At 36.4% G+C, this 133,576-nt stretch overlaps 7 protein-coding genes and 1 pseudogene across 7 annotated transcripts in view; 5 read left to right on the top strand and 3 right to left on the bottom strand.

Moving 5' to 3' along the window:
* Positions 1-41,396: 41,396 nt before the first annotated feature.
* On the bottom strand, positions 41,397-72,026 carry LOC146140475 (cleavage and polyadenylation specificity factor subunit 2-like). The gene is made up of 21 exons (XM_083393079.1): positions 71,913-72,026; positions 70,974-71,050; positions 69,813-69,972; positions 69,641-69,746; positions 69,322-69,486; positions 68,942-69,040; positions 68,687-68,775; positions 68,352-68,450; positions 51,969-52,091; positions 51,316-51,483; positions 50,837-50,922; positions 50,283-50,373; positions 50,076-50,179; positions 48,664-48,779; positions 47,728-47,932; positions 47,229-47,307; positions 46,814-46,948; positions 46,443-46,545; positions 44,769-44,857; positions 44,089-44,223; positions 41,397-42,127 (listed from the first exon to the last, which is right to left on the bottom strand). Exons 1-21 carry the CDS (start codon positions 71,982-71,984, stop codon positions 42,035-42,037), a joined length of 2,394 nt encoding a protein of 797 aa, XP_083249205.1. The 5' UTR covers positions 71,985-72,026; the 3' UTR covers positions 41,397-42,034.
* LOC146140476 (uncharacterized) lies at positions 62,510-65,572 on the top strand. The gene is made up of 2 exons (XM_083391969.1): positions 62,510-63,432; positions 63,603-65,572. Exons 1-2 carry the CDS (start codon positions 62,569-62,571, stop codon positions 64,350-64,352), a joined length of 1,614 nt encoding a protein of 537 aa, XP_083248095.1. The 5' UTR covers positions 62,510-62,568; the 3' UTR covers positions 64,353-65,572.
* Positions 72,027-73,870: 1,844 nt separating the features above from the next.
* LOC146140474 (adenylate kinase isoenzyme 1-like) lies at positions 73,871-80,612 on the top strand. The gene is made up of 5 exons (XM_083391839.1): positions 73,871-74,032; positions 77,949-78,112; positions 78,636-78,749; positions 79,497-79,688; positions 80,145-80,612. Exons 1-5 carry the CDS (start codon positions 73,906-73,908, stop codon positions 80,223-80,225), a joined length of 678 nt encoding a protein of 225 aa, XP_083247965.1. The 5' UTR covers positions 73,871-73,905; the 3' UTR covers positions 80,226-80,612.
* Positions 80,613-81,960: 1,348 nt separating this feature from the next.
* On the bottom strand, positions 81,961-90,452 carry LOC146140472 (uncharacterized). The gene is made up of 6 exons (XM_083392631.1): positions 90,273-90,452; positions 89,988-90,061; positions 88,764-89,030; positions 87,658-87,791; positions 83,055-83,177; positions 81,961-82,196 (listed from the first exon to the last, which is right to left on the bottom strand). Exons 3-6 carry the CDS (start codon positions 88,943-88,945, stop codon positions 81,961-81,963), a joined length of 675 nt encoding a protein of 224 aa, XP_083248757.1. The 5' UTR covers positions 88,946-89,030; positions 89,988-90,061; positions 90,273-90,452.
* Positions 85,570-86,571, top strand: LOC146140473 (uncharacterized; annotated as a pseudogene).
* A 10,947-nt stretch (positions 90,453-101,399) lies between the features above and the next one.
* LOC146140471 (ran-specific GTPase-activating protein-like) lies at positions 101,400-105,586 on the top strand. Its single transcript, XM_083391323.1, has 6 exons — positions 101,400-101,569; positions 102,928-103,028; positions 103,788-103,945; positions 104,137-104,265; positions 104,473-104,544; positions 104,800-105,586. The coding sequence occupies exons 1-6, from the start codon at positions 101,561-101,563 to the stop codon at positions 104,976-104,978; spliced, it is 648 nt and encodes a 215-aa protein (XP_083247449.1). The 5' UTR covers positions 101,400-101,560; the 3' UTR covers positions 104,979-105,586.
* A 1,573-nt stretch (positions 105,587-107,159) lies between these two features.
* On the bottom strand, positions 107,160-116,648 carry LOC146140470 (glutathione hydrolase 1 proenzyme-like). The gene is made up of 13 exons (XM_083393105.1): positions 116,516-116,648; positions 116,119-116,224; positions 115,619-115,923; positions 115,157-115,296; positions 113,777-113,972; positions 112,743-112,946; positions 112,472-112,581; positions 112,128-112,264; positions 111,696-111,883; positions 110,834-110,925; positions 110,297-110,460; positions 109,884-109,997; positions 107,160-108,312 (listed from the first exon to the last, which is right to left on the bottom strand). The coding sequence occupies exons 2-13, from the start codon at positions 116,194-116,196 to the stop codon at positions 108,163-108,165; spliced, it is 1,878 nt and encodes a 625-aa protein (XP_083249231.1). The 5' UTR covers positions 116,197-116,224; positions 116,516-116,648; the 3' UTR covers positions 107,160-108,162.
* A 10,712-nt stretch (positions 116,649-127,360) lies between these two features.
* LOC146140469 (very long chain fatty acid elongase 4-like) overlaps positions 127,361-133,576 on the top strand; it is an 8,388-nt gene continuing 2,172 nt past the window's right edge. The window contains exons 1-4 of the mRNA XM_083391537.1: positions 127,361-127,560; positions 128,590-128,752; positions 131,480-131,651; positions 132,857-132,984. Coding sequence (XP_083247663.1) covers positions 127,391-127,560; positions 128,590-128,752; positions 131,480-131,651; positions 132,857-132,984 — 633 coding nt within the window. The 5' untranslated portion in view covers positions 127,361-127,390. The remainder of the gene's footprint in view (positions 127,561-128,589; positions 128,753-131,479; positions 131,652-132,856; positions 132,985-133,576) is intronic.

Here is a 133,576-nt window from a genome sequence, read left to right as displayed (position 1 = left end):
GGTTGTATAGGCCTTATTTGGGCCATTTAGGTCGGATTTCAACTTCGTCAATTATACGACTATCCTATTTTTACGCCTTATTCCTAACTGTCTTTCATTCCGAAGTTGATGTTGTTGCAATTTTGGTCTCATGACTGGAGTCCCTTTAAAGATTTGCAACTAAAAAGCCTATATAATGAAAAAAATAAAACAAATACCGGTACACCTTAAAACTTTCGCACTCGCTTCGCTCGCAAGGTTGTTTTTTTGTTTAACTACCAAGAACTTTATTACGCGATAATAAGTTACACGGCGGAAGAAAATGACGCACGAGAGATAATAGATGGATAGCACTTAATTCGTCGCTCGCAAGGTGCGCCGCCGCGTTTTCATATGTCTCTAGGTGCGCCCCCAAGTAAAAAAGGTTGAGAAACACTGCCTTAACCCAAGTCAAGCTCCAGACAAGTCAGTGCTGTAGCCAGCATTTACAAGTATGAATAAATTTGGATATCACCATACATAGTATATTATAGAATATTTTACAACTTGTGCAAGTAAATCTACAATTGTGACCTAGTGGATGTTTTACATCGAACACGTATTTTCTACTACGCTCGTGAATGGTTATCGCTCACAAAATAGAAACATTTAACGTCCCTTATACCTAAAAATCGCGTAAATTCGTGAATGTAGAATATGACAAACATTTGTTGGGTCTTTAGCAAACATTGCATCTAAATCATAACTAAACAGTAGCTGTGGTTAAAATAAAAGCAGTTGTTTGTGCTCGTTGGCTGCGCCTTAACATTTTAGCTAAATTGGCATCAAGCGTATGAGGAAAACAAACAAAGCACCCCGGTCCATGGTATCAAAATAAATCCGTGTACTTTATTCTGGGAATTTAAGCGTTAAACAAAATGCACGCACATACCATGACGCTGACAGTATAGGCTTTCATGTTTATTGAAATATCAACTGATACAACATTTGTTTTAAGACACGGTTTATGTAAGTCGTTTTTAAGGGCCCTTGATTGCGAAAATGCATTTAGTTTAATTTGATAGACTCTACCTTATTCAAAATATTTCTATTTTGTTCGCAATTTTGGCTTCCGAATCAATCAACGTCACCCGATTAGAATTGTTTTGAACCCTTCGAGCTCACACATTAAGATAATTCGGGGCTTTAAAGAGTTTGTATTAAGCTATGTTCTGTGTTGCAACTTAGAAACAAGCAATGAATAGGCTACACCAGTGGTTCTCAACCTTTTTTGCTTTGTGGCTCACTTTGAAAGGCTTTCAACCTTCGTGACCTCCCCTACTTATGAAAATACCTAGCATTGTGTTTAACGTCTTTTAACTTGTTTCACTTCTTCACGTTAGAGTATAGTAATTACAGAGCTTGTTCTTCGACGCCGCCTAGGTATTTTTACATTCGGCTTTGTTTTGTACTGAACCAAGCGATATCACTACATTCGTTGAGGTGATTTCTCGATTTTCGTTTTATTAATGCATTACTATTAGTCTACTTTTTGCAATAAGTTGTGCATAACCTCGCTGAATGTTGAACTAAAATTGACCTTAAGTAACCCTGCAGCGTGGGCTTTGTGCTTTTTTCGATGGAATGTTTCTTTTGTAATAAGAAAATTACGAATCGTTGCACCTGGCATGACAAGTTAGTTGCTCGCCCAACACCATTTGTCGGACACCTAATGATTAGGCAAAGCGTATCGGCAAGTACAGTGATTGGCCGTCCGAAAAAACGCTGACGCCTTTCTATGGCTCGTATAAAGGAGTACCTTTACCCAAACTTGCCACTCGCGAACATTCAATTAGGCGTTACTTTTCGAGATAAAACGGGTAAAAAATATCCAATATTTTACTTTTAAACAGCACTACTGACGAGTCAAAGAAAGGGTCAGAAAAATGTGGTACAAAGCGTTACAAGAAGGGCTTCCGGTCATAATAAACAACACAAAATTAAGGTAACTGGTAAATTTAAAAAATAGAAACATTTCGCAATACCTTTAGCTAGAGAGTTATGCCCGTGGCCCCCAATGACCATTTCGTAGCCCCCAAGGGGCCGAGGGCCACGGTTGAGAAACCCTGGGATACACAGAGTATCAACAGCAATGAATGCACAGACGAATCATACATAACGAAACGGTGACTTTATTTTCCGGTTTAGAATTTTTTTTTTAATATACAACACATGTTCACTAATGCTGCTCCTGGCTATTGTCCTTTCATATACGCCTTATACGGTCATGGATGTTGGAAAAAAGGAAATAAATGATAAACTTCCTATTAAAATATAATTTTTTAGATAAGATTGTCTTTCATGCTTTGCAACGGTATTATCAATTCGCACTCTTAACGGGTTTAAAGTCATAGCATTTATCAATTCTGACGTTTTTGACAGTCTTTTTAATATTTAATTTGCAAAAACTTTTATTTTTAAGGAGGCGATAAGACCATTTTTTACGCGTGCGTATAGCTAATACACAAAGCGCAATGTGACATATTAATAGAGACTAGTTCTAGTATATTCAATTACAAAGTATGTCAAACGAGGTAATTATTTCACTTCGCGTACGATAGAGACATGCCCTGTTTTTCTAAAGTAGGCTTTGCTGAACTTGAACCAACGTGTATACCCACTGTGCTAAATGTGTAAAAGTCAATTGATTTTTCATATACCGCCTCCCATTAACTAAAAAAATTGGAAAGCTTTAATATATTAGTGAGAGTGACACGTTAAACAAGAGAAAATACACGTTGCCGATCTAATTATCCAATTATTAGGGCGAATATTTTTTGAGCATTAGAAATGGTACACCAGGGCGCCGCGGAGCTCCGGTTGAGAAACACTGGCCTAAAAATACATATGTTACTAAATAAATACATATATTAATTTTGATGCCCATGAATTGACTGAGATTGACTTGCTATGTAAATGACTTTGGTAACTAATGCCTTGGACTGAGACTTGGACAGGTAACTGTTTAAAATGATATGACATTTTGCAAATTACTTGACTGGGACTTAAGTGATTTTAAATTGCCTGTCTACACTAGTGCCTTCCTTATATTATTCATTTCAACTCCATCAACTTTCTGGTAGACAATTTTTAAAATATATATGAATGTACTTTATGAATTTTAGAAACAAACTGAGCGAAAACAGATTTGTTGTAGTAGGCAAAAAGTAGTTTATCCAAACAAAATGTCTCAATTACGTATATTCTATAATATAAAATGTCAAATAGCCTATAAGTTAAAAAACATAGATTTCCATAGGATAATGCATTTCCTTACGAATTGAACAAATAAAGTTAGGGTTGCCTGATCTTTAGATAACATCAGGGGCGGAATTAACAACTTTGGAAGCACGAATATTAGCACTAAACATTTTGAAGATTAAAATTTTAAGGAGCGACCCACGGAAATCTACGACCTTTAACATTGCATCCAACGCATTGTCTTCAATTTTAAAGCGATATTGGTTGCGCCAGCATGGTAAATTATAGAATTTTGCCTACAATTTTAATGTCCTACTATTTTGCTTCTTTGCGCTTACGCCACAATGGACAGTGTATAGGCGCAACGCTTAGATCAGAACACAAAAGCGACGGAAGTATGTGCGTTGCGCCGTGTGGCTACGATAGCAAAAACCATTAATCATTCTACAGCAATTTTCTACGTCATGTCTCTGTGGACAAGGATTCTAGCTCTAACTAACATACTTTGAGTTATCGTAATTTACAATATAAACGAACTATTTTATTTTATTTCGTTCTCTATCGGCTTATCTCATAGAGCAGGGTTTCTTAACCGTGCAACTCCCCCCCCCCCCACACACACCCTGGGGGTCACGGAGCAGTCACTGTAGGCCACGTGCATAACTCTCTAGCTAGGTATTGCAAAATCAAAGTGTCACTATTTTTTTTTAAATTTGCCAGTAAGCTTAAATTTGTGATTTTTATTTTATAAAACTTTCTTGTAATGTTTTGTTAAACATTCTACTGACACGTTATTTGCAAACTTTTTCTGTCTCCGCCCAAAGTACTCTTTTCAGTGCTATTGAAGGCCCACTATGTAAAACCCCTACGAAAACAATGGATTCAGGATATTTTTTTTAATTACACGGCGTCTTGATGCCCTAAACACTTCCATGCCATAATGTAATACATACTATAAAACGAAGAATATACAACAACAATTTTTTTGCGCTAACATATAGTTAAAGTTGGCAAAAAATAGGACCACATTTGGCACGTGGGTCTGAACCACGCTTAGACATATAAAAATTCTAGGCCACATGAACTTTTAAAATAAAGTGCAATGCATGTACGGCTATGACGCTGCCAACAACTACAAGATAACACTAAGCTATTCAAATGTAACTCGCGGCCCACTAAAAATGGCTCTGCGGCGCACAGTTTGCCGACCACTGGCGTAATGTGTTGACTATTTGAGGCATGTGAATTTTGAACTTATATTTAGAGGTCAAGAATCGCTTAGTTACTCATATAGTGGTTTAAAGAATAAAGTTAGTTGATATTGTATTAAGCAAGACGGCTTGTTAGGATATATGGGTACATTTTAGTAAACGCTCAATCCTAGAATCATGTCCAGCGATTTCTGGAAGGAAATCGGCAGCGGTTTGTGTGTTTTTAATACGTTGACGACAATAAGTCAGGGAAAGCCGGTATAAAGGAAATACATAACCTGCAACTATCTCTAGTTTTAGGCCAGCAATACGAATACTTTGACAACTAATTAAACAACCGAACTATATAAAACGTATGAATCACGCAGTCAACGTGTTAGAATTTTATCTGCAAAGTTGTTGGTATAAAGAGCACTATAATTATATTTGATTTGGTGTCGCTAAGTTCGATATTGTTTTAATATATGACTTGGAAACTACCGTGACTATAAAATAGGCAATTTGTTTTGCTACGCTGGTAAGCATTGTTTCCAAACCAGGATTCATTGCTCGCATCGATCAGTAACAACCAACGCAAATGTATTATAGTCCACGAAACTTATAAGTGTCCTTAAATAAGGTTACCACCCAAGTTTGGGCCGAAATCACTAAACTCAACAAATCCATTAAATGAGTAAATGCAAAATAGAAACGAAACTGAATTATATAACAACTATGAATAATATATTTTTCAAAAACACCTGCATAAAGTATAATTTTGTGCTTAAAATCCCTTGATTTTGCCAAGCTTTCCTAATGAATGAAGCAGATTTCAAATTTCGTGATATCAAGTTTCATTTTATGAGGGATCACGTACCTCAGGGTTGGTGGGGTTAGCAATTTATTACACGTACGCATCGTGACAAACGCCTTAATAGGGTTTAAGTTGTCGAGTCTTTTATTTTAGTTAAGAGCAGTGTTTCTTAACCTTTTTGACTTGGGGGCGCACCTAGAGACATTTGAAAACGTGGCGGCGCACTTTGCGAGCAAAGCGAGCGCGAACTTTTTGAGGTGTACCTGTATTTCTCTTTAATTGCTTGTAATTTTTTATTATATAGGCTTTATAGTTGCATATCTTTAAAGAGACTCCAGCCTTGAGACCTAAATAAGAACAACATCAACTTTGGAATAAAAGGCAGTTAAGAATGAGGCGTAAATAGGACTAATACCTAATAGTCGTAATAATGACGAAATCGGCGCCCAAATGTCAACAGCAAACGGTCAATGTCAAACAGGTGTTCCCCTAATATCCCAACTTTCCCTGCAGTCTTTGGCGTAATTTTGTCCATTTAAGTCTTATTCCGATTAATTTTAGGCTTAATTCGACATAGGTCTTATCTAGACTATTTTAAATCCTATTCTGTCGTGGTCATTATTGCGAATTTAGCATTATTATGTCGGTGGTCTTAGTACTTTATGGTATTATAGACTCTGATTTAGATATTGCTGCTTTGTAGGTCTTATTATGCTTACTTCTTGAAAGTACTGCGGAATCAATGAGCTAAGCTTAATAGGAAAGTAAAAATACATGTTTTATATATTATATTATTTTTTCTATTTGCTCGCGGCGCACCTGGCAGCCGTCCATGGCGCACCGGTTGAGAAGCGCTGGTTTAGAGGGTATGTAGGACGAGACGCACAGCGCCTTATGGTAAAATGATTTTATTCGAACGGGCTAATACATTATCAAAACAGAACTAAATTTTGCGCCAAGCGATTTGAAAAACACTGATAAATAAAAATGTTTAATATGTCATGGAACATCACAAGGGTATAATTAGGAGTACATTCAATCTGAGTTTAACTGGCGAACGATTAAAAAAATAATATATTTTCGAGGCGCATATAACGAGAAAATAAATCGCAGAAAACAAATATTGTATATTGTCTAATGTTGTGTAACGTAAACTAATATAATAAGAGTCGCAATTTTAAACACATAGTTCTCAGAACTATTCTCAATAAGCCTAGCCATGTAAAACTACTGCAGTCGGTAACCCAACCAAATTAAAACGGTGATGCAATTTTGGGACTCGACCTACGGGGTTATAAATTATAATATATTTAAAGCTCTTAAAACAAAGATCAAACAAGAGAAAACAATTTTGAAGGAAGTACTTACTCTAAGCTTTTCTGTCCTTACTGCTAATGCCTTTATTTTGTATTGATTATAGTCTTCCTGGTATACCTGACCGGGGGTTAAAAAAAAACGCGGACCTCACAAAAAAGTTACGGTTTGTTCGGGCCAGATTTAGCGTGAAATGCTTAGTGACGGCGTCATTAAACAAGACCTAATAAACCCTGCCCAAGCTGATCTAAATTGCTGACATTTCAACTTATACAACGTCGTTTTAAATTGTTATTCGGAGATTTCAAATATGTCTACATTTTGACTGCCTAACCAAGCAAATGACTGGCTTACAGTTAGACGCAAATTAGAATAAAGACAGGAAGAGATGTATAAAGACAGGAAAGTATAAAGACAGGAAGAGATGCGAACAATACAAATGTCTCGGCGTCTGTTTACTGTGTATAAGGCTACGAAAAAACTATACAGCAGCTGACTGTCTGATTTATGTCAAAGTACGACAGAATTTTTCCAATTATTTTGTAAAAACTTGTTCATACAAAAATCCAGAAGTACCTAAAAAAAGTTTTGTGTAAGTCATCTTAACGCGTAATTATCATGGTTTAAAGCACCTCCAAAATGGGTAACCCTAAATGACCGCGTAACAAAATGGTCTTTCCTGTGTGAAATTGGACCGACATCAGAAATCACATCTACATTTTCATAGGTGTGTGTTAGTTTCACTGTACAGTCTATCTTGATGGGTTTTGTAAATCGTGATTGCCTTAAACATTGATAGGAAAGCAATTAACAGTCGGCCAGTATAAAAATATATCCAGAAATACACTACGCCAATTGGTGTCCAATAGATATTAAAATCAGGACAATATACTTTTCGCAAAGCGCGAAAAGAACGCATGAGCATCGAAAATTTAATTTTTTTTAGGGGACATGGCCAGGTGCCCCCCCCCCCCTCGATCCACCCCTGCTCACATTGCTTTTAGCCAATCTGATGACCAGCAGTGGTAGACGCATCCCTGGCTGGCTTATAAAAACCCTGTCTAATTTTAGACCTGTCTCAAAGTTCCAATTTTAGCATGAGGTAAAACGCAAGTTTCTATCAATGTATGGCCGCCAGCTACAGTCTGTGGTTTATGATTCAATCTTTTTTGTTTTTTAATATTAACAAAATATAGAATTTTTTTTGTGTGTGGCCATTTAATTCTCCATGTATTCTCTCTCAATTTGATCAATAACAGTTTAAGATGGACTCACACAATCTTATTCATTTAAACAAGGCTTTATATAACTAGCGCTCAACCCGTCCCCAGTTTTGCCATATTTCCACTCAAAAACTCATATTACACATGCCTGCTCAGCCGTTAAATACGTATCATCATTTCTTATTTTTTCTTTATGTAACATCACCATTCAGATTGTTACACATATCCTACACTGATTTTTTGGTGCATCAATTAATCAATCAATGAAATCAAGTTTTTTTTAACGCACATAAGACATCTGTTCACTGAGAATGTAGCGAAAGAGCTTACCTCACTGGTTTCACTGTGGTACTAAAGTCGTAAAAAATTCTAATCTGCATTTAGCATATCAACGTTTAACGCATGCCAGCACGGATATACGGCCGCCTACACATGCCTATTAAAATACGTGTCAACGGCCGCACAATTATTCATCAACGACCGCAGGTTGGACACCGTAGCACTATGCATTTGACTAGCTCTAGCAGCTTTTTAAACGTTTTTTTTTACTTTTGAGAATGTTCATAAATATGGATTCTTCTTATTTAGGGGTAGCTGTATCTGCCAAGCCAAATTCCTATTGTTGTTATATTAATTGTCTTCTTCTCGTTACCACCTATATACTTTGTATTTACTTTTCCGGAGGAGACCTCTTTAATCTCCAAGCCAGGCCAAAACAGTTATCTCTGGTATGTGGTTCCAATAAACTGTGACGACAACGAACCCCATTGCCCACTATTGTTATATTTTTCCATGTTTTTTACCTTGCTAAAAACGTTTATTTTTCTATGAATTTTTCTCGTAGCTCCTAATTTTCACAACATCATTTTAAAAATGCGAGAAACAAGTTATTTGTAATCAGTTGATTTGGTCTTACCCCAAAAGTTTCTTACAACCTATAGCTAAGAGCAGGGGCGGGCAACATACGGCCCGCGATGGGATTTTGAGCGGCCCGCAGACAGTTTCCGGTCTTACATGATAATGTGGCCCGCGGCAACAGTCTGTCGCAATCCCCCACAACTTAATAATAGCGATTTTAAAAAGGGTTCTTCTGACAAATAGTTATTCTGTGCCGACGTTTCGATTACCTATTCAGGCAATCTTCTTCAAGGCAAAATAACTTGTAATCTTGCGCCATAACGGCGTCCTTTAAGGGCGCCCAAAATTCGACACCAATACGGCCGATGCCATACCCATGGCCCCGATCATCCCATACCCTCTTCCTACAGTTTCAGGTGCTATTTAGGCCATATTCCCAATAATTTAGGACTTAATCCGATAGATTTATGTCTTATTCAGATGATTAAGTTCTTATTCTGTCGTGGGTACTGCGTATTTGACTTTATAAGTCGTTGGTGTTAACACTATGGTATTATTAATTTTTCTGCTTTAGGTTTTGTTGCTTCTTATTGTGTGTTCCAAAATTAGATTTAGAATTTACAATCACCATTTTCCCTTGGATTTGCCAAGAAACGTAAAGTTGCAAATTTAACAAGGATCTGGTGCCCAAGTATACCGGTAATTTTTCACTCAAGTAGGCAAGAAAGCTGTATTTTTGCTGTGCGATGAAAGTTTTGCCGTGTGCGACAAAACATGTAGGCTAAGGTAGTACAATTAATATGTCGATTAGGTATCCGGCCCGTCAAGTACTTCATTTCCAATATCAGGCCCGCCGAATTGAGAAGTTGCCCTCCCTTGGCTAAGAGCAACTTTAGCTTTTTCATTTTGGATCATGGCTTTAAAATATTCGTTGTCTTTTATTAGCTGTCTTATTTATTTTCAAGTTTTTATTATTTCAGGCATGAATGTTTTAAAAAATAAATTCAACCCGCCCCATGCCTATTGAGGACTTTCACGTAATGCTTCATATTCCCTTATTGTGAAGAGTTGGTTCGTTGCAGATGTTTTTTTTCCTTCAGGGGTTAAATTCTTGTCTCTTGGGTCATTGCTGTTGTTCCCAATGTTTTGTTTTAGCTTTACTATCCCATAGACATAAAAATCATAAATACTTTTTTATTTTACTCCCTGTGCAGATGCCCATACTACCTATATAAAAATTAGATGATCGAAGTTGTTTCGGTTGAAGCTAACCGCAAGATGATAATCAAAAATCGATTGCATTTTCGGAGTCAACATCCAATATTACTCTGGCATCATTTGTGTCTGAAGCGGTCGGCGGATTTTTTGTTTGACCTTTTTTGGGGCCATTTTTAGTTAAGTTAGCACTGGTCTCCAAGTGATTAAAGATAAAACATAAGGCTTTAGACTTGTCCACATCAGGGATGCGGAGTCGGAGTCACAGTCGGACTCGGTACTCTACGAAATCGAACATCAAAGCCATAAGTTAAGTGGAGAAATTTTCGGCCCATATCTGTTTTAAGAACTAGACGGGGGTGCAGTTGTAGTATATTTTGTCAGGGGGTAAATTTTCAGGGCTTAGTGTTTATTTTCAATTTTTTATTTAATTTCAATTTTTTAATTTTTTTCAATTGATTTTTTTTTTTTTTTCAATTTTTATTTTATTTTATTTTTTTTTATTTTATAATTTTTTTTTTTTTTTTTTTAATTGTTTATTTTATACTTTTTTTTTTATTTATTTTTTTTATTTTATACTTCTAATTTTTTAATATTTTGTGTTGTGTTTTTTATATTATATATTTTGTTTTTTATTTTCCTTAACTTGTTTCTGCAAGGAAAAACAGATATGGGCCGAAAACTTCCCCACTTAACTTATGCCTTTGGTAAGGGGTTCAAATATGGCGTAGATTTTGGGGAATGATAGAAACATATATTTGATAAATAGAAATTACGTAGATAAAGCGTATGGCCATTTTATTACATTTTGACCAGACGTGTTTGAAAAGAAAATATTATCATTCTCTTAAAGACTTAAAATGGTTTAACGCCTATGGTTTGCTATACTTTTGTAAACTTTTACTCGGTAAATTTTTACCATGGCTTGGTCCGAGCAATCACTGTTAAAACGGGCTTTAAATCTGTAGTTTTAAACAATATAAAACCAATATGAAAAACAAAGTTTATTCACGGCCTTACCTCTTTACCGCGACAGTACAATAAAATACGTTTTGGAGAATATTTGAAAAAATCGTATTTGGAGAATATTTGCTATTTGCACCTGTTTCGTATGTTACTCCAATCTAACATATCAACACACAATTTTAAGTTGTGTAGGCCTGGTGTTGATATGTTGGATTGGAGTTGCCACCAGATCTCGCATTTAAATTTGCGGCGGTACAATATGTTGTTTCTTAAGAGGATTAAGTAATTTTACTAAAGAGAAGCCTTTTTTTTAAATGCAAGTCGTACGCGCCCAGTGTTGGACGAGCCACTTCGCACAATGAAAGTCTCACGCGCGGGACAATAAAGCGCAGCAGGCGGTCAGGCGCTTCGTCACTTCACAAGCTGGACGAAGCAAGCGAATATGAACGAATTCTGTATGAAAGTTTTTCTGCTGCTAAATGGCAGTCGTTAGCTACAGAGAGCTAAAACGAAATATTTCAGGTTTTTGCCCCCCAAGCAAAGGTCCCTGGGGGTGCAGCCTCATAAACTTCTACAAAGCACCTACATACCACTCTACGCCATATCTAAAATTTGAAGGTTCTACGATGTATACTTTTTCTATAAAGCTTCGGACAAAAATCGGTCTGAAACATGCCATAGCAAACCATATGAAACCAAAAAAAAGCTAGACAGGGGTGCGGTTGTTGTATATTTTGTCAGGGGGTATATTTTCAGGGCCTAGTGTTTATTTTCAATTTTTACTTTATTTTAATTTTTTTTTTTTTTTTTTTAATTTTTTTTTTAATATTTTGTATTGTGTAATTTATATTATATATTTTATTTTTTATTTTCCTTAACTTGTTTCTGCAAGCAAAAACATATATGGGCCGAAAACTTCCCCACTTAAAATATGCCTTTCATGCGAAAGGGGTTCAAATATGGCGTAGATTTTGGGAAATGATCGAAACATATATTTGATCAATAAAAATTTACGTAGATAATGCTTACGGCCATGTTATTACATTTTGGTCAGCTAGCATGTTTAAATACCTTGGTCTGAGCAATCACTGTTGAAACAGAGTTTAAGTCTGTAGTTTTGAGCAATATGCAAACACGTTTATGTGCCTAATAAGCCACGTTTTATATTGAAAGTTTTGCCAATTTAAATCCAATAAACGCAAGATTTATTTATTTATGACGCCATGTTATGACGTAGCTTTGTAACGTCGTCGTTAAGAATGCGTTAAACTTAAGCTTTTTGTTGTTGCGGCCCTTGTATAATTATATTTGTTTTGGCCTGGTGTTGATATGTTTGAATGGTGCAACAATTACAACAGGTGCTAACAGAGATGTGTCCACTGCCTCAAGGATTCGCATTTAAATTTGCGGTGGTAAAATACTTTGTGTTGTAAGAGCAATAGATTTTTTTACTTAGAGAGCCTCTTTATGAAAGGCAAGTCGCATGCGCCTAGTTTTACAAGGCAAGCCACTTCGAACAAAAACGTTGCACGCGCAGGACAATGAGGCACAGCAGGGATGCCAGCAGCCGCCTGGTCGCGACGTGAGCTGAATAAAGCAAGTGAATGAAAGCATTCTGTATTGAAGTTTTTCTGCCGCTAGATAGTAGTAGATAGCTGTTATGAACTAAAACGATGACGTAACACTTGTGTTTTTTGTCCCCCAATTGGAGGTGCCTAGGGGTGCAGCCTCATAAACCTCTACATAGCACCTTCATACCACTCTACGCCATGTCTGAAAATTTGAAAGTTCTACGATGTTCACTTTTTCTATAATGCTCTGGACAAAAATCGGTCTGAAACATGCCATAGCAAACCATAGCAAACCATATGAAACCAATGGCAAAAACAAGATATGTCCCGAAAATAAATTTTCGGCCCATATAACTAGACGGGTTTGCGGTTGTTGTATATTTTGTCATGGGGTATTTTCAGGGCCTTATTTTCATGGGTGGTTCAATAATTGGGTCATTCTAAATAGGGTTATTTAGGTTAATTTTTGTAATATTTTATATTACACTTTGGTTTATTCGTTTTACGGTTTATATTAAGTTGTACTTTCACTTGACTTGTTTCTGCAAATAAAAGCAGATATGGGCGAAAAATCCCTGCCTTTTCCTATAATGAGGGGAAAGTTACCCAAGAAATACATTTTCTGTTTTGTTTTATTTTTGTAAAGAATATGCAAAAAATATTTTTTAATGGAGAAAGAGTTGAAGTTATGGATGAAGAGCAAGAGGAAAACAGTTAGAAGAAGATGCATCTAATTGTGCCTGCATTACCTATCTTAAAAATTTCATTTTTATTCCAAAAAAGTGCACATATTGTACAATAAAACGTTTGCATCTCCGCCTGAGTTTTTAGCAAATCGTAAATATCTATGCTGCCATATAGTTGAAAGTACGAAACCCAATTAACATAAATTGAATCAACATACAGGCGAGTTATGAATGCCAATAATGAAGTTTGTCTTCCACAGAACAGTTCCCAATTTCATTCTCTGCAGAAGCGAACAAAATATCCGATCGTCGAGCGAGCGCCAAACATATTAGTCAAACAAAACATCGTTTTTTTGAACAACCCTACCGCATTACACCACCAGGTAAACTGGTTGGCTTGATAATAAAAAAGTTTTAAAGTTGAATGAAATCAAATAGGAATATGTATATCAAGGTGAAAGGTTATGGACTTTTAAATCAATGCAATTCGCAAAACTGCTAACTACTGACCTTTCTCTTTTTTTATAGAAATGAGTTTGTAAAGTTTCATCTTTACGTGACGTCGTAAAACGTAACCCAAACAGTTCGTTTAATTTTTTTTTTCAATTTTTAGGTTGGAGAGTACAGAGTAGTTCCTTTCAATCTAAAAGCTACATTACAAAGGTGGGGAAATGCAACTACCTTCACGTGGTCCTCCCTGGCAATTCCTTGCAAAACAATGATAAAAAGGAAAGTTGCAAACTGAGAACCCAAACCAGGCTTAAAACTGTTCAAAGCAAGGTAGAGAGGAAAACGTCCTTTTCAAGGCGCGGCGGCAAGACTGCTGCTATAAAGTACCTACGATCCACCATTTTGCAGTTGAACATATAAGGACTTAACGCTAGCAAGATTGGCGTTGTTGAACAACCGTAGGCCTATAAACATAAAGTCCTAGTCATCCTTCTTTAGGAAACGCACTGCGACAAAGAAGAAAATATGGCTATTCCCAATTTGAATTACTGGGTCAACCCTGAGAAAGACGCATGGCATAGCCACGTTTGTTCACGAAACTTTTAGTTGGTCTCTTATCGGGCAATCAACGCTCGAATTAGTGATTAAGCGGCTGAGTGTGGATGTTTGTGGATACAAAATTAAACGTATACAAATCTCCTCCCACACAATTAACACTAACGTACGTAGGGTTGCCTTATTTTGAAACGCGAAATCCCTGACGAATTTACCGCGGTTGCTTTAGCCAACTCCAGATCAGGGACCTAAAAAACACTCAAAAATGAGGCAAAAAGTTATGTCAAAACGAGGTGTATTTTTTATTTTAAAAGATGGAAAACAAGGGCTTGCTGCGTGCCTTTGTATGTAGTTTAAGTTGCCCAGATTTCCATTTTTGAGGGTGCGATGAGACTAAGTTTATGAACAGTTCCTCGCTCTATAAACTAACCAGCTCGTTTTGCAAGATAACCGAGGAGTTATTTTGCATTTCTCTGGAGATTGGCAGTCGTTGGAGGCAACCCTCACAGAAGACATGACTACTTTAAAAATGGAGGCATGGCTCTCAGAAACAGTAAAACTGTTATGGAAGCCTTCCATCTAAACAACAGGGAAGCAGAGCGTGTTCACCTTGGCGATGGTATCCTGCTATTTTCCAACGAGCTGTGATATTATGAGTTAATTTTGGGCAGGACACTGACATTTCAGTGCCACTTGCAATCACTGCGAAGGAAACTGTCATCACATATCGCGTTAGGCCTACCTCGTCGTCTGAATGGAACACACCGGGAAACATGCGCTTTAGCAGCAACCCTGGTGCTGGTTTACTAAAAACCGCTGAGTACTGTGTATCTTCCAGGTGTCGCAGTACTCACACTCGCCTCATCGACACAACGCTTAACGAAGCCTTGTGTATTGTCACAGGTTGTCTGAGGCCAACACCAACGGCCAGTCTACCAATCCTTGGAGGTATTCCACCAGCTGATCTTCGCCGCAAAGGAGCATTTTATATCTGGCCCGTCGCGCACTGAAACAAACCTGATTTTAAGAGCATCACATTAAGTGCATGGACTAAAGGACGACCAAACAACAAACCAGCTTGCAAACACTCGCCCTAAATTCTAGCCTGGCATATTGGAAAGTCTTGGCTTACACGAAATAACATTACAAAGATGTCAATATGTTATCAATCGAGCAAAGCTAAATAGGTTATAACACACTAGAAATGTAACTCAATTTTGTTTTCCGTTACGTTGTTATAATAGGCAACAAATGCAGGTTTGATGAAAAGGCCTCGTGGCTCGCCCCTGGCTTTCATGCGTTTGCTGCGTTCAAACGCGTAATGCAAAGCTTTGTACAAAACACTTGGAGTCACGCCAATGTGATGGTCAAAACAACTCAAATCCACACCGGTGCACACCGCAGCAACCTTGGATTACATGAAGGGGGCGTCAAGCTTAACGCTATTTATCCAATGGCATCATAAATTATTACAGTGTCAACATTTTCCCAGTCGCGGCCCAAATCCAAACTCAACAAATGTCTCCGCGGGCCGTTCATCAAACGAAATATTTCTTTGTTAAAACATATAGTTTTTAGGCTTTTTAATAAAAAACCGTTAATCAGAAGCGGACCTAGATATGTATCCCAAATGAAAATAAGTCCAATTAGATTTAACAAAAGCATTCGCGCAACATTGCCTTTGTTTGGTTTAAAATTTGAGTCCACACGGCGTCGCTATAATCCCAATAAAGAGGTGTCAAAAATTACTTTTGGAAACGCAATAAATGTAATTGTTAATCTAGTTTGTGGCGCGGTTTAAATACGATCCTTATTCTTTAAATATTATGTCGTAAACAGATTTATCTCACGCAGCAATATTTTACCTAGAACAACTCAAAATGTTATGTTAGAGTTTTAGTTTCGCGTTCAGCAATCTGTACTTTATTAAACAGTGGCCATGTTGAGTCTGGCATTGCGTATTTCCGCAATAACGTGTTTAGCACATAAAACGAAGGCGGAAGCTTATAGTTTATTTGGCGTTTCGTTTAGTTATTGTGAAACTGACTAAATAGAACAACAGTTGCCGTAAACAGGTTAGACATCAGATTCAGACTGCGGTAATTTTTATGGCCTTATTTTCATGGGTGGTTCATTAATTGGGTCATTATAAATAGGGTACTTTTCCAGGTTAATTCTTGTAATAATATATATATTACACTTTGATTTGTTGGTTCTGTGGTATGTATTAAGTTGTACTTTCCCTTGACTTGCTTTTGCAAGCAAAACAGATATCGGAAACGAGACATGTCTTACCTTCACCCATCACTTTACAGATGCAAAGGGGGAATTAGTCAGCCAAAGGATACATTTTCTGAAATCGTTTCTTTTTTCTAAATATTATGCCAAATAATTTGTTTCAGTCCTACCAACCCTGCCCCCTAACAAATCTCCTTTGATAAACAAATACCACCCCAAAACTTGCCTTGACTTGTTTCTGCCAGCAAAAACAGATAGGGGTTGCAAATGTTCCGCCGTCACTTACGACGTAGATGCAAAAGGGATAGTTTGCCATTGGATACATTTTAGTGTCGATCTTATCCTAAAGAAAATACAATTTTGGTAATTTCAAAAAGAAAACATATATTTAAAATTTACTCTATTTTTTATTATATCCAATAGCTTAAAAATTAAGCTTAGTATTTTCTTGACATCATTACGTATTTTCGTCCCCTGTCTGCATTAGGGGTCACTAGAACCACATCACTGCAGTTTGTACGCGACAATAAACATAAATCTAATTGCGTTGCACGACTGTTTAGAGCGGCCAGGAATCAGTTTTAAATTAATGCAAAGATCATTTCATTTCGCAACTGAGCTCCCCCAGACTGCAGCGTAAAACGTTTGTGCGCCCAAGGATAAACGACGCTGATAAACCTTAATTAAACATTTAAACAAAAATGGGCAAGAGATACAATGTTGAATTTTGTAAATTCAATAGAATTGCGTAACGATTCCCTTGAACGAGTTTAGTCACACTAGGGCTACAAGGTTATACAATGTTAGCTTTTAGTGTAGAATACGTGATACATTTCAAAGAATTAATTATATTGTGGTTTGCCTAAAGCATTGCTGATAAAAATAAAAATCTAAAGGATTATAAAAACATAATGAGCATAGTTTTTATAATTGCAAATATCAGCCTAAGGCAGAAAAGGTGTTTAGGTTTCGGCTGTAAGTATTGATTGAAGAAGTATTGATTGAAGATGCATCAAATTGCGCCCGCATTACCTATCTCAAAATGTGCACACATTTTTTTGTAGATTTTCGCATGCACATTTTTGCACACATTGTACAAAAAACGTATGCATCCCCATCTCCTTCATTCAGTATATTTAAATCGAGTTAACAGGAAATCGTAAATTATATGGGCCGAAAATTTATTTTCGGGACATATCTTGTTTTTGCCGTTATTCTTTTTTTGGTTGTTATGGTTTGCTTGGTATGTTTCAGGCCTATTTTTGTCCGAAGCTTTATAGAAAAAGTTGGCATTTTCATAGAAAAAGTTGAAATTTTCAGACATGACGTAGAATGGTATGTAGGTGCGTATAAAAGGTTAAGCAGTCCGCACCCCTAGTCACCTCTAATTGGGGGACAAAAAACAATAGTGTGACTTCATCGTTTTAGTCCTTTAGAGCTATCTACTCCTATCTAGCGGCAGAAAAAAATTAATACAGAATGCGTTTATATCGCTTGCTATATTCAGCTCGCGAAACAACGGCGGCTGACATCCTGCTGCGCTTTATTGTCCCACGCATGCAACGTTCATTGTGCAAAGGAGCTGACTTAGTAACATTGGGCACGTGCGACTTGCCTTTTAGAAAGAGGCTTCTCCTAGTAAAATAACTTATTGCTCTTACTAAACAGTATATTTTACTGCTACAAATTTAAATGCGAAACCTTAGGGCAGTGTACACCTCTCTGTTTGCACCTGTTTCGTATCTTACTCCAATCAAACATATCAACACCAGGCCTGCACGACTTAAAATTGTACAAGGGCGCAGCGAGCAAAATACTTAAGTTGAATGCATTATTAGGGATGACGTTACACAGTCACGTCATAACATGGTGTCATACAAAAACTAGTCTTAACAACACTGCGTTTATTTGGTCTGAATCGGCGAAATTTTCGATGTAAACAGTGGCGTATTAGGCACATAAAAGAGTTCTTCGTATTGCTCGAAACAACAGATTTAAAGGCTGTTTAAAGGGTGATTGATCGGACCAAGCCATGGTAGAAATTTACCGAGTAAAAGTTGGTAAAATATAGTAAACCATAGGCGTTAAACCAGGGGTCGGCAACCTACGGCCCGCGGGCCGGATCCGGCCCGCCGATGTAATTCATCCGGCCCGCCGCCTCTTTGATAAATTAGAAACGAGTCCATTTCACATACTTTTTGAATATTTTTTACTACGCAAGTGCGAAAAATTTTCGCGCTTCGCGCGAATGACCATTCTGCGTTTGTTTACGTTTTGATGCTGTCTTTTTAATTAGATTAGCTCTTTATTACCGTTGCGCCGTGGAAGGTTGCCAAGTGCGTCGCGGAAAAACGGAAAACTTATTCTAAAATATTGGACATATATTTTTTAACATTTTGTTTGTTTTTCATTTTCAGCAATGTAATACAAACCTGCAAGAATTTAAAAGAAATGCCCGTATACATAAGAAAATCGCGATCGCTTCGCTCGCCAGGTGGATCTTCACTTAAAAAGGTTAACAAATACTGAGCTATAGATTACCCTTAAATGTTATCGCGTTCTATCAAAGTAGTTTTATTACACTTTTCATTTGTTGCACGGATGACGACGTGTGAACTCTAATTTTAAACCAAACAAATGCTTTTTTCGCTTTGCGTCAACACTTTACTGCCTCCTTAAATGTAATTAAACACATTTTTAAGTTAAAAACGATCCGAGCCTAACTAGACGGGGTTGCGGTTGTTGTATATTTTGTCAGGGGGTATTTTTAAGGGCTCTATTACTAAGGGTGGTTCAATAATTGGGTCATTATAAAAAGGGTTCTTTACCAGGTTAATTTTTGTAATATTATATATTAAACTTCGGTTTATTCGTTTTAGTAAGTTTGACTTTATTTTGACTTGTTTCTGTAAGCAAAAACAGATATGGGCCGAAAAAATTCTTGCCTTCACCTATGACTTTACAGATGCAAAAACTTTTGAAGAACATATACACACCCGAAAACTTTTCCTTGACTTGTTTCTGCAAGCAAAAACAGATATTGGCCAAAAATTTTCTGCTTTCACTTCCAAACTTTCTTCCAAAAAATGCACACCCAACCCTTGGGCCCAAACCACCAAAATCTACAACCTTCTTGATTTTTTTTATCTAAATTCGATTTAAGAACAACCAACAGCTTTCTTATTAATCAACTTTGTGTTTTAATTTTCCAAAAAACCACCCGATTGCGGGTTTGTTCAACCATGAAAAACAAACAGGCGATACGTAGTATCTTTTTTGTGGTTTACTAGTAATTTGATTTACATAAATAGCATATTGGCGAACCCACAAAAAGGGAAATATATCGCTAGATATTACTGTCGCTAGGTAGGCGTAGAGAGCTTCAAATAAGTTAACGTCACACTATTTTACAGCGAAAAAATAGGACCCGCCCATAATTTTGAACCTATTATCCCAACTAACAGTTTAAACATAAATTTCAAAGATGAATGCCAAATATGTTAAGTTTTAAATTTTAACTATATGAGTACCAGGTTATAGACCAGGGGTGGGCAATTATTTTTAACCGCGGGCCACATGAGAAACTTGAAATGTTGTCGCGGGCCGGATCATAAACGAGGATCTCAAATGCATGTAATATGACGTCATACTACGAGGCTAAAAAATAAATTAGCTAACGAACTTGTTATTACGTTAGGAGTTGCGCAAATGTTCAATTTACGTCGAATTTAGCACAAAGGAAAAAATGTGACTATAGGCTTTTTTAGTGTTTCTTAACCTTTTTTACTTGGGCGCACCTAGAGACTCATGCAAACAGGGCGGCCCACCTTCCGAGCGAAGCGAGCGCGAATTTTTTTAGGTGTACCGGTATTTCTCTTAAATTGCCTGCATTTTTTATTATATAGGTTTTATTTAGTTGCATATCTATAAAGGGATTCCAGCCTTTAAGACTAAAAACCTTATTTTGTCCATTTAAGTCTTGTTCCGATTAATTTTGGACTTATTTTGTGTTTAGGTCTTATTTAGACTATTTTAGATCTTATTCTGTCGTGTTTATTACTGCGAGTATGGCGTTATTATGTCGGTAGACTTAGTAATATGGTATTATAGATTATCTGATTTAGTTATTGTTGCTTTGTAGGTCGTATTACGTTTTCTACTTGGTTTGTGGAATCAATGAGCTAAGCTTAATAGGAAAGTAAAAAATATATGTTTTATATAATAGTATAATAGGACCTACATTATTTTTTCCTTATCGCACCAGTTGAGACGGCGCACCGGTTTGAGAAACGCTGGAAAGTTTTAATTTAGACATAGAGGGGAACGTCAAGCATTGAGCACAGATAAAAAATATACATTGCTTGATATATACTTTGGTACAATGGCCATATTGCAAAAAAGGTATAAATCGGGAGAAATACACAACATGGCATTAACTAAATTAGGCTGACAAACGTGAATCTGTATGTTTCAGAGTTTAGACAACGGCATGAATTTCGTCCATATTTTAAAGTCGGAATACATTCGAAAGCAGCGCAATATATCTATATATATTAGGGCTAAGTTTGTTAAACTTTTGTTGGAGAGAGTGCCACAGTGCAGAGGACGCTTTTAATCTGTAAATATGGCCAAATAATTTGTGTAAGATACGAAAAAAACAGAAAAGATTCGAAAAAAAAAAAATCATTTTAGCCTTTAAAACTGGCTTAAAATAGAGTTTGGATCTGTCCCTAGAAATAGTGTTAACGATACAACCAAACGTAGAAATTCCCCCTTGTTTTCGCTCGGCTTATGTATTTTAAGAAACTAAGCCGCGGGCCGGATTAAATTGCTTGGCGGGCCGGATCCGGCCCGCGGGCCGTATGTTGCCCAGGTCTGTTATAGACCCTCAAAACTATTTGAGGCGCAATTAACACAATCCGTTTTTCAAACAGTACGAACAATGAATAGGGTATAAACAAACAACATTGTCGCGCTTTGCGCAAAAACACTTGTTTGCGCAACTGTTATGCGTGACAACAGCCAGTTTCTTAAAAATATAAAACGTTATGACGTTTTTGGCCTTTTCATGCCCCTTAAACCAGTGTTTTGTTTTTATTTTTGTTTTTTTTGTTTTTCTTTAGACTATTTTTTACCGTATTTCGTATTTGTTTATTCAGATACAAAATAAATTGCGCACACAATTTCAAGGTGACGTTATACATTCCGATGGACTGGTTATACTGCGAAATCTAAAGGCTTATTGAAACATATTAAACAGTTTTCATAACTGCGTATATAACATCCGATGGCCAGGGAGACGTTTAGGTTTTGTCTGTATTTGTTTGGCATACTGACTTTTGGCGTTTTAAAGAAAAATACAACGCTTTGAGGTACCCTGTTTCGCTGCAATCAAAGTGCCCTTTTGTCACTTATTAGCGTGAAACAGCTTCCACAAATTTTCCTTCTAACCTATTATGGCTATTAAAATTATAGTCCAAAAAGCTGTACACAATGTGAAAATTGTATACTACACACTTATAATTGATCTTATTCAATATTCGACTTTTGACATAACTTATTCAAAGCCGTTTAAATGTTAATCCTGGTAATGAAGATTGTAATGTTTCTTTGAAGTGTGTGTTTCGGTTAAAAGTTAAAATATTTTGCTCTGCATATTTATAAAACATTTACTGCAGGTTTTACTTGTAAGATTGCGGCAAACGTTTTTTTAAAACAAATCACAGACTTAATCTGTTTGATAGATTCTGTTTCGTTGGGACTTGTTTATAGGGGCTGATTTCTACCAGGTTTCGTCGTTAAACCTGTTGGTGCCTAACGAAATTTCTAGGACCACAACAAAATTGTGGCGTTATATTCAAAGACTAATTTCGTTTTATATTTGCCTATTATATTCTAGCATTACAAGCGAAAAGTTTTGCAGGTTTTGTGTAATTAAGTTTTCTTGTTAAAGCTAATCCTTGCAAATAATTATGTTTTCATGGCAGTGAAGCAATAAATAAACGTTGTTATGTAATCGCAAGCGCGTAAAAGGTTCCGGTTCCGAAAAAGCGTAGCCTAATTCCTTTCGTTTAGTATGTTTCACTATTCATTACGTATTTTCGTACCCTGTCTGCATTGGAGGTCACTAGAACCACATCACTTCAGTTTGTACGCGACAATAAACAGAAATCAGATTGCGTTACGCGGTGTCTGTTTAGGGCGGCCAGGCATCAGTTTTAAGATAATGCAGCCAACCAAAGATTATTTCATTCCGCAACAGAGCAGTAGAAACTACTCCCCAGACTGCAGCTGCAATCTACACGTCAAACGCTTGTGCGCTCTACTGTGACATAATGGATGAACAACGCCGATAAATTGTATTTTTATTTCAAAAATTAATTTTCCTAAAATCGCAAGACTGCAATTGACATATTAGGCTGATATTACATTTGAAAAAAGGATTTTGCATTTAGAAATCATTTTCCACTCATTGCCTTAATTAAACATTCTAACCAGAATGGGTAAGTTTGTTACAAAGGGCCGCATGAGATACACTGTTAAATTTTGTAAATCTTACAGAATCATACTAGGGCTACGAGGTTATACAATGTCAGCTTTCAGTGTAGGCTATAATCCATAACATACCGTAGCCGCTACATACCGTAGTTCGTGTTTTTAGAGAGACGTGATACATTTCAAAGAATTGATTATATTGTGGTTTGCCTAGTGCATTAATGATAAAAGAGACAGTCTGTTTAACCTGTGCCGTTTTAACCATATCATTTTTAGTAAATATTGCGACCGCTAGACAGAAGTACAGAGCCAAAATCAATTTTACGATGACGTAATAATTTGTTTGCAATTTCTACTCCCAGCTGAAGGCCCCTAAGTAAATAGACTTCTAAACCCTTAAAACGTCATCTACATATAAGCCTCCATCGTGTCTGGATATTTGAAGTCTCTCCGAAATATAGTTTTGCTGTAAAACTCTGGACAAAAAACGGTCTGAAACAAACCAAAAAACAAAAAACCATTAAACAAATCGAGCAAAAACAAGATATGCCCCGAAAATAAATTTATAAATAATTGCTTCATGAAAACAATTTATTTTAACCAAAGTCATTGGTCCAAATGCTTTGAATGGGGAAAAATTTAAGACGACCTTTCAACAATTTTGTCGAGCATTGTAATTCCGATATGAGTACTGTTTCTAGTGGAGAAGAGTTAGAGTTAAGGATGAAGAGTAAGAGGAAAACAGTTATCTCAAAATGTGCGCACATTTTCATTTTTTTGCAGATTTTCGCATGCATTTTTGTGCACATCTATGGTGGCCCATAACTGCCATCCTTTTTCAATTTAAAAAAAAAAAATTCAAAAAAAAAAAAAATTTAACAAAAAAATAAAAAAAAATTTACTAAAAAAAAATAAAATAAAATAAAAAAAAAAAAATTATTCAAGAAAAAAAAAATAATTTAAAAAAAAAAAAAAAAAAAATTCGACGTGGCCCAGGACTGCCATTCCCATATAAAACGCATTACGGTCGGACCATCACTGCCAATCATAGAATACTTTCTATTGTGTGCTGTTTAAGTTCCAAGTCAGCGCATGGAGCGTTTTGACAAAATTTGAAACTTTCGACGTTTATGAATTTTTGAAGGAATATTAATAACTTATCCCCGAATAATTGGCGGTCAAGTCATATCTCATTTTGAAGAGTAGACTCGTAGCTATCACCCTATGTAAGTCACTTAGGGCACATTTTAATTTAAGGGCCGAATATTAATGAATATTAATATTCATAAATATGTCTGATTGCTGGCTAAGTTAGGTTGCTTTGAGTAATGTGTAAAAATTTCTAATCGATATCTTGTTTACTTCCGGAGATATTACGCAAGGAATTTCGAGCTGCCAACTTCCCTTTGGTGAATCTCACCAGAAGGCCTAAAAGACTAATTGGCAAACCTCCATGCGCTGGTTTGGAACTTAAACAGCACACAATAGAAAATTGCATATACTCAAGTATTCTATGATGGCAGTGATGGTCCGACCGTAATGCGTTTTATATGGGAATGGCAGTCCTGGGCCACGTCGATTTTTTTTTTTTTTTTTTTTGTTATTATTATTTTTTTTTTAGTAAATTTTTTTTTTCTTTTTTAATTTTTTTTTTTAAATTGAAAAAAAAAAAACAGGATGGCAGTCATGGGCTACCATACACATCGTACAAGAAAAACTTTTGCATCCACGTCTCCTACATTTGGTATATTTAAACCGAGTTTACACAAAATCGTAAATTTACTCCTGTCTTAGCTGAAGTTACGGAACTAAATTTAACTACAACTCAATCAATATACAGGCGGGTTAGGGTTTGCAAATATGAAGCTTGTCTTCCACAGAACATTTCCTCATTTCATTCTTTGCTGGAAGAAACAAAATATCATGTGGGTCGAGCGAGAGGAAAATATATCCCTCGACAAGCCCATACAAAATATGCCGTTCTTCTTTGTTACAGTAAAGTAGGCTACAAGTTGGCCTGTGCTCGACTGCTACACAACAACCTCATTTAAGCATGGTTTCATCTAAATAACGCCTGGCTGATTTACGGTAACACATAACCTCGCCCATTTATTTATAGCGTTAACTGAACAGGTCGGGTTGTGGTTGACTGCCGCACTATACCCCAAGGCAGAGGCCTAGCTACGGGGCCGGTTGGGCAGATTTACACCCGGGCGCCAAGTTATAGGGGTGCCAAAATGAGGCTTACAAATGTAAAAATGAGACTGCTTCTTCCTTAAATACAATTGTTCTAATAAAATTTGAATTGTTTTTCCTATGAAGTAAGGTATATTATGTTAATGCAGGTGTGTCCAACATGAGGAACGCGTGCCAAAGGTGGCATGCGACCTAATAAAAAATGGCACGAATAAAAAATGGCGACCTCATAAAAAATGGTTTAATATTAGAAAAAAAAAGTTGCTAAACTTTGACAGGGGAAGAAGTTATAAGATAAAAATTGACACGTCAGCATGTTTGAGTTAGACAACCCTGTGTTAATGTAATAGAAAATGTGGTTAAACATGGATGAGGGCGCATATTTAATAGTTTCCCCCCGGGCGCAAAATACCTGGCTACGCCTCTGATCCAGGGTTAATATTAACTAACTGTTTGCGCTCTCCAATCAGCACTAACCCAAACAAAATAACATTTGCCAAAGACATCTGCACACCGTCTGCGAATTTTCGTTCTACCATTTGTTTTTCGCCAATAACTAATCCTGCCTTTTATGTCTCAGCGCGGTGCATTTTAACCCGTGGGTTTTTATACGCACTTGTGAAACAAAATGTAATGCGGAAGACTAAGGTCGTGCGGATGAATGTGCGGATAAAAATGGTCTACGTGCAGGTGGAAATTTTCCGAAATAAAAAAGTGCAAAAGGTTCTTTTGAACTGAAGGTTGAAAAGCACTGTCTTATCGTTTACATAGTTATTGTATAATACTCACAACGTTCTAACTTTCACAAATAAAGTTTTTTCTGTTTGAATATAACTAGAAAATCTTTAGTGAGAATTACATTTAAAAACAGAAATTGCTTCTGTTTAGACCAGCGGTTCCCAAACTGTTTTTTTAAAAACATTGCCTGGTGAACCCGTTGCAATTATTTTGACATTTCGCGGCCCTATTAAAAGTCAAGGGTCAGTTGACCAATGTTTCTTACAGTACACTATAGTGCAGTCTTAATACAACAACTTTCTAACTAATGCGAACGGTTCGTTGATAACGCGTAATACAGCATAATAGATGATGCTTTATGATGTCACAAGAGACATGTAAAGCACGCTATATGATCGAATAGTAAAGCATAACTGACAAGTCAATAACGACAACAGATAATGTTTAAATACAGACTAAATCGCTGGTTTAGACTAACTTGAAATATAAATAATAAGGACAAACAAAGTGTATTCTACAGCAAAATACATTCGCTAGATTTAAACGAGTTTTTAGCAATTCGTAAATCTTTATGCTGCCATAGTTGAAAATACGAAACCCAATTAACATAAATTAAATCAGCATACAGGCGGGTTATGGCTGACAAATACGAAGTTTGTCTTCCACAGAACAGTAAGGAGAATATCGCATGGTCGAGCGAGCGCCAAATATTTTAGTCAAGCGAAACATCGGCTTCTTTTTTGTCACAGTGAGGTTCACGTTCGGCTGTGTTTGACTGCTACACAACAACTCCACTGCATTACACCAGCAGGCAAACTGGTTGGCTTGTTAATAAAAAAAGTCTCAAAGTTGAATTAAATCCTCTAGGAATCTGTATTTCAATGAAACGTTTTAAACTTTTAAATAAATGAAATTCGCAAAACTGCTAACTGCCGGAGTTTCTCGGTGAGTTTCAATGAAATCAATAAATAAATTGTAAATAAAAAAATATTTATTATTAACATATTGTTATTTTTTGTTTTGTTGGAAAGGTTTATATGGAGATGATTTTGTAAAGTTACATCTAATTTCACTATGCTTTCAGGTGTGGTCAACATGTGGCTCGCGAACCGCATTCGGCTCTTCGTCCAGTTATGTGCGGCTCTTACGTTTATGTTGCACAATTTTTTTAAATGTTTGGATTTCGTTTGGTTAATTTATGGAATTTTGTCGGTTACCACTCAGACTATTTGCCTAAATGTCATTATATTTTTAGTAGCACTTTTGAAACAAGTTTAACGCAAACAAGATGCCCAAATAATATTGATAAACCACAATATATCGAGAAATGTGTATTTTTTCATTCAATTCGTCGCGTTGTATTCTAAATTAAAATTTGTCTATTTAACGAAATTAAGGCACTTTTTTCGCGCTTTCTGCGATCACATTGCGGGAGTAAGTAAGAAATTGAGTGAAATGCTATTCTTCTCGTTCCATGTATGTAAGGTGTAGCTCTTAGCGGTTAACCAAGTAACAAATGCGGCTCTTGGTATCTGAGTGGTTTGCCACACCAGACCTATAGCTTCATGGATTGACTTGTTAGAAACGGTGTAGGGCGTTCCAGCTCAGCAATGTCCAAATGCGACTTGGCCCCGTCAGAACACTATGAGTGCTGTGCTGAAGAACGAGCCGATATCACGTCATTGGGGATTGCCTAATACTAAGAGCATCGCAACAATAAACTGGCTGGCCAACATCTGCCCCAAAATCTAGCTCTCGATATTGGAAAATAGTGGTCACACAAAACCATTTAACATAAATGTCAATAAGTTGTCAATCGCGCAAAGCTAAAAGATGCCTTTGTATCATTTAAAAACTTTCATTTCCGATGGTGCGATGAGTCGCATGACGCCTTCGAAATAAAGCCTTTTCATCAAAATAGGTTATAACACACTAGAAATGTAATTTAATTTGGTTTGCAGTTACGTTGTTATAATTAGGCAGCAAATGCAGTTTACATGAGATGGCTTCGTGGCCCGCCACCGCGTTTGCTGCGCTCCAACGCGTCATAAGCTCTGTAACAAAACACTTCGAGTCACGCTAATACGGCAGTCATAAACAACACAGTACCACATCGATTCGCACCGCAGAAACCTTGTCTTACACGAAACATGCGTAAAACTAAACGCCATTTATCCAATGGCATCTTAAATTATTACAGTGTCAACATTTTCCCAGTCGCGGCCCAAATTCAAACTAAAAATGTCTCAGTGAACTGTAATGCATTAAAGATTAAACGGAATGTTTTTTTGTGAAAACATATAGTTTTTAGGCTTTTTAAAAGAAAATTGTTAATCAGAAGCGGACCTAGAATTGTATTACGTTTCGCATGTTTGGTGTAAAATTTAAGTCCACACGCGCTATGATCACAATGGAAAGGTGTGAAAGATACTTTGGGAAACGCAACTTTGATCTCATTTGTGGTATGGTTTGAATGGGACCCTTAAACGTTCAATGTTATGACGTTAACAGCTTTGTCTCACGCAGCAATATTTTACCAACAAGAACTCAAAATGTTGGCTGTTAGCGCTTTAGTTTCGCGTTTAGCAATCCGTACTTTGTTGAACAGTGGCCATAATGAATCTGGCATTGCGTATATTTCCACAATAAGGTGTTTGGCTCGTATTAACGAAGGTGGTAGCCTATAGTTCCTTTGGCGTCTCGTTTAGTCATTGTGAAACCGACCAAATAGAACAACAGTTGACGTAAACAGGTTAGACAGATAACGGTTGCGGTGATTTTTAGGGCCTTAAATTCATTGGTGATGCATTAATTTGGTCATTATAAATAGGCTAATTTACCAGGCTAATTCTTGAAATAATATATCTTACAGTTTGGTTTGTTGGTGTTGTGGTATAGAGTAAGTTGTACTTTCCCTTGACTTGTTTCTGCAAGCAAAACACATATGGGAAACGAAAAATGTCGTGCCTTCACCCATGACTTTACAGATGCAAAGGGTAAGTTAGCCAAGAGATACATTTTCTTTGATTGTTTTTTTTGTAAATACTATGCAAAAATCATTTGTTTCAGTCCTATCAACCACGCACTCTAACAAATCTCCTTTGATAAACAAATACACACCCCGAAACTTTTCCTTGACTTGTTTCTGCAAGCAAAAACAGATGTGAGCTGAAAATGTCCCGCATTCACTTACGACGTAGATGTAAAAGGGGCCAATTTTGGACTTTTAACGTAAATTTTGCTAAGCTTTTACGTTATAATAATCCTGGTACTAGATAGATATGATTTTATTTGGAACATCAAAAAACAAAAAAATGGTCGAAATCAAAACGTTTAGCAATATTTGACATTCCCAGGAGACAGCGAAAGACCGTAAGGTTCATCGAGTCAGCTGTTTCCTGGTTTAGATTCAATTCTAAAAACTGTAAAATTAAAACAAAGAATTTGAATTGCATACAGTATATACATTACTTACATTACATACAATACAATACAATACAATACATAATTACATACATTACATAGGCCTACATAATTTGTTTTACATTCAATACGATACAACACAATGACATTAGCCTACGTAAGGTTTATTACATACATTACATACGTTACATATAACATACAAAATATATAATAATATATACAGATACATGCAGATACATACAGATACATACAGATACATACAGATACATACAGATACATACAGATACATACAGATACATACAGATACATACAAACACTTACGATACTTACAATACTTACAATATTTACGATACTTACGATACTTACGATACTAACAATACTTACAGTACTTACAGTACTTACAGTACTTACAGTACTTACAGTACTAACAGTACTTACAGTACTTACAGTACTTACAGTACTTACAGTACTTACAATACTTACAATACTTACAATACTTACAATACTTACAATACTTACAATACTTACAATACTTACAATACTTACAATACTTACAATACTTACAATACTTACAATACTTACAATACTTACAATACTTACAATACTTACAATACTTACAATAATACAATACATACAATATATACGTTACATATTACAATACATTCGTTACATAGGTCACATAAGTCACAAAATAAATAAATATTCACAAAAAGGATAATAGAAAAAAATAAAACAACAAGAATTTGCTACAGCCAAAAATAATAAAAAAAATCATAGTTTAAATTGCAAAGACACATATACTAGAGAATGTAAATTTTTTTGAAGAGTGTATTTTGGGTAAATGGGAAATGATTTTGCTTTGTAGTGATTTTTAGTGCACTTAGTGCATGTTTCACTTGAAAGATTGCGGCAAACTGGTTTATTCCTTTCAAAACAAGAACACAGATCCAACCCTAACCCGTTAGATAGGTTCTGTTTTAGGAAACTTGCTTATTACAGGGGCTGATATCCACCAGGTTTTGTCGTTTAACCTGTTAGTGCTTAACGAAATGTCCGGCACCACAAAAAATTGCGGCAATATTTTAAAAGATCAAATTCCTTTTATAATTATTCATTATGTTTTACCATGGCAAGCGAAACGTTCTGCAGTTTTGGTGTAATTAATTTTTTCAGTTAAAATTCAAAGTTTAAATAAATCCAAATCCTTTTTTTGTATGGTGGTGTAGTGATAAACAAACATTGTTGAGTACGTCAAACGTTTGTGCGCCCAAATGTGACATAATGGATAAACGACGATGATAAATTGTATTTTAATTTTAAAATTGATTTGCCTAAAATCCAAAGACTGCATTTGACATATTATGCTGATATTACATTTGAATAAATGATTTTACATTTAAAAATTATTTTCCACTTCATGCCTTAATTAAACATAAAACCAGTATAGGCAAGTTTGTTACAAAGGGCCGCATGAGATACAATGTTGAATTTTGTAAATCTTATGAAATTGCGCAACGATTCCCTTAAAACGAGCTAAATCATACTGGGCTAAAAGGTTATACAATGTTAGCTTTTAGTGTAGAATCCATAACATACCGTAGCCGCTACATAAAATAGTACGTGTTTTTCAGAGTGACGTGATACATTTCAAAGAATTGATTATATTGTGGTTTGCCTAATGCATTAATAATAAAAATAAAAATACACAAATCTAAAGGCTTATAAAAACATATTGGACAGTTTTCATAATTGCAAATAACAGCGATGACAGGGAAGATGTTTAGGTTTCGACTGTACGTATTGACATACCTGTGTCTGGCGTTTCAAAGCAGAATGTACTCCCTCGGCGGAATCTGTTTCACTGCTTTAACAGTGCCCCTTTGTCGTTTTAACCAGATCCTTTTTTAAGGAAATATGGCCACCTCTAGGTAGGAGTACAGAGCTAAAACCAATTTTACGATGACGTCATATTTTGTTTCCAATTTCTACCCCCAGCTAAAGGCCCCTAGGTAAATAGACTTCTAAACCCTTAAAGGCTCATCTGTATATACGCCTCCATCTTGTATGGACATTTAAAGTCTCTCCAAATTATAGTTTTCCTGTAAAACTCTGGACAAAAAACGGTCTGAAACAAATCAAAAAACCCATAAAAGAACTAGACGGGGTTGCGGTTGTTGTATATTTTGTCATGGGGTATTTTTGAGGGCCTTATTTTCATGGGTGATTCAATAATTGGGTCATTATAAATAGAGTTCTCTACCAGTTTAGTTTTTGTAGTATTACGTATTATACTTTGGTTTATTCGTTTTACGCTTTACATTAAGTTGTACTTTCTCTTGTCTTGTTTCTGCAAGCAAAAACAAATATGGGCCGAAAAATTCCTGCCTTCACTTCTGACGTAGATGCAAATATTTTTACAAAACAAAAATGCCTATCGATTTTACCCTCTCCCTCCAAACCAAATAAAACTTATTTCTCCCCTATTGATAAAAAACCTGCAATCCATTAAAAAAATATTTTTGATTCCCCCGAAACCAACGATAAACAAAACTGACATTCTTCACCCGGAAGTAAATATTTCATTAACAAAACAATATTCTTTGAATTTTTTTTTCAAACGCCCTTCAAAAAAATGCATCCCCAACCCTTGGGCCCAAACCACAAAAATTTACAAGATTGTTAATCATTTTTTTTATCTAAATTCGAATTAAGTACAACCAACAGTTTTCTTATAAATCAACTTTTTGTATTAATTTGCTATAAAACCACCAGATTGTTGAACCAATGAAAAATAAACAAGGGGTTCGTAGTATTATTTTGATGGTTTACTAGCGATGTAATTTACATAAATATTGGCGAACACTACAAAAGGGAGATATATTGCTAGATATTACTGTCGCTAGGTAGGCGTAGAGAGCTTCAAATAACTTAACGTCACACTTTTTTATAGCGAAAAATAGAACCCGCTCATAATTTTCAGCCTATAAACCCAATTAACATAATAAACATAAATTTTCAAGACGAAAGCCGAATATGTTAAGTTTCAAAGTTTAACTATATGAGTACCTGGTTATAGACCCTTAAAACTATTTGAGGCGCAATTAACAAAATCCGTTTTTTAAATACGAACAATGAACATGGTATAAACAAAAAACATTGTCGCGCTTTGCGCAAAAACACTTAACTCAAGCTGCTTGTTTGTGCACTGTTATGCGTGACAACAGCAAGTTTCTTAAAAATTTAAACGTTCGGACGTTTCCGGCCTTTTCATGCCCCTTAAACCATCATTTTGTTTATCAGAAATTATGTAAAAAATGTTGCAACCCTAGTAAATGGTATTCCACGACAGATTTTGTTTTGTTTACTTGTGATTAAAAAATCATTTATCATCTTCATTGTATAAATAGATGATTGGTTTTACCATCATGTCAAAATCATTGCGGAGTTTCGTCAATTACATTTTTTCTTTAATTGTGAGATTTTAGTCTAGAATTAATTAGAATGTTTCTTACCGTATTCTGTATTTGTTTATTCAGATAAAAAATTAGATTGCGCACCCAATTTTAATGTGACGTTATGCATTCCGATGAACTGGTTATACTGCGAAATATAAAGGCTTATGGAAACATATTAAACAGTTTTCGTAATTACATATAAAATCCGATAGCCAGGGATACGTTTAGTCGTTTAGGTTTTGTCTGTATTTGTTTGGGATACTTGTGGCGGTTTAAAGCAAAACACAACGCTTTGACGTAATCTATTTCGCTGCAATCAAAGTGCCCCTTTGTCATTTATTAGCGCCAAACAGCCTCCACAACATTTTCCTTTCAACCTATTATGGCTATCGAAATTATAGTCCGAACAGCTGTACCAAATATTAAAGTTGTACCACACTTATAATTGATCTTATCCAATATTCGACTTTTGACATAACTTATTATGCCAGGCCTTTGCGTTATAAATGTTAATCCTAGTAATGGAGATTGTAATGTTTCTTTGAAGTGCGTGTTTTGGCTAAAAGTGTAAATCTTTTGCTCTGTACATTTATAAAACACTTAGTGCATGTTCCACTTGTAAAATTGCGGTAAACTCGTTTAGTTCTTTTGAAACAAGAACACAGGCTTAACCCAGTAGATAGGTTCTGTTTTGTCAGGACTTCTTTATTACAGGGCCTGATATCGACTAGGTTTCGTCGTTAAACCTGTTGGTGCTTTAACGAAATTTCAAATACAACAAACAATGGTGGCATTATATTCAAAGACTGAATTCGTTTTATAATTGCCCAATATATTCTACCATTGCAAGCGAAAAGTTTTGCAGTTTTGGGGTAATTATGTTTTCCAGTTAAAGTTCAAAATTTTAATCCTTACTAATCCTTACGAATCAATAAATAAACGTTGTTGTGTAATTGCAAGCGCGTAAAAGTTTCCGGTTTTGATTAAGCGTAGCCTAATTCGTTCCGTTTAGTATGTTTTACTATTCATTACGTATTTTCGTTCTCCTGTCTGCAGTGGTCACTAGAACCACATCACTGCAGTTTGTACGCGACATTAAACAGAAATCAGATTGCGTTACGCGGTGTCTGTCTAGGGCGGCCAGGCATCAGTTTCTAGATTTTACAGCCAACCAAAGATTATTTCGCAACAAAGCAGTAGAAACTACTCCCCCAGACTGTAGCTGCGATATACACGGCAAACGTTTGTGCGCCCAACTGTGACATAATGGATGAAAGACGCTTATAAGTTGTATCATTATTTTAAAAATGATTTTCCTAAAATCCCAAGAGTGCAATTGACAAATCATGATGATATTTCATTTGAAAATCCTTTTCCTCTTATTGCCCTAAATAAACATTTGAACCAGAATAGGCAAGTTTGTTGAAAAGGGCCGCATGAGATAGAATGTTGAATTTTGTAAATGTTATAGAATTGCGTAACGATTCCCTTAAACGAGCTAAATCATACTAAGGCAGGGGTGTCCAACCTTTTAGTTCTTGGCGGCCGCATTGACAGTCTTATTTTCCTCACGGCCGCAAGTTAAATTTTTTTAGGAGTGACTCAAAAAGTTGTCAAATCGTAACGGCATAACATAATTAATCTTAAAAAGATGTTTTGTTGTAAAAAAAAAAGAAATATTGAGCCTAAATGCAGTTTGATCGCGCGAAGCGCGAAAAAATATGCGTTTATTAGGTTTGGATTTGGCAAAACTTTCAATTTAATCGAAATGGGCTTAGGCACACAAAATAATCGCATATTGGTATAAACACAAGCATTTATGTAAGAATTGGATTTTATTAGTAATGCGGGGCGCAATATGCCATGATATAAATAACACTTTTGATATTAACGGATTTACTTCAAAGGGACTAAAATACAATAAAACAGATAGAAGAAGTTCGCGCGAAGCGCGATAAAAGTGTGTTTGCATTGAAATTTGTCAAACGTAATATTTTTTGGACATGGCCAGGTGCCCCCTCTGGATCCACCACTGCTCTAATGCTCTTAGCCAATCTAATGACCAGCAATGATAGACGAATGTCTGGCTGGCCTATAAAAACCCCGTCTAATTTTAGACCTGTCTCAAAGTTCCAATTTTAGCATTTTTTTTTCTATACTGGCATTTGTTTTAAATTTCGTGCAAGTTTTTATTACATTGCTAAAAATAAAAAAAATAAAAATAAAAATATATGTCCAATATTTTTGAATACGGTTTCCGTTTGTCCGCAACCCATTTGTCAGCATTCCACTGTTCAACGGTAAAAAAGTGCTGATCTAGTTCAAAAGACAGCCTCAAACGTAAACGAAGCGGACGTAGAAATATCATTCGCGCAAAGCGCGAAAAATTTTACGCAATTACCTATAGTTATAATAGTAAAAGCATTTGCAATGGACTCGTGTCTAGTTTGTCCAAAGAGGCCGCGGGCCGGATGAATTACATTAGCAAGCCGGTCTGGTCCGCGGGCCGTAGGTTGACTACCCCTGTCATACACTGATTTCTTTGTGCATCAATCAATCTATGAAATCAAGTTTTTTTAGCGCACATAAGAATTCTGTTCACTGAGAATGTAGCGAAGAGCCTAGTTCGCTGATTTAACTGCATTCCCTTAAGTCGTAAAAAATTCTAATCTGCATTTAGCATATCAACCATTAACGCATGCCAGCACGGTCACGGCCGCCAACACATGTTTATTAAAATACGTGTTAACGGCCGCACAATTTTCCATCGACGGCCGCAGGTTGGACACCGTTGTACTAGGGCTACAAGGTTATACAAGGTTAGCTTTTAGTGTTAATCCATACAAACCGTAGCCTCTACATACCTACATACGTAGTACGGGTTTTTCAAAGTGATGTGATAGATTAATTTCAAAAATATTATTAATTTATTATATTGTGGTTTGCCTAATGCATTATTGATTAAAATTAAAATACACAAATATAAAGGTCTATAAAAACATAATGGACAGTTTTCATAATTGCATATAACAGCCGATGGCAGGAAATATGTTTAGGTTTCGGCTGTAAGTATTGCCATACTTGTGTCTGGCGTTCCAAAGCAGAATGTACTCCCTTAGCAGAATCTGTTTTCCTTTGTCGCACATTAACACGAGACAGTCGACATAACCAGTGTCGTTTTAACCATATACTTTGTGGGATATATTGCGACTGCTAGATTGGAGTAGAGAGCTAAAATCAATTTTGCGATGACGTCATATTTTGTTTACAATTTCTACCCCCAGCTGAATGCCCTTGGGTAAATAGACTTCAAAACCCTTAAAACGTCATCTACATATAAGCTTCCGTCGTATCTGGATGTTTGAAGTCTCTCCAAATAATAGTTTTACTATAAAGCTCTGTACAAAAACGGTCAGAAACAAACCAAAAAAACAAACCATCACCCGATCCGTTAGGATTAGTGCATTTCTAAGCAAAAAGGTCTACGACAATTAGGGCATCCAATGGCAGATAAGTCTTGACCAGGGGTTCTTAAACTGGGGTCCATGGACCCCTTGGGGGTCCGCGAATGTTTTTTAGGGGGTCCATGAAGGCCTAATTAAAGAACTAATGTATACTTAAGAAGTAATGAATTTTTCAAATAAATATTTTAATTAAAAATTAAACGGTTTTGCACTGAATGTATAGTTAGACTCCATCTAACTTTCACATTTTTCGGACCGAAATAAACAGAGTTGTGAAATCTATTTGTATTGTGGCGTCATTTTGGAGCATTTCTTGCCTACCGGGGTCCATGCAAAGTAAAAAATATATAAGGGTCCCCGGTAAAAAAAAGTTTCCCCTGGTTTAGACTTTTAGGTCGTGGCAATGCACTAATTTGGACCTTTAGGTAAACTCTCGGCGTGGATAAATTGAAAATATTCTCTGAAAATACACAAATGATTACAAAAAGTGTGAGATAGAATTATAACACTTGACCCACCCTCACCCAAACATTAACCCGAACCCGAACCCAATAATGTGGGTTAATGTATCAATTATTTCAACGCTGGGGAAAAACCAAACTCGGTGGGCATAAGATAGTTTCTCGTCCATGGTATATAGCGGTCATGTTCAAATGGCGGATCGCGATCCTGTCCTGGATCTTTTCAGCGTTTTGTGCGGATCTTCTAACGTAGTCTTAAAAAACAAACTTTCTACAGTGTTTTATGTGAATACCAATTGTCAGTGTGCTAATCTTTGGCAACCTACTAACCGCGGGCCGGATGCGCCCCGCCAATGTAATTCATTCGGCCCGCCGCCTCTTTGACAAACTAGATACGAGTCCATTCCAAATACTTTTTGACTATTTAACTACGTAAGAGCGAAAAATGTTCCCGCTTCGCGCGAATCATCTTTCTACGTCCGGCTTGATTACGTTTTGATGCGGTCTTTTGAACCAGATCAGCGCTTCGTTACCGTTAATGGAAAACTTATTCAAAAATATTGGAAATATATTTTTTAACATTTTGTATTTTCGGCAATGTAATAAAAACTTGAAAGAAATTTAAAAGAAATGCCGGTATACCTAAAAAATATCGCCCTCGCTTCGCTCGCCACGTGCGCCCTCACTTAGAAAGGTTAACAAACACTAAACAAGATTAACTATTAAAGTTATCGCGTTTACACAAATAAAGCACCATAAAAATTAAAGCGTGCCAATATGTTTGCTATTCGTATTTGGTGGATCATCATATTGTCAGGTTTGGCTATAATCGATCATGGCAGAAATCATTTGAACACCCCTGGTATATAGGATTGTTACGTCACAAATTAAGGTATTGGGACCTAAAGTGTTTATGTAATTATTAATTCAACGCACATTATTTGAGTTAGGGTCCTGGTTAGCGTTTGGGTTTAGGTAGGTCAAGTATTATTAAACTTAATCTTCTTAATCACTTTGTGAAGTCAAATTAGTGCATAGTTCAAGACATCAAAGTCTAAAAGTCGGAGTTTTTGATCGTTTTGATGCACTAATTATCGTAGACCTTTTTGCTTAGAAATGCACTAATTTCTGACAGATCGGGTGCTGTTTTTTTGGGGGGGCTTGCTTCAATTTTCGGCCCATATTCGGGCAAAAACAAGATATGTCCCGAAAATAAATTTTCGGCCCATATAACTAGATGGGAGTGTGGTTGTTGTATATTTTGTTGGGGAGTATATTTTCAGGGTATAGCATTTATCTAATTTTGTTTTATTTAATTTTATTTTGAAATAAAATTTTGCGTTAATGAGCCGTTATAAATAGCGATACTACCAGGGTTACTTTCAAATATTAACTAGCCACCTCGCACAATGAACGTTGCATGCTCGGGACAGTAAAGCGCAGCAGGCGTCTAGTCGCTTCGTCACTTCACGAGCTGGACAAAGCAAGCGAATATGAACGAATTCTGTATTGAAGTTTTTCTGCTGCGAGATGGGAGTCGAGAGCTAAGTGGAGCTAAAACGATTTTTGACTCCCAATCAAAGGCTCCTAGGGGTGCAGTCTCATAAAGCTCTACAGCACACCTACATAACCTACCACTCCACGTTATGTCTGGAAATTTGAACGTTTTACGATGTACACTTTTTCTATAAAGCTTCGGACAAAAATCAGTCTGAAGCATACCAAGCAAACAATAGCAAACCATAAAGAACTAGATAGGGGTGCGGTTGTTGTATATTTTATCAGGGTGTATATTTTCAGGGCTTGGTGTTTATTTTATTTTAATCTTAGGCCTAAATATATTTTTTTCATTTCATTTTGTGTTGGTGGTCCATTATAAATAGCGTTACTTAATTTAACTTTATTTCGTGGTATAGCATATACGTTGCATGTTCTATCGTTTCCTTAACATGTTTCTGCCAGCAAAAACAGATATGGTCCGAAAATCCCCCGCCTTAATTTATGGCTTAGATGTGACAGGGGTTTTTGCCAGGGGTTCATTTTCTTATACGTTAGTTTGGTAACGACTATGCAAAATTAATTTTAGAATCATTTTGCAATCAAAATATATAAAAAAAAAATTCATTTCCAGAAATAATGATAAACTGGCCTTGACGCTTAACAGCTTAACTTCAAGAAAATTTTTCAAACATTTTTGTCTTATGGTCCAATCTGGCGACATATTTCACGAACGTCATACGAAGCTTCTAGCAATTCTTCGCTGCGTTCTACGAACGGTGAAACTTTACTGCTTCACTTGCCTCTTCATGTATTACCGCGGAAATAAATTCAAATACGGCCAGGTAACTTGGGGATGTTCGGAACATATATTTAATAAATAGACTTTATTTATATAATGCGTACAGCCATAATATTAAATTTGGGCCAGATAACATCTGTAAAAATAAAATATAATAATTTTTTAAATGGTTCAACGCCTATGGTTTACTATACTTTTGCCAACTTTTTTCTCGGTAAATTTCTACCATGGCTTCGTCCGATCAATCACTCTTTGAACAGACTTTAAATCTGTTGTTTCGGGCAATACGAAAAACTCTTTATGTGCCTAATACACCACTGTTTACATCGAAAATTTCGCCGATTCAGACCAAATAAACGCAGTGTTGTTAAGACTAATTTTTGAATGACACCATGTTAAGACGTGACTGTGTAACTTCATCCCTAATAATGCATTCAACTTAAGTAGCCTATTTTGCTCGCCGCGCCCTTGTACAATTTTAAGTCGTGTAGGCCTGGTGTTGATATGTTTGATTGGAGTTAGATACGAAACAGGTGCAAACATTAGCTACCTGTAACATATTTTCAGCACCCCAAAAAAGGACATTTTCTTGCCTGCAAGTAAAACTAAAGTAGAATTGTTACGTTTAAGCAAAAACGTGCTATATCCACAAGTATTGCATTTAGCTTCGAAATTAACACGTCCTGTTCGGAAACAAGAATACTTCAGGCGTAGCTCATTAGTAAACAGAGTTTTCCTCTTCAGCATTATAATATATAAATAATAAAGAAAAATGAAAACCACCTGTATGCTATAGACCAGGGGTCCGCAAATACGGTGTCGCGACCCCAATTTGGGTCGCGGGACCATTCAGTTTGGGTCGCGAAAGCCTTATTAATAGAGGCCTATATTTTGTGCTTGTTAATATAGAGGCCTATATTTTAAGTTTTCTAATTGTTTCCATTAGTACACTGAATTGTATACAAGTTAGCCGCCTTACTTTGAGCGCGACGTAAATTGTCATTCGAAATATATATACTAAGCCCCGTCAAAATTCGTGGGTGTTCGTTCGATCCAGGTGATGGCAAAGAGCGCTTGCAATCCAACACTATTTTGGCCATTACCACACCAAACTGATCTGCTTACCGCATCTGGGTTTACTTCTTGGTATATGTTTTTTAAAAAACTCTCTTTCATTTTTTATCCCGATTCTGTAACCAAAGCGTCGTAAGCACGCTGTTCTCTTCGTTACATCGTGTCTTAAAACAGGGGTCGGTGACCTTGGGCCCGCAGGCCGGATCCGGCCCTCCAGTGAAAATCATCCTGCCCGCAAACTCTTTCACAAACTGTACACAAGGCCAGCATGCTCAACATTTTTAACTGTTTTAACTATACGAAATTGCACAAAATTTTTCCCCGCGCGTATCAAATTTGACTTTGAATTACATTGGCGTTTTGGTGTAGTCTTCTCAGACCAAAGGTGACGTGCGCATGACAACTATATGTAGGAAATTTTTCGTAGCATGAAACCCTCTAAAATCAATTTTTTCCAAATTAATTCGCTGATGTATTGTTTAATGATAAACATTAACAAAAAGAGCATAAGAAATATGTTCGTATTTTATTTCGTGTGTGGAAAATGCGTCACGTCTTCTTGTAAATTTAGAGGTTTGCCAATTTAAGCGGTCGGGGGTTGAAGGGGTTATGGCAGGAAATTGGTGGTGCTGCAAGCCTGTAACCCATATTGGTTGCTAAATCATATTTGTCATCCGAATGAGACATCAAAAGTAGTAAAACTCAAGGCTTCTTTTCAGTTGTGTTACAGGACCCTTTCTCTTTAAAAACGCATAACATATAGATCTGTCTTAATGAATAGAAACACAATAAATTACTGTGTTTTTTTAGCAAAGCTATTTTATTAAAAGTATTGGGTTGCGAGACCTCGGTACTAGCAATTTTGGGTTGCGCCAAAAAGTATTTGCGGACCCCTGCTATAGACCAGTGGTTCTTAACCTTTTTTCAGCCACGCCACCCTTGGTAATTTTTCTATGCTTTGCGTCTCCTCCTGCACGAAACGCAATTCGAAATTTTCAATTAAATAATTAAATATCAGTGAGACAACTAGAAAATAGTGAAGTTTGCGGTAGGTCGCGCGAAGCGGGAAAAAAATGGGTTTAATTGGCGCTAAACTTTAAATTCGGGAGGTTTTTAGCAATGGACACACAATAAATTGCTCGTGCACCAGCTGATTTTGACAAACGTGGCATTTACTCCACAGTTGTTAGGCTGCGATGTCGAGCGCAAATAAAAATGTAAGCGCGAAAATTGAACATTGCGTTATCGTGTTTCAAAATGTGTGACGACACACAATACAACGGCAATATTGCAAAAACAATATAGATTCGCGCAAAAAAGTTTGAGTCCCCCTGTTGCTAGTCTGTTATCATATATAAAACATGGATAAAAAATAGTTCGAACGGTGGATGAATTTTATCTCATATCTGGCAATATTGTAATTAAATAGGGCCGTTATACTTTCAATGGCATGAAAACATGCAATGGCACTCAAAGAGAAGTCTAAAACAGAAGAATTTTTTGCCGTTTTAATGTCAAAGTTGGCAAAAACAGAGTTTGTACAGCGCTGTAGGAGTGGTGTACAACCCAACGAAACCATTACAAAAAAATTACATATTAACTTAGAGCTAGCAATTTTTACTGTAACAATCAAGAATAGGGCTGGTAGGACAATTTGTTGGAAAACCTGTTTTAAACCAGCAATTTAGCAGGTTTTATGGCTACAGTATTTTTATGAAAATAAATACGTCTCGACTAAAATTCTTGTTAAAAGTATAAGCAACTAACTCGAAATGCCAAAAAAGAGGACATTTGAATACTTTTAGGCGTCCTCGGAGGACCATTCATTTTTCTTGAGAAAAGAGAACAAATCCTCCTAAAAGAGGACATATGGTAGGCCTAAATTAATTATCCTACATTTAATAAGAAGGTGGTAAAGTGTTCGCGCAAAGCGAGACAAAAAATTGCGTTTTTTTAGATTAAATAGTACAATGCAGCGCTTGCAGAACTGTATAAATTTATTTGACGTCACGCCACAGATACAAAACCGTCGTCTGCACGTGAACCGCACTTTGAAGTTGCAACGCTTGGAATCATGAAAGACAGACAAGCACATAACAGCCATTCACTGCTTGGCAAGCGTTAATCTTTTCATACAACAGCATATTGCTGGTAGAGAAGCTCTCGAATGGTGTAGTAATCTTCCGACAGACAGCCCTCCATGTCGATTAGGCCCTGTTGGTTCTGTGAAAAACAGTAGCATAGCAGTAAATTCTAAGACAAACAATATCAGAATCAAAATATGTCTAGTTTTCTGATAACATTTAACAAAAATGATTAAGTACACGGTATGTTTTACTTTTTTTCAAAATGTACCATTGTTGACTTGTGTGCGCAGTTGTTAGTTGATATAAAATCAAACATGTACCAAGCAGGGCAGATAAAGCTTTTTGGTTTAGTTACGTCAAAACGTACGACGTCACAAATTTACCTTTAAATGTGGCGTTATAACGAAGTAACCTTGTGAGCACTATGTTTCTTTGGTCAGTTTTAGGTTGTTAGGTATAACGATAATACAACACAAAAAGACAAACTTTTATAGATTCGTTCGAAGCGTTAACAAATCGCTTTAGATAAATTTGACGGTAATTGCATTTTGGAAAGAGTCAAACAAAGCCTGTTATCACCAAGAAAAGCGCAAAAGTTTATCGTATAGCTCAGTGGTTCTCAAACTGGGGTCCGTGGTCCTCTTGGGGTCCGCGAGACAATTTTGTGGGACCGCGAAGCACCGAACACAAAATCAACACGGCGCTCATGAAGAAGAAAATTTTTGTGCAATAAAATTTCCAGGCAGCTTACTTTTCCAAACCAAATTTTAAAAGAAAGTCAAACTCAGGCTCGTCCTATACGTACAAAGTGACATAACGTTAGCTAACGTAATTCCAACGTGTTTGCGCTCGTCGTCATGAGTTACGATAATTTCTTCATTTACGTGATTGCACTCTTTCATTTGAATTATGCATTGTGGCGTCATAGTGTTGCGTTGTGCTAATGAGAGCTGCACTGTCAATGTGGGCTGTACCGCCTGTACGGTCATTGGCCATGGTTTAAAAACTGTTCGTGATTGCTTCACTCTAATACAGTGATTTTGTTAGCCTTATAATCAGGGTTACCATCTGCTCAGACCAAAAAATAAGCACACTAATCCAAAAAAATAAACACGCTACTGAAGATCATGGACAGATCCAGGACTCCGGGGGTGAAATCCAAGGTTTCAGAAATAACGTTATAAAATAAAATAAAAACTTGAAAAACAGCTATTTTGTATGCGCAAAACGTAGCTTAATCGCGCGTAGCGCAAAAAATGCGTTCATTAGGTTGAAATTGGCAAGTTAAACACCCTTATTTAATGCAAGCTTTGTCAATTTTTTCGCGTCAGAGCGCACCAGTTATATACCTTTTAAACCGTGGTGCATGGCAGCATGAAACGCCTAATTCTGACCCTGCCTGGTAGTTAAGTTTGGTTCACTTGGCGGAGTTATGCTTGTAATAAAATTATTCTGGGTTAAATAACTTGGTAAATATAAATAAAAAATTGATAAAGAACGCTTTTAGAAACTAAAATAAGACAAACTAAGCACACAACTCTAAAATAAGCACGTTTCTTAGAAATAAGCACATTTGCGTTTTCTAAGACACTGCGCCCAAAAATAAGCACAAATCTTAGCAATAAGCACGGTATGGTAACCCTGCTTATAATGCTACAATACTAGATGCGATTTACGATATGAGGGTTGCTTTGTCCAAAACGGAACCAAACATGGCCGAGCTGATAGCAAAGAAACAAGTGCACCGATCCCATCGTTACCATTAAAAATAATTATTTTGTGTTTACTTGTGTATATTTTTAAGGGGACCGTGATTGCTAGGGGACCGTTGCGTAATTTTTTTAAAAAAGTTTGAGAACCAGTGGTATAGCTAGTTTAAAAAGTGTAGTGTAAGAGGAAAACTATGAATATTCAGATTCAAAGAACACCCTTTCCAGTTAAAATAGCCAAAAATGAATATTGGGGAAGATATGGTCCAATGTAGATTACTCGTAAACAAACGTTAGGTTTCAAACAATTGTTAAATCGTTCTACTTTTAATATTCTCTGGGTACATTCGTTGTCAATATTTAAAAATTATAAACACTATTGTCTCACTCTGCGAATAGCGACGTTATTATTGCACACAAGAACTCCGCCGATAAACTCTGCCTGTATTCCCTCCTTGACGAGAACCTGCTTGAAGTCCGACAAGCGAAGTTCGTTGATGAAGCAGATCTGGTGCCCTGGTGTCTAGAATATATAAATATAGGCATTTTAATATCAAGCTCTCACTTTGGATCGCTGTCACGTTTTCTTGATTTGACAAGTTTTCATACAATAACGTTGACCTGTTGTGAAAAACTTCGTATGTTTGGAAGTAAGACAAATGCGACATTTCGTGGACACTAAATTAGTTCGTTATTCTGCGAATAACCTATGAAAACCAACCATACTGCGGAACAAGGATTTTTGCTTTTAAGGGATAGAGTAGATGATCATAGCATTTTGTCAGAGGAGAAATATACGATTCGTTGTCTGTCCAGGGAAAGATGTTGATAAACTTTTACTCAAAAGGACATTTGAGGAGGTTAAATCAACACTGTATAAGTCCGACCGCATACCTTGGTATTTAAAACCAAACGTTAATTACCTACATTTTATATTCCTGATTAGTTGTCCCAATCAGGTGAAAAATAGTGAGTGTGGTGTAAAGATTTCAGAAAAAGGATCCTAGTACTTGGTTTATAAAATAACAAAGGCTATCAGTGGAAGCATACAAATAAATGAAGTTTTACTTCTTCTAAAGTAAGTGGTTCCAGGCACGGAATAGCGTTGGTACAATCCGATTCTGTGATGCCTAGTGATGCTGGGTTGGGTTTCAGAGCTGAAATAAAAATACACAATATATATACATATTTATATATCACTAAGCCTGTAAGTATTTTATACAATACAAATAAAAAATGATATTTAAATTTGAAAATAACAACGGGTCACTGATGTCCGTATATAATATAATTATATATCCTTTTGAACTGAAGTGTACTTTAGGCTTCTTAAAAAATTTGTTGTCGATATACTTATCATCAGTGAGATACGTAACCAATAACCATTTTCTGACCAGTAAATCTTACACCTTTAACTTAGTAAGTGTTCACATCCTAAGTATATTCGCAGTCTGTGCCAGATTGTTCTGACTATAAATAGCCTTCGGTCGTAAATAGTAGCAAAATAACTTCCAAAAAATATCGAAACAGCAAAACCTTACACCATTTTACATCAAACTACTGACCATTCTTTTCAATGACGTGTAAGAGTAACTCCACATGCGAACTTATCAATAATTATTGTAGTATATATGATAGCTTAACCCCTTAACGCCTTTTTTGGTAAAATTTGACTGTACATTCTTCCTACATATTTTATTAAGCGTATATAGCTAACGTGCGCGACAAGATTTCAATATTAAAAAGTGATTTTTGGAAGAGCAACCTATTTGGTTTATTGAAGAACAATCTATTTGGGCAGAAACATCAAAACCATCACAAATAAAAAAAATATTTCGCGCACAATCCAGTCTTGTTTGGGTTGCCGTCCCAAGGTTTGTATAGTTTGTTTACTAAAAAAGGCTGCTGAATACATAAAAAGCTGCAACACATTTGGCGAATGGTCATCATTGAGAAAACTTAGACTAAATAAACAGTTAGGTGCAGTTTAGTTAAGTTAACTAAAAGGTAGGAAGAATGTTATAGCGACGATTCTGGTGTCAGGAATGACAGGACGGCGAAAACGTTATTCAAAGCAGCTAGAATAGCCTTTTTAGTGGTTTACCACCGGGTAACCCCCATCCTCACCCAATCATCATAAAAACGTAGACCTAATCTTACAAAGAGGAAGATTATTCTACCCAAGTGTCAACATGGCTACTACACCAAATGCCCTAGTAAACTACAATTGATTGTTTTCATTCCATTTTCGTTGTTTGTTAAACATACAAACCGTTTTAGGGTTTCACTTGGAAGTTAACATTTTGCAGTGTTGCTCTTAATTTGTTTGGTTTTTGTACAAACACGTGTTACAATTGCCAGTTCTTGGAGTAGTAAACTATGTTGTGGATGACAGTACATGTGCAATACGGTCATTTGTTTTACAAACATATTTAAGAAAAATATAAAATTTGAAAAAAAAACATTTTTTTTGGACAGGTCATTATAGACCCAGAGTCCCAGATAAAGATAACGGTTGATGCATCATCATCACGTTGAAGGGTTAAACACAAGAATAACAGCAAGTGGGAAGTTCAAAGCTTGACAGTCGTCACAAACAAAATTGTAGTAACGCGTCACCCTGAGATTTGAGAGAACATCTTAAAACCTACCGTAATCCTTACTTGCGCAAAACAAAAGAATAAACAATAGCAGCCAAAACCATTTCATGCTTTGCTTTTTTAATCCAATCGTTCACATTACCTGTATTCGTTGAATTTAGACCATCATCGACATCCATAGGTTCTTCTTCGTCACCACCTAGCGCCAGACGAAATTGTTTGGCCTCTTCCTTTGTTTGTTCAATCTGTCGAAAAAAAAGCGTCGGGATGTTAAATAAAGAAAAAATACGATTGTCAAACCCAAAAAAGGTTGAGCTGTTTTCAAAAATAAAGATAGGAGATAGTTAAATCAGAGACGGAAAGGCGGTCATGATGCAAAACTAACAAATAAGTTATAAATTACGCAATATACTAATACAATTATAGCGACAGGTAATGGTAGTTGGCGGCGCCAAAGTATACCAAAGCACAGCACATTGCACTTTATCAAAATGATTAGGAGCCGTCACTGACCTGTGTGTCGGACAAGACTTTGGCAGAGTCAGTCACAACTTCGCTGTAATCGACCCTGGCATCGAGCCAACAAATTTGCGCGTCTTTGGCTGTTGAAAAGCGAAGCGAGCCAACAAGGGAGTCTTTTAACTTCACCTGGACGAAGATAGACAAATGAACAACTTTTTTAATTATTCTCTAAGGACAATTTTATAAATGATATTTTTTTGTTAACTGTATAACGTCATGGACAAAAAATATATATTTATCCATTTGCTTCGCAATAGATAGGTGATTGGAAATTACAAGTGCATCAATCTGAATAAGCTAATCAGGTAGAAAACCTAATATTGATACATTTTACAATAGTTTTCAAAGCAGCAAGAACGACTAACTGACAATTTTATTTAATATTCATGCGCCTGGTCCGCCTTACTTGATAGATGTGTCGTTCCTTAGTGGTGTCTACTACTTCATTCACTGCTGGCGTAAATACTTCAATTCCGCTAAGCAACCTGTGGGAAGTATTTGTAATGACACATTTATCAAAGCAAAATTACTGCTGCGATAGATTTATTTAAATCAAACTATCGCTTTTTAATTAAATTTTTTTATTGTATTTTAAATTAGTAGACTTCCACAAAATATATTTGGCTATACAACGATTAGCGTTCACAAAGGAAAATGCTGACCCTCGTACCCACTATAAATATTGCGAGGTAATGGTTTGTAGTAACTCCAACAAAGTGTGGGTTTAACTTCCATAAAAAATATAAGAGACCAGGTAGCGTTTTCAACTAATTCCTTTAAATTTACGTTCCCGGTGCTTCTATCGCAGAAACCATCGTTAGTGTAAGAACGGTTTAAACGCCTTTTTTAATTTGTCACCACTCAGCATTGCCAGTTCACGCGTTAGACTAACGTTAAATGTTTACTTTTTTATGGATTCGGCGAACTTCTTGGTGGCATTGGCCCTTCCGCGAACAAGAATGACCTCGCGCGGTCGAATTTGCTGCACGATCTTCAGCATCGATTCACCGTCGGACCTCCCCTCAAAGTCGATGTACGACACACTGCACTTGACCTCCAGCATAAGCTGCTCCTTTACGCATTTGGTCGGAGTCTCCTCAGCCGCTTCCACTATCGCACAGGAAACAAACAACACGATGCTGGTACCACATGGGCAGCCATTCGTTTTCCTAAAAGCCTTGGTTTGAATGAAGTGACTGCGTTAAATTTTGGTCACTGTTACCCGGTCGCAGGTGGTTATCACGAAAAATCGGAGAACAAACTTACAATCTTGCAAAGAGCTGAAAATTTAACATTTACGCAGTCACAACAACAAGCTGTTTTCAATAAACGCGTATCGTGGTCAGTTATAATGGTGCTTTCGTGAGCTTAATTTCGATGAATAAGCTGCTTTCACCTTGAAATTATGATAATCAATTAACAAGCATAGTGCCGTTATGTACAGCCTATTTCGTAATTATATGAGACCTATATTACAGAAGTCTGTTTATCTGTCAAGTTGGGACACCTTTTTTCAGTTTTTGGAATAAAATGTAACTTTTACAAAGCAACTAGCCTAACAACCCGCACAATTTTTTCTACTATAAATCTACCGGCTTTTAAAAAAAATACCGGCGGCCCATAATAATAATAATAAAAAAATACCGGCGGCCCATAATATGTTCTGTACTGACCGGCATACCTGACGCAACTCAGTGGTTCCGACCTCTAAATTGACTTGCATTCATTTAGTGCATATTTAACATAATTAAACTTGTGGTGAAACTTTTACTACTTACAACACTAACTGATTAACCAAATGTCGTATTGCTTTAAATTTAGCAAGATCTTGTGAACCATACCTGGCGGAGTTTCATTTGCCTCTGGAATTGGTTTAGTCGATTTCGTTAACTTCTTTTTTGTGGCTTCCAGTTCGTCTTCTATTTGAACAATTTCGTTGATGCGATAATCATCAGGACTGCCGGAATTACAATTAAAAAGCGGTGAGAAACATAGATAATTATTATTATGCTAAGCTTATGTTCGCATTGTCAAATTAGAAAAAATAATAAAATTATGGCTTAAGACTAGGGCGATTATTTTTGGACTTCTCAAAAAAAGTCATAATTTTGTCAAAATTTACACGTCAGGTCAAAATTTGTTAAAATTATTTCAAGTCAAAGTTGTTTATAAATGCACATAAATCGTTTACAAATTTAAAAAAACTATAGTTATATTACTGTTTTAGAGCTATATTACAGGCCTAGTTTATCGCATGAGGTTGAGCTAGAACTTCGTTTTGCTTTATATAGTTTCGTATTAGGACAATTGTATTATATAGGCTAGTATTGCTGTATTTTTTCGCTTGCGATTTGCAATTATCCACTTTCCTATTTCGATAACTAGGTTTTTGTTAATTTTCTGCAAATATTTTTACGTACATTTTAACTGTTTAGACAACATTTTTCTAAAATAACCAGCGTCTTGTTTTTCTTTAGCATTTTTATAGTTGTTTGTCTTTTTAATATGCCAAACATAACAACTAAGCTTTTAAGTCAAGAGTTCTGCGTATCCCAACAAAATATTTGATTTGTGAACCAGCAAATCTAAGTAAAAGATCTAAAACGTGTGGTTGACGACGCCAAGACACTAATGCAGTACTTCAAACAAGAATATGTTGTATAAATCAATGTATTTTTAATAGGTCAAAATTTCTGATTTTTTACTTTAAAAAATAATCGCCCTACTTGATGAGTCGGATGACTAATGGTGGAATACAAATCAGATATTTTTTTGATTTCTTGGAAACGCCTGTTGATAATAATTAGTTGATATTTTAGGTATATCGAAACGAAAAAAATCATCAAACTGCCAAACAAAGACAAGACGCTGGCCATTCTGAAAGATTGGTTAAGTGAATAGTTTAGTTGAAATACATGGTAAAAAATGCAAAATTAACAACGACCTATCAATCACCAAAACGAAAAAAATACACAACAAGTACTGCTCAATACTTTTGTCAAAATCAGAGATACAAAACTTCTTGAAGTACAATCGAAGTTCGAGATGAACCGTAATGCGATAAACCAAGCGTACATGCTTGCGAATGTCATAAATTGCTATCATAAAGATAAACGACAGTTATAATGTTGTTAGATGTAATTTAAAACTAAATTTTAATAACAATTTAAAGTCTGAACGTCAGTTATTTTTTTAAACCCTTTTTTTAACAAAAGTCATGTTGAAAAATTTAGAAATAAACGTTGTGTTTTACTTTATAAATTCTCCGTATTCGTCCCACTTTATCCTGTGCTCAACGAAAGGAAACATTGGAAACGTTTTCTTGGCTTGTTTGAAGAAACCAGTCTTTTTTGGTACCTTCACAAGTAAAAAAAGCACAACAGAAGTAATGAGGTGTATTTTTCTTCATAAACATTCATTATTAGTGTTGTGTAAAATTGATTTTAAAATGTTTTTTTACCTCACTAGTGACAAGGAAATCGTGTTGTAGCGTAGCGACGCCCTTCGTTGCTTCTTCGCTGTCGCTTTCATCGCTTGATTCTTCTTCGAACCTTAATAAGGATTTTAGGGATGATATATTTTTAAATAGAGAAATAGATGAATACACGGTTAAGCTATTATTTTTACGTGTGGTTGGGTATTATAGGTTCGATTTTCAGTTAGAGGGTAAAATAACTGGTTTTAATTACAAAAAATGATATTCACAAATCGACAGTAGTCTTATGATTGCATTATGGAGTACGGGATAGTGTTGTAAACTAAATACCCGTTGTTAAATGACTTCTGTCCCAAATTAAGAATCCGCAAATTAACCTAAGTAAAGTAATTTTCAACAAAAACAAATAAAAGTCGCAGCCCAAGTTTCAAGTAACTGGTATGGCAAGTTTAAGCCAAGTATAACATTAAAAATTGAAGTTTTTAAACGATTAGAATTGATCTTATTCCATGACCAATTCCTGATCAAGTCCAAGTAACAATAACTGGAGGGAGCTCGTTAAATTGTAAGTGACTTACGGTTTTACTTCCCTTGCCTTCTTTGCCGCCCTCTGGCGTTCGTATTGATCCAGTTCTTCGCCAACTAGAGGCACTCGTTTGCTAATCTACGCAAAAATGTGACTTGTTCAACATAAGTATCAGAATAATAAATACATTATATTACAAACAGCACTAATAAAAATAACTTCCAATAGTTTTAATACATGTCTGGTATATCTATATATATATGTGTTTTTTTTCTTCAGTTGCAATTATATAGCCCTGAAGAAGATTGCCCGAATAGGTGGTCGAAACGTTGACACTCTATTAAAATTTTTCCGGAAGAACAATTGTACAATTGAAACAATGCCTGGCAGCAACAGCATATTAGTTTTAATACATTTTAGTTTAGATAATAACCGGTTTAAGTTGATTGTTAACACATTACAACATTTATGTTGAAAAATCTGTTAATAAGCTTTTGTCCGTTTATGATAAGTCAGCTATGTCCAAACTACCTCCAGGTTTAGGCGCGAAATGGTTGGATCGTCGATGAGGGTTCGTGCAAGGGTGCCTTCAGCTGTCCTGCTGGTCAGAACGACTGCATTGCGAGGATCGGAAGCCCAGCGGACAAACAACTGACGCGAGAAACCACTTTCCATGTCGGTTGTACTTGCCAGAACGCACTTTTAAACGGCACGATTTGGGTTATTTATAACTTTTACACATTTAGACAAAACAATTCTACCAAATTTTTAAAGTGGCAAGGTGAAGCTGTTATTTTGCTTGCCCTGGTGTCTGAACAATCCTTACACCAATCTACGACTGAGATTGATTTGGATTAGAGGTTCTTAAACTGAAGTTTTTGTTTCCATATTCCCAGGAAAGAAAAATTTAGCACACACTAGACAATTTGTCATAGCTTCTCTGTTGCACGCAAGTAACTCCTTGAAGTTTGAAGTCAAAGTATTCTAGCATTTCGTTGTTATAAGGATTGTTAAAAAGTGGTGATCAAAATTAACTAATATATTTTTGAGGTACTTTAGGTTAAAAAAAAAACTAGCGAAAAAAATCAAATCGCTAAGTTATATCAACAGAATGAAATAACCTTAAATTTAACTCCAACGACTGCATTTTGCAAAATGCGACAAATGATTGAGCAGTTCTTTACCTTTGGATGAGGAACTTGGGCGAGATCGCCCAGATTATGACACAACCGGAGGTGTTTGAACTGGAAAGGATTGTTTCGTTGATCAGTGAAAGAATTAATAATCTTGTCGCTCATCCACTCAACCTAAATGTTAAAATACATTCACCATTCGATATCCGGTAATAGTTTTTTCGTTTAACGTTTTGATTCTGGCGAACGCCATACAGTACAAACGAACACCATGTTTTGTTAAACTAACAGTATTCCAAACACTGGGTATCATCTGTGTAAAGTCGAGGAGCTGGGACACGATATATAAGGTTCTGATAAATCTACCAACAATTTGTTTACAACGTTACGTTTTATGACAGCGATCTCTTAAACAATAGAATATAACTGATAAAAATACTTGGGGAACTGCTAAATTGTATTTAATTCATTAAGTTAAACATTAAAAACCTGGGTTTTACAACGTTAAACACATATGGTTTACGAAAAAATGATAGCAAGCAATGCACAATATAATGATTTTGGATTTGGGGATTATGTTCGCCACGATGAAAATCAGGGATTCGGCATAATGGAGCATAAGGAAGGCATATGGCGATAAAGGGGGACCTATGATCCGAGACCGCAGCCACATACCAAACACTTTGCTTCCGATACATACATATTGTGTTAACGATGCAATTTTACTTGTTTAAAATTCAACTTTGAGTGTCACAGTAAAACCTACTTTAAATGTCGAACAAGTTGTCGCAATAAATAATACAAATGGTATCAGTTAAATACATCAATCCATATAGAAAATGTCATACATATGCCTTGCAACAAAATAATCAATAAACAACAATGCCAACGCCCTTTAATCAGGATTGTACCGAAAGAAAATCGCCAATGATATTTTCAAAAAATCGTTTTAAGTAGAAGTTTCCATGGTAATACACTTAATACCACATTATAACTATTAAAAAAAAAAATCATTGATTTAATTAGAACGAGTTCATGATTTTATGATTTGATATTTAAGCAGTGTCTAAAGATGACCAATCGCGATGTTTACGCCAAAATGTCGCTGGTCAAGGGGTATAGGTATTGCTAGAAACATCTGTCTTTAGGCGAAGTAATACGAGATTTAATGGTGAGTTGAGGGCCAATCAAGAGCCAATTGAGAAGTTATAAACGACTGAATAGTACAGCACTATTATAGCTGTAGTACAGTGCCCAGCAGAAAACGGGGCCATGAGTACGTCTAGTAAGTTGCACTTGCGACTTACTCTTGAATGACGTGACTCTTGTGACAAAAAGCTATAGCCTCTAACAGCTCGATATGCTATATCGCGTCCAATTTCAAATGTCGGTACCAACATTGGCTGGGCAGTGTCGCTGACATTTTCTCGACAAGAAATTTTATAGATTAGTAACACGAGCAGTCTTCAGTAAACTATGAAATCGGCACAGCGTTGTTAATGAAATGGTGACGTGTTTAATAAGACAGATTTTAAATAGAGATTCAGCAGTTTATTGTAAAACGCAGCAGTAAGTGTCGCCTAAAACGTACAAATTGAAAGGGTCGCATTAACTTCCGGGATTGAATAGTGACATATCCAATAGTGACGTAAATTTTGGCGGAATGTGTAATGCGATACATTTCAATACGTCAAGGACCATATTCAAACTATTTTTGTTCATAAAATAATTTTACGTATGAAAAGTAAAGTTTATAAAACAAAAATGCTGTTCAGATGGCTCAGCCAAGCTAAGAAATACAGGTATAGAATATTTTACAGTGTTAACAAGTTTGGATTTAATATTAAAGAGACTTATTTTGAACCCTGAATTGCACCATTTTTGCATTTTAAAGGAAAGTAGCTTTTAATTTCAGATAACTACAGATTTCCATTTAAACCTACGATCGGTTAGATAAATGTAGGTCTCTAATTACTTACAAAATAACGTGTTCTTAAGAGGTTAGGGGTTTTGAAATGTTAAGTATATATGTTTTGCGATATATGCAGTAGACACTAGACGCGTATGTTCACTACTTGAACATACCACCTTAGGATCCAAGGGCGCCCAAGACTGTAACGTGTTTAAAATTTGAGTGTAACAAAAATGTCAAAAGGAAATTTGGTTACATTTTCATGGTTTTAATCAATGTCGGCCAAATCAGCCAGAAGGTTGGTGGCGAGTCAGATGGGTTTAATGCACACACACCAGATGAAAATAAGATTGATTCGACGATCTGTCGCGCGATTGCGCATTCGGACTGAATCGAGGATTACGTCATATGCGAAGCCGGTCGCCAGAACAGGGAAAACGTGTCGGGAATTACGTCTCAATAATCGACTGAGGAAGCATGAACAATTAAAGAGGGAATCGCGTAATTGTTATGTGAATAACCCTCAGAAAATTCGCGATACAGAAATAACGAAACGCGTAACAAACAACAAGGGCCACCAACAACTTGCTGTCAAGCAACAGCTATAAAATTGTGCTTCGCGAGCGTTTTAAAACTTAAACCATTGCATTTGTAGCGTAATCGTTTGTCCAATAACGTTATGTAAGCCACATAACTATGCTGTTACACTTGGGTTTACTTTTTGAAAACCACTCGGGAATGGCGAGTGAGCACTCTGCGACTGTGCAACTCCCAAAACAAAAATGTGCAATCACCACCGCAAAAGCACCGAAGCGGCATACAAAAATAGATTAGGCTTAAATAGCAATCGGATAGCTATATAACGGCAAAACATAAACGTGTAAAGCGAGCGGAATACAGACGATATTTTAACTTGATCCGGTTAGCAGGTGTGCGCGTAAAGAACTATCATTGCCTTCTTGGCCGGCGGAAAAACGCCCGACTGGTGCTCCAAGGGGAGGTAAGCAATCAAAATCTATTCCCCTCGCGAATAACATTTCGATCAGTTTCATACAGTCTACTTGTTCATACAGTCTACTTTGGGTGGCAGGACTTTTCCATTTGGTTATACACCACAAAACTTGTGCGATTTTCGGCGTGGTAAGTTAAGTTGGGCGACAAAATTATATTTAACGTTCCGAAGTCTATTGAAAATATAGGCTTTGAAAAAAAACTTTTTAAGTCCGCCGTTAAATTCGTAAAATCTGGCCTGTGCCCCGTCCAGTCGCAGATAATAATCTGTTGTCGATAAATAGTTTCAGCGCAAATGGGATTTCAATGGTCGCTGCATTCAGCTTGGTCGGTGACGTCACCTGGGGAAATTACCATTTGCCGCTGCGGCAACATCCCGGGGGAGTCGAAGGCGCGACGAAAAAAGAATAAGCAGACGTCTGTAGCTTCAGAGGAAGGATGTGCAAGTCGTGAACAAGTAACCGGGGTTGCTTAATTGTGGATTAGCACGCTTTCGTACGTTAGAAACGATGAATGGTGAGGCCGATGATTAGACCAGATTTTGGAACGGAAATACGAGAGCCGTACATTCAATAAATACGCGAAAAAATCGGAAGATTAGGTGTCAACGCTGTCTGATAAAGATATTTAGGCTTTCAAAACCTGAGGTTAAAAACGACGGTTAACGGCATATCGTCATCGATAAACCATAAAGTCTTTGATTTTATATATATCTTTATAGTTTAAACCCTCATACTGACAGGTATATTTAATTAGCTACATGGCTTACAAAACACAGCAAACAATGACGTATAAAATCACTTTGAGAGTTACAAAGCGTTCAGCTTTTCCGCGAACTCCAGGATGTATGTTCTGCTTGACAAGTTTAAAGGGTTCATTGCAGTAGAAAAATAGGCTACCAGAGATACGCTTTGCTCAATACGCACCCAGGACATGCTCAATTTTGTACAAGGAATAAACGAAAGGTAAAACAAGAAGTAAACTTCAGATATCATGTTCTTATATGGCTTAGATGTCAAATAAAGGTAATAGATTCAAAACATTGAGATTTTGTAAATCTTACCTGGTATCTCTGTTTTAAACTAAGGTCACCAATTCAGAAAGAATTCTTTATAAGCATCAATATGCGTGCTTACAAATTGTATAGCGGTTTGAACGCGGGCTACAAGGCAAATTTTACGCGCCATTGATTTGCTACGTATGTTGTCGCACCCCGTGTTAAGTCCAAGTAAAGTCACATACTGACAGTGAAAGGTAAATGAACAGAAAGACAGTAAATGAACTTTTGTTTGGCTGAACGATTTGTAAATTTGTCATTTTTTGCGCAGAGTTTTATTTAAGCTTTGAGAATGAGAGTAAAGAGTTCAACTCAGGAGAGCTGGGTTGGCCTCGGGCCCTGTCACACGCCGTTAGGCAGCGGCCTTTCGACGAGAGATTTAAAAAAGGCTGATATTTAACGAAGGGAAATACTGGGACACGGCTCGACTGTCTTCGGGTTGTTGTGCACTGCGCCGTCGTGCATGGGACAAATGCGTGAAAGACGTACACATCTTATAATTGTAGTTCGATTGCAGCCAGAACAAGTAATTATCTAGAATCGTGACGGGTTTCTTACGTTACCCACGACGTTAAGGCAACTGCTGAGCTTACTGCAAATTCAGGGAGAGACGAGTAACAAAGCTGCACTTTAATAGTCAGCAATATCAACTGTTACTTTTAGAGCAACAGTGTAAGACAGGCGAAAGTTTGCGGGTTTATCATTAGCGTTACATTATTTATTACCTTTAATGTTGGTCAAGGCATTTTTGAACAGTGCAAAATCAAGAGTTTAGATAGGATGGCGAACTTTTTTTATTACGTGGGTCACAAACGCGATACTTAAACCATGAAAAGTTGGTCGATGGTACATTAAAATGCAGGTTATTCTTTAAAATAATGTTATCCTTGGCTAGTAACCAACAGGTTTATTAAGACGATTCAAATTTAGTTACGAAAATTAGGACTCGCACGAATATTTAGTACCAATAAAGTTCCAAAACTACAGCTTTCGCACAAGCCCCTACTTTAAGTATTGTGTTTTAACACAGCAACAATAGTGCCCTATTATAAATTTTGGTTAAAGAGTGATTATTTTCGAAAAATTTGGTTATATATATTTTTTAAAACCAGGTGGTTCAATTAAAAATTTTATTGGGTCACTGTGTAACTCTAGGTAAGTGGTTCTACATCTCTTGTTCATAGCAGAGCTGTAACTGTTACCCTGGGTTATAAAACCATACGATTAGAGCAGAAAATACGATACTACTTCACCGACACGATAAAGGCCGTGACTAAAACCAATTTTACTGATTTTCTTTCAAAACTATTTTTGAAAATCAACTTGGGCGAAGCGTGGTGGCATATGAAAGTTGAGGCACAATACGCCATGCGTAGCCCTTCATTTTTTGGTGAGAAAATCAAATTGTCTTTGGAGCATAATGGTTGGATGTTCTAGTAAGAATATCAAAGCCCATACTGAAGTAGGTAGGATTTTGAACGTTTCGAATATCTCTTTAGTCTTGATTCGGAACATATGTTGTCTCAGATCCGATGTCCAAAGCCATCTTTATCGCTTCGATCGGGAAAATGGATCCAAGCGACTAAAACATGAGGAGGTTGTCGCACTCTCGAAGCGCGATAAACTAAGACAAGACACGAAAGGCGTTTCAGCAAAGTTATCGATTATATTCTTCAAGGTCTGGCATTAGGTGCCGGTAGGAAGGGCGGTCGATAGACGCTATATCATTGGACACAATTGCAATCTAGAAAATGTGCGTTCGAAGCACAAACGATATTAACTCCAAAGGACGTAATTGAACGAAACTTAAACCTGTTTTTGGTCATTTATAAAAATACGTTTACCAGGGGATTATGACAAAAGTCGTGAATTTCAAATACCCGGAAATGAGATCCAATAGTGAGTTTGCGACAATATGTTGCACTCACCTTATTGCCAACGCAGGTGTTACACAACAGGCATAAAATAAATACGAAATGACAGTAGTGAGGGTTGGGTTTGAATTTTAGGTCGTGACTCTCCCAACCCCCAATCCATTCGAACATTTCCGATCGTTGCTGGTCGAAGTTTATTGCTGTTAGGCTACGGTCGAGTGTAGTACCGCGACTGGCGCAGCGGGAGCTCAATTTGTTTTGTTATTTTCTGTTCCTTTGGGATCGTCATAAAAGCGGTGGTGACGATGCAAGTTAAAGTCAGGCCATAAGGCAAGTGTGCAGCCGGTTTGCCAAGGTTATGTTATACCAACAGCTGTGTTCTGCCGAAAATGTGCTTTAGGTTTGGTCTGCATAAAGGAAGAGCTTGTAAATGCCAAATAACAAGTATGGTTCTGAATGTGTATGAAGCATATTGTCAAGGATGTTCAAGATAAATAAGCATAGAACGAACCAACCCGAACGCTATTTTACCAACGGTTTTTTTAAAGTGTTTAAGAAAACGCGACAGTCGTAGTGTCAGATTTAATTTGTAGCAAAGTGTTTTATGCAACTTTGGTAAATCGCGTTTCTCCTTGCTTAATGTGGCATCTAACAGTGCACAAATCGATGCAAGTTTTAGCCATTTGCAATTTAAAGCGACAGCGCAGCCAATCCGCCAGAGTGTCCAGCCAGCAGCATTGTGACGTGTCAGAAATACTTGATGTTTTTTGCCTGCCCCGCAATTTGTACAGAAAATGTACACGCCCATTTAAAAAAGTCTACCATCGCCAGAGCGGCTTAGCTTTTGTTTATTTCCTAAAATATCACAATGTCGACTTGTCAGCTTTTAAACAAAAAAAGAAAGTAGAAAAAGTGTTTTAGTTATTTGTTGTGTTGATTAAAGAACATTTGAACAGATTTACAAGATTTGATAGACGTTGCAGCGCAGTGGATTTGTTGTTTGTTTATATATCTACATATAACACGTGTGTAAAAATACGTGATCCTAGCTCAATAAAGTGTATACTTAAAAAAAGAAAGTAACTTGAAAGTGACTCCAACCGCAAATTTCTATAATTTCGAACCATACCCACAAGAAAACAAACACGAAAAACTGGTTAGTTTAATTTCAAAACGGAAGTTAAATTCTATGGGAAAGGTTGTAAAAGTTACGCGTGGTGTAAATCACGGAAAAACGAGACCTATGTTGATTTACAGTCAAACGTGTCGGTTCACTCTGCATTGCGCGTTGCCTTGGGCCCATCGATTGTAGGCAAGATTAGAGCATTAGGCGTAGAAATATCCTACGAACATGGCGAATTATGTGAAACAACCCTGACGGCGCATCTAAATTGCGATCGGCATAGTTTATCCAGACGACAAGGCTCTGTGTTTTGGCGAAAAGAGGTATTGTAAAAAATCGCTATTTTGAACACAACTATAATGCGTTTCGAACCTGGGAGACCTTTGCCGAAATACGTCACAAAACGGTGTGAACCAAAGAGCTTATATGGCAATTGCGCTTTTCGTGCTCGACTTATCGAAGAAAGATGACTATGTTTTTTGTAGCAGGATCGATCTTGTCAGGGACATTGCTTGAACCTAATAGGCTTAGTTTAATTTATAATTAAAACAAGAAATATCAGTGTTTCTATAGTCATTTTCAAAAAGGGGTTCCCATGTTTTTACTACAAGTATGGGTATTCGTCATTGAACCAAGATAAATAAACTGGACTATACACATCACAATTCACGTGGTATAAAAGCCAAACGTGACAAACAACAAAATATGTCAAGGGTTGCTTTCGTTATACAGAAACGTCTCATTTAAGAAATGAAATTTTTGCCTACCTGTATTTCTACCCAGTGAAATATCTCAACGCTATAACAATTGGGAACAAAACGAGAACCAACTCGGCAAATAAAGATAGGCAATTATCAATAATTAGTGTCACGGCGACGAAATGAGGGGATTACAGGCCAGCCAGTTATGTATGTTCGCGGTAAAATGGTCAACACAAACAGTAGTAAGCACGCTATCCTGAACACAAGACCATCGAACGCGCAGCATACAGCCTTTGTCCCTTCCCGGTTGGGAAAGCGGTTCTTGAGGGGAAAAAAGCAGAAAACGCTGGAGTCAGACAGCGGTCGAGCTCATTTTGCAAACTGCGCAGCTGACAGGACGACTAAATTGATTGCGAGTTTGGTAATGAAGGCGGCAGCAGCAACAGACCAGATAGACATATTAGTTGGTTAGCATGAATCGGCGCAGACAATGGCAAAGGCATGTACTTAACTTTATGAAGTCATTCAACCAAACGACCATGCGTAAAATCAACGTACAGTTTATCGGTCGAACCCTACAACAAGATATAAGTTATGCAGCAAAAATAAGATTTTCTTTGTTGTCCGATAAGCGATAGCTCAGCCTTACTTTAAAAACTGGAATAATGTTAAAGAGCACCATAGTGTCCTAAGATATCACACCAACTTAAAAGGGCAAATAATGTAAAGCAGACAGCGGAGTTGTGGCGCTGGTTAGGCCTGACAGACAGCGGTCGGGTGGATTTGGATTACCAATATTTGACAAAACCTAAAAAACTCCGTTGAACTTCGCGTTTTTGCGTTAAATATATTATACCTAGGTCGAAAAGTTTCTTAAAAAATAGAAAATGCAGTCTAGAGTGTACAACTTCACAAGTTACCTAAAGCAATAATTTTAAGAAATTTAGCGACGTTTTAAATGTATGAATTCTGAAACAAGGAGCGTCGTCTAACGCCTAAAATTAATAAGTGTAGAAGGGCAAATTTACATTTTTATATATCTGTATTTAGTAGTGCAATAGTGCTTCAGTAATAGTGTCAACAAATGAGAAAACTTGCCTGTGCAAATCTAGGGCATTATGATCACGCGTGATGCAGTCAAAAAAATAAGAGGCCGCACAAAGGGTCAAGTTTACGCGACATGCGAAGACAAACAACGTGTGCTTTATGGGCGTTTCTGCAAGTTGACCGCAATTAAAACCGCGTCACAAACCTTGCCGTGGTGTGTTGCAAGTCGCGTGCCTGGCAAGGTGCAACGTGTGCGGTAAACTCTTGTTGGTGGAACGGGATTGTTTTTGGCCTGCGGTAACCAGCGACCTGAGCATGGTACCGCGTCAAACATGTTGGTCGAACGACAAATTGTTGCTTCACGGTAAAAGTACTTATAACGCTGGGGTAGCTTGTAATTTGAACGTGTTTTGCATGTTGTGTTATGTTAGTTTTAATGGTTGTGATGCAAGCTAGCAAATACAGTCATTCAGCTACATACGATTGGTCTGAAACCAACAATCCGTCGCTATTGGGTGTCGCTGTCGCTCATACAACACCTACCACGGCTACACGTAATGCGATTTGGCCCAATTTAAAAGAAGTAGAGCCATGAAATATTCAGCAGCCGATAGAGCATCAATGCATCGGCTCAAGCATAGCAACTGCAGTTTGCTCAGACAGTATTTTAGATGTGCCTGCTGCAAATTATTTTATGTGAATGTTATCAGGGTTATTAGAATTGACAGCAAAAACAGTTTTCTGAGCTACTTTGTGTTTATCACAAGATAGATCTCTGTATTCGTTATTTGGTGTGGAAAGGTCCCGAGATATGCTTGTGTGTATTGCTCACCAGATTTTGCGTATGTCGATCTTAGCATTAAATAGTTGGTCAGGTAAATCGCGCTTCACTACAGACTTAATGTATTGTCTTTAATGGAAATGTTATAGCTTAACGGTCAACTTTTTACAAATATTTTTTATAAGAGAGGTGTCATTTATAAGCAAGGAAACCAGTGTCTTTATTCGTGCCCTACGCAAAGCCTAGAATGAGTCTATATGAAATGAACCAAATTTCCAAATTTGCAAGGCCGATTGGTAAGCTTAAAAAATTGTCACCGTCAATCTTTTGTTAAACGTTGGCGAAATTGCTCAAACAGAACAAAACAATGGCTCACGCCGGATGGCGCCTATTAGGCATGTCGTTAATGCCCTACACACAATTGTGCGCTCGCCAGCAATTCAGGTTTAATCGTTGACCACCCGTTATGCAGAGAGCGAAACACGAGAGTCGCTTGGAAATTTCACACGTCGATTTTCCAAGAATCGAGTGCAAGATTGTGTACCTACAAAGGTGCGTAGTTTGACGCGCGGCTAATTACTGTGACCGCTGGTCTTTACGACAGCGGGGCGACGGGTTTTTCGCGCCCAGCAATTGTTCAGACGCGACCTCAAAACTAGCACGACGTCCAACCGAGTGATCGGGCGCAGACGCAAATCTAATTGGCCTAAATTCGACTTGCGAGAAAGCAGTGTGCTGTCGTCTACCGCGAGGCGAAAGTTTAAACACGCGCATGGCTGCCGGCAGTAGACTTGCTGCAGTGATTGCGATTCCCCTAATAATTTTATCGGCCTTACCTTGGGCAAAGGAAAATGTTGCACTATTAAAACCGGACCAGACCAGCTGTTGGTAAAATATTTTCAGATCTATTAGCGATCAGCAATTTTTAATTTACGTAATGTTTAAATTAAGTTCGACCTGAGCATCGCAGCACAATTGTTCAACGACAACATTTCCCTATAATTAGTCAGGCTAATCTTAAATACACGTGATATGTATTCTTCTTATTTCAAGAGGATTCACGACTTGAATTTATCAGCAGGCGATAGAAAATAATGAATAACACGCGCAATTGCTTGCAATAATAAAAAGAATAACATCAAGAAATGGAATCGGGTGGTAGCGGTCAAGCAGCGAACCCCATTGCGAGGGCTCTTGGCGAAAGAAGTAACCGAGAAGTCAATGTAACAACGACATTTGTTCCTGCAACCGGTCGGACAATAGGCGCCGCAAACATATCTGCTGCTTCCACTTCGACGTCGCCGTTTACTTTCGGAAATATCGAAGATGCTACGGGCAGTCCAGAAAACCTTGGTGCGACGGCGTTCACCGACGCTGCCACACAATTGACAACAATAACAACAATGACAACAAGCGAGGCACCGCCCGGACCTGACAGTGACGGCAATGTGGTTATGATTGTTGGGGTCGCTTGCGGGGCTGTGGGTATACTACTTGGGATTATTATAACGGCGGCTGTTTGGATTTACGTTCAAAAGAGGCGATCCTCGTCGACCCGGCCTTGCCGTCACGCTTCAGTGGCCGAGAAGAATCCCAAAGAGAAAACGTTCGAACCCCTCGACCTTACCCTGACCCTTCCTAGCTACAGCCACGTGGCGGCGGATGTGTCGAAAAATCCACAATCGACCACCGGAAGTCAGGTACACCTCGAAAACGCGCCCCCTATTGGGAACCGCGGGTCCTACCACAGCTACGACGCCCCAACGCCTCCTCTGCCAGGGGATCCGTCCTATGACCAGGGTTTTGTTGGTACCTATGGCCGACCCAGGGCCCTTCTGACAATGGGTGACGACTACAGTTACGTCAACGATCGTTTCTTTCCTTACGACGATCTGTCGGGAAGTTATAGCGACGTGTCAGCTGTGAACCAGCAGCAGCAGCAGCAGAACAGGACCAACAGGTACAGCGCCAAAACGAGGAACAACAACAACCGGAGCAAACAGAAAGAGGTAAGACAAAAATTGAAGTATTCGGAATCTGTGGAATACGTGACTATTAAAACAATAACAAGAGTTTATATGTATAGTAAATGTTTATTTATTGATTTTTTTAATTTCATCGATATTTATTTGCATGGAAGCCCAGTTCCAAATCTGAACGCTTGCTAATGTTCTTTCAGCACGCCATGCGACTCTCATCAATCACGACCCGGGACAGCTTCAGCAGTGGCCTGGGCACAGGCACGGAATCAGACACTCTGCCGCACGATCAGCACCGAACAAGCAGGCCCAGGAATCATCATGTGCCCGCCGACGGATTGGGCGACCACCGCGAACAACAACCCAAAGCCCGAGCTTTGATGCACACTCCAAACACGGACGTACTGGGCATTGTGCGCGAAGGAAGCGTGCGACGATCCAAGCGTTCGAACGCGAGCGGTAACCGGCGACGAACGGCGCGGGCGTCCGAAGGGTCAAGCTCGTATCCATCTAGTCGCACGCCCAGCGTAAACGGGTGGTCGACCGACACGTCATACTCGCCATCGTCGACTCTGCCGCCCACCACGTCCTCGCCGCTTTCGTCGACTTTGCTGTCCAGCAAAGCGCCAGAGCCGGAGCCCGTATTTGCGGCGGCGCATCGCGACAGCGGCAGCAGCGTTATTGCGGAGGAGTTGTGTGATTACGGAAACGTGAGGAGCGACACGGACTTGGTCGCGCACGACGACGACCGCGGAGATGACGAAGACGACGTCGTGTCCACCTACTTCGACATGCATTTCCCACCCACGCCATTGCGCAGCAACACCAACTCTCTGAAACGCACAGCGAGTGTTCCTGCCACTGAATCAGGCGCCTCGTCGAGGAAGATCGGCCAAGTTCGGGCGGGGAGTTTGCAACGTCGCAACTCGGACGAAACGATAAATTTGTGAACAAATGCACTGATCAATTTTGATCAAAAGAGAAAGGGTTTACCAAAGGTATAAATTGTTGTATAAAATATGGTTTTGATTCTTACCTTATGCAAGTGGTCACTATTTAACACGTACAATTCGACCCGATACCGTATTTTTCAATACAGGTTATATTAATGTGTCATCAATACTCTTAGTTCATTTTTTGCGACTGCCTGACTGAACTGTTAGCTAGAGATATCGACCGCGCAGCGACGCAGTTTAGCCAAGTTACCACACAGGGACGCTTAAATAAATTGGAACATTTTTCCGCCCCATACCACATGCTGCGTGCTGAATGCCAGAAGTTTTATTAAGTACCTATTTAAAGTGAATAGCAAGTAGCTGAAACATGGATGTTTATCCTTTTTGTATTAACGACCTTTGTTTAAGTGTTTTGTTTATAGTGCCCTTTTTTCTAAAAAAAGTGGTGTTTATAAACACCAAGGGAATATTAGAATACAAAAACAAATGTTACACATCTAACAAAATTACTTAAAAAAATTCACAAACTTGCGGTGCAGCGCAGCCTGCGAACAACTTTTTAAAGTGTAGAGAACACAAATTTTCCGCACCACCCACCATTCTACTGTTAGCGTAATTCATAGAGTTAAAATAACCGATAACCACATATGATTGTGGTTAGTTTCTTATGTTTGCAAGTGTGTTAACAGCTTTCTCGTATTCCATTTTACATTCATAACCATCGCAGTGCATGTTCCATCAGCAGTGATTCCATAATTAGGCAAACCTATTCGAGCATAATTGAAATGGGAACAAGTTTTAACATGAAAAGCTTAAAAAACTATTGCCATCACCCCGGTTTTAATGATCAGAATAAGCGATTGGTGTAAACGAATCATTGTATTCATTTGTGTAATCTCCTTTGCAGTTATCGGAAGTAAACACGAACGTGGTTGACCATTTACGTTTCTACACACACTACCTAAATAAACAAAACTATTATGTACCATGTTAAAAAATCCGTCAACTATACCATTTAAAGTTGGAAACCCTCATTTTATGTAATGTTCCGTTACTGTGTCCTCGATAATCGTCACGCGCAATTATTTGTTTTGTTTGTTTCCGTACTTTCCGACTTTTTTACGCTCCAAGCGTCATTTTTTATTCCACAACACATTTACTTTCCAAGGCGTCAACGTATCACATATTCTTCGAACGCTTTTCAAACAAAACTACATTATTGTGAGATATAAAGTTGAGTTAATGTGAGATATAAAGTTGAGTTAATGTGAGATATAAAGTTGAGCGCCAAAGACAGCAAAAGATTAGGGTACCACCTGATAATCACAAGAGTCAGCGTAAGCCGATCTGAACTTGCATTTTATCGATATTGGGTTCAACGTTTTGCGTAGCTGAGCGCCTTATTTAAAAAGTTTACTTAAATGTGTTAAGCTGTACACAATGGATAACGTGAATAATACTTCATATGGTTTTTAATTTTAATCCTTATTGCAAAGGATTAAAACGTCCAGTAGAAATAGGGTAAAAGTCCAAGTTGAAATCAAAAAAATTGAAATTACACAAATCTTACCACCCTAGCCACCCCTAGCCAAAACAGCTTGATAGCCCACAAAAAGGAGAAAATTATCGTTCTTGTCATTGGTAAAATGACATTAAGATTCAAATAACAGCCAGATTTCAAATATCAATTGTGTTTGTAAGAAAAGTGTAGAAATATATGCCAGATTTCCAATAGAAATTGTAATTGTTAAAAAAGTGTTGATATGTATAATCAAAAATGGTGAGGGTTATGTCCGACCAGAGTCGATCGGGAAAACGACAACTCGTTTTTACTTATAGCCTTATCACATTGGTTAAACCTCAGTCAAAGTAGCCTAAACCGTTACACGGTAACACAACAAAACGCGTTGCGAATGCGATTCCGACAGAAAATCCAAACAACAACAATCAGGTGGCTAAATTATAGTACAAAAATAATACTGGATCCAGTCTGCTCTGCTTGTCTGTATAAGACGCAAGTTGAAGACAAGTGTGTCTGCACCAACGGAGAGTTAGGTCAATGTACACAAGACATAGATGAAGTTGAAGAGCCATTAGCCGAAAGCCCGGGCCCTAAGTCGCCCATTCCAAACTGCCCGCAAACGCCACCCTCTACTACTTCTGCGTATTTAGATTGACAAAGGAAGTCGGAGGCAGGAAAAACAAACAATACCTCGAGCATCTAAGTCCGCTGACAACACTCGAACAGGTGAATCGAATTGCGTATTAGAAACACTCGTACAATATGAAGACCTAAAAAGGTTTCTCTTTGACGAGAAACTCATCGCCAACATAAACAATCACAAGAAATAAAAACATACAACTTGATAAAAGTACATGTGTGTTTCAAAACCACAGGGAAACCACAGCAAACGCAATGCGTAAGTTGCCAAAAAAGGGTTTATTGAATTCAGTCGTTATGTAAAAGGTAATAAGTAAAATGATTACCAGCCACTAGTTGTCAGTAATAAAATGTTAAACCTTAATTATGCTATATTAATAACCAACAAGCTAAAGGACACTGCCCCAAAAAATGCTAAATAAAATTATATGTAGGAGAGTTTATGTCAAATATTTCTTTCCGTTTTTTTATTTCAAGTTTGGACAGTGTTTGAAGTGTACTAGTAAAATAATCTGGTAGTGCAGCTGTTCAGCATTTACCGATTTGGAAACTCATAATGACTCTATAGCGCCATCTTCCGAATATCTATGTGGCAATTTCTTTAGGTTCTATACACTATGGGCGATAATCATAGGCGCCGAACTTTCAAAATTCCAGGGCGTTTTTTTAATCAGTGCAAAATGCGTCAGTAATCATTAATCACGAACAAAACGTACCAATACTTAAAACCGATTTAGCGCTTCCGTGTTTAGTCATTGAAGCAATGCGTTGTGTGACGTAACAAATACCACATTTGCGCTCTAAAACGATTAAGGGCAACATGATGATCTCTGTCAGTGAACAATATAATACTTCCTTGATACACGATTATTTATTCACAATTCTAAATGGTAAAGCGTTAAGTTATACTTGCTAACAGAGTCGTAACATACCTGAAACTCACGCACATAGACCTCATTGTTGCGTTATCTTTAAAGTTTTGATCGACAAATTTTTTTATGTTGGTTGCGATTGGAAGCTTATGGTTAGGACTAATGTTTAATTATAAGCGATCGAGCTTCACATCGTCTTTTAAGATTTAGAAATGTTACGTCACACGACGCAGTGTGTAAAATGGGGTATAAAAAATAGAAAAAGAACAGGTTGACAGTTCTGTCGATTCGAGGATCAGTTGATAGGTTGATGCCCACTTTACCAGAAGAGGTTTTACTCCGACAGAACTCTTATCAGCCTATAGGGCTAAGGCTTTGACAACCGACATCAGAATTCGGCAACCTTTTTCTATAGACGGGTGTCTAAGCTAAACCTAAAATGTTTCGGCGGGCCCAATATTAAATTTTACCTGAGAATTTTTTGAAAATGGGTATAATTAAAATAAGAAGAAGCGGTTAAATTCATTAAGATATTCGAAGTTGGCGAGTATGCATGGCGCAAGTGCATGAATAACATTCGCGCAAAGCGCAAAAAATGCCGTTACGTTGTTAAAATACCTTAAAAATAATATGTTGAACGGCCTCGTGGCTAGTTTGTAAAAAGGTTGCAGGCTTTATGTTATACATTGGCGGGTCGTATTTTGCGAGTTTAGCACCTCGTCTTACATATATCTGCTAACGGAAACTGTGCCACGCTGTAAGTTTCGCACATTATTTTGGTGAACCTAAGCTGTACAACTGGTATGGCGTATTTCCAAAATAATTAATGGAAATTGCACACTAATTGCAAGTTCGACTTGGCCAAATTCTAGGGCGCTTTGACGCCCTGCCAAAAATCCAGGGCGTCTAAAAACGCTCTGCACACCCACGTTCGGCGCCTATGGCGATAATAGTTCGTACCATTGATTTGGCGAACTCCACGACGTTGTAAGTGACGTTGTTGATCATAGCGAGAGAGTAGGCGCACAGACCGGAGCGCGAATCTCTCCATAGTTGATCCTGATTAGAACATTTTTTTAATTTTAATAAGGCCAACAGATACATATTATAATAACAAATAACTACCTGTTTCAAAGCACAGGCCAGTTTTTGACCACTCATTGAAACAAAACAGCCAACTTATTGCAAAACACTTTCAATTACTAAGGAACATAAACAACTAACATTGGTGAAATTTAATGCGACTTCAAACGTGGTGAAAATTTTAAAATGAGTTAAAGCTAAATGTGGCTTACCAGTAGGATGGCCAATTCCAGCACCCTGCCTGCTGTATCAACAGCAATAAGGACATTTCCATCACCTCGCATTGTTTCAATGATTTTTGCTAAAAACAAAAATCGAAAAATACTGTAAGTCTAAAGCCTAATTTTTCTAATTAAAGTATATATGTAAACTATTGATATGTGAACATTCTCATTAGCCCAGTTTCAATAGCTATTTCTTGAATACAACAAATGTTACATGCAACACCAAGAATGTAAACCACTAACTTAAGAGTTGCTCATCTCTTAGTTTTCTTCTTGCTTGCATATAAACAGCGTTGTATGCATCAGTGATGAGAAGCTGGGGTGGACGACTTGAAGCATCTCCTGTCAACCATTTTTCAGGAAAATATTATTTCATACCACTATATGTCAAAAGAAATACTATATGTGTGTTCTTTTATTGTGATACACACACAAAGTAATAGGTTATAGATAGCCAACTAAATTAATTTTACAACAATACCCATAGGTAAAATATATAATTTATATTTCTACTTACGAAAAAGGTAACACAATAAAACAATCCTGCACATGACATTTCGCACATATTCATGCTTGTCATTTGTGGTAGACAGGTTTAATTTTTTAACAAACCGTTAACTTGCCAGTGTCAAAAAGTGTACATCCATTCAAATGCCTCTCCCGCTTATGGTTAAAGTCAACAGCATACACAACCTCCCCTTCCTCATCATCCTTCATTATTTTCCAAGCTGTTCCACCAATCATGTGACCTGCATGTACTGGTGTAATAGAAAGACCTTGTCCTTTGTCTAAAAAACAAATGTAGTTTGGATCAAGTAAAAAGGGTTATAAATAAAATTCAAATTCAGCCAAGAAATGTATGGTATACACATATGAGCCATATTAAATAAGGACAATGCTGTAATTTAAGTAAAATAATTGCTAATAGAATTGATTGGATACCTTTAAGTGTAACAGTCTGATTATGCTTGATTTGCACGATTTTGTCGAAGGCACCATCTACGTCATCCAGAGTAAATCTGTCAAAGTCTTCTGTGTTATGATGAGACTAGATAAAAAGCAATTTTACAAAACCTAAAAACAAAATTTTAAATATACAAAAAAAAAACCTTACTTGGTATAGATCATACAAAAACATTTGTCCCATCTTATAAACAGGAACTGTGGCATAAATAGGGCAGTTAAGATTTAGCTTTCCAGCTAGATAAGGCAGTGCACCAATATGCTGGATGTCAGGAAATGACAGCAAAACAGCATCAATTTGAGCAATGTACCTGAAAAAAATTATATCATCAGACTAAATTAGGAATAAAATCACTTTGAACAAACAAACTAAAGCGGCAACGTATTTGAATACATATAATTAATGAACATATTAAATACAATTATCACATACTCTATTTTTTCATAAATAGCCTTGCTAATAAAATGTGTTTTTTGGCAATGAAAATAAATGAACCAGGAAGAAACACATTTTGCGAAATGTATTTTTTATTTCATATTAAAATTAAAAATCCTCCATGTGATTGGAAAAGTAGACGCATTAGCTCAATGACAAAGAAAACTACACTTCTGCTGAAAACAAAAGTTAGGCAGACAAGGGAGCTAAAATATAATTTTTACCCACTTACATAAACAGTTAAAATTTCAACAAAATTTTAATTTGAAGTGCATTCAATACATTTCAACTGCACATCTTTATTAAGGAACCATTCCAAAGGCCGAATAATTTACCTGACAGGCCAGATCTGGCCAAACTGTTTTTCATGAGCTGTTAATTTTCTCCGAAAAAAACAAGAATTGGGATAAAAATATACAGTTAAAGAGTGCAATCTTGTCAAGATTAAATAAGCAAGTTTTACAGAGAGTGTGATCTTGGCATATTTTTATCCCCTTTATTTGGTCTTTATAAACCATTACTGCTTTGTTATGTCATTTCCACAGGGAAAAACCTTAAATATATACTATTAAACAAATCAAAAGCTCAATGAAATAACTACTTCCTTCTACAGGAGTTCATTTTTTAAACACGTAGGCCTTTTAACACATGTGATCCGTTTGGTTCATTTCTTGTTGTAGTTTGCGCACGAGAAAGCACTCGCCAGCAGCAAATTATACTCTCATTGGCGGGCGGGCCTGTGCGAAACCCCAATCATGGATATAGAGTTTATTTATATTTAACCAGTAGGATCCTATACTAATAAATAAAAGATGAATGGAAATTTAATAGTGTTCTTATTGCTTATTAACGTATTTGTCTATTTGAGATACTCACTTTTTCACATTGTTAATAACTCTCCAGTCAAAATCTTCATCCCATCCACAATCTAGTAGAAATGTGAACTCATCTACCTGTAGATCAACAACAAAAATACAATTTGAATCCATTTAGGACTTGTTAGAAAATATATATATATATTTACTTACATATATATAGATATACAGCAATGGTTCTAATTTTTTTAAGCTTACGTCACAGTAATAAAACAAAAATGATTTGCAGCACAATAACGAACAGTGGGTATATTTTTAAGTAAAGAAAGTATAACAAGTTGATATGCAGTACAGTTGGGCAGTATGGCAGAATGCTGGTGGCTTGGCAACTAAGTCGGCCGAAGAATTAGCATGACAAATAAAGAAACTTGTACAAAAAATTTATTTACAAACAAACAACAAACTTTAATTTTAGCCTTCGGTGCAAATCTTTGTTTATCTAGTTTGCTCATTAATAGCTTTGTTTATTGCCTAAACATGTCAAGGTTGAACCATTCTTTAGGCGAACACATCATTTGAGTTTAGGGGCGCAAGCAAAAACGCCATGTGCTGCAGGGTTACAATATAAAAATGACTTTTGGTTATCTTGCAGCTGTGGGAAAATTTCGTGGGACCTGCAAGGCACTAAGTGACAGGAATTTTGCTAATCCTTAAATATTTATTAATTTGTTTGGTTTAGAAAATCATAATGTCATGTGATGAAATATCTAAAAGTATTTTATTACGGCAAAAAAAATTTGATAGAAAACAAAATCATTGTGTGACACCCTTGAAAGTTAAAACAACGACCCAGGGAGAAAGGATGCACAGTTTTATAATCTCTGCTTTATTCAATTAATAATAGCACATTAAAATAAACTGGCTACATTGGCCTATGGATACTTTTGACTACAATATAATGCTTTAGTGTAAGTGATGTTTGAAATAAATTACAACTTACTTGTAACATGTAACAGCATGGTCCTTCATTGAGTGCCCCTGCAAGGGGAGTCAACTTTATAATTGATGTCATTTTGTTAGATTTGCATTTTTAGGGTCTACACCTGCTACAAAAAGCAGAATAGCACTGTAGCATATAGCGTTTATCGTAAACTTGTTTCTCATAGCTCCATGTTAATCCCTTAATCATCGTTGCAAAACGTAGGTCTATTACTGAGGTAATAGGATACTGTGTAGGCCTATGGCTTATTATGAAAGAAATGCGAAATGGCAACAAATTCCAGCATGGGTTATGGTGCAAATCACTGTTGGTTCAAGTTAGGGTACATCTCTGGGAATGTTTCAACGGGAAATTCCTGGGGATTTCTTGCGAATTAACGATTCTGAATCCCGGTCAAGTTTTAATAATCCCAGTTATTCGGCAACATAGCAAAACTTTAAAAAAACTTGTTGTTTTTGACTGTTATAAAGAAAAAAATATTACCGAACCTATGAAAGTCGTTGCTTTATTTGCGCTTACCAGCAGAAAAACTTTATTCTACCAATAAAAATGCACCTTTTTTTAAATAAAAACAAATAATTGTGAAGCCTTTAATGCGAAAAGGTCTTTTAAGATTGCAGAAGCAATACTACAGAACATGAATGAGCTTAATTAAATGTTTGGAGCTAATATTAAGTAGTTTTTAACATCATAATGACGTAATTATAGGTATAATTTTTTCGTTGGGATACCCAGGAATTTTATTTTTCAATTCCGTTTCCCGGGAGTGAAAAAATCCGGGAAAAAGAGGAACCCTAGTTTAAGTACTAATATTTTTTAAGTTAAGTTTTGTTAAAATGGATATAATTGCTGTTTGACTCCTAAAAAGCCGGAATTCTGTGCCAGGTGCATACCCAGTGTTTATTTTTTGAGAAGTTTATGTGCAGATTTAAATTGGTATTATTGTCCAATTTAAATTTAGACGAAAACTAATCTGTAGAGGATTTGCAATCTAAGGTGTGCAAAAAAACATGATTGTACACCTGCACCTAATAAGTTTAAACAACCGGCTAGAACACTAGCTGGTGTTAGTCTAGAATCCCACAACAGTGTTAAAACAATTATTTGGGCGCTGTCGTAGAATCCTACCATTGCATTTGGGTTTGTATAGGTAAATTAGTATTTTTGTATTTATTCCTACATATTTATGCCTTCCTTGCAATTTTAACTTTGACCACTTCGACCAGCGCCGCAGAACTCGACGTTTAGATGCTAACTAATAATACCCAATACCCAGCGTTAAGCGTTGCACTTGCACAGACGAAATAGGGTATTTACCAGCTTCATTACTACTATAAGCTGTCCCCAATGTGCATACTTTACAAAAAGAGTTTGTCACGTTTCGCTAGAATATTTCCGTCTTCTTAATCTAATAAATCTTTACCTGAATTAATAGCAGTTCGGTAATGTGGCTTTTAATTTGTAACTAGGTTAACACCATGGGTACAATAGTATGCTTTATGCTAAAATCAACTTCAAAAACATAACAATTTTGTTATTTGATTTACTTTATATTGTTTTTAATACAAAATACAAACGAGGCCTTGCGCAAACTTAATCCAGATACACTAAAGGTTATGGCGGCGTATGAAAACTATAATTTTGCGTTGATAGCGAATTCACACACCGTGTAGAACTTTGCACAGCAGGTTCCTTGAAGTATCAAATCTTGATGAACAAAAGTATAGCAATTCTTGTTTTATGGTGTATTTCTGCAGTGTGTTATGTTATCTGTTGGAAGTTTGCAGTCTGTGTATAGGCAACACGTAATAGCGTTTCGGTTAGGCTTTCAAGCAAATGCTGTATTTTCTTCTTTGTGAGTAGGCCATGTCAAATTGTTAAAAGCTGAGAAGAAGGAAGGTCGTAGTAAGCTCGAACAACGCTGGTGAGAATGACGTCATAGCGCCGTACATGACGCCTATGCTATTTATTAGAGCTGTTCACTGTCATATACATGGCATCGTTTGGCTTACACATTGGCTGGTTAGTTAGCTATTGTGTTACTGGTTATCTAAAATTAAAATCGACTGTCAGCCAAAATCAGAGTGACATGGAAAATAAGCACATTATTTTTGTTCTCGGTAAGTACCTTTTGTAAGATAAGTATTATAACGCCCAATAACAGAATAGCATACTATTGTCAAAATGAATGGATGTATTACGTTCAGACTAGATTAGCCGATACTGAAATGTTTCCCCGTACTTTTCACGAGAGAAATTTGTGTTTATTGAACTTGATAGATGAACTTTGTTGTCCAAAAGGTTAAGGTTTTTATATAGTGAGAATTAATCTACTATAGCCTATTACATTTTAGTGCCATATGCCGCGTATGTAGCTGTGTTTCGAAAATATAATATATTAGCTACATTGACTTTTGCAAATAATCGTTTTTTAATCGTGTAGTACGGTAGCATCTTATATTTTTACAGACTACTTCATGTTCTGCAACTCGCCATAAAGTAGCTTCGTTGTAAATTATTTATAATCTCCATAGAACTCGACGCTTTCGGGTACGGTAATTAAGGAAAAAGGGCAATAACCAATAAAATTTATGCGATCACCTAATTGTCATATTTTCACCAATCAGTTTCACCAATGCTATAAAATATATATTTTATAGTATATTTCTGTATTAGCCTATATGTTAAATGTCAAAATCGATCTTAATAAGATAACTTTCACTGATAGCCGGATGGTGCAACGTAGACCCCATTAATTAGCGCTGAGTGTTGTCTTCGGCCTCCATTTTAGCTTTAGATGTTGTCATTATAGCTATAGTCTATAAACAGCTTTGTAGACAAAAGTAAGTGACGTGACTGGGACCGTTTTGGGTATTCATGACCGTTTTGGGTATTCGCAGTTATCTATGAGCCTACCTTTTAAAAGCGAGAATATTCTAAAACCTTAAAAGCCACATGCCTCAATTATAAAAAAATATTATTCGATTTTGTGACAGGCTTAGGAAATCGCGGCAATACATTGAACTGACCGGTTAGCAATTAAGTACCGTAACTTAGTTAATCATCGCAGCTGTTCGGCCTATCTATAATAAATTTAATAACTCTCCTTCAACCAATCGCAATACCCAAGTGGCCTTGCGTTTCAGGGTTAAGGAGGCAAACTCTAATTTGCTTTTTTTATCTATGTATACTGTAAGTATGTATAGCGTACTGTGCGGCTAAAGAATGATATTGCATTTGTTATGGTAAGTTGAAAAATATTAAATTCGAAACAATAAATCGTCCTTGTAGGCCTTAGTTACGTTGAAAAACGTGCGCATGCGCAATTAAGCCAGCCACCTAAAAGTTTATATTTTTGGTTGACAGAAACGTATAAACAAATAACGTAAATAAGCGTGGTGATTTGGCAAGCTGTTTGATACATTTTATCGCACAGGATCATGCCATATCTCCATTTCGTTTCGATTAGCCTACTTCGATAAAGAATATAGCAACAATCGCGTAATGAGCCCTACATGCTACAGCAATATTTCCCATGGGCCGTCGCAAGTTAATCTTAGCCAATATCGTTAAGCGAAAGAATGTCTTCCGCTCCCCATTAGCCTACATAGCAACTTAACTTTATGGCTGCAGCAAGTTGCATCCCCTTGCGTAACGGGACAGTTTAGACATACAAAAGAAGAAGAACTTTCTCAATATTTATTTACAAATCTCCATGACCACACAAACGCTTAAACTCGTGGTTTCAGTCGTACCCTGACAAGCCTGTAATTTAATACTGAATAGATAGAAATCGCTCTTCTGGTGTAAACGAAGTATAAACCAACGTTTCGGCAGCAGATACCAGCTGACCTCATCAGGGTTAATAATTAAAACGAGAGTGCGTTAGCCATCTTATATACTGAGAAGCAAAAAATTGAAAAAACTGTAGATAAAAATTAATAATTCTAGACGTCGCCGAAGTATGCGATAAGCTGTGACGCGCCGGAGTCATCCGGTGCAGGACTGCGCCAACGAGCGACTATCAGCTATTGCGTTATAGCTACAACGACGAGTAGATTGCCGGATACCATGAATCTTTTTTGTTCATGGTGTTAGGGCATTTGTCAATCAGGAATGATTCAATGAACCGTCTTTTGTAATAGTGCGGTTCCCAGTCTAGAATTTTACAATAATCCCAATCAATTCCGTGTCGAAGTTCAACCGCATGCTCTGCCAAAGCTGACCGGGATGCCCTTTCGTGGCGGACATCACGCATATGTTCCAGTTTCCTGGTATGAAAGGAACGTTTAGTTTCCCCTATGTATGTTGCTGAACAACCTCCACAGGGAATTTGATAAACAGCCCCTTGACGTTTTTCTGGTTTAACTGGATGGCTAACGCACTCTCGTTTGAATTATTAACCCTGATGAGGTCAGCTGGTATCTGCTGCCGAATCTCGGTTTATACTTCGTTTACACCAGAAGAGCGATTTCTATCTATTGATATGTTGGCTGGTGGAGCTAACTCTATTTTTAATACTGAATGTTAATATGCTAAAAAAGCAAAAGATATGAAATAAATCATTCAAGGGTAGACTTGCTTTGCAGGTTAATATGTCAAAATTTTCTTTATTGTTATTAGACCAGTTACCCCTAGTTCAGGGACGGGCAACATACCGCCCGCGGGGCGGGTCCGGCCCGCGACGAGATTTTGAGCGGCCCGCAGACAGTTTCTGGTCTTACATGATAATGTGGCCCGCGGCAGGCAATTCTGCCACAATCCCCCACTACTTGCTTACTACGATTCTTTATTTTGGGTTGAAATTATATTTAGATACTACAAAGATATTTTCCCATGGATTTGCCCAGAAACGTAAGTTTGAGAAGGACTGTCGCGAATTTAACAAGGATTGAATGCCTAAGTACTTTTTCAATCAAATCGGCAAGAATTAGTATTTTCTTTTAAATAACAAAATCCGAATGGTGAAAAACAAATGATTCCGATTGCACATCAATGATAATAAAGGATATTTGGATGTTAAGAGATAAATATAATTCGCTAATAAAAGCGTCATCAGTAGGGCGATTATTTTTTGACCTAACAAAATAAATTTTGACCTAAAAATATACCGTTTTTTTTTAGACAAAATTTTGACCTATTATAAATATATTGATTATTTTAAACAACAGCATAAGTGTCTTGGCGTCGTCAACAACAAACACGTTTTTGATGTTTCACTGACTATCGGTATTTTTTCGGGTTTATGCAAAATTATTGAAATCCTTAGTTAATATTTTTGTCATTTCAAGACGCTGGTTATTTTAGAAAATGTTGTCAAGAGAAAATAGGCAGCAAATACTGTTCAATACATTTGTCCAAATCAGAACTGAACAACTGTATAATGCAAAAACGAAGATAAGCCTAATGTGATAAACTTGGACAGGGTGGATAATTGTGGAAGCTCGCGTATACATAACACAGTTAAAATGTCGTTGAATATAACTAAAAAAAAACGTTTTTTAATAAAATTTTAACATAACGTCAATTATCAAAAAGCTAATAATAGTTTTTTTAATTTTGTAAACGATTTATGTGCATTTTTAATTGTTTTTGAAATTTTTACCTAACGTGTAATTATTTATCTCATAACATCCAAACAAACCGATTTTCGGTTTATAAAGTTGTACTTAGTTTATTCTTTAAGTCGGCAAAAAAGTGTTGCCGTGTTTAACGAGTACAACGTTGGTCGCTATTGTGCGACAAAACATGCAAGCTTTGACAGTACGGCCCGCCAAGTACTTCATTTGGCCATATCTGGCCCGCCGACCGGAGAAGTTGCCCGCCCCTGCTCTATAGTTGTTAACCTAAAATAGAATGGTGTTGCAAGCTAAAAATCGCTGGTTGGTTCGCAAATCCAGGCTGAAATTCTTATGTTGATTTTGAATCGGATCGGCACCGATACCACCTTAGTATTGATCGAGTACTGATGTTGTAAGTTGGCATGGGGTATCGGCTCCGATCCCATATTATCGGACATCCTTAATTTCCTCCCAGGTGGTCCGGGTTCAGGCAAGGGTACGCAGTGCGAGAAGATCGTCGAAAGGTACGGCTTCAAACATTTATCATCCGGTGATCTTCTCCGAGAAGAAGTGGCTTCCGGGAGTCCCAAGGGAGCAGAACTAAGGAAGATTATGGAACGAGGAGAACTGGTTTCTTTGGTAGGGTATTCCGATAATAGTAGAATAGCTGGTGTATATTGTTAAACTGACACGGAGACACGTGTTAATCAAATCAGTAAAATATTTATTATATCTTTTGGATAATCGCCGATAGTAATGTATATATTTTAGAAATAGATGGAATACATAATGGCAGTTACAAGTAAGTGTTGTTTACTCGGTTTTAATTTTTAATATTTTTTCGATTTTCCGTTATAGTCTGATATTTTTTATTGGCTTTCTAATAAGAATATTCTCTTGAATGACCGTTGTACATGCTATGAAAAAATCCTTGTAACAGTTTATAATATACAAAAAAATGGACATAATAAAACTATGTTGTTGATGTAGCAAACATGGAGTATAGCTAGAGATGCAAACCGACTAAATTAGCCCGCAAATAACAGGAATGCCTCAAAGCGATTTTCATTAGTTCAATCATAAACGGCAAGTCCCTACTAAGTATGTACTAATGAAAACGTATCCTCCGTGAATTAAAATGTATTATACAATTGTATTGCAGGATACAGTACTAGAATTAATAAAGACAAACATAATGTCGAACCAGGAGAGCAAAGGATTTCTTATAGATGGTTATCCCCGTGAAATACAACAAGGAATTGAATTTGAAAAGAAGGTAACAGTGGATCTTTTTGTGTGTATTAGTCTTCGTAAGGGTTTGGGCCAATTTTAGATAATTTAGTCCAATGAATCATTACATTTTAATCAATAAATAGAAAAGAAAATTGCATTAGAAATCTCCCAGTTCTTGTATTTACCGCTAACCAGGGCTGCGGAGTAAGGGTATAACCTTAGACCATGGAAAAATTCGGCCTTTTAATTTTTTAAGGTTAAATTTTTGTAAAGCTAATAGTGATACAGATCCAGTACCAGTACAGTAAATTGCAAAAATATGCCCTTCTCTGGTAAACAGCCTTAAGCCTACATTACACTTAATCCGCCCCTTAAACGAATTTTTAAGTTAAACAACTGTGTGTTGTACGTACAAATCAGACTCTTAACCAGGAATTCTTTTTTTACGCGGACCTTAAAATAATTTGGTATAGGGTTAAGTGGACTAGCGTCGGCAGGAAATTTTTCAGAGATGACGTGATAAAACAAGTAGACTTAAGAAACCTTCTGTTTTGCGTTAAGCTGATCAATAAAATATTTAAACTAGAATCATGCCTAAATACTTTCGAGGAGAGGGCAAAGGGTTTTTAATAACATTTTCTTTTGAAAAATTAACTAAATTTAACTTTATACACTAATTCAAGTATGCTTTTACGGATCCAAAACAACTATTCCACGAATTCCAAAGGGGTCCACTGACCACTGTTAAATAACCACTGCTATTAATGCATATACATTATTGATTGAACAGATAGCACCTTGTTTGTTCGTGCTTTGGTTCGATGTGGCACAAGAAACGATGAAACAAAGACTGCTGAACCGAGCCAAGACTAGCGGAAGAGCAGACGACAACGAACAAACAATCCAGTTGCGTCTAAAGACGTTTACCGAATCCACCGAACCGGTTATAGAATACTACAAAAAGCTCAACAAAATCGAACAGGTGATTATTTTATTATACTCGTTGGTTTTGGTATGGAACAATCAGTAAACAAGCGTAACGTACAAACAACAAAACATAGTATTGCATAAACGTGTTATAGAGGTAAAGCTTAAATAATAACAGTGTGGTAGCATTATTCAGAAGTAGGAGATTTTCAATGTACACAAGCCATTGATTTAGTTACCTTAATTAGATCCCAATTCAGATCGCACTAAATCCTTCTTAGCCTCCAGGAGTAAACTGTTTGTTGGACCGCATTATTTTTTGAAGGCAAATGGCGCAATAAACGAATTCTTATTACATTGCTGCTTCAATTTACAAAAATACTATAGTTATATCAGAAGAATCAAATAAAATCCTTCTCTAACTAAAATCTGTTAACCCGCTGCAAAAACAACGGCTTGAAAGCATTGATAAAACTAACACCAGACTAGATAAGCTTATAATTTTATTTAGATTCACTCAGAACACGATGTGACAACTGTGTTCGAATCTGTTCAAAACATCTTCGAGAAACACAATTTACCATCTCAATAATTGATGAAGTTATGTTATTTGTCGAAATATAGTCTACTATCAATTTTCTTAATTTTATGTTACTTATTCATTGCGTTAGTTAAATAAAATAAATATTGATATGCGTTAAAATTATTTGCGGTGTTTGGGTGGTATATATGTTTAATCAGTGTCAAAACAATTTTTTTCATAGGATAACCTGCAAAATTTTACCCAAGCTTACAAAGTTAGTGATTCTGTTTAAGCGAAAACTGATTTAGCCAGTCAACGGTTTGATGTATTTTGTGATCAGTTGTTTTCCGAAAACTCAGTACAGTCGGTTCTGCTCTTCGGACGTATTTTGTAAAATATTTGAACATTGACTATACGATAGATTAGATTTTGTCGGCACTCTTTTCTCATTGGTACATAATGCAAAATTTGACCGTTTCTTAAGGTTATATTATAAATGTAGATGGTAAGTTTAATAGACGAATAAAAACCTGAATCCAAAAAGAGGCTACTTAATTTGACCACATAGGACCTATATATGCTAATTGCTAGGGCTAAGGTATAGGCCTGTGGTGCTCAAACGGGGTAACTTGGCTCCATTTGGGGGACCTTTTAAGGAGGAAAGTTGTACCAGGAAGGAATTAAAGTAGAAAAGTTGACAAAAAACCTCAGTTTTTAGTTGTTTGTATTACAATAAAAAGCTGCTTCTTTAATCGTATAATGACTCATATAAATCTTCTATACTTGACATGTGCAGAGAAATAAATTACTTATTACGTGACGAACATGGATTATGTGGTGAAACGTACACAAACAATGACAGTAAAACTGTGTAGGATTAACAGCAAAAGTTGTTTTTTTGCCAATGTCCAGCTTACTGTAAGAAACAATTAGTTTGGTTCAAGGAAAGAGATTATTCTTACCCTTATTAAAGCGGTTAACTCGGTTGCACCAAGTAGTATATTTGCCTAAAACCCAAAGCGTATGTCTTGGCGACCGCGGGTCGAATGATATAATTGTAAGTATACTAAAAAAAAGTTCTTCTGGTATATACTTGTATTATTCCCGTCTGGATAAATCAAAAATAATTATGGACTGAAACATTTCCTTAAAAAAAAGCATTATTAACCATATTTGAGGGTCAATAAGCAAATGTTCCACACGGCCACACAAATTGAGCTGGCGAGCACTTAATACATATAGTTAACACTGACTGTTTTTCTATAAATTTGTCATATGCCACTGTCGTCCGTATATAATTAAGCGATCCTATACAGTAGGCGTGAACTGCAATTCTATATGGGTCTCAATTAAGTAACCACTCGGACTGCGCTTTTAATGAGCATTTCCTTGCAACCAAAACCAGTGGTCCACGGTTTATCACTGTTTATTTTTCCAGTTTAAAGACACAAGCAAAAATGAATATATATACACAATGATATTTTCATTATATGCTTTCTGTCTTTTTCAATCTGTTTTAAGGGACATCTTCTTACATGAAACACGCACGAAGCACTGTGAACAAATTGTATTGTACGTGGAAATAAAACATTTTTCATTTAGTTTGTTGTGGGCCTACTGTAATAGTGGTGAGATAATATTGCAACTGGAAAGGTCCAAGTCAAATACTATTAAGCATAACTAAAAATCAAATCTCTCACGTATAAAAATTAAAATAAAAACAATTTTACCAAAACAAACGTAACAAAAGCGAGGCGTTTTAATCAGCCTTTTTTCTCTAATTTTCCTAAAATTCTGAGAAGCACTATTGAACCGTACTATCCTCGTTTTGACTTCGCTCTTTCATCTTCCGCCTTCTAATGGGGGTTCGACGTTGAACCACTGCCTTGCTATCACTCTCCGAAGTCGAAGTTTGACTTCCTGATTCTTGGCTGTAGGCTGGACTGGGCGAGTCTAGATATTTCCCATGCTTGCCATCCACCAACATATTCGGTGATATGTTATAGCTCCTTTCCAATTCAGCTCGAATTCTCGCAGCACCTTTATAAAATTACAACGACAACTGCCATTTACACACTATAGTATAAGTTAAACAAAGCTTCCCATCATACGGACACGGTTTATAAAATAGCATAGGATTTTCTAAATAAACGCGTTTGGTGGGCTGCAAATACTATTTTATATTTCACTTGACGTGGCTATATATCCACTGCAAAGCTGATTTAATCGAAAATAAGTGAACACATTTTGTGCCTTGCATTAACTAACTTCGTACACTGCAATGTAATCGCAAAGTACGCATTCCTGTTCTAAAATCCCACTTGCTTTATGTGCTATAAATGTTCTACTTGTTTATGATTTCAATGATTTATTTGCTTTTGAGATTTTCAAAAAGCAAAAAAAGGCAAATTTGTTTTTTTATTGTGACCTGTGAGCGATAGGTTCCCTAACCCTGTGTTATAAGTTTATCCTATAGGCTTATACTTTATTTTAAATTCTACGAGCCTTACATCTTCAATTTGTGAACATTATCTTTCAATTTAAAACGTTTTACCAGTTGACTATCAAACTATGTACAGAAAGTGTCTTTGTAAGTAAGGTTAGTGAGCTTATTCATTTACAAGCAACTTTAATTGAGTCGCAAGGTTTAGTGACCCTCACACATTCAATCGATTGTTTTAAAAATAATCCAGCAAATTATCTTAAGATTTTTCACTTTAATAGTAAAATATTTTTGGGGGGCACGTACGGTTGACCCCTTGTGGACTGGAGTAACTTGTTTAAAAAAATGATTTGTTTTGTATTACTTTTCCATAAACGCTGTATAAACCAATTGGCGATTTTAAGACGATCTATTCACTATTAAATTTCAGTCCGAATGAATTGTGAGAAGCCTACCGTCTGTATTCAGCTGCAGCTCGCTCGTGATCGAGGTGTCTAGGAATGTCATGGCATTTTCCAAGTTTTGAACTTCATTCTTATTTGGTTCGCGGGGATGAAATCCTTTGATTTCTATCAAAGCTAAATGAAAAGGCGAAACTTTGTAACTGTTTTTCGATTCAGGGTATTTCATACAATTTTATCGCGTTACAATCACACAATTAAAAAGTAAATAATTTTTAAGTTTCTGTCCAATTACCACACGTTTAATCTTTGCAGCCAAAAATGGCCACAAATGTGCAGTTTCATTATTTGCAAACAAACAATAATATTATTTTCAAGTATAAAGGCCCGTTTACACTACACAGCTGCACTGAGCGGAGCTGAGCTGCACTGGGCGTGAAATTGTTTTCTCTACAGCTGCAGTGAGCTGCGCTGGGCGTAAAAATCGCGACAAAACGTAACATTTTTCTATAGCTGCACTGGGCTTGAGTTTAGCAAAAAGCGTGAAAATCGCTCCAAAGCGTATTTTTTCCAGCTGCACGGGGCTTGAGTTTAGCAAAGCGTGAAACGCTCGCCACAATATAATTTAAATGCAAATTACGTTTTGCTTAGCTCAGTGCAGCTGTAGTGTCAACGGGCCTTAACGGTTTACAATGGTATTTCAGGAATAGATTGTTCAGTACGCCGCGGACCTATAAGTAACCTAGCTATTCGTATTGTAAATATAGACATGTAGGCAAACAGGTCGGACTGCTAGACTTCAATATTCATAGAGTTGTTAATATATATTTATTTACCTATTCACAATGCCGTTTAGCAATAGTATCAGCCAATTAAGCAGTCAATTGTTATGCAATAAAGATTGCCACTTTTTTCGCTGTACGCCCGAAGATGAAAAACTTAGATAGCACTGGTTTAGAACAGAGAAACTTTAAAAAGCATTTTCTTGGAATATACAACTCTATTTATAAACAGGGATGAAAGCATGAAAGCGATTTTTTTTTGGTCGGAACGCATGTAAATTTTCTGCGATGACACAAAATAGACAACTAAAAAAACCTGCTGTTCTTGTTTGTTCCCGTGTGCAATACGCAATTGTATTCTGAGGCGAAATACTTTCTAACAGTTTGCAGCCAAGCATCCATTTGTTTATTGCAGCTTTGCGTGTCTAATCAACCAACGAACCTTTTCGCCACGTGAAACAAATAGACGTAATTTTTTGGCGTTTCGCGCGATAAACTTGGTTGAGTTGCATCATACCTCACCGGTTTGTTTTAGAACAACACGTTTCTTAAATTACTTGAACTATGGCGTTACTTGTGACGTCAAATGTAAGAATTTATTTGTACCTTTTACTTAAATCTATTTAGCCCAAAGGCGATATTCTATGATTTCTTGCGTCGTGTGACTGAACTTTAAAGTCCAACTTCTGTTAAATTTACCATACAAATGGAAAAGTTTGTCGGCCGGTCGGTCGTCCACACACGTTCGCACTCGTTTTAGGGAGAGAGACAGAGCAACGTATGGCTCATACTGCTCCCTCTTAAGCGAGTCGCCGGGCAAGTGAGTAAAAAAAATTGTTTCTTTCCGAGAAAGAAATTCGCGCATCTACATATTTTTTGCAGTGTATAAAAAACCGTGTGAAAAGAGTTATTCAATTTCAATACTTATAAGTCAAGATCGGTGCTTTGGTGTTTTAAAATAGGCTATACGAGTACACGTAAAGGCAAACAAAACATAACATATTGGAATTTATTGTTACCGAACGTATGCACCGTTTCGGTCCCCCAAAACACCTTAAAAAAACACAGCTGGCAGGTTTCGCAAAATATTGCGTTTATTGCAGCAGTTGAACAGTCAGCATTTGTTTTTTCAGCGAGCATTTTTCTCTTTTACGCAGTTTAGCACCGGAATTACGTATTTGCTTAAATATCACGCTATCAAGCAAGGTCTAAACAATTGCTGCTACAGTCCAAGTTTAAGTTATTCTCAATTGACAAATGTCACGGGTTTTCGTTCCTTAAAAGACGGATGACATGCTTATCCAAGAGTTGTGTGCTATAGTCGATTATTATTTAGTCGTACCATTTCAAAAACATCATCTTAAAATGTTTTTAAACATTTATAAGGTAATAACCTGCGTGACCGTAAAAATTAAGTCAAGTACATTGCCTTGGTCAAAAAATAAAATTTCATGTGGTAAAGTTTATACTTTTATGTTTAATAGGTTTTTGCAGTTCGAAATACATAGCGAAAGTCATATCTCCGCTAGTGGGAAACACAGAGTTCTAAACTCGTCAAATTTTGTTAAGTTGTTGACACAGTTGTCTCCCCTGTCCGGTGAAGAGGTTATGGTCTCATATGACGTTGTGTCACTTTTCACTAGTGTACCAGTGAAATTGGCAATGGATTTCGCGTCATCCAGAATTTTGGCCGACTACAGCCTCAAATACAGGACGGCATGGCTCTCGGCGGATATTGTGATTGGGTTGCAAATTTGTTTACAGCAAGCGTTTCTAACATTCAGGGGGAATTTTACCACCAAATACAGGGCACAGCGATGGGTTCTCCAGTTTCTGTGGTGGTCGCCAACATGACCATGGAAGCCCTGGAAGGAAAAGCCCTGACAACATTTGCCAACCCACCAAGGTTCTGGCGGCGTTATGAAGACGACATATTTGCCGTCATTCCTAAAGATCAGGTGGAACTATTTCTGCACCATCTTAATCAGGCGTAGCAAGGTATTCAATTCACCATGGAAATGCAACAGGGTAACCTCCTTTCATTTTTAGATGTCCTAGTCACAAGGACTTCTGTCGGTCATTTATGTTCAAGAGTGTACCACAAGCCAACAAGTACCGGCAGGTATCTTAATTTTCGTTCGCATCACCATATTTACCAAAAGAGAGGTGTCGTGCGATCACTTGAGGACCAGGCCCGACGCCTATGTTCTAACAGCATTGAGCGCGAGGTGGAACTTAAAAAGGTACACGAAGCCCTGAAGTCCAACGGTTACCCCAACTGGATGTTCCACGACCGACCGAATTCTGTTGCTACGCAGGTTAGTGTTGTGAAAAAAGGTGGGTTTGTTACGTTGCCCTACATACCAAAACTAACCGATGTGTTAAGACGTATGTTGGGAGAGCCACCTGCCAGTACTCTTCGAAAGCTTCTTAGTCACCCCAAAGATCCCATCAGTTCCTTTGACCAACGAGGTGTGGTATATTCAATCCCCTGTGCGGATTGTAATTTGGTATATATCGGCGAGACTGGAAGGTCATTCAAGACTCACCGTAAAGAACACCAAAGGGACGTGGCAAATAACGACGCAAAGAAGTCTGCACTTTCATACCATACTGTTTCCCGAAACCACCAAATTGATTTTGATGGCGCTTCAATAATAGCACGAGAATCAGACTACAGGAAAAGATTATTTTTGGAATCGTGGAATATTCATAAGAAGGGTAACACCATGAACGTAAAAACTGACGTGATGCTTTCTGCATGCTACAAGCACCTGCTGAAGGACTAGAGGCAGTCACTAATTACTTTCTTATCGTTTTGTTGCTCGCGTTTATTTCTGATTTTTTCCTTTTTTGCTTTCCATTTATTGTACGAGCGTTCAGTGTCAATCACCCTGACGAAGGCGGCTTGTATAGGTTGCCGAAACGTTGGATAACAATTACAATTACCAGAGGAGCTGTTTTTGATTTATATGAAGAAAGAAGATACGTAAAAGCTATCACAAGGTGGAAATCTAACCAACAGGGGCGAATCAGCAAACTCTTCACCCAGCTCAGAAGATGAGCAATTTGAAAAAAAATTCCATCGGCAGACAAAAAATCGCAAAATTAAAGCAGAACCTTCAGAATTCAGATGGAAGTGCACTTCAACTGTATAAAAATGAACTTTACCAATGCATTATCCAACATGGAGAATAATGATAGGTCCTTAAAAGTGGCTGTCATGGATGCAATTTCCATGTACCCAGGCATTCTGCAAAAAGTGGCGTAGGCCTACTCGGTTACAGCTTTGCCTACAACACAAGTGAGTATGGAAAGACTTTTCCCCGTATTGCGAATCATTCGTTCTGATTTAGGATGCTCCATGAAAGAAGACTTTATAGAGGCAATATTATTCATTCGTACGAATAGTTTTTAAACACTTCTTTGTGCAGAAATAAAAGTTTTGTGTTTATTGATTGTGGTGTTTGTTTGTCATTATGTTAAAACGCTAGATATTGCAAATTAAGCGTTTATCCTTAAACGTCAGTTTTTGACTTAATGGGACCTGAGCAGTGGTATTGATAAGCTCTGTGGCTAGAGCTAACTTATGATAAAAGACAGCTCCGGAGATGGAGCTGGAGCAATTTAACATTTACGCCTGCTCCAAAGCCCTGCAACAGATTACAGTATAACATTTAACCACATGTTGATAAACACTGCGCCAGGGCGTCAACATTTGTAAAACTTGATTTTTAGCTCAGTATTGTACGGGAGGTTTTATTATAACTTTAGTTTAAAATTTTGTTATTAAAACATATTTTCAACAACTATACGTTTAATTCACTAGTCACATTGTACAAAAATACCTAACAAATGTACAATTGTGTACGTACATTTTGGTCCAGCTAAAAATGTTTGTCCAATAAAGCCTTTCTTCCGGCGCGTGTGTCCCATTACAACCAACTTAAAATACTTCGACTCTATTTCTTCTTTTGTGTAGTTTTGAAAGTGAAAAGCATGTTGCCAGCTGAAAATTACCAACAAGTCCCGTTAAATTATAGCATTTAAAAACATTTCGGCTTCTTTTACAAAATTGTGTCATAAATTTGTTGATTAACATTTTGCAGTTATGATAAAACGTGAAGGGGACCATTTTGCAGCAGTGTCGGTAAATAAATCTTGTTAGAAAGCGAAAATCGATTTTAATCGTTTTTTTATTACCCCAATCTGTGTATAGGAAAAACATTCAGCCCTCAAAGAACAAACCAAGTAAGGCACTGAAAAGATTGTACAGGAAATATCGTAATTCAAAAAGTGAAAAAAAAAACAGGTACAGTTTTCTACAGTTTTATTTTTATTTTGTTTTACCTCTAAACTTAAAAATTCGAACTGTCTCGAATTAATAAATAGACTCTTATCTACAAATTAATCAAAAAATAAATTCGTCTTGGGAACTTTAATAGCAAACACATACTTTTACAGTACTATCTTTATAACGATATCCCCCAAATACATTTTCTCCCCTCCCTGGTTTATGCAAAATCGAATCTGCCTAATTTTTCACCGCAAAAGTTTTTTCGACGATAGTCATTGTTCAGCGAAAACGAGAAAAGTTAGGGGTCCGTTTTATCCCGCCTTTCCCTACATATTATGGCTGTCCAAATCATTATATGTCAATTTTTTTATGAAAAAACATTTAATTGAGTCCAATGTTCTCCAAAAGCGACAAAAACGCACCAAAATAATTGCGACTCCAGATTCTGATATAAACTTGAGTCAACCTAACCTGGCAACAACAATGGTCAGAAAAATTTTAGATAGTCATAACAAGTTGTGAAAAACAAAACTTTGACTAGAACTTTTGAGTAATGCTTGAAATTAAATGTGGCTTTAATACAATAGAATTAGTGTATTTTATAATTTATTTGGTGAAACTGGGCAACTGCTGTAGTTTATTGGTACCGGTACGATACATGGGTAATCGTAAATTGTTTCTTACCTAGCCCTTCCTTTCTTGGAAATATTGCAATTCTCTGTCCTTAATTTGCTACTTGAGAATAACTCGCGTTGCATATCAGGAAGAAGCAGTACTGACACGTAACACTTCTCATATTCATCGTCGTCCTCACCTCGCCCATTGTTCAGGTGATTGCCACACTGGACAGTCAATGTGATTTCCATACTGCATTTTCTGGTTGTCTTGTGGTTTTTGTACGTCGTAGATGTTATCTTCTTCGTAATATCATTATCGTCGCTGTCATCATTACTTGTAAAACATTTTTTTCATAACAAATCCAACAACAAACACTAGTTATTTTTATTTTTATACAAATAACTGATAACACAGTAACACAATAGTAAAAATGTGAATTAGTTTTACATTTAACTGAGCAAAGAAATAATTTTCAGTAATACATTTTCTGTTTCGGATTTAGCAACCCCGCACCCCCTAGGACAGCGGTTCTTAACCTATGGGTAATTACCCATATGTGGGTAATTTCAGAATAGCAGGTGGTAATCAGCTGAACCAGAATATTTAAAATTATGATTGTAACAAACAATGTCACAGCTGTAAGTGGTAAGTTGCTTTATTACTTACACTCTTTTTGGTGTATTGAGGACTTTTAAAGCAACCAAACAAGCACAAGGATAGTTTACGATTTTTACCATTGTTTCGTCATAGTCATCATTTTTGTGGCCGGTTTTACGTATTTTATTTTTTCGGTGACGTAATAGCAAGATTTTAAGTGTATCCGCTAACGGCTAGCCTAGCTATTTTTTCATAATCAATTTGCTGTTAGTGTTTATTTTTAATGGTTTTTTTAGTGGAGTTTTTTGGAGTAGTGTGCAGTAGCTATAAGTGCATTTAGAGTTAGTGTTGAGACGATCGAGCTATAATTTGTTGAATAACACTGTATTATATTTTTAGTATGGTAAAATAGCAAAATGGATAAAATTGGATTTCGGGTAGTGGGACTTTGATCTGGACAGAAATGGGTAATAAGGGGAAAAAGGTTAAAAACCCCTGCCCTAGGAACAGTTCTCGCACCCTGGTTAACCTGCACTAAATGATAACAATGCGTACCCAGATTTCGTTAAATTATATTAGGAGACATCGAACGTTTACCAAACGTGCAGTTAACTATTACACAAATGTGCTGTTAACTATACTTTAAATAGAACCTGTTGTACAGGGTTTAAAATTCCTACACAAATGACTTACTGCTTAACGTGGAGTAAACTTGCAAGGGATTTGTTCCGTAGTGAGCAACGAATTTGAAGGGTAAGTGTCTTCGGCTACAAAACAAATTTCAATACAACGAAGCTATGGGTGTTGCAGTATTTACCGACAGAAGTTCAAATTGAAATACATTAAAAAGGAACAAGAGTGTTTCCTTTATAGTCATAGTTTTTTAAGTTTTGGAAATCGCAGCGTTACAAAACTAAGGTTTTATGTCAAAATAAAATATAATTTTACGTACGACCTAAATTATTGTTTGTTTCCAACCTTTGCCTTATCAGATTCTAGTTGTATTAGAAAACGTCGCCTTAGTTCTTTCTTTTGGTTTGTGTACTTCTCCAAAAATGGCGACAGCTCTCGAACACCAAATAAAGTACTGTGTCGCAATAACCTTGTGCATTCTTGCGCCTTGTATTTATCAGGAAACCTTTCACGAAAATATTTGGCCATTTCAAGCAGAGTGGGTGGTTGCTGTTCAAGGCAAGTGCAGGGAGGGTTCCTTTCGCTTGTCAAACAGTTACACATTTTGCAGTTTAATTCAGCTATTAAAGACATATTGATTTCTGGGATTCACACAAAATGAATTTATATGCTTATAAGTACTCAGAAATAAATTCCGTATGCATGCAACCTACCCGACATAACCAACATACAGGTTTTTTTAAGGTTTGGTTTGGGTGACCGCTAAGTAGTTTTAAGAGACCGCAAGTGTTTCATTTAAATACCAAAAATAGCCATATTTGTTGCAAGTCCAAATTTTGGGAAACCGCTGGAGAAATTTGGGGGACCGTTTCGGGAGCGTCAGAGCATACGCAGAGCGGCTGTTTTTAGCGATGCTTACGACGCGTTAAGATGAGCTAACGACGCTACGACAAACTTTGTCGGGCCTACGTAAGGACGTCGGGAGTGTAGTAGGCTAGTCAAATCATGGTCTGACTTGTATTTAGTTTTAACCAAGCATAATAATAGCACAGGACAAACAAACAGGGTAAAAGTATTTACAACTTGTATTGTCAACAACTGTTAAGTGTAGTTTGTGTTATTCTGCTAGGTTGCTGAACAAGGCGTCCTGATGACCGTTTCGGTCCCCCAAAACACCTTAAAAAAACACTGGCCAACATATATTAAAATTTTGAAGTATTAAGATAGTGTAGTTTATGTATTCTGCTAGGATGCTGAACAAGGCGTCCTGATGATTGCGACAGCGCACTACCGTTAGTTTTATGAACACAATTTAGTTTTGAGCAGGGGTGGAAATATATTTTTAGAAGGGACGAAATAAATTTACGTCATAAATTTTACGTCTGGATTTTAAAACAAGTAACCGTCGAAATCGTTGAACAGCTGTCCTAATTAATTTTAGGTAGGATGTAACAGCAAAATAATCTAGCAAAGCTAGCAATTCAGGTCAGACACATTAACCATATCTTAAAAGATATATATATATTTCGCCAACTAAGGCATTGTCAGTATATCTGAATAAAAACAAGCGCAACAGTATAAGAAAGAGTCAGAAACATTAAAGATTAAATAAAACAAAGTAAAATAACTAAAAAATAAAAGCTATTAAATAGTAATGACATCCAAGTTGTACAACCCCTGTACAGAAACAATAAGAACGGGTCGGGAGAAACGCGGCAACGCAAAACAACGGCACAAAAACGGCAAGGCAAAAAGAAAAAATGGAGTAGAGGCGTAAGGAAACGATAAGAACTAGACACACTACTACTTAATTTGGGGCAGTACCATTTTTTGAATATTGATTCTAGCTTTAATTTTGTTAAGCCATCTATCCTCACAAATGTCTAACATGTGGAACGGTGGCTGGGCAACAAACTGAACAATATAACAGCTAGAAATTAACGGTATACAATCAAGTATATCGGGGTGGAATATGGCGTAGTGATTTGCAGTGCGGTTTTGTCACTTAGACCATCGTGTCGAAATGCGTTCCATAAAGAACGGTGGGTAGACCAACGGGTGGAAAACATATTTTATTTTTGTTTTGCCCCACGTATTGTTCTTTACACTATTTTTGTTTTGCCCCACGTATTGTTCTTTACACAACATGCATGTAGCAACGTATATACCGTAATTGCGGCAGGTAAGCGCTTCCTTAAGCGGTATAGCATGGCTGCGTGTGGCTATGTGTGACGTTAAGCTCACCATTGCGATGTGTTTGCCGAAGTGGCCACACAAAGCGCAATGTCCGCACGGGTGGCATCCCGCAGGTAGGGTCCCTTCTTTTTCAACGCCGTGCGCGATTCTTTTATAACCTGTTAGGAGGTTACCAAATGTAGCCGGCCTCTTGTAGGTGATGGAGATGTTCGGTTTGAAGACCAGCTCTTTTTTAGAAGGTCTTAATAGTTGAGGAAAATTGGTAGCCCAAACATCCCTCTCAACAGGCTCGTTCGATTGACTTGTTTGCGGTGGGAAGCGTTCTGTCCACGTGCTTACCAGGGTGATTATGTCTTCCGTCATACCTTTAGGAAACCCAGAGCGCAGTGCCTTTAATTTTAGGTTGAAGAGGCTGTCGAGGTAATCCTGATGTTCCTCGTTTAGGCGTCGCATTCTGACGGATTCTCCATGAACGATAGATTTAAAGATTGACAATGGGTGATGTGAGGACCCCTGTAGGAAGCAACGACCTATTGCAGTGTCCTTGGTGTGATTGACCGTCTTGAGTCTAAATTTGGATGTGGTAATCTGATGTTCGACATCAAGGAACACCAGTTTGCTTCCCGTTTTGCTCGTGTTGGTTTGCGCAAAGGTCAGCTCTAAACCAAAAGTTTTAAAAATGGAGTAGTGATGACGTTAAGCGTAGCTTTGTCACCGAAGCATAAAAATACCATATCGTCAATAAAACGTTTAAAAAATTCTGTGCTGCTTAAGATAACAGTGGCTTGAAGAATGACATAGTGGACAGCAATGTTGGCAAGGGAGACCGAATGGTTGTCTCCGGTGGCAATCCCGGTACTTTGTTTAAAAATTTTTTGCGTAAAATGTTGTAAATTGTTATTTTCTAGAGTGAGGAAAATAAGTTTTATAAGTAATCGTATTGACGTTGGTTTGAATGGTGATGCTTTACCAAGTGAATCCATTAAAGCAGAGGAAATAAGCGTTCTGCGGAGGTTGGGGTAGAGTGATTTTACGTCCGCTGCTACAAGGTGGAGGTTGCCTGTGTAAAACTTCAAATCGATGGTATCGTAGTTATCAAGTTTCCACATCACCAGTTTTTTAATGTAATCGCTACTGTCTCGACAGTATTCCGATACACCTTGTTTACAATAGGAAACGCTGATGGGTTTTAAAATAAGTTCCAAAAAGGCAGTTATTCTCGACAGGGGCGTATGGCCGGACGATTGCAGTAATCTGACAGGTAGGTCATGAACACTGATGTTTGGCAAGTTTTCCACGCTTATTTTATGGGTTTTGAAAAGCGGATAGGCGTAAGCTGGCGTAGTACAGCAAAAAAATTTCGCTTTGGGTCCGGTGATATGATGATAACTATTATCCGCCTGCTTCATACCAATGGTGTGTAGCAGTAGGTTATTATCTACAATTGCCTTTTCGTGCAAAGAAATGATAAGGGTCTCATACCTTTTACGCACTCCAATGATGTATTTTTGGTAGGTTTCAACGGTAAGGTCCAAGCGTTCCAGGTTCGATAATTCTTTGTCCATAATCCGTTGGTAGTCACTGTAGTTAAGAACAATTATTTTCCCATCTTTGTCGGCATTACAAATCACAATCTTCCTGGCAGCGGTGAGGCGACTTAGGTTCCTGAGGCTTTGTTTCATTTCCAAGTTGAGGTTGTTTTGCTTTTGAAATTGCCTTTTAACCCTGAAGCATACATTTCTAAGCTTGGAAAGAACAAGTTCCCCGTAAACGATAGTGCCCTCGTCGAGGAGATCTTTATCTGGTCTAGAATATTTGGGAATTTTGAGCTTCTCCGGAACCTTCACTTGGTCTTCATTTGATCGGTCACCAAATACGAATTTTCATTCGATTCGGCGTAGGTGCGCAATAGCGTTAATCCACTCCTCATTTTCTGTTTTGTATGACCAAGATGGTGTGGGAACAAAATTCAAGCCTTGGGCTAATAAGCGCTGATCGCAAGCCCTAAGCACAGTTGACGACTTGTTGAGAATTGTGTTGTTGGATAGTTGATGTAGAAAATTTGTCTTTTCAACCGCCTTTCTTCGCCTGTATCTCCATCTGTCTCTCTTGTTTTTCTCTTTATGCCTTAGTAGGTTGCGTGTAGTTGCGCTTAAGCATAAAGACGTCAAAATAGCTTTTTGACGTTGCCCTAATCTATTGAATTTGTCGATACATTTCCGTTTGATATTACGGGAATATCGAGCATAAATTTCCCGTTCTTTGAGGATTTGATTCCAAAACACTTTTAACCGTGACCCTGTCTGGTGAAGTTTGTTATTTTAGTTTGTTTCTGACTCTTTCTTATACTGTTGCGTTTGTTTTTATTCAGATATACTGACGATGCCTTAGTTGGCGAAATATATATATATATATCTTTTAAGATCGGGTTAATGTAGAATTGCTAGCTTTGCTAGATTATTTTGCTGATACTGATCAGAAAGTAAGGTCGACATTTATCTTGCCAGGGTCAAGGTGATTTCCATTTTTAACATATTCAGTGCAACATAGATAGGATGTAGGTATAAATATTTTAGCAATAAAAAGCTTTGGTTTATTTTCAAATATAAATTGTATCTTATAGTTTACTTAAAGTAAAAAATATGCTGAGCTTACTAAAATAGATCGCAAAACTTTTTCAAAAGCGTAAATAAAATAAAATCGCAAAACTTGCTTAAAAGCGTTAAACACAATAAAACTTTGGACCATAATGGTTGGAGGTTGTAGTAAGACGTAATAAGAATATCAAAGCCCATACAGAAGTAGGTATCATTTTAGCGTTTCGAATAACTCTATATTGATTTTTAACATCAATAAATCTTTATTCAAAATGAATAAAAGCCATAAACTTGTTAGTGTGTGACGTAACAATGAACCGTGTTTGCAAACAATAAACAGTATTTACAAACAAGGAACTCACGAGTTACTCTCTGTGAATATTTGATTTATTTATTATAAACAGTACGTAAATAAAAAAATTGGTTTTAACCAGGGATTCGAACCGGAACCGAACCGGAACTTTATGAACTGGTTTTTGTTTTTTCCGAATCGTAACCGAACCTGAACCGTTTTTTATAAGATTTTAAGGAGCCGAACCGGAAGTACCTGAACCTTAACCGAACCGGAACCTGTAAACAAAAGCGGTTCGCTTCAGCATGACGTCACAACTTGTATTTTACAGAGTCAAATTACGCCATGTTCGAAATTTTATGAGAAAATATGAATATTAACTGAATAAAACGTGGATTTTTTTATTTTCCGATATTTTAATAATGAATTGCTGCTTTTTTTTACGTCACACAACTTAGATTAAATGGCTTAAAATTCAAAGATTATTTTCTACATTTATTGACCCACATTTTTAGATTGAACGCAACTTATATTCTATCCGAACAGGAACTTTATGAACCGGTTTTGGAATAACGATGAAATGAACCGTAACTTTTAAATTTCTCCGAACCGAAACCGGAACTGAACCGGAAAAGTCAAACGGTTCGACTCCCTGGTTTTAACAAAAATCGTTTTCCGTATTGTTAATGTATTGGCAATATTTTTTTTATACAGTAGGCCTACGGTTAAATCCCGGAGATATAAGGAGAATTTGTCATTTCTCCCTGACGCAGATTTTCAACGTTAAATGTCGATAAAAATCCTGACGTTTGACAACCATGGACTAAACGGCCGTAAATAAATAACATTAAAAGCGACTATTAAATGGCATCAAACATGTGTTTGTCAGTACTGTAAAGTCCTGTATATCGAATATTTCATTATATCAGGAGTCGGCAACCCCTTGCCACCGAAATGATTTTTCAGGGCACGCTAAATGATTTAACGCGCACATTATAATAACCTTAAGAAAGCGCAACGATCACAACCACATCATTACCATTATTATTACATCACTAACTCTAGTTTAGTTATCAGTTTTTATCAATAACGCTAACTATAATTGGTTGCACACAATTCCAATTTGTGTCACAAATTAGTGTCTTAACTGTTGTATTTAACATTATTTTTTAGGGCGTTAAACTTGTTGTTTACGACTAGCGGTTCGTATTACGACACAATGCCTCAAAAGTGGCGTGATGCGTTAAACTAAAAGCAGGGCATTCTACATTAAACGTAAGCACGTGTGTTTTTTGCGACTGAGAAACCAAGAGAAAGGCGAAACTGATAGATAACATTTCTAGGTATTGGGGACAGTATTGTGTTCAGTTCGTTTTTTTCCAGCAGGTTTAGGGCATCTTTACAGAATTCAATTAATAAAATTAGGCTTAATGGCGGCTCCCAAGATACGTAAATTAGATGTCAGATCACAGCAGGGCTGCGGAGTCTTCGGGACTCCATGACCTATGAGTGGATTGATAAATATCTTATTTACGTAAATCGGGGAAATACAGGTTGTACCAGGGAGTCGAACCTGAACCTTTTAAATTGCTCAAAACCGAAACCGGAACTGAACCAGATTCCGAAAACATCCTTGAACCCGAAGCGAACCTGAACCGGAAAAATCAAACGGTTCGACTCCCTGGGTTGTACCGTCTGAGCCGGTTTTGGAATCGATGAAATTGCATATTTTTTCCGGAGTCGTTCATTTTAACCGACTGCGGAGGTTGCCAGTGCAAAATCAAACATAGAAAAATGTTTGGCACTTAAGTTTTTGATATTTTGACTTTCTATATAAACTGCCACACTACATACGAAAGGTTGCCAACTCCTGCATTATATGATATAAAGTAGGTTTTTAAACAGCTCGTTCGATTCTTCCTCTCATTTTGCGTTTTATTTAAAACAGGAATATTCTATAAGAATGTAGTAGGCCTACGTGCACAGCCTAACTGTATGTTTTTGCCAAACTGGAGTACGGTTTACTTTCTAATCTAATTTCTTACAGTGTCTGTGACTAAAGATTTGCACTAATGAAAAATATACCGGTACGATGCGTTGTGTGGGACTTGGGTCAAGTTTTGGACAGGATACCACAATATTGAATCACTATCTGCCAACCCTTAGCGAAATACCTCGACCTACCTAATGTCCGTAAACATTGGCTGTATTGCGTTGGCCCTTGAATATTAGCATTATATATTTCTGAAGTAGGCTTATGTGTATTGCAAAACTGTTTTTGCAATGATGTCTATGTATCTACCCAAACAAAGAGATCACTTAAAACAAAACTACAAAGTTTAATCTAACTTAGTCAAACCATGTATTGCTTAGCTTTGTATTCAAAGAATGTCGTTCTAGCACTATGGGCGAAACGTCTCTATTCTCATGCTAACCATATACAAGACGACAAAGTGACTCATGCATGATTTGTCTGCTTCTTAGTCAACAGTGGAACCGGAAAACAAACATAGCAATGTTGAACTGTGCACCGTTGCATGTGCAAACATTTGTCAAAACATTGTTTAAAAGATAACAAATGAACAAGTATTTATATTCTAATTTGCATTCTAAAAACGAAACGTCCGGGGGTTTATGTTTCTAACTATATTTGGGTTTGTGTGAAACTTTAAGGTTTGTGTGTTGGGGTGGGTCATATATTATTATTATTAATTCTTACATATTTATGCCTTTCCTTGCAATTTAAACTTTGACAAATCGTTTAGTTACTGTTAAAATAAGTGTAGTAGGATTCTATTTCAGCGCCGAATCAGTAAACTGATATACTTTGTTAGGTTTTGTAATATATTTTTTATAAAGTTTTGGTATGTTGCCAAATAACTGGGATTATAAAAAAATTCCCCGGATTCTGGATCGTTAATTCACGGGAAATCCCGGGTATTTCCGTCGAAATATTCCCGAAGAGGAACCCTAATTCCTGGGCCTACAATCAGTGTGTAATTTGATAACAATTAAAATTAAGTGTCTCTGATATGGTAAATATAAAGACTCTTGGGACCTCTTTTGACCCCCCAATAGCAGAAGTACCTTTATTGGGTGGTGTTGGTTCATCAGTTTTCATCTTGTCTTCCTCCTCCTTGTTCCCGGAGCTGATCGACACGTTATCGGGGTTGTTCTTCGTCAAACTGGAGATTGTGGAGCCGGATGTCTGCGAGGTCTGGTGCGAGGCAGCTCCAGGTCGCGGTGTGGGATTTGGGGGTATACGACCCCCAGGGCTAGTGATCTCTGCTCTCCCAATGTGTTGGAGCTGTACTGGATGTTTCAGTGGGGTGGAGGTCACCTCGACCGTTTCTCCAAAGTGATGATCAAGGGGGAAATAATCCCCAAGTGATGGGAGGTTTTCTGCATTCTTCCTCTTCCGCCTCTTCTCTCTTCCGCTCATTCTCCAACGCTACTCTCTCCTACTTATCCCGGTTCTTTTTTTGAAGCTTGTCGCATTGTTCAAGCCCTGGCTTCTTGCAATAGCGACAGCACTCAGGCTGCTCGTCGTAAAAGACCCTTATCTTGTGGGAGGCCATCATTATTTTTTTTTCGATGGTATATTGCTCCACCGTCTTTCTATTTAAGTCAAGGACTAATTTACCGGAGCGTATGTTGCGTGAATCTTATTGTTCCCTATTGACGGAGCATGGGGCTACTTTATGGTTAGCGTTCGACGGTCATAGGCTTCATCCGAGGAGGCAAATAGCTGACCCGGACCTTAATAACATTTTCTTGATAAAGATATGTGCCTGCTCATCACAGCGGCAACACAACAGTGTGCGTCTATTTGGTTTCTGGACGAAACATTCCAATTCAGTTGTATAATTGAATTTGATCATTTCAAAGATCGCCCGATTGTCCGATGGTTTATATTGGCGAAACAGGGCGGTCATTTAACACACGTCGGGTGTGGCAGTCCCTTTTAGCAAGGCTTGCCGTATAGTAAGGTGAAACGGTAGTTGAAGAAATATATGCCAGAAGAACCTATTTTAAATAAACTATGCCTGGTATCAAATAGCATATTTAAGGGATAGATATACAGCAATCCAAACACAAAACTAAACTCACATACATATAGTTAGAAGTGTTGCTATTTCACCGCATGCGCACGTCGGACTTGGTAGTCGGGTGTCATACGTAGTTTTACTCGTCTCGACTCCTATTGCACAGCAATTGTTTCTATGGTTGGATGTTTTAGATACAGTATATGTGTACGTTTTCCAAGTTAGGCTGATTGAAGTATTTTGTTGTCGGTTGCTAACTTTTTTTGTGTGTGTTTACCCATGATTGTTTCATTTGCTTAATTAGGGTTTAAAATCTCCAAAGTTTTGTAACTTTTGTATGTTTTCCGTGCACACTGCACATACATAGGGTAACCATTTTCACAATCGTTTATCTACTTGGTAGCCGCGCACATGTTGTGTGGTTGGTGAATGCATGTGAGGATTTGTAGCAATAGGACACACGGACTCCTGAGTTCACACCCCTTATCCTATCGCGCCAACCTTTGTAAATGTATGCCTTGTGTCTCTTGTTTGTACAAGGGTCGACCATAAACGCAGGATATTTTTCTCTTATGCCGTTATTTTTAAGGGTTGGCTGGTTAGCAAGAGTGTAATCTAACTAGAAAATTAAAAAAAGAAAACAAATAGTTGCCGTACATTTTTGTTGCGATATATTTAAACATGTTATAACCTAACGTCCTAACTAATCAAATTATATAATATGGCGCCATGCTGGAGTGAACTCTTTGTTTGGCAGGTCGGTTGGAGTTCGAGTGAGCTATGAGTATTTATCCAATGAGATAAAATAAAACTGTGACGTCACTTCGCATATATCGTATTTTACTTCGGCCTGGTCACGGTTGAATGCATAACAATAAAAACAAGGTCGTCCGTATCCAAGGTTGTTCATGATAAACGTTTGTCATGCAAATTTGTTTAAGAAAAGTCTGCAATTTTTTCCTTTTTAAATGAAAAATTATTTAAAACCAATGTTTGACCCCAGTGACAAAACAATAACAACCAGGTGGAATTTTGTGCAATTAAAATTGAGTTAATATCATTAACTGAAGATGATACAAGCTCGCATCGAGACGTCTTAAACTCTTAATCAAGATGATGTCGATCTATTGAACCTTTTTGACTATACAATTCATCAACAAAGTACATTACATATCCGTGCATAGTGTGGGCCTATAACCAAGTATTTCACACCAATTTTAAATAAACAAATCTTTGTGTTTGTATTTATTTCATCTGTAAGTTCGTTACATAATATCAGTGTTGTAATGACTTAAGTCAATGACTTGACTTAAGTGCACTTAAGTTACTGTTTTTAAATGACTTGACTTGACTTAAGTCTTCTGAGCAAAATGACTTGACTTAAGTCATTTGGATAAATGACTTGGGTTAAAATAAATTGTTTTAATTAAGCAATTATTTATAAAATTGGGTTATTTATCCCAATCTTTGCACATAAGAGAATTTGCTTGACATATGCTGCTTTTATGTTATTTTTTACTTGAGTTGCTCCTGATAATCGGAGGAGTTTGCCGGTTTTCATAATTTAAAGTTTTATTTTTTTTGACAAGGGCTGGACTTGAAGTTGACTTGCTCTAATTATGACTTGACTGGGACTTGACTTGGGCAACCGCGATGACTTGGACCGGGACTTGAGTTGTTATTTATTCAAAAAGACTTGATTGGACTTAAGTTATTTTACGAATGACTTAACTGGGACTTAAGTTGTTTCAAAATGACTTGTTTACACCACTGCATAATATTACAACATTCCGAAGAAAGTCGGCCTGTCAATTTTAATAAAACTCTTACACGTGCATTTTCGTCCACTTTCTTTTTACATGCAATCTCGAAATTCAACAGGCAAAAAAAGTCGAACCTTATATTTTGCCCTAACGATGCCTGGACAAAACTTAACTCTCGTATTATTCCTTTCACCAATACTTATCGATCTTATCTGTTAGTAACACTCTAATTTGCATTACACACGTTTTCCATTTGCAAATTTGGAAACTGACGAGCCCCTTCTGTTTTGGTGTCGTGCATTCAACCGTGACCACTGACCAGGCCGAAGTAACATAAACCTAAGCAGTAGGCACTATTCTTACCTACGTCATTGTTTCAACTTATGCAATTAAAGCTCTTTGAAGTAAGCGCCGAATAAGTTCAAATTCGATCCCTATTTGTTTTTTAGAAATGTAAGTCGCTTGAAGAAAACGATGTGATCTAAAATATTTTTACAACTTTGGCGCGCATTGAAAAAAACCTCTACACTACTGCTAATCTTCCGCTTTAATACTTGGCCCACTGTTGCGACATTCAAGTGTGCGTGGGGACTGTTTTAATGACACTGACACAGGTTGTTCTTCTTGTAGCAAGTTTGTCGTTTGGGAATTAAGACGTTTTTCGTTGGCAAAGGAAGTAACATCGCCTTATTTTTTAGCCCAAATACTTAATATAGCTGAAGTTAGGCACTCCATATCAATGTCATCGGTGAGTACTGCATGCCCTGTAGACAGTACCTTTGGACTTTGGTCTATATCCACTTATACTATACACTGGGCTATTCAATATATAATACCTTATATTCGTCCTCAAAGAATACCAGTTATCTTAACCAGAGCAGATGAATTTTGCTGAAAAGAATCATGGGCGCTGGTTTAAGTATCGTACAACATTTTCGTCTGGGGGTTTATGTTTCTAACTATATTTGGGTTTGTGTGAAACTTTAAGGTTTGTGTGTTGGGGTGGGTCATATATTATTATTATTAATTCTTACATATTTATGCCTTTTCTTGCAATTTAAATTTTGACAACTTGTTTAGTTACTGTTAAAATAAGTGTAGTAGGATTCTATTTCAGCGCCGAATCAATAAACTGATATACTTTATTCTGTTTTGTAACATATTATTTTCTTTATTAGTCAAAAACGACTAATTTTTTTCATAAAGTTTTGGTATGTTGCCAAATAACTGGGATTATAAAAAATTTCCCTGGATTCCGGATCGTTTATTCACGGGAAATCCTGGGTATTTCTGTCAAAACATTCCCGATGAGGAAGCTAATTCCTGGTCCTACAATGAGTGTATAATTTGATAATAATTAAAATTGTGTCTCTGATATGGTAAATATAAAGACAGGTAATGTTTTTTTGGCGCTACCACAACGCACATTATTCGGGTTAGCGTTTGGGTTAGGGTGGGTCAAGTATTATTAATAAATAATGAATATAACAATACTTGACCCACCCACAACCCAAACGCTTACTCGCATCCTAACCCAAATATTGTGCGTTGATTGAATAATTGTGGTAGGATTCTAGACCAGCGCCGTTTTTTTTACCGTTTCTTGAACTCCTTAAACACCACAAAATGTTTTTATGTTGCTGAAGAAAAGTCACCTAGCCAAAATTCAGTTTCAGTACTATGACAAGACCTAAGAGATACATTTATATTAAGGCCTTTTGTTTTATCCACCTGAAAGGCTTAATCGCATCCTAACTTAAATAGTGTTAGCAACATAAGCCCCTGAAAGAAAAAGTGGTAAATTTGATTTAAGTAAAGTATAATAGAAAAAATATGTATTGTTGAGAGCAAAGATACTGCAAAATGCTAAAGGGTATTTTGCATGTTTAAAATATGACAAATATAGTTAGATATTGTTGTATTTGTAACCACAAATACATCAGATTGGAAACTCTAAATTTTGCATTGGTGAGCTATAACCTTCTTAAAATTCAGGCCTATTTGTGGCTGTGGCCAAAATATGCAACTGGCCAAAACTTAACCAAATTTGTCAGAGATGCATGCCCTATTTGCGTTTATATTTGATGTACGATTTAACTTGCTTAGGATGAAACAGAAGCCCATGATCCGAAATATGAACCGGTTGTTTCTCTTCCCGAACTTAAAATTCCAAGCATGGAAGAAGATGAGGATGTGCTTTTTAAAATGTAACTTTATAAATTTTATTAATAAAATACTTATGCTTACATTTTATTTTTAAAGGTCTACAAATTTATTTTTCTATATAATAATGTAAACATTTTTCAGTAATTTTGTTTTTTTCATGGATTTAAGATTTATTAACTGAGTAACAAGTAGCACTGTAGACAAATTTAATTTTAAAGCTGATAAAAATTTGTGCAACCGTGCTTCATTTAATTTTGATTTAACTTTTTCTTATTGAAAAAATGTTGTTTTTTCAAAATTTGACTTTATGATAACCAAACAATCTAACAGTAGTCTTTGAACGCGACGTAAGCAATACATTTTGAAATACTTTTGTCTGACTCAAGTTATTTGCAAAATCATGTAAAGTCATTTGTCTAAAACGTTCAATCAAGTTATTTTGGCAAAATACTTCGGTCAAGTCAGATCACAACACTGGTATTTATTATATAACTTTTAGTTTTTTGTGCTTCCTAGTTTTTTGTGCTTCCTTTATTATTAAACACTTCAACAATAAAAAAATGACCCTAAAATTTGAAAATTGTAAGATTTCTACATTTGTGGATTTAGACACTGACATAAAATATTGTCCCGCACAATTAAAATTTTTGACACCTTTCTACCAGGCAAATATTCAAGAAAAAAAACCCTGATATGGTAATCTAAAATTTAGTTGTTATGTTTTCACTCACATACCAAAGAATTACATTATTAATATTTTAAACAATTCCATAATTAAAGTTTGTTTAACTTCTTTCCAGGAGAGCAAAGTTGTTCCGTTGGGCGAAGGAGTCTGATCCACCAGAGTGGAAAGAGAGGGGCACTGGTGATGTCAAGCTGCTCAAGCATAAAGAAACCTCTAAAATCCGACTGGTCATGCGTCGTGACAAAACATTCAAAACCTGTGCCAACCATTATTGTAAGTAGCACACCTCTTTCGGGAATCCCCACTGTATGTTATAAAGCCTGCACATTCTTAAATAAAAAACACCACTTTTTACAAAATAATTTATAGTCAACTTTGTATTTATTAATAAACAAATCCATTATTAAATGACTTTGTCCATATAATTTAATAAGTGTAAGATTTTTTTGCCAATCCTGTTTTAGTGGACACAAAAATGGAACTTGTGCCCAACCATGGCAGCGACAGGGCGTGGGTTTGGACAACATTTGCTGACTTCACTGAAGAAGTTTCCAAAGAAGAATTACTTGCAATTCGGTTTTTAAATTCTGAAAGTAGGTTGAATTTTTTATTTAAAACATAATATTGTTATATGTTTATCTAACAACAATATCAAATCATTTTGTTTAATATGACATGCATATAAAAAAACAATGCTATGTGGCATTAATATTATGTGTTTTGTCCTTTTGCCTAAAAATTAGCCTTAAAAACTATTGTTTTTATAAGTAGGATTTGTTTTCACTTTACATGTCTTTTAGACGCTAACAAATTCAAGGACAAGTTTTGCGAATGTCAAGAAATGCTAAGACAAACTCAAAATTCTGCTCCAGGTATTCTTATTTTATCTGTTACAAGTGAAGATTAAATTAACAACATTGTTACTTCCTCCTATTTTATCCGGACTCTGTAGAGACTGCTATTAAGGACGATATATTTTATATCGATATATTTAATTTTTTTTAACTTTTAAAAGTTTTAGTTTAAAATAAAGATACGATCCGGTATTTAAAAAACCTTTAACCTTAAAATACAGTTATATGTTAACTGACGGTAGTTTTAACGCTCTCCTAATTCACCAAACGTAGTGGGTAAAGAAGAGAATGCTGCAGAATCCTCCGATGATGACGTTGCAGAAAAATTGGAGAAGTTAAAGGTTGAAGAAGACCAAAAAGAAAATCCTTCGACCTCCTCTCAAACTCTTAATGCTGTCGGAGATTCAAAGTCAAACAGCTGCAAATCCGTTGAAGATTCTCCAGAAAAATAAACAGTTTTCCTTTGGCGTATATTTTTTTATTTAGGCAAGTATAATATACCATTAGTAATTTATTTCTGACACTAAACATGCTGCTGCTGCCCTATAATTTTATAGTAAACTGGAAAAAACTTGCTGCCAATATTTCAGTAATGTATAATAGTTTTGCGTATCTTAAATGTTTTGTTGTTCTCTTTTGTGGAGCAGACCAACGTTGTACCTCTGATGAATATGATTTTATGTCCTACTTTTACCCTTCTCTGTATTCTATCATCTTTGTAGTCGTTCGTTTGCAGCAGTGCTCAATCTTTTTTACAAAAAAAACTTCTCGCTAACAACAAACTAGGTTTCCTGCATTCAGTTATGAAGTTATGTTGGACATAACTAATTAAACAAGTTGTGTGTTGTTAAAGGTGGTTTGCCTTAATCTTAATCCTCTGTTTCTATCGGCTTTCGTAGAAAAAACAAATTCAAAACTTTGAACAAAATATATAAAGGTGTAAACAACGCGCGATTGAAAACGTATGTCCGAGGAGAGTCACTTGATTAAGCGTCGGTAGGTCTGTTGGTGTCCCGCAAGTGGAAAAAGGTTGCGGAGCACTTATCTATAATGGTCCATTTTACTGTTAAAGTGATATTTTGTTTAGGCTATGTCACAATAATGTGTGGCGGCAAAAACAATCCAATTTAAACCTAATGCAATACAACCTCAAATATTAGCAGTGCTTCTGCCATGCAGTTTTGGCCAAAATTTGATCCATACCAAATAACCAAAACAATAAATAGTATGATCTACTACGGACGTGGCTCAAGTTCATGTTGTACTCTAGTTTGTTAAGATGTATCACTTTTTGTAGAATAGAGTTATTTGAAGTTAGAAGCTTTGACAGCGTGATGGCATTCATTTAACAAATCCCCATTTAAATAACAGTAGGCCTACGTGATTGCTAGCCTACAAGGTTACTGCTGGTTTGCAAAAATTACCATAAATCGAGCCGGGCAAATGTATGTGTATGCGAGAAGAAAACGGCGTTATATTCATTGCTGTTTTTTTGTAAGGCGAGGTTTTAGTTAAATACAGCAAGCATTGTGGCGCTTGTTCCTTTACTAGGCGGCCAACCCTGTTCAACAAGGGGATAGGGTTTGAACAACTGGCCTTAATGAAGTAAGTAATGCAGCCTTTCTTAACCTGGGGTAAATTTTCTAGTTTCAGAGGATAAATCCAACGATATGTATTCAAACTAATATTCTGATTCCGTTTTTTTTTCAACAAATCTTTGCGCAGCGGCTTCTCTACATTACTTGCTATCAAATGCACGAAACCGACTTAACATGTCGAATCTTATATAATAAATAAGCACCACTTTATATATTGGGGTTAATTTGATATTCATCTTTGTTAAGAGGGTAAAACATACAAAAAGGTTAAGAACCCCCGGTCTAATGGGTAAACCGGTTAATCATCCCGACTATTGCAGATCGGGATGTGGACTACCAAGGCTGGAAATTCCAGGCTGAATCAATTCAAATTTTGTGTAATAGAACTCTCAACCGCAGCAGGGGAAATCTTCGTGTGAGATGAATTCAAAACAGTTTGGGAAAGGACAATGACAACGAAATATTGTATAACAGCAAAAGTGGTCCCCTAGATTTCCAGAGTTCCGCATTTGAATCTATTTGGTCGAGACGCCATCAAAACGCTCAACAATATACAGTATTTCCCTAGACTACAAAGACAAAGCGGAGAGTTAGGCAAACACCATTTGTTCTAAACCCGATCTTGATCTTCAAGTTTCAAGTAACTGCCCGAAAAAATTGCGAAATAATAGTGTCCAAATCCCAACTACATAGGTTGTCAAATTTTGAGAAACGTCTGTCTCTGTAGCAGTTCGTAAATTTGCTCCGTCAGGGTGAATCGTCGTAAACTGTTAGTTCTTCCGGAAGATTTTGTAGGCAACCTAGAAGGAGGTAATGGATTAACAAGGATTGATCTGACTCACCAGATCAAGCTGGTCTGAAACTCCTAAAAGACTTGCCACGAGCAGGCGCGGATCTAGGAGTTTTGTTTGGGTTGGTCATGAAACTGTTTTGAGATGACTTTATAAACTTATGTCATAACGTGACGTCATCAAGGTAAATCTAAACGTGATGTCACAAAGAAGTTATCTTAAGCACACAGTTTGTTTATTTTGTTAAAGTTTGAGGTTACAGAACTGTTACTCCCAAAAGCTATATTACAAAGATGTTATCGATTCACGCAAAGCAAAAAAACGCCTTTGCTATATCGCATAAGTTGCCAAAATTGTGATGAGACGCACCTTTGGGGAAACCAAATTCATCAAAATAAGGTAAGACATTCTAGAAATGAAAAACAGAGAATACATTTTGCAATTACACGAAAATAACCAACGGGAGTAAGGAAAAAAGATTTGTCACGAGCCATATGCGGCGGCTTTGCTTGCACCAAAAAGAAAATAATTTATTCAAGAAAACTGAAAAAAAAATTCTTTGCCGAATTGTAATAAACACACCTATTTTCGCGTTTCGCGTAAATTGTAACTCCAATTTTGAAAACACTTAATGTCCATTCACAAAGCGAACAAAAACGTATACCATGAAAGTGGTTAATGAGGAATTAGGGTTTAGGAATAATTCAAAAATTACGCCCAGAAATAAAAAATTAAAAACAAGTTGCTATAGAAAAACGTATAGTCAAGGTATTAGTATGTACCAAACAAAGTAGCATGGTAAACCAAACAGGCATATTATAATAAAAAGGGACTGCTTTAGTGTTCACAAGTCAACAATTTTGTTTAACACGCAAACGAATTTTCACCACATTGCTAAACATTCTTTCAAATCGACTGGATTGTGTCTTGTAATCGAAAAAAAAAATGTATGAGAAATGTTTCTCTAATGTTACTATACGTTCTCTGTCAATCTGTGTTACAAAAAATCTCGACAAATCGTAGGACATTTTTTTGAAGAAAGGTATAAAAGGTGATAATGATTCATCAATTGCTACTATGAGAACTATCATTTACCACAAAAACGTCTTAGTGCAATCTAAAACAACAATAAAACTACTTTTGTGGTACTCTGAAAAATAAACGCCTGCATAACGCGGTTTGTAAGTGCGAAAAACACAATCACACAGAAAGTAAACAAAGTTTGAAATCCTTCGAAATCACAGCAGCTAGAATCCGTCTGGGCTGCCCCCCTTGCGGGAATCGCACGCTGCCTCTATTTCGCCTTTGTTTCGCACCAGAATAGCTTGGACCACAGAACCAGCAGAGCTCGTCATTTCAATTTTGTGCTGTTTAGCCGCCAAGCCATCGATCACCGCCTGGTTCGAACATATAAATAATGCGGCGAAATTATGTTTAGCAACCAGTATTGCATATATCAGAGGCGGACAACTTCCCCGATCGGCGGGCCTGATATGGGAAAAAAATATACTTGGCGGGCCGGATTCCTGATCGATATATTAATTGTACTGCCATAGCCTATATGTTTTGTCGCATAATGACGGCTAATGTTCTACTCTTTAAACACGGCAACACTTTCATTGCACGGCAAACATACTGCTTTCTTGTCGACTTGAGTGAAAAAGCACTTTGGCAACCAATCATTGTTAAATTTGCAACTTTACGTTTCTTGGCAAAATCCAAAGGAAAATATTGATCGAAAATTCTATATCTAATTTGGGACCAAAATAACTCCTTAAACTGTAGGGATAGTGCAAGTGACGAACGGGGGCCATTGGTATAATTGGCTGTTTTGGTGTCAAATTTTAGGCGTCCTAGTTTGAAGGGCGTTATGGCGCCGCTGTTTTGACACCTGGTTTTCTGGCCTGAGGTTATTGATGGGTAATGGGTGGGGTAACAAAAATGGGTTAGGGTGAAATTTTTAGGGAAGTTAGTGATGTACTTAGGGGTGGGATTAGGTAAAATGTTTTATAGGCCTGATTCTGGTCATTTAGGTCTTATTCCGACGGGTTTATGACTTAGGTATTAGTCCCATTTTGGGCTTATTCCGAACTGTGTGGTATTCCGACATTGATGTTGTTCTTATTTCGATCTTATGGCTGAAGTCCTTTAACTTAAACCCAAAACAAAGAACTGGAGAATAACTAACAATCACTATTATTTAACGTAGTAAGCAAGTAGTTGGGGACTGCGGCAGATTGTTGCCGTGGGCCACATTATCATGTAAAACCGGAAACTGTCTGCGGGCCGCTCAAAATCCCGTCGCGGGACGTATGTTGCCCGCCCCTGGTATATATGAAATTAAACGACTTTAAATGAAATTTTATGTCATTTAAACATAGGAGCATAACGGCTGGAGGTTTAAGTTATAGAGGTATTAATAATACAAAAGCCCATTTTAAAATTTAAAGTAGATATCATTTTTAACGTTTCGAACATCTCTTTATTCATTTTAACATGGTGAGAAGGCACTTATACATACTATATTACATACTTATAATCAGTGAGTTCTCACCATATTGAAAATTAATAGTGAGATATTCGAGACGTATAAAATGCTACCTATTTCAATATGAGCTTTGATATTCTTACTACGTCTACTTCAAACATTGTTTGATCAAATTAGGATAAAACGTATTCGCTCTTAATATTTTTGCAAATAGATGCATTTTGATCAAAAAAATTGTTTTTCTTTTAACTATCTATCACTACCAGTAATTAATTTTAAAGCATGTTACCGCTCAATATTTCAAATAAGTTCAACAACAACTACCTATTTAAATGACCGAAGCAATTCCCTAAATTCGTATAAAAACTATGGTTAGTTTGTCAAACTATTTTCACTTACCATAGTTACATTAGTAAACTCAACTGTTACTCAGGAGATTAAATATAAAATGCTAGTTCATACTTCTCACTACGTCGTTACCTGGTCAAAGCCTTCTTCGATGGAGGTGTAGTTGGGCATCAGTTGGTCGTGGAGTCGTTTTTTCTCGACACTAGTGACAACGTCATCGTCGAACCAGAGACAATTCATCAAGGTCTATTTGATAAATCAAGAAGCTTTCGAAAAAAAATATTGGGACAACCACATTTTAAAGCCCGACTGAAAGTAGCAGTTCCGCCATATAATATATTCCGCTACCGTTTCTGTTTGGGTATTAATATCGGCTTGAAAGTTATATAACGCCTGTGTGTTTCACAAACTTTTTCCAGAGGTTTTGCTTAAACGTAATCAATTCGTTCTAAATTACTCCATTATAACACCTGTCAATTAAATAGTACATGGACATTTTTGACGTTTATGTTGTACCACATACTTCTTAAAAAGGCCAAACTAACCAAAGCAGTTGATGTTGTTATCTTGGTGCCACCAGCGGCGCCATTGACCATAACGACGTCATTTTCGCCCGAAAGCTGATCGGTTCTGACGACCACGATGGGCGTCATGCTTGACATCGGGCGATTACCGGGTTTGATAAAGTTGGACGGAGATGGGGGCACACCTGAACGAAGTTGGGCAAATCATCACAATGCCAGTAAAATTAACTTGCTCTTGAACCCCCGATGTTTCTGTCACAACCCAGTTTGAAAACCCCTGCGCATGGCAACACAATACCTATGTGAATATAACTTAGCGTCAAATCGTAGCCTGTGGAGTACCATAACACATCCCATTACAAGCTACAAACTACGAACTCCCGCACTTAACCCCTCTGGAATTTCAAAATTCGATTATAATTATTGTTTATAAATGTAATATTTATTACTTGAAGGTTAACAATGTTATACATTAGACAATAGACATTGATAAAGTTATGAAAAATGGTGATAAATAAAATATAACCCCCAACTTCTGTGGGCGTCTCTGCTACCAACCGAAAGCGTTGGTGATGTTCGGTGACGAAAAGTCGTCCATTTCGTTATTGAAGATAATCCCAGTCCGACTACCTCTCAATTTGCTGCCAAAACTGTAGAAATAGAAATAAAAACTTAATGTCGTTCTCTACCTGACGGGGGCTGCGAGGATCCCTAAACCAAAATAAACAGTTTCATGCTACTCCATTTTTATTGATTTAAAAATAAATTAATTTTTTTCATTATTTTATTTTTCATATTATTACCTAATTGTATATCTAATTTTTCGTGCACATTTAGCAGTTATTCTGTTTTGAAGAAGAACTGTAGGCCATTTTTTTTGTTTTTGTTAACTAAAACATACAGCCTACCAAATAAATACAGTAACTCATGAAATAAGCTATTGCTGCCAGGCATAATATATAACCGAGTGTTGCTCATCCAGCAGTTTTATATATAATCAATCGACGTTTCGACGTCCTATTTAGAACGCCTTCATCAGGATGCTGACAAATCATGCAAAACAGATCTGTGTTATCCTGATGAAGGCGTTCTGTATAGGACGTCGAAACGTCGATTGATTATATAAAACTGCTGGATGACTAACACTCGGTTATACCGTAACTCATGTAAATGCAGTTAACTGCCGACATATTATTTATAAGTGTCTTGTAATCAAATAACTATATTAAAGGAAATGTAAATATCGCAGTTAAAACCATTTAAAAACTTTATTTTGCAAAGTTAGAGTGAAACATGTCACGTTCATAAAGTACGATGTGGCTGCATACTGTAGAACAAATGTGGCCCGAGATGTTGAGTTTTCCGACACACAGGTAATAGGTATGGTGCAACGTTAAATATGAAATAAGTTCGGACTTACTACAGGTTAATGGTGCTTGTGAGAGAAACGGCGTCGCCATTTTCCCCATACAGACTTAAATGCGAAGTTCCTGCATCTTCGGGCAGATGAAAGTCGGGCTCGTAGTAGGACACAGGCATCGTGTGATCGTCATTGATCTGGAGTTTAATGGCGTCGGCGTACCAGTCGGCCGTCATGTTGGCGACAATCTATAAACGCGCAAGTTTGGTTCAAGAATTCTGGAAAATTTTGCTACAAAGTGATAACGACACGGGTTTTGTTTGCCCCATTTTTTTCGTTTTTTGTTGTTGTTTTTTTTGTCTTATTTGTTCGGGTTAAAATCTGGAACCTACTTTGGTTTCAAAATCAGGTCCAAACACATCGCTGAAGTCTTATTTTAATAGAAATTCATTTTAAAGAAGATAAAGATAAAAAGTTATCGATTCGATTCACCTCGGTTATTGTTTTGTTGTTTCGGTCGTCTCCCAGTGACGACCTCTTGGCGTATGCAAAGCGGAACGCCTCGACGATTCGGTGATAGGTGAGAACCTTGTTTTCTTCGTTCATGTCGGAAGGGGTGAAGTCGTAACCTGCAGACAGTAAGCCACGACGTTAAATTAAATTTTGGTAAACCGAGACTCCAAAAAAGCATATCTACAACTAGACAAACAACTTTCAAACTTCCACTAATCTATAAGTTTAAAATATTCCCGTTCAAATACAAAAATATTACATTTTTATCATTTAACTTTAATGCCTCGTCAAAACTATAGTATGATAAAGCGGGGTAAACTTGCCGTCAAGTATGTTGACCATAAGACTGAGGACCGCGCCACTGGCCGGAGGGCCAGCTGAAAACACGGTCAGGCTGTCCACTGTGATGTTGATTGCAGGTTTGACATCCACTCTTAATGTAAAGGCATACTTAACTAATTTTAGTTTTCAGCTTAGAAAGAACATATTTTGTCATTTTCAGCCTACAGTGTGTACACGTGCTATAAATATACAAACAGCCTTAAGTAAACTATTTTTATGAAGTTTAAATTGGAGTTGCAACAAATCCTGTACTCATAGTCATTGAGATCCTTAGTCGTCATTATATTTCTTCCATATCCGTCGCGAAGGTCGTGGATGATATCTTCGGCCAACGACCCCTTGTAAAAGGCATCCTTCCCCTGCTCAGCTACCAAGCGATACGTATTAGCTAACTGGGGCATCCGAATGATGTCGCCCTCCTTCTTGAGACTTCCATCGTTGTTTTCGTAGATCGGCCTAACATAAAGCAGTATGACATAACAAAAAATACGGGTAGAAAGTCGAATTGGGACATATATTAAACTTAGTTAAATTTAGAAGTTCTTAACCGGGAGATATTCCCACCAAATTATGTGACATACAAAAAGCCTTTATGATAAGCAATTTGTGTAGCGAGAATTTAACTAAGAAAGCGATATGAACAACACTAATCATGTATTGTTTAAAAACAACCCAGCCCAACGCTCTACAATCCAACCTTCAATTGTCAAGCTTGACTAATTTGAATTTAAATTTCAGTGTTGTAATGACTTAAGTCATTGACTTGACTTAAGTGCACTTGTGTCACTTTTTTCAAAAGACTTGTCTTGACTACAGTCTTTTGAGCAAAATGACTTGACTGGACCTAAGTCTTTTGGACAAAAGACTTGACTTGGACTTTAGTCATTTTGTCACATAACTTGGGATTAAATTAAGTGTTTTTCATTAAAATTTATTTTATTGCTGTATATGCGTTTATGTTATTTTTTCAGATAAACTGTTGCATATAATCTGGCAAGTTTTCAATTTTAATAGTTACACAGTTGACTTTTATGTCAACGACATAACTTGAAATTGACTTGCTATTACAATGACTTGACTGGGATTTGACTTGGGAAACCGATGACTTGGACTGGGATTTGACTTGTTATTTTTGCTAAATACTTGACTTGAACTTAATTTATTTTTTAAATGGCTTGACTGGGACTTAAGTCATTTCAAAATGACTTGTTTACAACACTGTTAAATTTGCTGAGAGTAAAATCAATATATAAAAGACAAAAAAATAGCTGATTGACTATACTTACCACAAGTTAAACGTCCGATTATGTATTAAATCGGATTGTGAAGATATTGCCAACGCCAAGGCTTTGGGCGCCGGAAAGCCATTCTCGGCCATAGCAATCGAAGGCTCAAACAGAGTGGCCCACGGCAGTTTTCCATAGAGCTGGTGAGCTTTCCAGTAACCAGCTATTTCGCCTGGGATGCCAACCGCCATCGCTCCTAAGAACCGTAATGAACAGTTGGACGTGACTCTTAAAAGCGCTGCAAGTTTAAAGTTTTACCTTTTTGCCGTAATTTACAGCGCTCCAATAGTTAAAAACGCGAAGAGCCATTAGAATACTTTGTTTTGTTTGCCCAAGCTACAATATTATTAAAAACAAAAAACGGGTTATTGTATTTATCGTAGATTGTAGAAGGTTGTTTTGAGGTTGTCTTTAGATACATAATTACCGATAAATAAATAAACTGATTTAGATAAAAAATAAACGCGATAGTATTATATACTAACTAAAAATCGCCAATATGTTCGGAAATAAACCTAATTTAATAGCAACTCTATATCGCTCACAAGTTATAATAGCATGGAATCAATAAACATAACAAATTGGATTGATTTAAATTAACTTATACATTCAATGTGTATAGGATCGAGCCTACTACTTGAGTTAAGGCCCCTTCTATTAATATTTAATAATGGCCAATGCTAATTCTTTTAACTTTCATTTTTTTGTATTAAATTAACCAATATAATGCTTGACAATCAGAGAAGGGTACTTTATGAAGTTTTATGTGGTTAAGCAAAACGACGGATTATAATTTAATTTGAATGGGACCGTTTAAATCTTGATGCTTGTTTACACTTAAAAGAAAAACATTCTAATACTAGCATTCATTTTATTTGTCTTTATAAACTTGTGAATTTAGAAAACTACATACAAATTGCATAAAATCAAAGTATTCTTTAGAATAACAAAATCTGCCTGAATCCGAATGGTGAAAACAAACGATTCTGGTTGCACATCGATGATAAAGATTAAACTAAGTACAAAACTCAGTAAACCGAAAATCAGTTTGTTTGTATGTTATAAAAAGATAAATATATTTCGCTATAAAGCATCATCAGTATCTAAAAACATAACACAACATAAGTCAAGAAGTATGCTGTGAACTGACAGTTGGTTTGGGTTTTTATTAGCGTACTTCTTGACTTATGTTGTGTTATGTTTTTAGATACTGATGGTGCTTTATAGCGAAACATATTTATGTTTTTATAACATACAAACAAACTGATTTTCGGTTTACTAAGTTTTGTACTTAATTTAATCTTTAAAATTGCATAAAATTAAGATTATTGAGGAAGAATATAGCGACCACAACAGGACACCACTACTTAAAATACTCACCACGCTGTGATAGGTTAGAATCTCCATTGTACATTGTTTCATTTGCATCTGCAGGAGCCGTTTCCCTTGCATTTACAAACGTTGCTTCACCTGTGGTGCGGTTGAAGAAGACCATGAAAAAACCACCACCAATGCCACAGCTTTAATAAAACATTTATAAAATAAACATTTTTAACAGTGTCTAAAATACTTGTTAATTTCACAACACAAAACATCATGATTTTATTTTTTATGCTACCGATTTTTATAAGCAAAGTATTTTAATTATGATTCAAAAAATTAAAAAAGGTAATTTTAAGAAGTCTTATTAATAATTATCAACTAAAAACAGATTTGTAAAGAGTGTTAAGATGAAAAGAAAGACAAAAAGATTAAAAGAAAGATTAAAAAAGATTACAATTTTTAAGATTAAAAGAAAGACAAGAACTTATATTATAGATTATACTAAAATTAATATAATACCTATGGGCACTTTGGAGTCCAACACATAACATAGTTCCTATTGCGGAATCCACCACTGAGCCGCCCTGCTGTAGCAATTTCTTTCCGACAGTGGAGCACTGCGCAGCATCTGCAGCAATGGCAGCATTTTTAAAGATTCCAGAATGCGATTCTGGTTGACTTGTTGTTGTAGGTGGGAGAGTCGAAGTGGAAGTTACTACTTCAGTGTGTGGTGGCAGTCCAAAGTAAAGACCAAAAAACAGAGCCAAGCCAAGAATGATTCCTAATGCAACTCCAATTCCAAATGATCCAGCATTGAACCTTTTCTATAATAAAACAAAACATAAACATTCACTTAAAAAATATTAGGTATTATAATTATAATATCTAAATCCTTATACTGCGAAACATGGAAAATTGTTGCCAACTGTTAGAATTGCGTTAAACTTTTGCACATATGTATTTACTGAAATAAATAAAAATAAATGTTTTTTATTGAATCAACAAACATAAATTTCTACCTTCTGTCTTTTAAAATCTTCGGGTTTTACTCTAAATTCAGAAAGTAAACCGGACTCTGAATCTTCTGATACCGACATATGAAATTATAATTTACATCAACCAACCCTGCTTACCATAACAATTAAAATACATTTTTTAATTAAAGCCAGTAACTTTTTACACAATGGTCAATAAACCAAAGGCTTGCCAAGAAAATTCGTTCATACTGCTTTAACAGACAAACAAGTACACACATTTTTTTACTAATTATCAATTATATATAACACTAAAATTTATTTTATTTGCAAATAATAATAACTTTATCTGCGTGTATACACACAAACACAGATCAGGTTGGAAAGTAAGACCGTAAAATACGGCCAGCCGTGAAAAATTGCTCAAATGTGCAAAACTTACATCGCACTAATGGTTTTGAAATTACTCCATTTTTAGGTGTGAAGATTTTACACATAACAGTATTACAGCCGCACAATTTTAAGCTGCAAAATCTTCTCCCCCGCACAAAATCCAAAGTTTCCAATCTGGCACACACATATATATATATATATATATATAGAGGGTGTTTTATAGTCAGCAATAAGGTAAGACTGTATAAAAAAATATTGGTTAATTACCTTAGATTATTTGAAAAATGAAATGCAATAAGCCTTGACCACAAAATCTGTATAAAATAGTAAAGAATAGACGAATGCGGTTTGTGAGTAGTAACATTGAAAACTGAAGTTCGGTAACCTGATGCTACTAAACTTCGAAATTTGCACTGCTGTAAACGGCTTTCGCAATAAATCATATTGTAAAGCCCAAATCCGGTTACAGTAGTGCAAAATTCGAAGTTTAGTAAAGGGGCGAGGAGGGCAAATTGCCTCTTCCTTCAATATTTAAAGCAACATTGCGTTGGTCTAGAATCCTAACAGAGCATTTAAAAAAATATTATACCAGCTCTGTATCTGTGCAACTATGTTATACAGTGAATTAGTTAAATTTTCAGATATATTTTTTCCATAGCTTTCGATTTAAAAAAAAACGTCCCATAACATGAATATTTACGTTTTCAATTCGCAAAGATCAGCTTTGTGGTGGGCGAAGTAAACAAAGAGGGCAAGTTGTGGTTGGTACAACATGACTAAGCGTTGTCATCATGACTAAGCATTATTTTAAAGCTCGCCAAACAATGAGAATGACTGTGCAAAATTTAACAATGAAGAAAGTTGTCTTTCACAAAGAAAGGAATTATTTGTCACAAAGCCTTGCCAGATTGACTTTTTGTCGCTCAAATGTATAAATTTGGCTATTTTTACCTTGGTTGAGGTCAAAAAATGAATTTTGTTTTTTTCTGGATTTTTGTAAGGCGTGCTAAAACTAATCAAATACATTGGATTATTAAATATATGAGATATTTTATAAAGCTTTTTTAAGATCCGTGGGCCTTACCCGTTTCTGCTTTAAAAAAATAAATTATTACAAAATACCCACTGTGGAAAGTATGGCAAGCGCATCCTGCTCAGATTAAAAACATTGGATTTGCGCGGGCAAGATGTTTATGTTCGCTTTAAACAGTTCACCCAAAATGGGTTGGGTCACTAAACCTCCACATTTTTTTTAAATCGTTGCGATAAAAAATAATAAACCGCTCGTCAAAAATGAAAATCATTGTATTGTGTACTATTTTTCGATTTAATTCACTACGTGGAGTTACAGAGCCTGAAGTCCATAAAACATACATCCACAAAGGGATACAGCAGCTGTGCAATTGTTTGTATTAACAAGAATATCAGTTGCTTAAGTCGCAGCTAAAGGTATTGTCATGGCAAAATTCCACACCAAACAAATATTCAAGTGTTTCTTGTTTCTTTTGTTAATTGTACGAATAAAATAGGTATAGGCTTGCTCAATTTTGAGATATGATTAACATCGCAAACATCAAAATAGAATAACATATTACGTAAAAAATTATGAAAAATAATATTGCCGAAATTTATTTGAAAAACACTAACAGTAATGCAAGTGTGCTCTTAAGTATAATAATTGAACTAGGTCATCAAGTAGTAAAGGATTCATCTAAGAATAACTTAAAACTAGTTGAACTGGTGGTTACATTTTATGTAATCTGTATTAAATACTTGTAATTTATATAAAACCAAAAACTTAATTACAATAAAAAATAACTTTTTTATTAAATAAAAATTGCGCTAGTCGTCTAATTTAAAAGGTTTTTAATGTCCATTAGATAAAAAAACGGTTTCTTTACAACCAATACCTCTTTCTTTGAACGTGTCGCAGCAACACCAGTTTCCACACTCTCAAATGTCTGTGAAGTCATATTAGGAAACGTGTTGTCAAGAATTCTGCACAACAAATTACCATTGATATTAACTTAGTATGTTTACTGTATTACAGTTTGGCTATAGTTTTGTAGCGTCGGTTATTCTATAAATTATTCCATTGTGTACCACATGGTATTACGGGAAAACGTCACAAATTTCTTCGACATAACACTTAAAGTGCTGCTAAATATAACGTTTGCCTTTACCTGGGCTGCGGCGTCGGTTTACAATAACTCTAGTTTGACTATGCACGACTTCTAAGACCCGAGTTCGACCTAAACGTAATTTACCAAACCTATCGAGTCACTTCGGTTTCGACTCCACAGCCTTGCAGTTCACTTATCTCTTCGTAGCTAAAATATAACTATAGGATATTCAGTATTCCACTCGTAGATGTTTCATACAACTCACGCTAGCGCAAGACTCGTGCTATGCTATATTTATCTATTTACAATGTGTCGCCTGGCTTTTATATTTTTAACTTTTTACAGGAAAAATAAAAAATTCATTCTCCATATCCCTAAACGCAGACTATAATATTGTAGCCAAAATTTATAAAACTGGTAAAGCTCTCATTTTTTAGTTACTAAGCTGGTTGCTGTTCACACAAGAAGTCTTTCACGTCAAACTGTCTAACAAGAGAGTTGGCATTAAGAATACACAAACGACAAATATTTGATCATTGGTCCCTTGCATTACCGGCAGGCCTTATTTGCACTTCTGGCACTCATTAACTTGAAACGACCTAGAATGTGCGCACGTCTTTTGCACATATTTACGCACATTATGTACAAAATGCTCGCATCCTCGTCTTCTGTTCTATGAAGCTTAAAATGTCTAATTTTTAGGGGTGAGTGGCTGTTCAAAATCGTCTCGTCGCTAACAAAAAAACTGTCGTAAGTCCAAATTTATAGTTTTGAGAAAAACGCATTTTAATGTTTTTTGTTTTAAAAAGTTTTTGTTTTTGTTGACACCTTTTTGTTTTGTTGACAAAACAAAATGATTTATTTTATATGATATTAAGTAGAACACACTTGACTTGTCTTCAACACAGAAAATATTACATTTATCGGCATATGAAGACCGAAAAAAGAATGGTTTAATGTTAGGTTCAACTGACTTAAAAACGCCTGAAAAACAACAATTGCCTGCGTTCTCCGGACATGTTTTCAAAGCCTAATGCACGTATTTTCAGCAAACATCTTTTTTATTGACGCAACATTCGTACCGTTTAATGTCATGAATCCTATTATCGCGGCAAGGAGTTTTTTTGTTGTGACCGTTGAGAAAAAACAGACGTGCATCGACCAAGACTCCCAAAGGCACGTATCGTACGAATTAAATTCGCTGACATCGCAAAGAACAATGTAAGTTGGCGAAAATGTAACAATCGATTAGTTGACGTAACATAAATAGTTGTTTTGTGTTCAGGGCGGCTAGTAAGGAACTTGATTGAAAGTCTGCTCAGAAACTATATCAATAATAATGATAGAACGAATGATTTATGAATCGTTTTGCATCTCCATAAATATGGCATGAGACAGATTTTTAACTGAAGCTAATTAACCCTGTAATGTATACTTCAGAAAAACATGTCGAAAGATATCAAGCGGTAAATCAAAATTACTATTGTATAAAACATATAAATCAATCCCTTACAATTTCCAAAAGCTTTTGTTATCCGAGGGATAACACTGCTTTTTTACCCATTGTGATTTTTCGCCATAATTTGTTATTGTTATCTTTGTGTTTACAATTTAAAAAAGCATGCCTCAAAATATGGACGCAAGCAAAAACTGTAAACTGAGGCTTGTTTGCAAAAACTTAGCTACACAATGCACGAGTATATAGGGGCTCTGGTTGCCATTTTATCCCGATACCGATACTAAATATTTCAAACAAAGCCTAGGGGTAGCCAACACGTCCATCGCCACACTTCACCTAGTCCAGAAGTTCAACCTATGGGCCATGGCCCAGTAGTAGCCATGAGGCTGTTTTCAGTGAGCCACAGAGCTTGGCACACAACGATATCACAAATCATGTCATTATGAACACATAAGAGTCCGACAGATAAACAGGAAACACCTCACCCTAATGTTATGTTTGTGACATCATTTATTTTTACAATGTGTTAGGTTTTGTTTGTGAGCAGTAATTTTGCCTAGTTTAGAACAGTGCTCCGCAACCGGTGTGCCGCGACGTTCCCGTAGGCGTGTTACTTGTGTTTCAGGGTACCGGTACTTTTTAATCAGTCGAATTAACGGGGAAAATGTATATCTCATTAAGGTAGGTATTTTGGCCTTATGCAATATTCCAGGTGTACATATATGAACATCAATAATAGTTAAACTTTTTTAAAAGTCATGTTACCTTCTATGGTCATAAATCGAATACTCGGGAAGAATTAGTCGATCGAGAGTCCTAGTAATATAACCTAAACTCCCTTGATCTGACAGGTTTTGGTTTTATCCCGGCTAGTTTGGTTTTATTTCGTTATGGATATTATTGCGTGTTTTATTATGTCGTTCGTCATATTTCGCAAAACGGCATGTTTGACGCAATTTTAAGCCGCCGAAACAATTGGCTATGGCCAGTGTTGTAATGACTTAAGTCAATGACTTGACTTAAGTCACTGTTTTTAAATGACTTGACTTGACTTAAGTCTTTTGGGCAAATGACTTGACTTGACTTAAGTCATTTGGTCAAATGACTTGGGTTAAAATAAATTGTTTTAATTACGCAATTATTTATAAAATTGCGTTATTTATCCAAATCTTTGCACATCAAATAATTTGCTTGTAATATGTTGCTTTTATGTTATTTTTACTAGAGTTGCTCATAATTATCGGCGAGTTTGCCGGTTTTCATAATTTAAAGTTTTATTTTTTTGACAAGGGCTGGATTTGAATTTGACTTGCTCTAACTATGACTTGACTGGGACTTAACTTGGGCAACCAATGACTTGTTATTTATGTAAAAAGACTTGACTTGGACTTAAATTATTTTACGAATGAGTTGACTGGGACTTAAGTCATTTCAAAATGAATTCTTTACAACACTGGTTATGGCCTGGTGTATTGAAATGTATTGACCCTGTTGACGGCAATTTTGAAAACCCAAACTAGCGGTTTACCACCAGGGCCGCAAGCCAGATGATAATTTTTTGATTGATATATAGGCCCCAAATGACACAAATCAGTTGAGAAACACTTTTTTTTCTATACTTTGTAAAATAAGAAATAGGCCTACTATATATGTCAAGTATTGCCAACAAATTATGCAAAAGAAAAAATATGTGGAGTCGCAATAAGGTATTTATATCTAAGCCAATTGAAATTAGGGGACAAAAAGTCGATTTTTTACATTTTTCTATCATTTTGAAAATATTTATTGGCCTTCATCTAAAAAAAATAGTCTCAAAAATATTTCAGTCGATTGCAATCAAACATAAGTTAGCTACACCTGCCATATGACGTCATTACTATACGCCAGGGCAGCGGAGTCGGAGTCGGACTCGGGACTCAAGTAAGGCCACATAAAACTACCCGAGTCCCGAGTCCGACGTGCGCATGCACACTATCAAATTTTAAAACTGATATTGCCGCCAACTGGAAATTGTAAAGATGGAATAGCATAATGGTTGAATGCTTTCCAACTATGTATTGTGAGTGAATGAATTATACGATACCCCCATAAGTGGATTGCTAAATATCCGCGTTATTTTAGTTAGGTAAATTGGCGGAATACAGGCTGTAGAGTCAGAGCTGGACTCGGGACTCGACGAAATCGCACATTTGACCTGAGTTCGACTCTGGAGTCGGACTTGGGTTTATTTTTTTGGCCGGAGTCGGACTCGGGATATTTTTAACGGACTCCGAAGCCCTGCTATACGCCAACCAGCAAAATGGACTAAATTGAAACATTTAAAGGTATTTATTCTTAGGTTATTTGATCAACATTTGCTTTAGTGTTAAAATTTCCTGTTGGTACATCCCATCTTTTGATAACTTTAGCTTCAAGATAGAATCACTGCGTTTATAGCGAAACAAAGCATCTATATCAGGGGCGGACAATTTCTCTAGTCGGCGGCCCGATATGGGAAAATGAAGTAATTGGTGGTCCGGATTCCAGGATCAATACATTAATCGTGTATTGATCCACCTATACAAGGAATAAATCGTATTTAATGTAAACTTTAAGTTTAACCTTTAACGCATTAGAGACCAAAAACTGTATTTAATAAATTTATTAACGTAATGTACTTAAATAGCTACTGAAGGCAAAAAGACATCTGCGGTCCATCAAAGTTGTCAACAAGTTCTTTGAACTCTGGCTGCATGGCGAATGTAGAAACCCTCAGTAATGACTGCACGTGTCAGTTAGATAGGAAGCAGCTGTTGCTCTTGTTTGCTGTTCCGCTGGTAATAAAGTACTGCCAAAGCCTGCATGTTTGTTTTGTCGCATAGTGGCGGCTCTTTAAACACAGAAACACTTTCATTGTACAGCAAACATACCGCTTTGTTGCCGACTTGAGTGAAAGAGTAGCCTACTTGGGCATGCAATCCTTGTTAAATTCGCGAAACTCCTTTTCAAGTGTCAACTTTACGTTTCTTGGCATATTCCACGGGAAAATATTTATTGTAAATTCTAAATTTAAGTTTAACCCCAAACAATAATTTAAACACATAAAGAAAACAAATAACTCTAGAACTAATAATCACTAATATGACGTAGTACTACGATTTTTGTATAAAAGTTATATTGCGCATTTTTTACACACCAATAAGTTAATACAAATACGGTAGTGAAAATTCACATCGCTGGGTGCGTCGTAAAATCAACAAACTTTTACAAGGGCATCGCGAAGAAAATTTTTGAGAAGCACTTGTTTAAGTAATTGGCACACTAAAAACTAAATCTAAAAGAGGTAAAAATAAATTTAAATATTCGTATTGCCAAAACATGGTATTAAATCAATTAAAACAGTTTTTTTAATAAATCCTTGCCAACCGTTCAAATCCGCTGGTTTATGAACCCCTTTCCAAAAGGTACTTTTTGAGAGTGGAACGAATTACAGGCATAGGCTCTACATTGTTAAAGAACAGGACATCATCAAAAGGATGATCAATTGACATATTTACAAACGGGCATAACAGTCTGTGTTAATTATACTAATATAAGTTCTATAATAATAATCAACTTTATTAGTGAATGAAGCCCCACATAGAACAATGGATTTTGGGATTCGTCAGCAAATCGGCCACAGCGGGTAACTGTTTAAAGAACCTTAATCAATTGGCGTAGATCTCCGAGCTTCAATTATATATGTAATGTAACTATAAACTTTTAACTTTTTGCGGTTAAACTAGGCTTCTCATTTTTTAAAAAAGTACATCCGGGACGCATATTGAAAACTGCATATAAACTTAATGTAGGCTACACCTAATACAAAAGTATTTAATGCAAATAATTATCTTAGCGGGGTTGCGTTAGTTTTATATTTTGTCAGGGGGTATTTTTGTTAGGGCCTTTTTTAAAGGGTGGTTTGTCTAAGTAATTTAAATGGTAACCGAAAGTAATATTCCGTATTGTGTTAAAATGGGTTAGGTAAACACTTTCTACAATTGATGCGGCCCTCGTGAAAGCAGAAACAATGTTAGGCCGTACATGTTGGCAAAGGCGCTATGTCTATAACAAATTCGTATTCCCCGGACCAAATCATTCTCAAGTATATGTTAAACAAAATAAAAGATTCCAGCAAGCTGGACTTCTAATAACTATAACATAATATGTTGTATACTCTGCGTCATTTGCTCAAGCCGCGTGTTATTGCTGACGATTTTAAAAGGTAGTTACTAAAAAGTAATGTAGGGATAGCGTAATATCCTGGCTTGATGCTAAATAGTGTGTAAAGTGGTAAACATTTTAATTTTCCCTAAATAAAACATTTTAATTTCTCTAATCGTTAATTGTTACACAGCATATATTTTGGTCGTCCCTTGAATATTTTTCGCTTATTGTGCCTGAAAGTAAATGCTTCCCCCAAAATTTAGTCACATTATTTGCCTGTGTGGAAGCAGCATTTAATCGGATGGCATCTTATAAATTATCGCATTTATCTGCGTGACTGTGAAACATTTAATTGTTCGTCTCCGCAAACTAAAATTTTACATTTTGTTAAAACAATTTGCAAATAGTTTGTGCTTATTTGAAATAAAATGACTGAATACCCAACGGCTAAGTACGTCAAACATCTTTTACGTAACGAAAACCAGTGACATATATTGATAGGGAACCACTTACAAACGTAAAACCTTCAAGCAGATACGTAATCCATGTAGGCTACCATATTGCGTCCAACGTCAATAAAATCTCGTTTGGAGCTGCAATTGGTTACCTTTAAAACGCCGCATTAAATGCGAAATTTTGCGAACTCTGAAGGCTGGTTCACACTAGACGCATCTAGCGTTAACGTAACGCTAGACGTTAACGCGTCTAGTGTGAACCAGCCTTTAAAGACATTTTTTCTGTCTGGGAACACACGATTTTAATTTTTATTTTACCCACACCAATAGCGTCCCGCTTAAGAGGGAACAGTATGAGCTGTCTTTCTCCTTAAAATCTCGTGTCAGCGACCGAGCGGCGAACATGTGAGATTGTGTGGTGGTCGACCGAACGACCGACCGACCGACCGGCCGAACTTTTTTTTTAATTTTTAAATTTTATATTTATTAAATTTTCCAAATTTATATCCTTTTTTTGCCTTGGACAAAATGCGCTACAGGGATACTCAAGTTCAATTTTAGTCCAATATTCAGCAGCGTACAGCGTAGCCATTTCTGGTAGGCGTTTGGGTATGCAATACTACTTGCAGTATTTTTTTTTTTATTCTTTGCAGTACGATATTTGAATCCATAACAGATGTAATAGAACTAAAACGGAACAACGTTTTAGTCTTCTTGGGATATATCTAAGACCGTTGGCTGCCAAAATTGTTAAAAAATAGACTGCCAGTACCACCTTCGCTACAGAACAGGCGTTGCCACCTTAAGATGTCTATGTAGTTAACCCGGCATGTTCGCCACGCATGACTCGTTTTTTACAGTTAAAATTGCCTAATGTTTGTAATTTAGATTCACCCGATCCGTCAGAGAGTAGTGCAATTCTAAGAAAAAGGGTGTACGACAATAAGTGCATCCAAAGAATTAAAAAGTCTGAATTTTAGACTTTGGGGTCTTGGACAATGCACTAATTTGACTTAACAAATCTGCATAGGAAGATCAAGTTTAATAATAGTTGACCTAACCCAAATAATGTGCGTTGATTTAATAATTATCATAAACGCTTTAGGTACCAATACCCCAATTCGTGACGTAATTATTTGGGTTAGGGTTAGGGTTTGGGTTAGCGTTTGGGAGACTCCAGGGCGTTGGTTCACAATTCTATCACTTTTATTTTTTACAGTAAGAAACGAATTGTCAACTTGAAATTGCATGGAAAAAATAAATATGGTAAAATAAATATTATAATTAAACTTGATTCATAACAATGACTGCATTCCATAATTTGTGGCCGCCAAAGATTTACGCCAAAAATTTTTGCAGCGGAAATCCTACAGGATGATAATATACACAAAAAAGACAAATTTTTCTTTGTAAATCCACTAGGCTAGCGATATTTACGCCAAATTACATCACTGGAGTGCTTTTTGGCAAGCATGCCACGCCAAATATCTCTTGCGGGAAGGCAATAGAATGCAATCAGAATCCACCCAAACCCAAACCACCCCTTATAATACAAATAATGGGAGCTCTTTTACTTATGTACGTGAAAAGTTATGCAAAAAACAAAACAAAATAATACTGCATATTGTTTGGGTTAGGGTGCGGTTAGCGTTTGGGTGGGTCAAGTAATATTATGTTTATTATTAATAATAACTTGATCCACCCTCAACCAAACGCTAACCCAAACAATATGCGTTGTGGTATGCGGCATTTAAAGAAAGTTTTTTTTTATTAATTTTCATGTACATAAGTAAAAGAGGGCCAAATAATGTTAGCAATATAATATAGCTGGACAAAAATGTGGGAAGATTGTAGAACAGCGCCATTTCTTCCATGCAATTCCAAGTTAGACAATTTGTTTCTTACTGAAAAAAAGTGGTTGAATTGTAGACCAATGCCAACAATTGCTATAGGCTGCATTCGTTAGTTTTGATTTAGGTAGTGCTCATAATCGGACAATATTACCAATTTAGTGTTTACTTTTTATTTCAATAACTTGACTTGCCTTAATATGTCTTGACTGGGACTTGTTATTTAATTAAAAACACCTGATTATTATAGAAATGACTTGAGTTGGACCTAAAATACTTATTTACAGCACTGACGAGTACTATCTAAAAATCAGATAAACTGTGAACTATTGGTTCAATCGTATCACAAAAGCATTGATAAAGTAATTCCCTGTAACTTTTATTTTTCGGTATAACTGCTGCCTATAAATATTGAAAATTAGTATACATATAACTCTAATTAATAAGTGTTTAAGATAAATTCCATTTTTGATGCTGGTCTAGAATTCTACCACACTTTTAGAATAACAATTTTAGTTTTTCTACAATCTTGGCTTTTCACTGTAGAAAATTAATTATTTATTATTCTACTTAATATGATTAGATAAGTTAAGTTAAAATACATCCTAAAGTTAAAAAATAATAAAAATCAATGATGATTTTATCCTATCAGCCCAGTTCAGACTAAAAAAGCAGTTCCAAAGTTTTCACTCGTAAGATAAGTTTTAGTTGGTTTGTGTTTACCAAACTTCTGCAAGATAATTACATGAAGCTGTCACAATATGGTGTGCTATTCTGGGTGGAAAATAATGACTATTTTTATTTTTTGGCACTGTTAGGTTTTAGTGGTTTTTGCATACTAATATACACATAATGAGTGTCTGGTACACACAGGGAATGGATTTCTACAAGTGGACTCTACAATTCGCAGACCCACGTGTAGCGGACTGGCCTTTAATATCTACACCTATTCCAACCATTTTACTAGTTGCCTTTTATCTGCTATTTATATTATATGTTGGCCCAAAAATTATGAAAAACAGGTAAGACCTTTAAAAAAAACTTCTTAGCCCACCTGTTGAGAATTTTTTTGACTAATAAAACAAGATTGCTACAAACTTTACTTGACAGAAAAATATAGCTTGGTGTGGACCCTGGCCTCGGCAAACATTTATTGTGGAGAAAACTACTGGTAACCAGTCTAAGAGACAAAATAACATCTTCCATTTTTAACAATATTATTTTGTTATAGAAATTACAGAAAAAGTTTTATTCATTACAACTGTGCTAATAAATGTGAGCTTACAGTTATCTGTGAGCCAGATGCTGTCATCAAAGAAGCCACATCTGGTCTGCGAGCCATAGCTTCTCAAACCCTGTCCTAGTCAATCAACACTTGATCATAACTTTAAAAATAAGTTATTAAAAATGTACACCAAAAGCCATGGCAGACTCACCGAATCTGTTTATCTATGATGCAAGCATGGCAGGCTAGAAATACAACTAGCCTGCAATAAGGTTCAAACTCATGACCTCCGGTCAAGCTGGGTCGTCGCTCTACCAACTGAGCTATACAGGCTATTCAAATGTTTTAATATTATGTTTTAACACCAACCTTACATAAGTTGTACTTTGTGGTTTATAGGGATGTTCAAAGTAGAATATTGAATCCTTTTAAATCCAAAAGGATTTTAAATCCAAATCAGTTGTTAAGAAACATTTGGGAATTTTTTTATTACCATATAGACATGTTAGCAAATTGTTTTGCGATTTATTGCTGTGACTGTAGGCCCTGTAAAGGTTTTAAGATTTATCACATCCCCGAGCAAAATCAAGGTTAAGTGATAATTTCACAAAAATATACTAGGATTTGATATTCTGGATTTGTTTGAATCGCCTGAGATTCTACTTTAAACATCCCTAGTGGTATAACAACTAAGAAGTCTTGATTAGGTGTAAAAAGATGCAAAGAACACCCCTGAGTTTATGCCTAGCCTACATAAAAGTACTAAAAACTACTATGTCTAAGACTCAAATTTATTAACAACCTTAAATTTAGTTTTGTTTTGCAGAGCTCCGATTGATTTTGGATTGTTTTTGCCTGCCTATAATTTCATGCTGGTTGCACTGAACTACTACATAGTCCATCAAGCTTTAACGGGAAGCTATAATGCCAATTACAGTTATGTTTGCACACCACTAAGGAGTGATTCTTATGATCCAAATGAAATGAAGGTATTTCTATTATAACTATTACAGTGGGGGTCAGTAACCTTATCTAGTCATACACCTTGCCTAGGTTCTGAACAGTGTTTCACCATTGATAAATTGAAATATTTGGCCTTCAGTTAGTGAATTTAAACATAATTGGTTACATGTCAATATTTTAAGACCTTCATTAAACCCTAAAAACAGAGGGTGCAAAATTCCTACCCTGCCAACACTAACTAAAATTCAAAATAGGAGTTAAAAAATAGGTATTTGTTTGTTTTTAAGGAATTGCAATGATATTTACATCATAAAAAAAAAAAAAATTAGCCCAAATATAGTGATACTAACATAGCAATGGGAAGAACTATTATCTGGGAATTCATATATACATCAATCCATATCTAAATTTCAACTAATATGATTTATGTAACAAAACTTAAAAAGTAGGACCATTTTTATTTTGACCAAAAAACATTTTTTTTTTTTCGAAATTACTTATTTGTAGAGGCCACAGTTCTTCCTTGAATTGATACCAGTTACCCAAACATAATATTTTGTCTATTACAGACCCTAACAGAATATTTTGTCAAAAAGTCGAGGTGTTTTGTGGATTATAAAAAGTGTGTTGTGTTTTTTGGAGAGAGATTTAGGTTGCTTGTGTTATTTTTGTCTAGTGGAAAAGACACTTTGCCTCGATTTTCTCTGCATGGTAAATTTTAATAAACAGCAAATTGAATAGGGAAGAAGTAATGTAACCCTAAATAGGGAAGAAAGTAATGTAAGCTTAGGTATTTTTGTATTACGGAATGTCAGTAGGCTATTCCTAAAATCCAAACTGTTGATCTTCGAAAAGACCCGGTTTATGAAGAGGAAATCTTTTATAAGATTGATTTAAATACGTAACAACGAATAAACAATGGACAATTTGCGATAAAAGTTACTGCGGATCCAAGTGGGCATTGTGACATATTTCCTGCTTTTATGGGTTAATATGGTTTAATTGTGTCACACTTCCTGATTTACAATGCTTCCACAACGATTTTTACATAAATTACTCTCAAGAAACACAAACACTTTGTCAAAAGCCATAATTTGACACATTATAACTTTATTGAAAATTTTGACTTTATTTTGACCTATAAACTTATAAGAAAGTCCCTTAGGTGCTGAAAACAACTTTATTTTTTTATTCGTGGACACACGAGGTCCTTAAAGAATTTTGACTTTTAACTTTTGCGGGCCCTACTGATAAGGTTTAACACAGTGGTCGGCAAACTTTTTTTGTGGCCGCCCAAAGTACTCTTTTCAGACCTATTGAAGGCCCACTACGTAAAACCAAAACAAAAACAGTGGCGGATTCAAGATATTTGTTTTTAAGGTGAAATATTACACAACGTTTTGATGACCAAAACACTAGCATGCCATAATGTAAAAAAATATATAGTTCGACAGGCACTCTCAAGGCCACGTTTGGCATGCAGGCGTGTGAACCACGCTGAGACAATATAATTCTTAGTCACATCAACTTTTAAAATAAAGTGCAAAGAATGCACGGCTCTAACGCCGCCTACAACTACATGATAACACTAAGCTATTCAAAAGTAACTCGCGGCCCACTAAAAATGCCCCTGCGGCCCAAATTTGGGCCGTGGCCCACAGTTTGCCGACCACTAGTTTAACATATATCTTTTTAAATGGATAATTGTGTTGAGCAAGCTCACTAAATGTTAGGCTAAATGCTTAAAAGTTCCCAAGACTCAATCAACAATTACAAGAGTATATCACTACAACAAACCTGTTAGGAGTTTTGAGGTTTTGCATTTTGTATGTTGTCCTTTTCGGGTTCCTTTTTTGTTTTACTTTTTAAAATAACATTTAAATTATTTAGTACAGGGGTTCTTCAACTCGGACACTCGCCCCTTGGGGTGAATGTTAAGGGTTAGCAAGGGGGCACGGAGATCAATGAGAAAAATTATTAGTTTATTTCGTATCAAGTTTTACTAGGTTTTTATCACTAGAACATAAAACTTTGTGCCAATCACTCAATGTATTGTTTTCAGTGACATTAATCTTGTTTTGCTGTTTTCTTATATATGCCATCCCCAAAACTTTTTTTTGCTAATATTTATTATATAAAAGCAAACTTTTTAGCATTTCATTCAAACTTTTTCCCATTGTTATATTTTTTTTAAAGGATTTTTTTAGCACCAACGCAGCATGCACACTATGGCACATGTTTCACTGTGTAAGACAATATTATCTAGAATAGCTATGAATTTAATTATACCAAGCAATCTGCAACTTACCACAATTGGCAAGACTGTTATCGAGATGCTGATTCACATATGTACACTGACTTTACATTTTTTTAGCACGTTTGCACCTTCTGTGTGATGTATCTATTAATCAATAAAACTGCCTGTTTAATGTACAATATTTCACATTTTAAGTAATAGTAAAAGCACATTGGATGTGAATAAAACTGCAAACACACAACAATTCCATGATTAAAATTTGAGTACTTTATAAAATAAAGTTCCTTCTGTGCTTAAACGAATATATTAGTTTGAATATGTGTGAAAATAACAACAAGGTTTTTGTAATATAGGTATTTTATTAAAGTTAAAAAAATGTTATTTTAAATACAATTTTTTGCGACACTAAGAGTAAAAGAACCCTTGAATTAGTGTGTAAAATGATGTGTTTATTGAATGTAAAAAATAGTAGGTACAAAGTTAAGTTTTATATTAGGTGGCAACAGCAGTTTGGTGGTACTACTTTTCAAAAAATGTTGAGCTTTTCGACACTGTGCTTTTTGTTCTGAGAAAAAACACAAGACAACTCACTTTTCTTCATGTTTACCACCACTCCACAATGCCATTATTATGGTGGATTGGAGCAAAATGGATACCTGGTGGCCAGTGTAAGAACCCCTTAAGTTTTTTTATTGTATCTATTATCTTATCTTTGTCTATCAGTATATGCTTTAAACCAGAGGTTCCCAACGCGGGCGGAACGCCCCCTTGTGGGCGTTGGCGATTTACAAGGGGCATTTTGGGTCTTATTCTAATTTGGGGGGCGCTGAACGCACATAAGGGGGCGTTACAAGAAAGTACTGATGGCAAAATTTTGTAAAAGGTTCACATAAAAATAGTAACAAACAGCATTGTAGGTAACTTTTAACCTTATGGCAACTTCCGTACTGCGAACTTGTAGTAGTTTCCCGACCATTGTTACGTAATAATTGGCTTTCTTATCTTAAGTTGTTGCGTTTCACCGTTTTATACGCGGCAAAATGTTTGTATATTTAAAGCAGGGGTTGCCGCCGGATTCGGCCAGCCGCGCCCCTTTGACAACTAGACATGGAGTTCATTTCAATTACTTTTTGACTATTTTATCTTTAGTACATCGAAAAAATTTTCGAATGATCTTTCTATGTCCAGTTTGTTTACACATTTTGAAGCTGTTTCACGGAAAACGTATTAAAAAATATTACACATATTTTTTACATTTTTTTTGGCAATGTAATAATAAAAACTATCAGGAAATTTAAAAGAAATGCCGGTATATCCCCAAAAATCGAGCTCGCTTCGCTCGCCAGGTGCGCCCGGCCTTAGAAAGAAAAACAAACACTACAATATCTATTAAGGTTAACGCGTTTTACACTTTTCATTAGTAGTATGGATGAAAAAACGGAGACCTTTCTGAGTTTGGTTGGCGACTAGAAAAGGTTGCCGACCCCTGATTTAAATTCGTGGTGCAGAAAGTTTAAATTTTTCTGGTAATGACATAACCTGGTGAAATAATGTATCTATAAATTCTCATAGTGAATGTATGTTAGACAACCTAAAATATGACTGACAGCTTATCGAAACGAAAGTGAAGACAATATGATGTTAGACAATGATCAATATAATACTTTACTGTAAAACAAGATGAGGGGGGCGATATGAAATAATATTGAGCCCAAGGGGGCACTAGTGTAAAAATTTGGGAAACACTGCTTTAAACTAACTGTTGGATTCCATATAAATTGGTCTATTTGTGTTAATGATATAATGTCCCAATTTTGTATTTTGTCGCTAAGTTACTGAAAAGGTATATCTTAATATGTCCAATATTTTTTAGCATTTGTTGGAGTGATGCTAAATTCTGGTGTACATGTTGTCATGTATGCCTACTATGGACTTGCAGCCCTTGGGCCGAAGGTGCAGAAATACTTGTGGTGGAAAAAGTACATCACAATGCTTCAACTGGTAACTAAACATTTATATAACAATTTAAAAGGTTAATGAGATAAGTTGCTTTCAAATCCATTTCTAAATAAAGTTGTCCCTGGCTATTAAACTAATAACAAAAATGGACGCCCTAAAATTCAAGGCATGGTGTAAAATGTGTAAAAGTTTTATTTTGTCAGCTAACAAGAGTTTTATCTTAAGTGCCCTGTCAGGCTTAGTAGGAAATCTTAATCAAGATAATTTTGGTATTTACAGGAAGTCTCGTTTTGCCAGCATTCACACTCATTATTTTAACACAGCTGTAGCCATGCAAGTAAACTGGGATATGTTCTTGATTGTAATGTATAAATAATTACTATCATAATAAAAATAAATAAATATTCCTAAAGCTATTATTTTCAACTGTTTTAATTTTATGATGAGTTATTTGACTCTAAATTTCTGCAATTTCCTTTTTATTGGCTTGACCTTTGTTATGTTCATGTTTAACCAAACTTTGGACTTTAAAATATTTTTGGTGATTTTTATATAGGTTAGTCGACCAGATAGTTGTTTTGCATCAAAACAAGCTTACGTTGTTTCTTATCATATCAACCACTTTTCTATAAAT

Source organism: Ascidiella aspersa, chromosome 6 (genome assembly GCF_963924565.1).
Source record: "Ascidiella aspersa chromosome 6, kaAscAspe10.2, whole genome shotgun sequence".
Taxonomy (NCBI): domain Eukaryota; kingdom Metazoa; phylum Chordata; class Ascidiacea; order Phlebobranchia; family Ascidiidae; genus Ascidiella; species Ascidiella aspersa.
This window is presented reverse-complemented; position numbering and strand designations above follow the sequence as displayed.

Coding starts and splice junctions, on each gene's coding strand:
- LOC146140476 (XM_083391969.1), top strand. CDS start 62,569: ATGGAATCGGGTGGTAGCGGTCAAGCAGCGAACCCCATTGCGAGGGCT. Junction 63,433..63,602: donor ACCGGAGCAAACAGAAAGAG/GTAAGACAAAAA, acceptor ATGTTCTTTCAG/CACGCCATGCGACTCTCATC.
- LOC146140475 (XM_083393079.1), bottom strand. CDS start 71,984: ATGACATCAATTATAAAGTTGACTCCCCTTGCAGGGGCACTCAATGAA. Junction 51,484..51,968: donor CCCAAGTTCCTCATCCAAAG/GTAAAGAACTGC, acceptor GCCGTTTAAAAG/TGCGTTCTGGCAAGTACAAC. Junction 50,923..51,315: donor TTTCGCGCCTAAACCTGGAG/GTAGTTTGGACA, acceptor ATTTTTGCGTAG/ATTAGCAAACGAGTGCCTCT.
- LOC146140474 (XM_083391839.1), top strand. CDS start 73,906: ATGGCATCGTTTGGCTTACACATTGGCTGGTTAGTTAGCTATTGTGTT. Junction 74,033..77,948: donor GCACATTATTTTTGTTCTCG/GTAAGTACCTTT, acceptor ATTTCCTCCCAG/GTGGTCCGGGTTCAGGCAAG. Junction 78,113..78,635: donor GAGGAGAACTGGTTTCTTTG/GTAGGGTATTCC, acceptor ATTGTATTGCAG/GATACAGTACTAGAATTAAT.
- LOC146140472 (XM_083392631.1), bottom strand. CDS start 88,945: ATGGAAATCACATTGACTGTCCAGTGTGGCAATCACCTGAACAATGGG. Junction 83,178..87,657: donor ATTTTTAGCTGGACCAAAAT/GTACGTACACAA, acceptor CTTTTCATTTAG/CTTTGATAGAAATCAAAGGA. Junction 82,197..83,054: donor GCTGCAGCTGAATACAGACG/GTAGGCTTCTCA, acceptor AATTTTATAAAG/GTGCTGCGAGAATTCGAGCT.
- LOC146140471 (XM_083391323.1), top strand. Junction 103,029..103,787: donor GAGGATGTGCTTTTTAAAAT/GTAACTTTATAA, acceptor ACTTCTTTCCAG/GAGAGCAAAGTTGTTCCGTT. Junction 103,946..104,136: donor AACCTGTGCCAACCATTATT/GTAAGTAGCACA, acceptor ATCCTGTTTTAG/TGGACACAAAAATGGAACTT.
- LOC146140470 (XM_083393105.1), bottom strand. CDS start 116,196: ATGTCGGTATCAGAAGATTCAGAGTCCGGTTTACTTTCTGAATTTAGA. Junction 112,265..112,471: donor TATGGTCAACATACTTGACG/GCAAGTTTACCC, acceptor TACTGTCTGCAG/GTTACGACTTCACCCCTTCC. Junction 110,461..110,833: donor GAACATCACCAACGCTTTCG/GTTGGTAGCAGA, acceptor AACTTCGTTCAG/GTGTGCCCCCATCTCCGTCC.